Source organism: Marmota monax, unplaced genomic scaffold (genome assembly GCF_021218885.2).
Source record: "Marmota monax isolate L192 unplaced genomic scaffold, Marmota_monax_Labrador192_F-V1.1 WCK01_AAM20220418_F8-fsc00015, whole genome shotgun sequence".
Classification (NCBI taxonomy): Eukaryota; Metazoa; Chordata; class Mammalia; order Rodentia; family Sciuridae; genus Marmota; species Marmota monax.
Window position 1 is genome coordinate 862530 of NW_026692194.1, and position 144179 is coordinate 1006708.

The 144179-nt window shown below is 36.8% G+C and overlaps 3 protein-coding genes across 4 annotated transcripts; 2 read left to right on the forward strand and 1 right to left on the reverse strand.

The window, feature by feature from the left end:
* The first annotated feature begins 21154 nt into the window (after window positions 1-21154).
* On the forward strand, window positions 21155-80140 carry Ppp3r1 (protein phosphatase 3 regulatory subunit B, alpha). Its single transcript, XM_046422565.2, has 6 exons — window positions 21155-21592; window positions 49081-49120; window positions 71164-71340; window positions 72500-72559; window positions 73166-73350; window positions 77587-80140. Exons 1-6 carry the CDS (start codon window positions 21590-21592, stop codon window positions 77632-77634), a joined length of 513 nt encoding a protein of 170 aa, XP_046278521.1. The 5' UTR covers window positions 21155-21589; the 3' UTR covers window positions 77635-80140.
* Window positions 80141-83683: 3543 nt separating this feature from the next.
* Window positions 83684-93666, reverse strand: Pno1 (partner of NOB1 homolog). The gene is made up of 7 exons (XM_046422577.2): window positions 93409-93666; window positions 93030-93179; window positions 90302-90385; window positions 90062-90122; window positions 89739-89856; window positions 84963-85033; window positions 83684-84400 (listed from the first exon to the last, which is right to left on the reverse strand). Exons 1-7 carry the CDS (start codon window positions 93610-93612, stop codon window positions 84333-84335), a joined length of 756 nt encoding a protein of 251 aa, XP_046278533.1. The 5' UTR covers window positions 93613-93666; the 3' UTR covers window positions 83684-84332.
* Window positions 93667-93885: 219 nt separating this feature from the next.
* On the forward strand, window positions 93886-116409 carry Dnaaf10 (dynein axonemal assembly factor 10). Of its 2 annotated transcripts, none has more exons than XM_046422591.2 (8): window positions 93886-94290; window positions 101023-101123; window positions 103422-103552; window positions 106274-106375; window positions 109450-109565; window positions 110253-110387; window positions 112571-112668; window positions 115309-116409. In XM_046422591.2, exons 1-8 carry the CDS (start codon window positions 94108-94110, stop codon window positions 115514-115516), a joined length of 1074 nt encoding a protein of 357 aa, XP_046278547.1. In that variant the 5' UTR covers window positions 93886-94107; the 3' UTR covers window positions 115517-116409. The 2 variants fall into 2 exon arrangements, with proteins under 2 accessions (XP_046278547.1, XP_046278556.1); XM_046422600.2 differs by lacking the exon at window positions 93886-94290 and adding an exon at window positions 98610-99640.
* Window positions 116410-144179: the final 27770 nt, after the last annotated feature.

Below are 144179 nucleotides of genomic sequence, written 5' to 3' on the forward strand. Positions count from 1 at the left end.
CCTGAAAATTAAATGTAAATTAATCTCCAAATTATTTTATTTTATTAGATGAGTCTGCTTTTATTAAAGGAGTTAAATTTATGGTTTTAAGAAAAAGTAATCAAGAGTGATTGGTCAAAAGTAGTAAACAAATCTGTTGCAGCTTCTCTTGCCTTGGAACTTTGAGCTAGAACTTGTTTTTATGATATAATTAGGCAGGGACTTTTGTGACTTAATTTAAAAGACAGATTTATAATCACCTTTTTTTTTCAAAACATTTTTTTTCCTCTGCTACCCCTGGATGAACCTGGCTTTGCTTCTCCAAATTCAATGATGTCAGGTCAGCAGGGAGTAAATTCGAGACTGTATAATTCCCATCAGCTATTAGTGAGGGAGATATTTTCATCCCTAAGGTCCAAGTTCAATTCTAAAGGGCATGTTTTCTTTTCTATGTATCTGGTTATCTCCTATTAACAGCAATGGGTGTTATGCATGAATGTGCAGAAGATTCTATACCCCTAAGATTTGCCCAAGCATGAATTTCATGAGGCCAAAGTAAACACGTTTTTGCTTCTTGGAATCATCCTCCTCTGTGTTAGGATAAAAGACCTGAATAAGACTCCACATGATGAAATGCCAACACATGTTGCTTCTGCATTTGTCCATTGCTATTAAAAATGGGTTCCTTTCTTCTTTGTTCAATGCTTGGCCTGGAAAGTCACTGTAACCCTGAGAAGGAGGTAAAGAGACATTTCTGAACACATTTTTTTTTCTGCTCAGATGTTAAACAACTTGTGCCAGTAAAACACACCCTGTACCACTATTCTACTCTGTAAAGCTTGCATATAGCCCCAGCATGTCCTTGTCTGAATACACGCATCCTAGCCTACCTTCCGTTGATCAGTATCAGATGCTCTGATGACATCATGAAATGAAAAACAGGTGTGAAAAAAAGAGGCCTGAAATGTGAATAACAAGCTGTTCAAGACCAGACAGAGTGTTCTGGAGGATTGGCTCCACTTGCCTGAGAGGTGTGTACCAAGGCCAAATCAGCCAGACCAAGAGGCAGCCTTGTTTGTATAGTACTTAATAGGCCCCAGAGGGAAAAGACACAGCTGAATGAAACAACCTCGCCTAATTTTTTTCTTTGGTTCTTTACTTCATGTAACTCACGATTTAGAAAGGTCTTTAAAATGTGATGATCGTAGGAACACTATCTGCCAAGACTCTTAAAATGTATTTTAACAATGTTAGTCCTGTTGCAGAGATAGCTGTCAGTAGCAGCAATGACATTTTAGCATGTTTTTAAACACCATAATTTCTACATATGAAGGACTTTACTGGGGGTGGAGCTATAGTTCAATGATAAAGCACTTGCTTAGCCTGAGACCCCAGGTTTGATCCCGAGCACCATAAAAAAAGTGTGTGTGCGTGGATGTTTTACTGACATTTGTAAATTCTTCCCCAGAAAAAGCAGTGGGAAATAGTTTGATTAATGGTAATATGAAGACTCTTTCATTTCTTCTGAAATTATTTTTAAGGACATCAACAACTCCCATTTATTTGCTAATATTTACCTACAAAACACAAAAAGTCAATTTGTGGTTACCTCTTCAATAGTGTTGGCCTCAGTTCCTGGCTCGGGAAATAATAAAAAGCAGTTCAACTGGTTTTATCTTGTTTGAGAAACTAAAATTAAAGTCTCGGGAGTTATTTAACTTTAACCTAGAAACAGGAAAGAATGTGATCTATCAGAAATAGTCATAAAGACAGTTTTCCAAATGTGTAGATTGTTTTAACTTAGTGCCAATGATATTAAAAAAGAAAGTGGTTCTTTTAAAAAAAAAAGTATGTGTGTGTATAAAATATAAAATGTCTTTCTCTACTTGCAACTGGAAACTTTATGTTTTATTCTTATCTTTCAGCTATGGGCTTGTCATAATCTACTCTAGGGAATGTCTGCCTGAATTACTATATCCATAAATATTCTAGTGGAAAAACACTTGCAAGGCTCATTTTCAGAAGTGCACTACAGTACCTCAAAGTTGAAACTTATCTCATAAAACCAAATTCAATTCTGGTTTTCTGTATTATAATCAACAATTTCAAGGTATTATTTTATGCATCACAACTCCAAAATTGTGAGAGAAAAGGACATACGTGAGTGCTTAATAAACCAATATTGCCTTTTTCGGGGGGAGAAAAAACCCTAGCAAATGGTGATGAGTTCCATTTTTCATACTACCAAATACTGGTAATCAAGCAGCCTCTAACATTTCTTCTTGTCTAGGAGAAGTGATTTCTGGTAAAATAAAATGTGGACAGATGTAAGTTATGCGGGTTCTTGACACAGTCAATATCTTTGTTGTTTTCTTTAAAATCATAAATCATACCCCAGTTGTTAAATGTTTATTTTTAAAAGAAATAGCACTGGTGTTTATTTACCAAAGCTAACTAGTTAAAGTCAACACAGGCCCCTCAGTTTCATTTCTAGGATTGTTTAAATTACAAATTACTTGGTTAAATGAGTAAATATACTATATTAAGTGAATGCTTTAGTAAGCAATCTAGTTTATAGGTTGTGTTATCCATTTTACATCACCTTATGCTCATTACTGGTCCATCTACAACTGGGAGAACTATTGTGTTTCTGACAATGTCTTTATTGAGTGGTCTCTATACACAAAGGGGTTGAGACAGGGTAGGAGATCAAAATGCAATTCCTGGGTTACCTTATGAGTTAACAACTGTGGGGACAAAAGTATAAAAGTTGGGGCTGGGGTGTAGCTCAGTGATAGAGCACTTGCCTACCATAGTTGATTTAATCCCTGGATTTAATCTCCAGTACCACATACACACTCTAATAATAATAATAAACAGCATGTGTTTATAAAAACAATGAACAAGTAAATCACTTATCTGCTTAAAGAACTTTGTTTTATTTTCATTGTTGTTCTCAGTCCTCATTTTCTTATTAAATTCCATTTCTAATCCAAATGTAGGAACAATTTGAAGCTTACTAAATAAACTCAGATCTAAACTACTGAAGTGTTTGTATTATGAATAAGTAATTTGTAATTATAGGTCTTGGAAAATGAGTAGCTAAATTTTGAGGTTGGGGGCGAGTATATATACTCTATTCCCTACTTCAGATATATCAATGTAAAGAAAAGTAGAGATGATATGCATAATGAGATATTTTAAAATGTAAGCACATGGGGTTCAGATTCCAACCTCCTGGGTTCTCTTTTCTGGTTTAGCAACTTCTTCCACACATCCCAGGTGAATTGCTTGGTCTCATATAATCTTTGTCTCCCTGCCTGTTTAAAGGGGAGGTAGAGTAATAACATTTTTACCACAAGGGTGTTGCTAAAGTTAATTAGTATTTATTATGTGCTCCATTAAGGTCCTCAGGCAATATATGACTTATGTAATTTATATTGATCTTTGTTTAAGGTTTTGAAAACAATTCTTGATTTTTCAACTGAGGAAAAAATGTACATATGTATATATGTGTGTATACATTATATATATATGTATGTATATGTATGTGTATATATATATATATATATATATATATATATATATATATATATGACATCTTTAGACTTTAAACAGGAGGACTGAGTGTAAAACATTTTGGCTTTTCAAGGAATAATCATTTTCCTGGGGTGAAAATATTTGCAGGTCACAAGAGCTTACTTCCTCAGCTTCAAACTATGAATAGAGTAGATTTAATTTGTAGTTGATAAAAGCCAAAGAAAAAAAGTTTTATAAAAGCCACTTTAATGGCTTAGCCTTACCATCTTTGGTGGTGTTTAAAACTACTTACAATTGAAAGGAAATCGGTTCATCTATTTTACAATTACATAATTCTAATACTTAGACCCAAGGTGTTATTTTGTGGTTCTCTCCTGCTGCGATAATAGTATTCAGCACTACTTCGCAAAGCAACCTTCTCTTTTATAGATGAGGAAACCAAGGTTCAGTGAGATGCAGAAACAGAGCAGAGAATTAAACCCCACAGCTCATTCATATCCCCCACCTCTTTGTGATACTGGGGATCAACCCCAGGGCTTCATACTAGCTAGGCAAGCATTTCACTACTGAGCTACATCTTCAGTCCTTTCTATTTTTTATTTTAACAGGGTCACTTAATGATTACAAGTTTAAGGCCCAGTCTGGGCCTTAAACTTGTAATCATTCTGCCTCAGCCTCATTCATTCCCTTTGCACCATCTCAAACAGATCACCAAGAAGTGACACCAGAAACCACTCTGTCTGGGTAGAAATGTACTCTCTCCTTTGTCCCTATTCTGTCTCTCTAAACTTAAAAAAACTAATGCAAGGTATCCTAATAAAACCTCAGTTATATCTCCAGAGTTTACGACCACCCACAAATCTTCAGAATCATTTTGAAGGAAAGATAGATAAAAATCACTCTTTAAAGACATCTCAATCCGTTTTTATTAAAAAAAAAAAAAAAGGAACATGCGGTTGGGGTTGTGACTCAGCGGTAGAGTGGTCACCTAGCATGTGAGAGGCCCTGGGTTTGAATCCTCAGCACCACATAAAAATAAATAAATAAAATAAAAGTATTGTGTCCTGCCGCAGTCTGGCTGGGCACAAAATCATGAGCCACTCAAGCAGGAACAAACTTTATTATTTTTTGAAACTGCCGCCAATGTCTGGTACGCACCCCGGGAAGATTTTTTCCACCCACGCGGCCTCCTCTCGGACCGCAGAGAGAGCTCCTCCCCCGGAACTCCCTCCTACTGTACTTCCCCAACCAATGGGAACTCTCCAGGAGTCCCGTAGCCCGGCCTAGGTGAACAGCAGGAGTCCAATATCCATATGAATGCAAATCTTAACATAATCATATCATCTCAATGGCTAGCTGGCGTCACCTTTCAACCAAAAATGCCATGCATCATATACTTGGCTCTTAGCAGTGTCCAACTACAACTGAAAAATAAATATTAAAAAAAACACATGTCCTTTCTTAAGAACTGACTTAGTCCACTCATTTTTAGTGATTTTTATACCAAATTAATACACATGTAATATTTCCGGAGACTTTTAAACTTTATATGGAAGTATAGCATACATACAGCAATGAAGAACACTTATATTTTAAACTGTCTAAAATCCACTCCTCTTTCATCCTATAAAAAGACAAGTATGTATCATTCCCATTTCACACCTCAGAGTATTGTACTTTGTGTAATAAAGAACTCTGATTATGTATAAATTAGCTTATGTACTTAACAGTGCTTTGAAAGTTTAGGCTCAATATTTAAATTAAGGCATCAAGGATAAAATATTATAATTGTGATTATTATTGTATATGATGATTTTTTTATGCCTTTGGGTAGCAGACAAAGTAAGCATCTCTGTACACTATCATTGTTTTACACATTTACAGATGTGTAAAATCTTGTTCATATAATTAACCTCCACATAAATTGCATAATTCGTCTTTATCACCTATTATTGAAACAACATGGCATTGAAATCTCTACGGACCAAGAATTTTAATAGCAGTTGAGAGAAATCCATCTGTAGTAGATATCTATCCTTGTCCTTTGACTCATTTTCCTCTGCCTAATATTCAGTGACAATTCAATGGATGGAAGGACCTTAACCAACTTCACCACATGGTAAATATCAAAATCCTACCACAGAGGCACTATGATATTGCTGCATTGGGAACACACAATCTACTTAACTATTCTTCCAGATTATTTATTGTAGTTGCTTGCACTATTTTTGTCTCTAGACAATAAATCATTTCAGTCTCATCTTTAACTTGAGTAGGACATAGGCCACGAAATATCATGCTCTATGCCAAGACTTGAATTTAAACAAACAAAAAAACCAAACAAGCCATTTCTTGCCAGATTAATTTGGACTTAATACCTGTCCTCAATGTCTACTAGAAAGAAGAGCTGAGCAGCCCTCTGGGTACTGTGCCTCAGCCCTGGGAAGCTCCCTCCTAGCCCTGCACCATTAACTATAGAACACCTTGAGAAAGTTCCCTGAGGGACCTAACTCAGTGCTTTTGTCTGCCTGGTGAAAAACATATTCTTCTGTAATAATTCCCTTAGGATTTTCCCCTAGGGAATAGCATATAACACTAAACTGACCCAATTGAATAACAAGTTAGAGAGATGAGAAAGAAAAACAATGTTATATGAATGTTCTGACTTTGAAACCATAGTTTTAGTTTAATTTGCTATCAGAAGTTGGTTAATTAGCTGGGGATGGTGGCACAGACCTGTAATCCCAGCAACTTCAAAACCTGGAGACAGGAGGATCACAAGTTCCAGCCCAGATGCAGCAATTTAGTGAGATCTTGTCTAAAATTTGAAAAGAATTAAAAATAAAAAAACTAGGGATATGATCCAGTGATTAAGTACTCCTAGGTTCAATCCCAGTACCCCCCCCCCAAAAAAAAAAAGTTGGTTACTTATAATCTTTCAGAATTAATTCCCATTCTTACCAATGTAGCAATGAAATCTGGCTATAAATTTTCAGGGAAAAATATTTTTAAAGATTAATTATAAGTGCAAGGATTAAAAAGATCATAAAACCATTTTTTAAGAGTTTTGTTGAAAGTAACTACTTATGAAGTTTACTATAGTCCAATGTAATGACTTACTTGATTTTTTAACTTTTTTCTTTAGAGTTGAATTTTTATACTATCTCAGATCTAAGAAATTTTTATTTATATGGAAAGTTTTGTTTTATTTTGAACCCAGAGGCATTAGCCACTGAGCAACATCCCCAGTCCTTTGTAATTTTTATTTTGAGACAGGGTCTCACTAAATTGCTTAGGGCTTCTCTAAATTGCTGAGGCTGGTCTTGAACTTGCAATCCTCCTGTTTCAGCCTCCCAAGTTGCTGGAGTTACAGGTATGCACCATCACCCCCAGCACAATGTGGAAATATTTTTAAAGGTTTTCATTTTCTAAACATTATGTAGTCATAAAACTTAAAAAATAAAAAAATAAAAAAATAAACCACCAATAAAAGAAGTTATAAGGTGAAGAATGAAGGAGAGTTAGGACTGATCCCTTAGTCATATAACACATTTTCCCCTGTGAAATCAGACAGGAATTCTAGGCTGGCAAATAAAAAGCTATTCCAATTTTCCTTATAAGTGCATGCTGTTGGTTTAACAACTCTCATGAAGAGAATGTGTTTTAAGGCAATCTAATATTTTTAATAATAAAGAATGAGAGGCTACTCTACATGGAAACACTGTACTTTTGTTTTTGTACAACAAAACTAAAAAAAATTCACAAAGTAAAAACAAGTAAACATTCTGTATGAACCTATATCAGAGATGAAGTCTGTTGAGTAACTCAAAAGCAAAGGTTTTCCCACCCCTGACACACTCACTAGAGTCCCCTAACTGTTCTAGTTATGTAATTGAATCTGTGACTTGTAAACAAACATCCCCATTACTTGACACTTCTGGATCTGTGGGTTTGTACTGCTATTTTCCTGTGGAGGTTGAGAGCTGCATAATGATTTATTCTTTCCTCGCCCCCTGCCTTCTTTCCCTATTTTGTGTGTGTGTGTGTGTGTGTGTAAGTAGATTAATAAAAAAAAAATCTAAGGGAACTAAATGTAAAAACAAACCCTGGTGCTACAGCACTGAGGCCACCAATTTAAACAGCGTAGGCACAAGAAATGCAAAATTGAAGGGTCTCATTGTTGGATAGCACCCGCCAGGGAGACTACAAGTATATAGCATTTTTCAATGTCCTCTGGACTCCTAACCATATGCTTTTATATAAGGTAGCTTTGATTTCCCACGCATGAAACTCTCATTGGCTTTAAAGAGAACTCTGCATTCAAAAGACACATGGGGGTGTAGTTCTGGAGGAGAATGGGGATAGTAGGCAGAATGTGGGTGAGTTAACATTCCAGTGTGTGTGTTAATTCTAGTGCTACCTTTTGCTGGTGTGCTCCAGTTATAACTTAGCTGACAAATGAGACGATTTTAATATTGATGATTAAACTTAATCAGTCACCTAGAATTAAAACACATCTAATTCTACCATAGAAAAGCTAGATTCAAATTAGGAAGATTTTTATTTCTAAATATTTTCAAACCATTTCCTTCCCCATGGACCCCTATCTCTTCACCCATCTGGGCATCGTAAATTATTCCTATGACAAGGAATCGCTTACAACATTAGAGTCTAATCTCTAGTGGCTTTTCTTCTTAAAAAGAAAAGAAAGTGGGTTGGCGTCATGGCTCATTGGTAGAGTGCTCGCCTAGCATGCATGAGGTGCTGGGTTCGATCCTCAGCACCACATAAATAAATAAAATAAAGGTATTGTGTCCAACTACAACTGAAAATAAATAAATAAAAAGAAAATAAAGTTCCGATTAGTTTTCTATTAGCTACATCAGTGCAGAAAAAAAGGTTTCTTTAAATTGCAAAAGCTTTCTATGATCCAGTCTTTTAAGGTTTTTCTTATTCCCAGGAATATAAATGATATGTAATTAAGGGCTATTCCATGATCCTTTTATAAAGGGTTAACATTCCCCCCTTTAAATATTTTGCTCTAAGAGCTTTTGAGCTTTATTTTATGTTAGTATATTTTGTAGTTTTCTTTTTAAATATTATTTTTATGTGCATATCTTGAACAAGAAGGCTCTATTCTCTCTGACATTGATCCAAGTGATTCAGACTGGAAATGAAAGTGGCAGGCCTCTGTACTATAGCCAGCAGAATAAAATGAGGTTCTCAATTGAAATGGTTGCTGAAAGTAAAAAAACCCCTGAGTTCCTCCCAGAGGCTACACACTTGCCTGCTTTTGCCCTGGCAAGTTTCATAGGTCTTTTAGAAACAATAAGAGCATAAACCTTTGGAGCTGGGAGGGATGATGCTGGGCCTTCATCTATTTTAAGTCCTTTATTTCAGAGATGATAAAAATGCATCCCAGACATGGATTGTGATTCTCTGAGGCATGTTTTCTATTTCTACTCTTTTTTAAAAAAAAGTTATTTTAAATTCAAGTTCTCATTAACAGTATTCATGTACTACTAAGGTGCTGGGACCCCAAAAATTGTTGTGATTGCTCTGTCCACATGGTAGAAGAAAAAGGGGGGAAGTTCAAGTTTGATCCCCTGAAAGACCTGAAAAAATACAGAGCAAAACACAGAATGAAACTTAAAAATGCATGGATTGAATTCACCTACCTCCATATTAGTAAAACACATTATCAGATTTCAGGCTGCTTCACCAAGAAATCCTTCCATAGGGACACTTGTTTTCATTTTGTAAGTCTAATTAGCCAACTAGTGGACTTGATTGAAACACATCTGAAAAAGCTGAAGACTAGAAGTCAGATTTAAGAATGGATGTTAAGACACCAAATCAAGATTTAAAAGGAATTTAGGAGTGATCTTCCTCCAGCCCCTGTGAGCACTCTGTTCTTTTTTTTGGGGGGGGGAGGACGGGTACTGGGGATTGAATTCAGGGGCACTCGACCACTGAGCCACACCCCCAGCCCTATTTTGTATTTTATTTAGAGAGAGGGTCTCCCTGAGTTGCTTAGGGCCTCGCTTTTGCTGAGGCTGGCTTTGGACTCGTGATCCTCCTGCCTCAGCCTCCAGAGCTGCTGGGATTATAGGCACCCGCCACCATGACCCACCAAGCACTCTGTTCTTAACATTCTTAATTAACTTAGGTTTAATACATTTTTAGAATGACAAAAATAAGATAAGCATATTGAGCTCAGTTTTATATTCAAAAGAATTAATCACTTCTCCTTAATTACACATCTGTCATCCTCCAACTATCACATTCTTAATTGTGTGACTATGGCAGGGCATCTAAAGTGCTCTGTCCAACCCACAAATAGGAGACACAGCACCATAGGCACAACGTATCTCTTTTGAAAAATGCAGGCCATTTAAAAAGCAAACATTTGTTCATTTTTAAACATGCAAATCAAAACAGAAATTCATTTTTCTGACACCAAGGCAGAGTTTCAAATTTAAAAACCATTTTTTTTCTCTTTGTTTGCTTTGCTTTTTGCCATGCTGGGGGATTCAATCTAGGGCCTCAAGCATGCTAGGCAAGCACTCTACTGTGGAACTCCACCCTATCTCAAAACAGGAATGTACCTCAGTACCTCAATGGTAGAGCACCCCTGGATTCAATCCCCAATACAAAAAAGAAAACACAAAAACAAACAAACCAAAAACATACACAAAAAAGCCAGCAACAACAACAACAATAAAACGAAACCAAAAAATCTCTTTCCATCTTCCTCTTCTATGTTTTCTTGTATTTCTTTTTCTTTCAGGTTCTTGCACTTCTTAACTGCTTACTGCTTCAGTCTCTGTAATGTACTCCATGGAGCTTGTTAAAAGATTTACAACTAAACTTGTAAAACTAGAAATTTGAGAAACAAAAATTAATTTTAAAAAACATTTCTCAGGGGCTGGGATTGTGGCTCAGCGGTAGAGCACTCACCTAGCACACAGGGCCTTGGGTTCGATCCTCAGCACCACATAAAAATAAATAAATAAAACAAAGGTATTGTGTCTGACTACAACTAAAAAAATAAATATTAAAAAAAATTCTCAGATTTTCATTTTAGTGCCTTATATTATATATAATTACAAACTTTAAACATGAAGTATAATCATAAAATGGTATTTATGGAGTGCTACATGTTCAGGCAATGGAATCATAAACCACAGTTGTAGTTCAAACAAACAAACAAAAAAGATAGTTAAAAATCAATTTGCTTATTCCACATATCTGCTTCCTATGTATCTTGGAAACACATTTACTATATAAACAAAACTGTAATTTTAAAAATGTTTAGTGTTATATATTATTATCTAATAAATAAAAACACTGGTTTAGGAAACAATAGAGAAGAGTGTATTTCTGCTATTTCTATATATAACTCAAGACATTCCAAATGAGAAAATGTGGTCATGAATGTCTCCAAATGTCTCCATAAGTGTTTACACAAAGTTAGAGAAGTTGGACCATTGCTTTTTTTCTCATCTCAGCATATGGGTTGCTGTCTGACAGGCTAATGGACATGCCATTGTAGCTATTATATGAACTTCTGGACCTGTTCTTAATGGAAGGATTGACTTTTAAAAAATAGTCTTAAGTTTGGGTTTAGGTGTCTTGAACCATTGTTACCAGAGCTCTCCAAGTCAAATGTGTCACAAGAGCACATGAGTCGGTGAGAGAAACAGTTACAGAACAGCAGGATCCTATATCATTTAGAGAATAAAATGAAATGCATAATAATTGAAAATCATTCTGTGTATGTGTGTACACACATGTATTATGATTTGAACATGCTCTTTAAAATTATAGAACATATAGAGTTCACTGGAGAAAACTACTTAGCAAACATTTCAACTTTGCTCATTTTTATATAAATTATTTTCTTAGAGATTACAATCAATTTCCTCATTCTGTCAAAATGCATAAAATATATCCGCACTGTAATATCTGGTTGTGACCTTGAGAATTTTAGCATTATTGTAATTTGCCATTTATGCAGAAATAAGTTCTATTTAAAATTTCATAATTTTGTATATCTTGTACACATTTATAAATTGTTTTAAAGAGCCCATTTTACAAAGTGTATTGATTAATTTTAGCAATACAATAATGAATAAACAGGCATGGCTGATCTACTAAATTCACAGTTTACAACATTATATTGTATATATTTATTTCTACTAGTCCATTTCTTCAAAATATGCCATTATAGTTACTCTTATATTTTCTGAAAGAATAACATTATAGAGCATATACTAGTGAATATTTTAAACTTGCTTACAATTTGACCCTGAAAAAACAAATTTCTATGATAGTTGAAATCACTATATAAAAAGTAATGATTTAATCAGTCAATTCTTTTTCTATATAGAGGATATTTCTAATTAGGAATATTGCACAAATAAAAACCATTCCACTAGGAAAACAGAATGAGAATTAAATGACTAGAATGGAAACAAGGCTTGTAACTGTATCTAGTTTTGATGTTACTTTTGTCAAAGCAAAATTGTTTTAATCTCATAGAACATGCCAAAAAGTAACAATGTAGGCTGGTTTAAAGGTCTGTCCTTTACTTTATGTAGGTACCATAAAGAGAGCAAAATGATACAAAATTTTATATAATTTTGAGAGTGCTATGTGTGCTTGGCTAGAGAAACACTGTCAACCACTGTGTGTCACATATAGAATATTTACACCATATGAATAGATGGGCTATATAAACAATAGGTACAGATTATAATAAAATATTATACATAGCTGACCCCCCCTAGATCATAAAACTTTTTTTTTTTTGGTACCAGGGATTGAACCCAGGGTACTTAATCACTGAATTGCATTCCCAGCCCTTTTTAATTTTTGAATTTTGAGATAGGGTCTTGCTAATTTGTTGAAGCTGGCCTTGAACTTGAAATCCTCCTGCTTCAGCCTCCTGAGCCCCTGGAATTACAGGCGTGAGCCATCACACCCAGCATCATAAGACATTTTTAAAAAACCTTCAGATGTATTTTCAACCCTCGAAGATTTCATTTTTTAATTGTATGGGTAGTTCAGTATGTGGCCTTATTGTAGTATTTGCATAGGTTATTTGCCTCTTTATCAGAAGTAACTGATAAATCAGTTCTGCTTATTTTTAAGGTCATACTGAAATTTTGAATGAATAGGATTGTCTCTTCAGCAGTAACTAGCCAATGTTAGAATAGCCTTATTTAACCCATACTCTGTAAGTAAAAAAATTGTTGGTAATTTACTAGATATATTGTCTTCAAATCTAGCCAGTGGATATATATGCAATGCTCAGCATAGGCAAGATGGATTAATAGTAACAAAAGACCTTAAATAAATATTCTTAGGGGAATATTTATGTTAAGAATATGAACTCTTTAGTGTCATCCACATGTTGCATTTTCTCCTGTATATAGAATAGAAAAATTTTAAATGCCAAAACAGAATCAACAGTCAATCAACAAACAAGGAAATCATCCTAATATATGACAGGGGGATCATTTCCTTCATCTACAAAAAATTCTTATAGAAAAATTTCCCCAAGAAAAGTGGACAATGAACAGGTAAGTCAAAAGGATACATTCTTAGACATTAAAAGGTCAAAACTTAAGAAAAATGTTCAATAAACCAGTAAATTTAAAAATGCAAGTTGAGTTTCCAGTTGCTTAAAGACTTACAAAACCTACATTTAGAAGAAACATCAATATGCAGTGTGCATAGCTGTGGGAAATGGGCACTGCTGGTGAAAATGTACAATGTCACAAACTTTCTGAAGGGTAATTTGACCGAATATATTAGGTATTTTTAAAACTCACTCTCACACCCGGTTTTAAAATGCTTCCACCAGGTGTGGTGGTGCAGGCCTATAAGTCTCAATTGCTATGGAGGCTGAGGCAAGGGATCTCTTGAGCACGGGAATTCAAGGCCAGCTTGGGCCATCTCAAAAAAGAAACAAAATGTTTTTATCCTTTGGGTATATAATTCTATTACTATAAACATATTCTAAAAAAAATTAGAGATGGCAAAAAGATTTACAAAGATGTTTAATATATCATTGTCCGTATTAGGGAAAACCTAAAAACAACAAAAATGAAAATTCATAGGGGTTTTTAAAATAAATAAAAGGCAGACATTAACATTATTGAATATATAAAAAACATAAAAAATAATATTCTTGAAGAATATCAAAATACATCAGAAATAACACTTAAATATTAAATTGAAAAGTAATAAAACACATTATGTTCCCATTTAATAACTGCATATACATAAGATTGTATATAATCCAAATATAAACAATGCTTATGATAGTATGATTACAGATGATTTTTCCTTTCTTTGTACATTTCTGTATTTAAAATATTTTCTATAATAATCATGTTATTGATCCAATAGCTCTCTCCCCCAAGGGATCCTTTAGAATTAACTATTCCATTTATGTCACTAAACAATTACTCAGTGTCCAGGGTTGGGCAAAAGAGAACAGTCTTGCTCAAAAATAGTGTAGCAATGTTCAGAGTAGTTCCTTCTAGTGGAAACAGTGGAAGCAAAGGACAGGCAAAGACAAGTTACTAATTGTTCCTTGGTGTCCTCCATTCCCTCCATAACCCCATTTAGAAAATGCCATCCTAAACTATTCTCCAGTTATGGTTTACCCACAACTAAATGGCATTATAGTGGCATTTCCTCTCTATTCCTAAGAGAACTCGGCAGGGATTTCTGAAGTCCACTATCTAAAATCAATTAAGCCCTAGTATATATGACTTATAATCAATAAAATGTTCCCTTTTCTAGAAGTCAGCCTGATCCTGAAGTATATAACTTTTCAAATATAGAATGAGTTAATAAATAGATATGAGTGTGGTTGGCATAGCCTTATAATGCCAGTGACTTGGGAGGCTAAGGCAGGAGGATAGCAGGTTGGGGACCAGCCTCTGCAACTTAATATGACTCTGTCTCAAAGAAAAAAGGAAGAAATGAAGAAAGAAAAAAGAAAAAGAAAGAAAAGAAAAGGAGATGGTGGTGAGGGGAAGCTGGGAATATAGCTCTTGTATAGCACCCCTGGGTTCAATCCCCCCAAATTAATGGATATTCTAGTTTACTCATTTCCTCTATTTTCAGGAATAGCCTGCTGGCTGGGGACATAGTTGCAGTGGTACAGCACCTGCCTAGCATGCACCAGGACATGAGTTTGATTCCCAGTAATGGAGGGGTGGGGAATTCTTACTCTTTTCCCCTTTGGGAGCCACAATCTACTTTGAAAAGTCTGTGAAAAATGCTCACATTTGAAAGAACTGATTCAGCATGTCGCATGCATAAAATCCTGATTCAGCACTTAGGAATTTTATTTTTAGATAGTCTATATAAAACTATATAGAACTGAAATCCTAATACTTTATTTATTAAAGATCTCCTAAGAACCATTGTGAAATGACACAAAGATTCCTTCCTTGATGCCTTTTCTCTTTCCATTTTAAAATTTCTCTATAGTATTCTTATTGCTACTTGAAATCTACAAATGCCGTAGATAAAAGGTGGAAATTGGATTATAACAAAACTTCAGAATATTTAGTGAAAACAAAGTACAAGTTATAAATTCAATTAACCATTAATTCTATTTAGTTCTTCAAGTATTTTAAGAACTTAAAATTTTCCATTGTTTATTGCATTTATTTTTTAAATTTTTTTTAGTGTAGATGGATGCAATACCTTTATTTATTTACTTTATTTTATTAGTTGCTCAAAACATTACAATGATCTTGACATATCATACGTTTGATTCAAGTGGGGTATGAATTCTTATTTGCTTTTTATGTGGTGCTGAGGATCAAAACCAGTGCCTCACACATGCAAGACAAGCACTCTACCACTGAGCCACAACCCCAGCTCTATTGCACTGATCTTGAAATAGCTACATTAGATACATTTTAATATAGAATGTATACATTTTGGCAAAAGTACTGATGATTTAAAAAATTTTTTTTGGTTATACATGGACACAATATCTTTATTTTGTTTATTTTTATGTGATGCTGAGGATCCAACCTAGTGCCTCATATGTGAGGCAAGTGCTCTGCCACAACCCCAGCCCCCTGAAGACATTCTTGTAACAAGTTTGTCTTCAGCCTTGCTACTGGCTACCTTCTTAAAATAGCTCAGATTTGAACCAAATAATTATCCAAATTTCACATAGAAATGGACTGGAGGTAAGATTAGAATCAGTGCCTCATTCTGGCCTTGAACATGATCTCATGTGTGGAATTATACCTGCAGATATTTTTGAGTATATGAGTATTAGTCAAGAACTATGATAGATAGTGCCATAATATTTGTTTCACTTTAAAATCTTATTTTCTGTTATGTTTAGGTAAACTGTATACGTTAAGTGCTCTTAGCAAACCAGTAAAATGGAAATATGCTCAAAGCCCAAGTGACCAGGTTATTTCTTGGCAATCACAGACTTTTTATATTGGCATTTATTTTTATGTGCAAGAGTCTAAAGAAACATTTTCTAATTCAGAGGAAAAACTTCAAGATGATCTAGATCATCTTATGTCCTGATGGATATACATAGACATACACTGAGAATCACCTGTACACCTGCATCTGACTTGGTCCTCTTTGACCACACTGTTGGACTGACCACTCAGCAGCACTGTTCCCTTTGATCTTGAACTCTTCTTCAGCTTGCAGGCTTCACTGCTCGGTCTTCTGCACTTCTGGTAGCCCATCATCTTTCTATTATTCCTTTCTCCTTACTACACTTATATGGAGACATTACCTTTAGTTCTTTCTTTTTTTGGTGGGTTAGTTTTTTTTTTGGCTTTTCTTTTTTCCTTTTAAAACTGGGAATTGAACCTAGGGAAGGCTTCACGATTGCAAGGCAAGTGCTTTGTCATGGAGCTACATTGTAGCCCACTTTTAGTTCTTTCTGTTTGGGGCCTGGTTCTATTGCTTCTCTGCTCTCTGGCCTCTATTTTATGAATTTAATAGTCATCTTTATGCAGATAATTACTCAGTTGTAACATAGTCCTATGTGGAAAAATAATTAGCACAAAAGAGGATAGTTTATTATATAAAGAGTGTTAACAAACTGCATTTAAAAACACTGTTTTTTTTCCCCCTCCAACACACATTAGATGTGGATGTAAGAGGTTTGGGAATAAATCTTAGGAACTGTCCCCCCCCCACCCCAATCCCTTTTCTTTTGGGCCTAGTGTTTAATATAGAAACAACTTACACAATTTATTTTTTCCCCCAAAGTTTTCCTAATTTAAAAGCTTTCCTGCCCGGTATGGTGGCACCTATAGTTCCAGCTACTCTGGAGACTGAGGCCAGAAGACCACTTTTGTCAAATTTGAGAACAGCCTGGGCAACATAGTGAGATTCTGTCTCAAAAACTGGACAAAACAAAGGCTAGGGATATAGCTCAATGGCAGAGTGCTTGCCTGGCATATGTAAGACCCTGGGTTTGATTCCCAGCACCACAAAAATAATAACACCAAAAGTCAACAAAATTTGTTCTAATTCATGTTTCACTTAAGTAAGTGATAGAGGTTTTATTTTGAACAAATTCAATACTATTCTTTTGTGGAATTGGAAAAGTTGCATAAATTTTAAAAGTGGTTATGCTTAAAATGAAGAAAAAATTCCATCCTGTACTTGGGATATGTTTTCTACTTATAAAGATAAATATTTTTAAGAGTATTGTTTTCTACTATTATGTTCATTCAATAGCAAATACACAGAATTTCAGTTACATTATAATTTAGGCAGGCTTTTCTAGGAAGGCCATTGTTTATAGGATTCTTCATGAAATGGTTTCTATGGAGAAATGAGTTTCCAAGATGGAATTTAGAATTTGTAGCACAAAACTCTGCTACTTAGCAAGAAGGGAATGGCACCATTTCTCTGCCAATTCAGGTGCCAGGGAACCTTTCCTTGATCACGCCCTGAAGCAGGGAGTTTTCATCCATGCTTTCTCCTCACTACAAAAAAGGATTCCGGGAAGGCAGGCGATCTATTCTCCAAGCAACCTAAGCACCCACTCACAAAGGAATTTTGTGGGATGACACTAGGTGACCAAAGGTAAAAAGTATTTTAAAATCTGGGATTCTTGAGCTAGGACATTCTATCTAGGAAGGGAGTTGATGTTTCCTCTAAATCTGTGTTAACAATATGTATGTACTCAAAAGGAATTGCTTTCATGTGGTTTTAATTGATTAATGTTTTTCATTGGCATTGTTTTCCTATGTATGAGTATTAAAATCAAGCATGGTTTGTAGTTAACATTAGAAAATATAATCATGAAAAAAAAATGGACATTTGGGAGGAATGATGTACTGGAATACCATAAAGAACAGGAACAGTGATTTGTTTCTTCTGTAGCCCTTAAATGTTATATAAAATATATGACAGTGGTAAGTCATTAAAGAATAAAGCAGTAATTTGGATATCCCTATGACTGAGAAGATATAAAAATCACATAATATTCTGTGGCATTTAAAACTTTTTTTCTTTTCTTTCTGGGGTTAGAACCCAGGGGCACTCTACCACTCAGGTACATCTTTGGCCCTTCAAATATTTTATTTATTTATTTTGATATTGAGGATTGAACTCAGGGTGCTTTATCATTGAGCCACATCCCCAGCCCTTTTTATTTTTATTTTGAGGCAGGGTCTTCCTAATTTGCTTAGGGCCTCATTAAAGTACTGAGGCTGGTTTCAAACTTGAGATCCTCCTGCCTCAGCCTCTGGAGTCACTGCAATTACAGGAACACAACACTGCACCTGGTTATTTTTTATCTTTTGAGACAAGGTCTTGCTAAATCGCAGATGCTGGCCTCAAACTTGCAATCTTCCTGCTCCAGAAACTCCTGAGAAGCTGGGATTACATGTGTGCCACCATGCCTGGCTCATTTATACCTTCTTAAAAATAATTGTGAAGACACCAAAGTCTGAGGTTGCTAATGGTCAAATATGACCGTAAACACTCTTTTCTCTTTCTTAAAACTTTTCCCTTAATTTTCTTTCTCCCTTGCAACTATACTACTATCTTGGGGTCCCCTTACCCCATCACTAAATAAGGAAAAAGTTGAAAATATGTTTCAATTTCTGTTTCAAAGTTGACTTTGACAGCTCTATTTTATTCTAATGTTCACATCCAGCTTCTATTTCAACATTTCTACTGAGATAACTCATCAAAACTTGAAAAAAAAATTTGGGGTGCTGGGGATTGAACACGTGCTAAACACACACTATGCCACTGAGTTATATCCCTAACTCAAAACTTTACATCTTTAAAACCAAACTTCTCCTGACTCCTCTTATCCTCTCAATCATATCACCCAAACTGAAACTAGTTATCTTTTATCTCTCCACATCCACTAAGCTGCATTGCCAGTCCATTTTGTTTCATGTCTTTCATATTCATCCCTTCTTTCCTCTGTCATTGGTATTTCTTATTACCACGTGCCATGCCTACGTGTTATGATTCTTTTAACCTGGTATCTGTTTTTAGTATCTTTCCCTCCAACTTATCTGACGTAGCATTTTCTGATAATCATTTTTGGTTGCTAACATTTCTAGGAAACATTACCCACAAAAATATGAGGTTTACTGCTTGTTAATTTGCCTATTTTTTTAAACAAAAATGTATGTGCTTTTAGCAGGACTATGTGTGTGTTGGGTGTGGACCTGGGTATTAAATTTGCATTTTGGACTTATTTCTCACTGAATTCAAAATAATTCATCTCAGGTCAGAGATATCACTTGCTATATGCCTGTGTTTCATATCCATGAGAGAATGTTAAGTGGTAAACTTTGGGATTTGCAGGAAGAATAGGAGATTAGCCTTATTTCTGGTTTTGGCCAGTAACAAGAGACTAACCAATCTTTCACAGCTCTCTAATTTCTGATTGAGGTTCTCAATAGGTATTTGCTGAATGATTATAGTCTAATATGCCACAAACATAATAAAATTGTGTGTTAACTTAAGTCTACTGCATTCTATATAGCTCGAACTCCTTAGTATTTAGTGTTTGGCCAAAATAATTTGATTTTCATGGAAGGTGTCCAAGGGACATAAAAAATGCAATAACAATATCTCTAAGAAGCAGAGATGAGAAAGGGATTTTTTTTTACATAAAAAAGTATATCTTAATTTTATACACATTTAACTCAAAAAACCCAGATCAAATGGTGGAAGTAACAGTGTTACTTCTTGGCCTTTCCTTGATAGAATCACTGTGTGATACAACTTGTATGTCTAATTACTTTTCTTCCTTCAGCCTGACACAGAACCAAAGAAGCTGAGGGGTGGGAGTAGGGAGACAGACAGACATATACACATACACACACACAAACACACACAGCGCCTTTATAAGAAAACAGGTGCTTATCATATAGAAAAAATAATTAGCACAGAAAAAGAATAAAGTTCCCCTATTAACAGACTGTATTTAAAAACAGTATTCTAACTTTTTACAAAACTACCCAAAGGCTTAATAAATCCTTTAATAAATAAGTTCTATTCTCTCAGAAAATATTCTGTCTGCTGAGATACACACACACACACACACACACATGCCTGCTTGCATATCAAGACTTAAACAGGAATAATTGGTTAAAATATTTGCAAAATGTTTTCTTTTCGTTATCCTCATCACACCTCTCTTGACAGTTTTCTTTTTTTGTCTCGAACATAACTTTTCTCCTTATGCTTTTCAGAACTTCTTTTCCTATTGTAGTCGGAATTTCCTGCCACCAGAATGGATATAGCTTTACTAAAGAGATTAAGTGGGCAATCTGCCTTGGAGTATTTCTCAAAAAACAAACACGGCTGCACCCTGCCAAAGGACAACCTGGAAAGTTTACAGAAATTAGAGATGGGTGGGAAATTCTTTGCGCGAGTGGGAGGCAGCCACTCTTGTTCACTGGCTCCCCACACCTTAAGCTGCGGCCAGCTTTGCTTTCCAACTGCGCTGCTGGCCTCCAGTTTATACTATAGCGTGGTCCTGAGGGTGCTGCACTGGAGTGACGACAGTCCAGATGCGCCCTGCAATTCTGTAGTCGGTCCAAGTCGGTACGCAGATGCAAAGATACCTTTGATTTCCTCTAGCCCCAGGACTTGGCTTTTTTTCCTCTTTTTTGGTGCGGCGCCTGGGTGGTTCTGACACCTTACGGCCGCTCGGTTGCTCCCCCTCCCCCATGAGGCTCCCACTCGTGGGCCCAGGTGCCCCCTCCGCTCTCTGCCCGCTCACCCCTTCGCGTTTCCTCCCTCCCGGGGCACCCTCGCATTTCCTCCTCCTCCCGGCCCTACCTTCCTCCCCGCCCGCCTCCAGCCACATGACAGGAAGGGATCCGCCACACGACGTCACGGACGTCTGCGCCCCCGCCCCTAGCCTTCCCCCACCCGCCCCGCACGCAAGGGGCGACGGGCGGAGGGCGAACGTGGTCCGCGCGCTCCGCACTCCCCAACCAGAGCTCGCCAGAGTGCCGCGGCTGCAGCCGCCGAGTCGGGAGCGCGGGTTCCCGGATGTGCGGCGCTCGCGGAAGCTCCACCCCCGCCGCCGGCCCCGCGCGCCCCCGCCCTCCGCCCCGCGCGCTGCTGCGCTCCGCTCTCCCCTCCCTCTCCTGCCCTCCCCCTTTTTCGTGCCTTGAGGTTGCGGGTCAGCGCGAGCCACTGCAGTGAGTCCGTCACGGCTCCGGCGCGAGCGTAAGGCTGCAGTCCCCGAGCCGCCCGGCCCTCTCGGCCCCTTTCCCCCCTCCTCTCCGCCTTTCCGCCTCGCTTCCCTCCCGCCGTCTCTCCTCCCGCGCTCGCTCTCTGAATCTCGACCTTAATTTCTTTCCCCCGCCCTGCCCGCTCTCTCGCGTGCACAGTCACCCGGCCGGCGCGGGCCCCGCGGCGCCGCCTCCCTCCCCCAGCCCGCACCCCCTCCCCGGGCGTCCCGAGGGCCGCAGCTGGGCCGCTGCCGCCGCCGCTTCCTGCGGAGCTCGTTAGAGCAGACTCTTCACCGCGCGAGTGAGCCGCCGACCCGCCGAGCAAAATGGTGAGACCTTGGCTTCCCCCCTGCACTATGCGTCCCCGCCCGCCGTTGCCAGGTTCGGGGGAGATCCCCGACGACCCTGGTCGGCCTCCCCCGGTGGAAAATTCGAGAGACCCGGGCCCCACCGGTGCCCCGCGGGTGCCTTCACTGCCCGGGTACGTTGGCGGCCGGCGGGGGCGGCGGACCGCCTGCTTGACAGGACGGCGGCCGGCCCGGCGCTACGGCAGGGCCTCCGCGCCCGCCTCCGGGACCTCCGGTCGCCCCTCGGCCGCCCCACCCGAGCTCGCCGGGATCCCGCCCCGGCCTCGACCCGCGTCGCCCCCCGCCCTCGCCGACAGCCTCGTCGCTGCGTGTTACTCCTTTCCCAGCCCCCCTCCACGTGGAGTCCCCCCTTCCGCCCCCAGACTCACTCACTCAAGTTGGAGGGTATTCCGAAATCCTATGGAAATGAAACTATGTGGCAAATGGCGCTTTATGTAAGACCCACTTTCTCTCTAGAGCTTCTGTTTCTCCCACTCACTCCCCATTTTCTACCAGTGAACCTTGGCAGGAATCCTGCCATTTACTTCCCACCTTTCCTTTTAGTATTTATCTCGCTGCTGTTTGCAACCCTAGGGGGTTTCTTTCGTTGCTGCTTCTCCCTCTGCTTTGGCGAACCGGAAAGGTTCAAGGTGTATAGTCATTAAAACAGGACAGCTTGGTTTTGGAGAAATGGGGATAGTGGATTTCTGTTATTTTCTTAACTACCCAGGGCTCTTCATTTTCTTTGTTACCTCCGCGTCTGTCTCTTGGGGTGGTTGTTTTTGAATCATGGCGATTTAAATTTATCTTTCCTTACCCGCACATTAATCCCTAGGTAGAATTCACTGCTGTAGTGTTTCAGACCGACGCTAGGGGTGTGTCTCCCGCCTGTCACTGTAGCCAAGAAATCAACGACGCCCTTTTAGCCTGTTACTTTACCGGTTTACTAACTCCGCTTAGCCCGTGTAGTTTCCTCTTTGTAATCAAGAATTGTGTGTACATAGTAGGAGAAATTCTCGGTGCTGTTCCGTATGTATCAGTTATTTAAACATGATACTGGGTTGTTCACTTTCTCTAAAAAGCCCTCGAAAAGTTGTCAGATTTTTAGACTAATATTGGATATTACTTTGCACCTTTAATTGTATAGTCTTCCAATCCTGTTTGTAGAAGTTAGGTACTTCAGAATACGGAGTGGATTAGTGAAGAGAAGAATTCTGTTGATTGCAGTTGAAAATCAATTTGGTGGTGATGGTGAGGGGAGAAAAGGAAATTAAAATATTTAAGCAAATCAACATTTATTTAGAATATAGGGTGAATGATTAAGTATGCTTAACTAGCATACTTAAATCCAGATTAGGAACAGACTTAATAAATGATTTGTGATTTTGATATGTATAGAAGTTTTCCCCTGCCAGTTTGGGGAGACAGTTTAGAGACAACTTTCCCAGCCAAAGCACGAAATTATTTGTTTTTTCATGCTATTACAGAAAACAGTTTGGAAAGATGAGAGCTAGAATACGGTCTTTCTTTTAGCTTAGTCTTTGAAGTTATGAATTGCACTGCAGTGCTTTAATGGAACTTCTAATGCATGTATTTTACTGAAAGATCAGGATCTTGAAGATCTTTGTTGCAGTGAATGTGCATAAGCTCTACCACCATCTACATCACCAACCCCTTAGCTCTTAAATTTATCTTTTTTTGGTATTCAGTATTTCCTAACCTTTTATAGTATTTTTAAGATGTGCCTGATGATATTGTTTTCACTCCAAGTTGTTATTTTCTTGCTGTTTCCAACTTCCTCTTAAGTTTTCTGGTATACTGTTGGCTCTTTTCTCTTCCATCCTCCTGGTACCATTTTAGGACCTACATAATTTGTGATGACAGTGATTTCCCAACTTTAGGATTTTGGTCTGTTGAAATAGCATTAACCAAGATATGTGAAGACTAATAATCTCTCTATAATTCAATTTTGCCATATGGATATTGACTCACTCAAATAAGTCAGGCTTGAGAGGGATCTGGTAATTCTAATGAATTGAACATGGAATTCTGAAAATTTTCACTCTCTTTGGGAAATTTCTATTATAACTCTTGCTTTTGGTATCATGAACATACTTATATTTTTGTAATAGATTTTATAGTATTTCTATAACTGAATAATTCAAATAAGGACAAAATAAGAGGGATTTAGTTCAATCTCTTAAGGACTTTTGCTGACAAATATCTTAATTGCTGCCCTAAAAGTAGTTTTCTTTTTATCCTGAGCATTATTCTTTCCCTCTCTTCATTCCTATTTGAATTAAGCACCCAGAAGTATGAGTGTTTCGGTATATGCGTATAAAAATCTGAAGTACTGAGCTCCTAGCAATTTTCCCTGAACCAAGTTGTTTTTGTTGGAATAAATAATGTGAATTTTGTTTTGGATACTTATATAAACACAGTCTATTAAGTTTTGTTTCTTAAAACAACTTTAAATTTTACAAAGGACTTTATGTCTTTGTACTTTTAAACTTTTCATTAAAATAGTCTTTATCTCCATGATTCTGTAGCTAGAACTTAAATTTATTATTGTCTGCTATGACTTTTTTTTTTTTTCTTTATAATGGCAAGCAACCAGTCTTAGGACCACAGAATTAAAATTTACATCAGTTATTAGGAGACAGTTTCTCCCCTCATTATGTCCCATAGTGGATGAGAAAATTAAAATGATTCAGGATAAAGGTAAGGAAGCTGACTAAGGGTCAGCTAGGGAGAACAACAGATAAGCCTAGAAGAATCAGGCATCTCTCATTGATAGTAAGGGGCTATAAGGAAGTCAGACAGACCATGGGCCTAGAGTCTGGGGCAAGCAAGGGGGACTCATTAGTATTAACAAATACTGGTAGATTTTTGTCTGCTGTTTACTGGTTACTGTGATTTTCATTGTGGAGAATATTAAGATAATTAAGGCAGGTTTTCTACTCACTTAAGTAGAAAACATTGGATAAATGCCACTAATTGTAAAATAAGTTAACATGTGATGAATCTTGTAAGAATACACACAAAACATGATAGAAAATCGAGGAAAGATAAGTTGGGAATTAGTTGGGAATTAGGGAAAATTTTATTGAAGGAGGTAAAAAATTGTGCTAGCTCTATTAGGATTGCCGGATGTAGTGGCCCATGATTGTAATCCCAGCAATTTGGGAGGCTAAGGCAGAAGGATCAAAAGTTTGAGGCCAGCCTGGGTGACTTAACAGGATTCTATCTCAAAATAAAAATAAAAGAGCTGGAGATACAGCTCAGTGGTAGAGCATCCCTGAGTTCAGTCCCCAGCACTCACAAACAAACAAACCAAAAAAAGATTATTAGAATTGTAAAAGGGATAGTTGGAAACATCTAGAAAACACTTCAAATCCTGAAGGTGGGGAGAGATGGGATATTCTCAAAATGTGGTTCCTGGACCCGTGGCATCAATAGCTATCTAGAAACTTGTTGGCTCCACCCTGGAACAACTGAATCCCAAACTGGGGATGAGCCAAGCAGTCTAGGTTTTATAAGGCTTCCAGGTGATTGTGATGTTTTCTAAATTTTGAGAGCTATTGTTTGGAGAATATCAAACACAAAACAAGGTGCCATAAGAGCATGTGGCAGGCAAGAGGCTTAATCCAAATTGGGATGGAAATCACTCAAAGCTTTCTAGAAGATAAGGTGCCTGAGCTGAGTCTTAAAAGGATGAGTATTTAGCCAAGGGGGAAGGACACTCCTGATAGGGAGCTTATGCTCAAAGTCTTAAGAGCCATGAGCTGTACAAAGCATTTAAAGAACAAGTGCAGATGGAGCCTGACTAATAATGGTTTGGCTTATGATTTTCAACTTTATGGTAGTGTGAAAGTGGTAAGCATTCAGTGGAAATTGTACTTTAACATACATTGACCATTCTGTTTTTCACTTTCAGTATTCAGTGAATTATGTGAGATTTTCATTACTTTATTATAAAATAGGCTTTTTGTTAGATTTTAGCCCTACGGTGGGCTGTGATGTTCAATAGGTTGGTTGTATTAAGATCATTTTTGATTTAAGGTATTTTTTAACTTATGATAGGTTTATCAGAAAGTAACCCCACTGTAAATTAAAAGTATATTAGTTTAGCATGATTGGAGAACAGTGGATGGAGTAGGGTGGAAGGGAGAAAATGTCAGGGAGATTTAGGCAAGATCGTAGATGGGCTTGTATATTGTATGAGGCAGTAATTTTTTTCCCCTCCCAAAATTTCAGTCATGTATTTTTATTTATTTTATTTTTTTTAGTATTTATTTTTTAGTTTTAGGTCAACACAATATTTTATTTTTATGTGGTGCTGAGGATCAAACCCAGTGCCTCATGCATGCTAGGTGAGCACTCTACCACCTCAGCCCCAGTCTTGTATTTTTAACTGGGAGAATGACATTGTCTCATTTACTTTTAAAAAGAGATCAGTTTGGTGGTCTTATGATATTAATTAAGATGGATAAATCTAGATATGGGAATCTATTAAGAATTAATTACAGTAATTCATATGAGAAATAAAAACCTGAGAGAATATAGTGACAATGCAGATGGAGAAGAGGTTATGAGATAAATTTAGGAGGTAGAAGAAAGGACTTGATTACTTCTGGATTATGGGAAAGAAAAGGAGTGAATCCTGCTTTTGTTTTTGGCTTTGGTGACTCCATAGGTGATAATACTGCCCATTTAAGTCACTGTTTGTTGAGCATCTACTTGTGTTAGGTTCAATTCTAGGGTATATGGCAAGTACTATGCCTGTCTTCAAGAAACTTGAGTTTGTTGAAGACCATTATTTTTAGTCTTACCTTTTGGTAATTATTGCTTGGAATGCTGTGTTGCAAGATTTTAAGTTCTGTGGAGTGCTCTGAAATATTGACTAGATATCATGACTTTAGGAAATAGCAGAATCTTGATTGCCTGGAGGTTGAAAGCAGCACATATGTTTGTGTAGTGATTCTCAAAGTGTGGATCTTGATTAATCAGCATCATTTGGGACTTTGTTAGAAATGCACATTCTCCTGGGAGATATAGAAAAAGGAAATTTGGGGGAGTGATGAGGGTTTCTGTTTTGGACATGAGTCATCTATGTGGCTATGGCCAACAGGTATTTGGCTGTCTATATCCAGAGTTCAGAAGAGAAATCTGGGCTTGGATTAAAGATTTGGGAATTGTCTATGTTAGGCAGTAGTTAAAGCCATGAAACCAAATTAAATTTACAGAGAGAGTATAAAATGAGAAGCAAAGAGGGTGAACTCTAAAGCGCATTGCATGTAAGAGGCAGACAGAGGGTGAGGAACTTTTGATAGTTGTTTGCTAATGAACAGCCAGAGAGATAGTTGGAAAATTAAATTTTCTTAATTTTTTCTCCTTACTGTTTCATATTCCCTTCATGGTCATGTGTTAACAGTGTAATTATAGCTAATGTATGGGTCTGGTGCAGAAATAAAATTTTGATAAATGGAACTTGACTAATACATGTTTTTTGTCTTTAGTTTTCAAAATCTTGTACTGTAATACTTAAAATGGTTGGATTTTTAAAAAATAGGAAATCCTTGAAAATTTAGTACTGCCCAGATTGAAAGGAGTTTTAAGGAAGAAGGAGTCAGAAGTAAATAATACTTTATAGATCAGGGAGGTAGTAGTTGGTTGTCTTTTGGAAGGCTAAGGAAAGTTCCAGTGCAATAGTTTGTTATAATGGTAGCAAAGAAGGCCAGGATGTAGTGAGTTAATAAATGGGTGGCCAGATGTTGAGTATTGATTATTCTTTAAAGCTTCAAATAGAAGCAGAGAGAATGAAAGCGAGAAGACTCAGGTTTGAGGAAGGATTTATTTTGGGGTCAAAGAAATAAGCCAGGAATATAATTTCTCATTTTTCTTATGATATGTCAAGGTCATTGTACTATCATGTGTAACTAATTAAAACAAATTAAAAAAAAAATAAACCAGGAAAAGGAGGGAGAAGTTGTCTTTTGATTTCAAAGGGAAAGGATGAGATTTTGACAGTTTGCTGTCCCTAAGGAAGTAGGATGGAATAAGACTAAGACTCCTAAAATAAGAGGTGTATTTTTCTCATCCTTTAACATAAAAGGGAAGGAAGTAAAGATAAAAACTGTTATATCTTAGAAAGGAAGTTGTATTAAGTTGCAGGTGGTCTTAACTGTTTGACTTCAGTTTGATTCCCTTGGGGAACTATTTTTATTTATTTATTTATTTATTTTAAAAAATATTTTTTAGTTGTTGATAGATGTTTACTTTTATTTATTTATACATGGTGCTGAGAATCGAACCCAGTGCCTCACACATACCAGGCAAGTGTGCTACCACTGAGCCACGGCCCCAGCCCCTGGGGAACTATTGATTAATCTGGAAATAAGTTGCTGGTTGCTTTGGAAGAAGTGGGAATTGTAAGTGGGAGTATAGCTTTGTGGTATTACAGGTATGAAGTTATGAGGATTTGAAAGTGAATAGAGATGGAGACATTTTAAATATAGAGTTGAGGGCTGGGGTTGTGGCTCAGTGGCAGAGCACTTGCCTTGCACATGTGAGGCACTGGGTTCAATCCTCAGCACCAAATAAAAATAAATAAAATAAAGGAAAAAATATAGAGTTGAAAAGAAACTATGAAGAAAGTCATTAAAAGATGACACAACTTAGTGATTGGCTGTAAAGATAATTCTAAATTATTAATTCAATATAGAAAAGTTGCTTCTTGAAAGAAGTTATTAGAAGAAGATAAGTTTGGTTTTAAAAAGTAAATTGATGGGCTTGAGACATTCCATTGAAACTTCTTAATGAGGAAATTTAATAGTATACTTGAAAAAGAGAGTTGGAATGTTTGTGTCAAGTTGATTACTGATGGGTGGGTTATGATTAGGATTAAGAAGTTACTGGTGGGCTCAGGAAGCTGAGGTAGGAGATCGCAAGTTCAAGGCCAGCCTCAGTAATTTAGTGAGGCCCTAAGTAACTTGGTGAGACCCTGTCTCTAAATAAAATACCAATAGGGCTTAGTGGTTAAGCAGCCCTGGGTTCAATCCTCAGTAGTTGTTATTGGTGGAATTTGCCATTAAAATAGTATTGATAATCTTTAAGACAACTCAGATTAGTGCTAGGTACTGAAAATAAAATCTCAAGGGAATATAATCTATATGACTATAGAAACCTGTCTTTTCATTGTTTTATTCCAAATACTTGATAATACATGTGAATAAATAAGTAAAGCAAAGAAATAGGTGCTGATGAGACATTGGAGGTAATGTCAATTCCTTTTTTGAGACATTTGTGAAAAAAAAGGACAAAGGATAGTTAACTTTTGTGGTTTACAGTTGCAGTAAATTAGTATTGGGATGGAGGAGGATGTGGATATTCTTTAGAATTAGAAAATGAGAAGCTAGGAAAAAGAATGATTCATGGAATGATCTCTGGAAAAGGTAAAGAGTAAAGAGTAGGGAGTAAAAAGAAAGGAGGGCCTTTCTATGGCACACCTGTAATCTCAGCTACTCGGGAGCTTAGCAGACCAATCACCAATTTGGGGACAGTGTGGGCAATTTAGCAAGACCCTGTCTTAAAATAACATTTTTTTAAAAGCCTTGGGGATGTAGCTCTGGTAAAGAGTGCTGTTCTTGGCTAGCATGCATTTTTGAGTTTAATCACCAGTGGGGTGGAAGAAGAAGAAAAAAAGAAAAAGAAAAAAATCAAGAGAGAGAAAAAAAATCAAAGTCAGAAAGAGATGACTAGGTCCTGACTATAGATATGTTTTAATAATGCAGTTCATACCAGGTGTCCCAAGTCTCAGTCTCAGAATAGTTTGAAGCAAGATCAATTTGCTGAGGCAAAAGGGATACATACCATTGAGGGTGAGGGCTGTGGAAGAGGATTGGTTATTGATTTGGGGGAATTTGCTAATCAGTTAATGGGGTCTAAAGTAAATATTATTAAACAGTAGATAGAATCTAGGAGAGGGCAGTAGTGGGTCAGTGACCTAGAAAATGAATCTAGGAAACTGGGATGCTAACAAGAAGAAAGATTAATACTTTGCCAGTCTTTTGCTTTAGTCATTCCAATTTATTCGTGCTTTTGATCAAGTTACATAGGTCTAGAGGGAACCATTCTGAGTTCACATTTTATGTGGGGGAACATGTAGCTATTGAACAGTATTCTTAAAATTTTTATTTAAAGTTCTAAAGATATTGTATCAGTACATTTGCTTAAAAATTCAAATGATGCTGAAAGATATAAAATGGAAAGTAAGTCTTCCCTGGCTACTCCTCCCCTAGTATTCAGTTTTATGTGTATTCTTCTAGGATGGAGTTTAATTTTTTTCCTTCTTCCTCTTCCTTATGTTAGTGTATGGATTTTTAAAAAATATTTTTTAGTTGTAGTTGGACACAATACCTTTATTTTTATTTATTTATTTTTAATATGGTGCTAAGGATCGAACCCAGGGCCTTGCACATACTAGCTAGGCAAGTGCTCTACCACTGAGCTACAATGCCAGCCCAGTGTGTGGATTTTTAAAAAATAATTTTTATTATAAAGATTTACAAAGGGGTTTTAATGATAGCTTGCTCCAATTCACTCATTATAATCAGTTTTATTCCAAAGTTTTAAATTGAATTTTAAATTAAACATTGAGCCAAGAACAACTAATAATTCTAACTAGGTAGCAATTTTATAATGATTTAGTTTTTTGGTACTTTTTATTAAGAGTCTGAACTATGACAGTATTCTTATGAAATTATTCTTAGTAGAGTTTTTGTATTTATTATTTTCACTTATCTTATTAAGCATTAACTACACAGATAACAAATTCTTGAAAAAAGAACATGACTTCCAAAGTATAATGGATAAAGCATCTATTTTATTTTAGACTTTCTAGATTAAAATTTCTTCATTTTCATTTTACCAAATAAGCCTTTTCTTCAGTAGCTCTCATCTACTCTCTCCATTTCTGAATTTTCTCCTTACTGTTCCATATTCCCTTCATGGTCATGTGTTAACAGTGTAATTATAGCTAATGTATAGGTCTGGTGCAGAAATAAAATTTTGATAAATGGAATGGGACTAATACATGTTTTTTGTTTGTCTTTAGTTTTCAAAATCTTGTACTGTAATACTTATAATAGTTGAATTTTTTAAAAATAGGAAATCCTTGAAAATTCAGCACTAATTCCAACAAATCATACATTTCCAGTTTCCTTCTTCAGAGTTGAGTTTTCTTTTGTTTACTGAATCTTGCAGGGAGTGTCGCGTAGGTAGTACTGTTGGTTTCCCACGAAACCTTTCTGTAGATGAGATGTCATGTCTTGTTTTACTGGTAATGTTACTAAATAGACCTATGCTTTGGCCAGGTCTCTTTTGTAAACAATACAGATTATTCACTTTTATTTGTATGTTAGAATTAAGTAAGCATTTTAAAACCTAGATACAGAGGATAAAGTATTGCAACCTGTAAAAAGGATTAAACCTTTATCCTTGGTGCTTATTAGAACTATTTAGCACTTTTTATTTATTTATCATTTATCTAGTTTCAGGAAATTTTTTTTTTTTCATATTCTTCTGAGTGTGGTGCCATGAGCAAGCTCCTTTTTAGGTAAAAATAAGCAGACATTCTCTAGTATTTATTAGGCAGTACTCAGTCTAATAAAGATTAGACTCTCAAGGAAAAATAAGTGATAGTAGTGAGAGAAATTAGTGATTTTATGTTTATAGTACAGCTGTTCTCTTAAATAGTTTTTTGAATTATAAACTAATATGATCATAAAAATTTTTACCAAGTAAATTTATGATCACAGGTGTACTTCAGGTCTGCCTTCCTGATTGATGTTCTTCTACCTTTACAATCTTACTTTTTGACTTTTATCTCTTTTTCTCATTTTCTTGTTTTTCAGATCACTGAAGTTCTGTGATGAAAAATCTACAGATATTTGCTATTTTTAGCTGTCTAAAGTTTAAACTTAAAATGTGAATTCAGTTCTTCACTTAAAATAACTACATTAGGAGTGCTCAGTAGCTACATGAGAAGGTATCACATGGTGAAAGAGCAGGAGTATGGAAGCTCCAATTTCTTTTTCTCTTATAAAACCACCAGTCCTATTTACAGGGACCCCACCCTCATGACATTATGCAACCCTTATTACCTCTCAAAGATTTTATCTTCAAATACTATCAAAATACATTTCTTCGGTCCTCATAGTCCCACAAGTCTTAGTTCCAGCATCATTGCAAAAATCCAGTCTCATGTAAATCAAATTTAAGTGAGACTCAAAAGCAATATTCCTCTCCATAGGTGAGCCTGTGAGATTAAAATTAAAATGCTTTTAAAATACAGTGATGGGACAGATATTCCCATTCCAAACTTTGCTGCTTAGATATTTCTTCCACTAGATATCCTAGTTCATTGCTCTTTAGTTCTGTGTTCCATAAAGTTCTAGGATGTTCTTTGCTCCAATTTTTAATATTTATTTCTCAACCCTTACCTATATGGTATTAATCCATTTGTGAGGATAGAGTCCTCATGACCTAATCATTTCTTAAAGGTCTCACCTCTTAGTAGTACTGTAACAGCAGTTTAAACATGTACAGGGGACATTCAAATCATACTGCCATGTTAATTCCATCATTACAGAAATTTCTGTTTGCACCGCTCTAGAATGATTGTGCATCTGCATTTTGCAGTAATCTCCTAATTACTAAGCATGAGGTTTGGAGTTGGGAAACATCTGAATTTAGATTTTGGCTCTGTCTTATTAGCAATGTGATCTTGGACAAATACCAGAAGCTCTTTTATTTAGTACATAGGTGAAATGGGAATAATTCCACCTCAGATTTTGGTGACAGTATAGCGTGTCTGGAAATCTAACAGGTACTCATTAAACATACTTGGCTTTTCATCCTTCTTATTTGATTTCTTTGTAATATTGGACCTTCTTGAGAACTCTTGGAATTCTTCCTTCTCTTGGCTTCTGTTGACATTTTTTAGTAGTTGTTATTCTTCCCTTCTGACCATTTTTAGTCTTTGTTGCTAGCCTTTTGAGTTTGGTTCAAGTCCCTCTTAGATATGATTGTATCACTTTCCCATTTAAAAATACCATATATTTTAAAGGTTAAATTTACACAACCTATAAACTCCATAATTATTCTGTTTTTGAATGGAAATATTCACTCCTAAATGGAAACTTTGTATGGTCATACTCTTTTCTCCCTTTTACTACTACCTATGTTATAAGGCCATCATTAATAGCAGTCCATACAGTATTTATTTCTGTAACATAAATTGGCTTATATAGTATCATTAGACAGGATAATGTATGCCATTCCCAGAATATTAACATTTTGTGCCATTCCCAGCATATTAATGTTAACTAAGTGGCAGCATCTAAATCCAAAAGTAGCAAGCTATAGAAGATATGGTACTATGTATGGTATAGAAGAATACTATGTATTGTTCATTGAGTTTGCATTCTTCCTCTTGACTCAATTTGGCCATTTATCTGTGTTAGAAAAATTTACACAATTCCCTAGATGTCTGAAAATTTTTCCCTTTTTTCCATAACTTAGCTTCAAATATTTTTTTAAATTACTCTTATTCATATCTTTAAAAACTCCTATCTTATTATCTTGTTCCTTATTCAGTATATTTTTATGTTAATATTTTTATTAGAATTTTTTTTGCTTTTGTTACTACTGTGGTTACAAGAGTGACACTGGTTTTGAAGTGTCTGCACCCAACTCCCATTTTCCTTAATTCATGTTATTTTCAGCGTGTAGTTTTAGAACATGAGGTTTTTTGGGGGAACATAATTATGTTATAGCAAACATGGTCTTCCATTTAGATCCCCTAAATGCTTCTTCTTCCTCTTTTTTTTTTAAATACCTTTATTTCACTTATTTATTTTTATGTGGTGCTGAGGATCGAACTCAGGGTCTTGTGCTTGCTAGGTGAGCGTTCTACCACTGAGCCACAACCCCGGCCCTTCCCTAAATGTTTCATGAATCAGCTGCTTCTTTGTTCCCATTGTCACTGACCCATTTCTTTCTCATGTGAACTATGTCTCTATAGCCTATTTACTGCTTTTTTTCTTTTTTTTTTTTAATGTCTCTAGTTTCTTTCTTCGTTATTCTGTTTTCCATATTGCCACCAGAGTTTTTCTTCTGAAATGGAAATCTGTCACTGACTTCATTTAAAAGTCATTGTTATGTCTTATAGAATTAAAAATCGGCAACTTCTTTGCATGGTATTTATGCCCTGACCCTGACCCTTATTTCTAGTCATCCTTATGTTGTGACCAAGTCAAACTGCTTGTTTTAAATGCTTTAAATGCACTTATTGGTGTCCTTGTACTTTTTTCTATCTGAAGTGTCTTCTCTTTCTTTTTGGTATACTTCAAGATTCTGTGCCCATGGCATTTTGTGAAAACTTTCCAACTCTCAGCCAATTAGTGGCTGTTTATAAGTAAGTTTCACTGTTGCCCATCCATATTATCAGTATGTTTACCTGTCACCCTTTCTAAGCTGTGAACTCTTCTAGGGCAGAGGATGCATTTTTTTTTTTTAATATCTTTATAAATCTAGTCCCCATCATGGTGTTTTTCATGTGTTGCAGAGCTGCATTGGATATAGTTATATATATCATCTAGAGCTAGGTAGATCTTTGCAAGTCTTGTAAATAAATGCTTTTAAGGCCATAAGTAAGTTAGGTACAACAGGAAAGCTTCCAGAAAAGAAAGTGCCATTGATTGTAAAAATAATAGGTGTGTGTGTGTGTGTGTGTGTGTGTGTGTGTGTGTGTGTTTTTCAAGATTCTCTTTACATATCTGAGTAGACAGTTTAATTAAATAAAGGAAACTCAAAATTTATGAATACTTTTGTTTACTTAAGGTGATTTATCTTAACATTGTTTTTTTTTTTTTCTGAGAGTCTAGGAACAGCTGATAAAATGAGTGACAATTTAAAATCTTATGATTTCCTTCATTAGCCATCATATAATGTTCACAGATTGCATATATCAAACACGATGTCAAGATACAAAGCTGAAAGAAAAGAAACAAGGCAACAGCCACAGAATGTCATAGCATAGTGAGTTAGCCATGTGCAGGGAAAAACTGTAGTACAATGTGAATGCTTCAGTAGCACTATTGTAAGATGGTAGGCTTTTTGTAGCTACTCTGCTTGCCCAGTTTGAACTTAATATGTAGCAATTTGGGCTTTTTATTACTTATTATAGTCACATTATTCATGGAGTTTTATAATGTCAAGCAGTAGTTTTAAAATCTGAAAGAATGTTGTGATCTTTTTGTTTATATTATTTTTCAGTGTATTTTATTTGATATTCTAGAAAGCAGAATCGAAATACTTATGTTGTAGTACACGGAAGTCTTTTTTTTTTTCCTTTTCCTGTATCTGTAAAATGGCCACAAGACTGCCGGCTCAATTCAGAATTCTTGTGGTACTGGGTTAGGTAATTATCTTAAGATACTTGATAACTTGCAAAACGCTGGTTACATCTTTATAAGAATGAAACTACTAGAAACTAGTATGTAATTTTCTTGGCAGGTTTGGGTTTCATAATCAGTTCTTATTTCTGTGGAGCTCTCTGTACAGTAACATTGATTATCAAAGTAGAAAAAAATGTATCAAATGTATCAAAATGGCTTAAACAACAGGAATTTATTATTTGAAAGAATAAAAAGCACAGAGCTAGAGAGTTACAAGAGGTAGTTTAGCAGTTCATCACTTTTATTGAGGACAAGCCCTATTTACTTTAAAGCTCTACTTGCCAGGAGAGGGCTGCCATAACATCAGACACCAACATCTGGCTAAAGAGTGAGGAATTATTCCCTAGTGTGTCTTTCTTATTAAGGAGGAAAACCTTTCTTGTAAGTCTCATAGTAGGCCCCCTTTTTTTTAAAGGTCTCATTATATTCTCCCTGGCTCTTTTCATACTAGAAAATGACCAAATCCTTACTGTGTTAGTGAAGTTTTTGTAACCTCTCCCTTGCTTGTCTTCCATCACCAGAGACTGGGCCTTACAGTTCTAAAAGCAGCCTCATCAATATTTTATTTGATACTCTGAGCAAAGGTCACAGATTACTGATGGATTATAAATAGTGAAAGCTGTGTCTGGCCTCGGATGTTATACCGTTTTTCTTGCCTCGCTATTATCATATAGCTGTCCACTCATGTGATCAGCCTTTTTATCAAAATATTTTCTCTGTTAGTTTTTTGTAACCAAAATTCTGTTTCCCCTTTGAAGGATATCATCTTTGTTATTAGCCCTTGCAAGTAAAGAGGACTGTTTCTGGGTTAGAAGTGGGTGGGAGTTGTTGGCATTATTTTAGACCAGTTGGAAATTGTTTTCTACCAAGGACCAGGTAGTAAATATTTAGACTTTGCAGGCCATACAGTGTGTTGCAATGATTCAACTTTGTCGTACAAAGCACCTATAGACAATTCAAAAGCAAATGATTATGACTATGTTCCCAAAATAACATATTTACAAACACAGGTGGTGGACCGTTTCTTTACATATGATGCCAAAGCGCAAGCAACAAAAGAAAAAAGATCTGCTGAACATTATCAACAATAAAAATTTATGCTTCAAAAGACACACACAAAAAAAATGAAAGACAACTCACAGGAGAAAATATTTGCAAATCATATCTAGTAAGAGATTTCTATCAGAATATGTAAAGAATTCTTACAACTCAGCAATAAAAAGATCTCAATTTAAAAATAGGCAAAGAGTCTTAATAAATGTTTCTCCAAAGAATATATACAAATGTGAATTGCACACGAAAAAATGCTGAGCATAATTAGTTATTAAGAAGTTACAAATCAGTACCACAGTGATATACTACTTCATACCTAATATGGTATCTGTTATCAAAAAGGCAAGTGTCATTGAGGATATGAAGAAGTTGGGCATCTCCATACATTGCTGATGGGAATATAATTGTAGCTATTTAGGAAGTAGTTCTTCAAATGTTAAACCTAAACTCACACATATATCCAAAAGAAATGCAGTATGAAATGAAGCAAAAAAGCTTGTACCTGAATGTTCATAATAGCATAATAGTGTTATTCAGAATGGGGGATGGGGGAGGAAATAGTCCATGTCTCTTGACTGGTGAATGGATAAATAAGATGTGATATAGTTATACAATGAAATATTACTCAGCATTAAGAAGTCCTAATTCTTGTAGTAAGCGTGGGTTAACCTTGAAAATATTCTGCTATGAAGTCACTAGCAAAGGGCAACATATTATATGATTCCATTTATATATAGTATCCATAATAAGCAAATATGTAGAACTAGCAAGTAGATTAGAGGCTACTTAGGACTGTGGTGGGGGTGTTGGATGATAGGGGTGATGAAAATACTATAAATTTCATTGTGGTTATGGCTGCATAATCCTTGAATATACTGAAACCCTTGAATCGTATACTTTAGATATCTGGATTGTATGCCATATGAGTTATATTGTAATCAAGTTGTAATGAAAACAAACTAGTGGTACGACTGGCTTGGCCTGGATCCATTGTTTGATGAGTCATGATAGACTATTCTTCATTCTCCTGGGAAGGAATTTCCTTTTCTGGGATGGCACCTTACTATATCTCTTCTAATTATTTTTTCATCTACCTTTTTCTGGATACTCCAGTTTTTCACTCAAAATTTAAGTCCTGTTTCACATCTTCCTTCTAGTTTCAGCTTTTACTTTAAGTTTATTGGTATCCAAGCTTTAGGTTCCTTGACACACCTGTTTTATTAACTTATAATTTCTTCCTACTTTATTTATCTTGGCCATAGTCAGTATGGATTCTTACCATCACCCAAACTATCTCACTGCTAGAACTTTATTTTCTCTGTTTGAGATTATTTTATCAATTTCAGTTACTGCAGTTGCTGTGCCTGTAGAGTTTTCTGGTTTGGGTGATTATATGTGTTTTAAAAATTAAAATATACTAACCAAATTAGTTCTGCAACCAACAAGTAGCTGGATGATTTTCATGTTAAAGTATTTTATGTTTTTCATCCTTTTACCCCTCTTGTCAGCTGTCTTCACTTATCTTACACCCTCTTATTGTTATGTTTGTGTGCTTATGATTCCTGTGTTAAAGGAATGACACATTTAAAATCGCTGTGCATGCCCCTGTGAGTTGATAGTGATAAGCCACTTGAATTTAAGTGTTCTAAGATGAGGAGAAAATGGCTTCAATAACACATTGCTTCTCGCGTGAGAGAATAAGACCGTGGCTTTATGATATAAAGGTAAAAATATTATGGGAATTATCTTAATTTAAGTTCAAATTTGGTTTCTGCCACTACCAGCTTTATGATCGTATGCAAGCTGCTTAATCTTGATACTCCTGTTTTCCCCCAAGATAGTTTGGAGGATAAATGAGATAATGAATGCCAAGTCTGTAACAGAATGCCCAACATGTAAATGTTATTTCATTTTTTTGCATCTTGTAAACATTAACTTTCATTTTTATCCATATTTGTATACACAGAGTTAACTTCTAAAGATTATTTTCTAATTTTTACCTTTAAAAAAACTTTTAAAACCTCACAAAATAACATTGAATTTGCTTAGTTTAAACTAAAAGTAGTCACATTTAAATTAATACATTATCTGAGGTGCCTGAATATATTTTAAGAATTGGGTTTTTTTCCTCACATTTTTAATAAAACTTTTTTAGTTGTAAATGAACACAATATCTTTATCTTTATTGATTTTTATGTGGTACCGAGGATAGAATGCAGGGCCTCATGCTTGCGAGTCAAGCTCTTTACCGCTGAGCTACAACCCCAGCCCTTTCTCACATTTTTTTATTGGTGCATTATAGTTGTACGTAATGGTGGGATTTGTTGTTACATATTCGTACATACACACAATATAACAATTTGTTCAATGTCATTCCCCAGTATTTTCCCTTTACCTGCCCTTTCCCCTATTCTGATCCCTTTCCTCTATTCTACTGGTCTCCCTTTGATTTTATAAGATTCCCAGCCCCTGACATGTTTCTTTTGCTTTTTGCTCTCTGGCTTTCACATATGAGAGAAAATGTATGACCCTTGACCTTGTGAGTTTGGGTTACTTCACTTAAAAGTTCTCAAGTTCCTCCATTTTCCTACAAATGACATAAGTTCATTTTTCTTTTTGGCTCAATAAAACTCCATTGTGTGTATATATACCATATTTTCTGTTTTTCCATTCATCTGTTGATGGACGCCTAGGCTGGTTCCATAGTTTGGCTAATGTGAACTGTGTTGCTATAAAGATGGGTATTGTACGTATTGCTATAATATGCTGACTTTAGAATAAATACATAGGAGTGATACAGCTGGGTCATAAGGTAGTTTCATTCCTAGTCTTTTGAGGAACGTCTATGCTAATTTCCATAGTGGTTGTACTAATTTGCAATCCCACCAACAATGTAAGTTTTCCTTTTAATCCTTATTTTCTCCAGCGTTTATATTGTTTGTATTCCTTTTTTTGGGGGGGGTTACCAGGGATTGAACCCAGAGGTGCTTAACCACTGAGGCATATCCCCAGCCCTTTTTACCATTTGATTTAGAGTCAGGATCTCACGCGTTGCTTAGGGCCTTGCTAAGTTACTGAGGCTGGCTTTGAACTTGTGATCCTCCTGCCTCACTCTCCGGAGCCACTGGGATTACAGGTGTGCGCCACCCTGCCTGCCTTGTTTGTATTGTTGATGACTGCCATTCTAATTGGTGTGAGATGAAATTAATTTGAAAGAGTAATTCTGTTCTCAGAATAAAACCAGATAAAAAGAGCTAATGGGCTTTTTGTTGTTGGTTTTGGTAAACTTAGAAAGATCTCTAATAAAGCTTTTTCTGTGTGTCTGTTGCTGCTTAAGATAGCTTTATACCTTTGGGAGTGAAATCGTATTCTTAAATCGTTCAATTTATTAATTGATTCCTTCAGTATCCTAAGCACTTTATAAAATACCATTCTTACCTTTTTGTACATGATATTCAATATCTTAAGAGTTTCTTTAAATGTTGGGAGTCTCATTTCTGGACAGATTGAGGGTTGCCATACAGAAGAAGTAGCCATTTGCAAATGGACTGTTTAAAGTTTATATATCAGTTGTTTGGGAGTCAATATTTTTCCATTGAAAAAAAGGGGTTTGCTTAAATAAGGATTTACAAAAGCATATTTCATTGATACTTAAAAAATATTTGAGTATCTTCCACATGTCATACACTGAAGCATTAACTATAGTGAACAAGTGCTTTGCTGACATGAAGCTTGCAGTATAGTAAGGTAATAATGATGGGAAACTGATATCATGTGTGGAAATATCTCTTTGCATTTGATTTAGATTATAGTTAAATAGTCACTGCGTTGCTTATCCACAGCCACAGTGATTACTCAAAAGATTTTTTTTCTCTGAGAGGGAGGCTCAGAATAATGTAGTCTACCTTTCTTTGATCAATAAATATGAAAGTATTTGTGATTTTATGTTATAATAAATCAGCAATCCACTTTGAAAATTTTCTCTTTTTATTTTTGTACTAAGGATGGAGCCCAGGGAGCACTTAACCACTACCCATACCCCCATCCCTTTTTTATTTTGAGACAGGGTCTTGCTAAATTGCCTAGGGCCTTGTTAAATTGCTGAGGCTAGTTTTGAACTTGAGATCCTCCTGCATTAGCCTCCTGAGCTGGGATTACAGGTGCATACCACTGTACCTGGTGGAAATTGTATATCTCTTAAGGTCATTTAAAAGATAATTTTAAAGAGATAGTGTTTGTAATTTCATATTGTCTAGCAGTCTTCATAATTGCAACTGAATCAGATTAAATTTATACTGTGCTTTAAATGTGATTTATAGAAAGAACTAACAAAAAATGGGGAGTAATTGTTGTTTGTTCATTTTGCTACTTTTAATACCTTCATATTAAACATTTCCCTTGTTTAATTTCCAGAACCCTATAAGAATGTGAATTCTAATAATTGAATATATGTAATTATATAGTTAATATATAGTTAATATATAATCATATATAGACACACATTAAAAATTCCCACACACTTATTCTCTTATGGCATAAGAAAACATAAATAATATAGATTGTGATAGAGCAGTAAAGAATATTAAAACCCTTCAAATAGAGTCATATGCTCTTGATTTTTCCCCTGTATTCAGTTATTTGTTTTATCATTGGTGAATTTTTCCCAGTTCTTTAAATGTTGGTATCTTACTTTTGGATTCGTGTTCTAGTTTTTTTCTTTTTTTTGAGATGGAGTCTCACTGTGTTGCCCAGGCTAGTCTTCAACTCCTGGACTCAAGAGATCTTCCTTCAGCCTTTCAAGTGCTGGGACTACAAGTGTGCACCACTGCACCCAGCCTCATGTTCCATTTTTAATGATCTCTCCCTTGGTTGGGAAACATGATCATAAACTGATAATTTCCAAAGTTGTATCTTAGGTGTGCTCTTTCTCCTAAGCCCAGTTTCTCTAAGTACTTGCTGGATATATCTATCTGGATATCCGTAGATTCCCTACAATATCAAAATTACATGTTTGGGGCTACTGAGAATATGTGGTGTGTATACTATGATAATGCCTAGCATATAGTATTACATTTGAGCATTTTCCCCTTTGTTCACCAGTGATTCTGTTAAAGGCTATAAATGGTAGGTTCTTGCCCTCTTTACATGTAGAAAAATATATTTCAGAACATTAATTTGGCAATACCAATAGATACAAATTTATATAGTAAAAGTTGTACTTGACCAAGACAGCTCAGTAAAAGTAATCAGGTGTATTAGAGTATATATCACAGTATAAATGAAGAGATGAATAAATTATACTACATTAAAATTAGAATTTTTCATTTAAAAATACCATTAATGGTTCTCCACTAAAAGAAGCTAGGGTTATTTAAAGAAAATAACTGATTCTAGGACTGGGGCTAGGAAAGTGCAATGCATGACTCTAATATCTTATATCATAGAGTAAGGAAGTAATCAGAATGATATGGACTTGTCAAAAGGACACAAGAATGAGCCTGAAGGGGAGGAACTACCACTGACTAAATATGGGGCAATTAAGGCATTCTATAACATGGTGATATTTTACACAGATTCATTTGTCGTCATTGTTAGCAACCATAAAATTCAGTTTTTAATGGAATGTTGATGGAAGGCCAAGTGACTAAAGTTAGCATTACCAGTAATGAGAGAAATCAACATTATTTGCCTCCTGATATTTGGAAAGAGCACATGATTACCACCTCTTTGGTATTTTACATGAAGTGTGCATAATCTGTATCTAATCATGAGAAAGCATCAGGCATATCTGTTGAGGGCAGTCTATAAAATCTGTTTAAAATGTCAAAGTCATGAAACACATGAACAGACTGAGGAACTGTTCCAATTTAAGAGTACACAGAAGGGCTGGGATTGTGGCTCAGTGGTAGAACACTTGCCTAGCATGTGCAAGGCCCTGGGTTTGATCCTCAGCACCACACAAAATAAAATAAAGATATCGTGTCCAACTACAACTAAAAAATATTTTTTAAAAAAAGAGTTCACAGAAGCAAGACTACAACAAGTAATCCAGGTTTTTCTTTTTTTTAAAAAATTTTTGCTATAAAGAATACTACTGAGATTTCTTTATATGTATTATAGAATAATATCAAATATGGTAGAAACACAGTAGACTGTTAGGACAATTAAGAATAGATAGATCTAAATAAATTAAAAAAAAAAAGAATAGATAGATCCATGGTCTACTGGTTCTTTTTTTAAATGGGATTATTTTTATTTTCTTTGGTGATTTTCTCTTTCAGTTCTTTAAATGTTGATATTCCCTGTTGATGAAATCTAAAGAAGTTTTTAAGATTGAACATTTTCAGAGTGGTTCAGGGATACTTGGGGATCCACAAGATGTTTTCCAGAGAGTCTGCCAGGTTGGAGTGTTTTTTATAACAAAACTAAAACATTGCTTTTCTTACTTACTGTGTGTACATTTTTATAGATGGTACAAAAGTAATGTTTGGTGAAACTGCTGATACCTTATCATGAATCCAAACAGTGCACCATCATACTGTAGTAATAGTCATTGTATTCCTTATTGCCAAGTAATTGCAGTTTTAAGAAAGTTTATCATTGATAAAGCAGTATTTTATTAAATGTCAACCATCAAGTACATGCATTCTAGGGGCTGGGGTTGTGGCTCAGTGGTAGAGCTCTTGCCTAGTATGTGTGAGGCACTGGGTTCAATCCTCAGCACCACATAAAAATAAATAAAGGTATTGTGTCTACCTATAACTAAAAATATTTTTTAAAAGTACATGTATTCTAAATATTTTGTATGATGAGGTGATGTATGTGTTAAGTACCATTTCTATATGTGAAGTTATGATAGTTTTGAGGAAAAACAAGTACTTATATAATTTAGAATTAGCAAACATTTACTGAGCAACTACTGAGTTAGGTTAGTGGTACTGGGGATCAAACCCAAGACTTTGTACTTGCTAAGTTAGTGCTCTACCAGTGAGCTACATCCCCAGTCCCTAAATACTTACATAATTTGTAAGTTGAGCTAGCTTTAAAAAAAAAAATACCAAAACTACTTGAAAAAAATAATTAGCAATTTGGTTATTTAGATTTGTGTCTTTGGCATACATTGTCTCAAAACTGAATAGTGAACCAGTGTCACTCAGGGAAAACAACAAGAAAAAAACAGAATACCTAGGCAAAGCATAAAAGATATAAAGAAAAAAAACAAATAATAATTTGAGAACTGAAAAACATAATAATTGGTATAATAGCCCTGTCAGTGTGCTTAACAACAGAATAGAGCAGTTAGAGGAAAGAATTGGTGAATTAGCAGAGAGAACAGAAGTTACCCAAACTGAACAAAAATAGAAAATAGACTGGAGAGGTAGGAAACAGCAATGCACAGTGCCTGGAGGCGGGGCGGGGTGGGGGGCTGTGGGACTATAAAAATTAAATTTAACACTTGTGCCATTGGCACAAAAAGGAGAGGAGAGGGGGCAAGATTGAAAAAGAATTTAAAGAAATAATGGCTAAATTTTTCCATGTTTGATAAAAGAGAAACCTATAGATTCAAGAAGCTAGGCAAGCAAGCATTCAACAGAATAAACTCGTAGAAATCCAAGTCAAACTTCTAAAAAGTAAAGACAGTCTTGAAATCAGCAAGAAAGACATGATGTTTTATATAAATGATATCAACAGTTCAAATGGTAGCAGATTTGTCATCAGAAGTGATAGAAACCAAATGCTGAAAGTAAAGAACTTTTATTAGAGAATAAGCATTATGTAAGATAAAGGTCAGTTCACCAAGATGATATAGCAGTCCTAAACCTTGAACTGGGAGAAAATATCCTCTGGAATACAAAGGAAATCAAGACATTCTCAAATAAAGGAAGACAGAGAATTTGTTATTAGTAGACTCACCCTAAAGGAAATTCTGAAAACAGAAAGTGGTGAAAGATAGACTTCTGGAACTTCAGGAAGAAGGAAAAAAACAATATAAGGTATAAAAGCTTGAAAGCAGTAGATTGACTTTCTTCTTTTGCATTTTCTAAATTGTTTGCCAGTTGAAACAGTTTTAGCAGAGATATGATTTTATGTAGAGAAAATGTTTAACACAGCTCTAAGGGGTGGGTAAGATTATGACACAAGTAGACTATGAAACTTTATGTAAATATAATGTAGCACATAGAATAAATGCCAAGAAAACTATACAAAATATATGCAAAAACACTATAGATAAATCAGAATGAAATTCTAAAAATGTTTAAGTAGCCCACAGGAAGATAGGGTGAAGAAAATAGAAATGAGAAACCAAGAGAACAAATAAAACAAATTAAGATGGCAAATTAGTTCCTCATATACCAATAATAACATTAAATGTAAGTGGTCTAAATATGCCAGTTAAAACACAAATACCAGCAAGTGATTGAAGACATTGCCCAATTATATGATGTTTGCAAAAAACTCATTTTAAATATAACAGTATAGACAAGTTGACCGTAATGGAAGGAGAAAGTTGTGTTATGCAAACATTAATTCAAAGGGACCACACATGCCTGTGTTAAAATCCCATAAAGTAGATCTCAGAACAAAGAAATTTTCAGATAGATAATGGGCATTATTATGTTAGATAAAGGTCAGTTCACCAAGATGACATAGCAGTCCTAAATATGATGTCTCCTAAACAGGGAGACATCACCTGTTTTTCATTTAACATTAGAACAACCAAGCAGCAAAATCAATGAGGATATATCAAGAAATATTCCATAATGTGGTCAATCAGTACTATCTAGTCCACATTTACAGAACACACCATTGAATTACAATGGAACTACATCACGTTTTCAAGTGACCACAGAACATCTACTAAAGATAGGCTATGTTATGGGCCATAAAAAGAAGTCACAAGGTGGGTGCAGTAGCACTCCAGGAGGCCAAGGCAGGAGGATCACAGGTTTGAAGCCAGCCCCAGCAATTTAGCAAGACCCTGTCTCAAAATAAAAAAATAAAAGGCTGAGGATGTGGCTAAGTGGTTAAGCACCCCTGCATTCAATCCCTGGTACCAAATATTTTAAAAAATGAAAATAAAAAGGGCTGGGGATATAGCTCAGTGGTAAAGTGCCCCTACTGCTTTCAACCCAGAGTATCAAAATAAAAACAAAAAATGTCAAAGAATTGAAGGTGGAATCAAACTAGAAATCAATAATCAGAAAGAAAATTGGAAAAAGTCTATAACCACTTGAAAATTAAAGAATATACCTCTGAATATTCCCTAGGTCAAAGAGGAAGTCTTAAGGGAAATGTAAAAAATACATTTAACCTAATAAAAATAAAGATACAACATATGCAATTTGTGGGGCATAGCTAAAGCAGTGCAGAGAGGGAAATTTATAGCATTGAATGTACACTTTGGAAAAAGGGGAAATTTAATAAGTTCTGAGGCTGTAGATGTAGCTAGTGGTAGAATGTATGTTTAGCATGTATCAGGGTCCTGGATTCAATCTCTACACTAAGGAAAAAGTTTTAGTTCCTACCTCAGGAATGTAGGAAAGAAGATGAACAAAACAATCTACCTAAAACAAGCAGAGATAACAGAAGAAATCAGTGAAATAGAGAAATAATAGGCAAAATCAAGGAAACAAAAGCTGATTCTTCAAAAAGATTACTAAGACAGCAAAAGGGAACTGTGAAAAGTTCTATACACATAATTTAACCTTAAAGCAGTGGAGCGAGCAATTCCTTAAAAATCCCAAAACTATCACACTTCTCCCAATGTGAAATACATATTTTTTACAGCCAATTGCCTTGATAACAAAATCTAAAAAGGACATGGTGAAAATAAAAACAAATGGGAACATGCCTTTATCGTTGAAGATCCCCCAAATCCTTAACAAATATTGACAAATAGAGTTAAACAGTTACTTTTTAAAAAATTCTGTACCATGAACAGATATGCCTAATTCAGGCATATAACGTGGTTTATTATTTGAAACTCAGTCATTATAATCCAATATAGTAATAGGATAAAGAAGAAAAATCCTATCATGTATTAGGTGATACAGAAAACATTTGATAAAATTGAGCACCTATTCATTGTAAAACCAAAAATACCTGTACAAAACAACAACTTAGAGAAATAAAGAACTTCCTTAGTTGTTTAAGGAACATCTACAAAAACCTAAAACTAACATTATATCTGATGGTCTAGAAATGAGTGCTTTTCCCCATAAAATCTGTCTCCAAGTGAGGATGTCTGCTTGTACTACTCTTTCAGCATAGTGTTGGAAGTTTTAATAAGAAAAGAATATCAAAGGCTTACAATTGGGAAAGGAAGAAATACTCCCTATTTGTAGATGACACAATTGTCTACAAAGAAAAATTCTAAGAAATCTACAAAAACATAACAAAAGAAAAGAAAAACCACAAAAACAGTTTGTAGAACTAATAAGTGAGTCCAGCAAGGTTGTGCAGGATACAAGACAAACATACAAAAATCGTGGTTAATGTTGGCTAGCAGAGATAAACATGGTTGGATAGTTTAGATGTCATTTATTTAATAGAAGATATATTTTAAGGGTAACATTGAGTATAACTATGATTATCTCTGGCCCCATTATTTAAGAATCTTTCAAAAACTTAATATATACTATGTGCCTTAAGACATCTGCTAGATTGATTTAACAAATTATAGGGTATACTTATGATAGCAATTTAGGTTTTAGTTAGGCATTTTTAGGTTTTGTTTTCTCCTAACACCATTTGATTTCTATTGGAAAATTAGTCACTAATAATGATACACTATTTTAATGAATATTCCTGTCATGTGATAATGTCATAACTGATATCATAGGACAGTCACAAAATCCCTGGTGTCAGATTTGCTGTAACTAAGGTTCTGATAGATTTATGTTGGCAACAACTTGTACTCTGGAGATCTACAGATTTTTTTCTTTTTTACATAAAGTGTTGCACAGGCCTATAAAAGACAGTAACATACTCTATTTGGTAAACCGTTTGTCTTTTGTACCAATAGAATAATTTTTTGACATTGTTTTCTACCCCTCTTCCTTTCGCTCCTTTCCCACCTCCTTCCCCTTCTTTTCTTAATGTCTATATCTAAATATGTCTAGAAGTTTCATTAGTAATCAGTAACTAAAAGGACCTGTTAAAGTCATCTAGTCTATTTCTCCCATGAAGAAGTCAGTGCCTTCAGGTATACTTCTGGCCATGTGACTTTTTAAGAGACAGACTTGTCCCGGAAGTCTTCTAGTAGCATTCATTGGTTTTTATTTGCTACTTCTATCTTATGATCTTTTTACTTCCTCTTTCCCACATTCATGCATCCATAATTTTCATATCTTGCTTATATTTCTAAGAATAAGGAATATTTGTTCTAAAACAATTTTTAAAATGGTCAGCGATTTCAGGAAAAAAGTGATTTGATTATGATAATTACAATAATGTTGGGAAGCAGGCAAATCATCTTTCAGCAGATAAAGATATTTGGGTTGATTCCCAAGATAACCTTTAAAGTCCATGTAATTTAGCATTTTAAGATTTTTTGTTGTTGTTGTTTTACTGTATAATGAATGGCAATTTGGGGATAAAATCAGTAGAATTAGGAAAAAATTTCCAAAGAAAATTTCTGGTAAATAAATGAAGAAAATAGTCTTTGGATCTTTATTTTGTTTTGTTTAGAATTACTTTGATCAAACTGTCAAGATTTGGGAGAACAAAAATTTTACCAATGTATTCTGTGAAGATGAGAATATTTTTAAAGGCTATGCTGTCAGAATATTTAGACATTTATCTTTCTCTTACTAGTAGACCTTAAGAGGTGACAACAGGGGCTGGGGATGTGGCTCAAGCGGTAGCGCGCTCGCCTGGCATGCGTGCGGCCTGGGTTCGATCCTCAGCACCACGTACAAAGATGTTGTGTCCGCCAAAAACTAAAAAATAAATATTAAAAATTCTCTCTCTCTCTCTCTCTCACCTCTCTTTAAAAAAAAAAAAGGTGACAACATTGCCTTATTAGGTTATAGGCTATCCTTGTGAACTATAAATATTGTTTCAGAACTAGAGTGCTGCTTGCTTAATTAAAATATATGTAGAAGGTCCAACTATGCAATATATAGTCATTATGGAAAGAAAACATTAAGGAAAGTGAAAATTTAAATTACTTTAATAGTTGGACTTCTAAGAATTTATTGATTCTTAAACCAACTGTCTTTAACACACTGATATTTAAAATGCTGTTTACACTGAGTTCTAGATTGTTACCATGTAACTATAAAATCCTTTCTCAAAATAAATTTAGGACAATGTTAAATCTGGCAAAGGATATTAAAAAGTAATAAGACGTGATGTCTTCATGGAGTTCAAAGTCTAGGGGATTAAGTAAGGGATAAATGAATTATAAATGTCAAAATTGTACAGCATATAGAAAATTCTCTTTCATGTAGGTATAAATTGTAGTAAGTTTCTGGTTTTTCTTTTTTAACCATTCATTTGCAATTTCAGTAAAACTCTTTAATTAAATAGAAATGGTAGGAGAGGCTCTCTTCTGAGTTTTCCAAAATGAGTTCACCAAGCAATACAAGTTAGAGCACTGACAGTATCCAATATGTGAAAATTTGGTTTATAGTGTGTTTAGGGTACACAAATATTCGAAATATATTTTAGTCAAATGCTTACTTAAGTTTTAAGTGGCAGAGCCAAAACTCAAGCCTGTTTGAAGAACTCTTTCTACCATATTGTATAACTTGTTTCCTTATTAAGTACAGTTTATAAATCTAGATATATTAGTTTATGGCTTATTTCCCTTTGCTTTGTGACTTAAAATATTTGGTACATATTTTAAAGAATTTGGTGCCAATCTTATGATTTTTTCTTTTCTTTCCCCAGGGAAATGAGGCAAGTTATCCTTTGGAAATGTGCTCACACTGTAAGTGGAAAATTCTTGTTTTCAAGAATTTCTTTTATTTATAAAACTATATATATATATATATATATATATATATATATATATTTGTGTGTGTGTGTGTGTGAGAGAGAGAGAGAGAGAGAGAGAGACCTCTGTAATATATGTTTATCCACATATCAAAGTTAGCCATTTGGTGTTTTAAAATGGGTAATGGAGTTGACAGATTAGTTTTAAAATTACCAGAACAAGGAGATTTTTAAATAGACTTTATTATTAATATCTGTACTATTCTGTAGTTATAAAGAAAACCCCAAATCTCAGTGATTTAACAAGTTTTTCAGATTAAGCAGATGTCAGTGTGAATTTGTTGGCGCTTTTTTCTGTTTGATGACTCAGGGGTCCACACTTCTGTGTTTTGTAATGCCAACAACTCTATGCATGATTACCAAGTGATTTGCATTGCTTATGCTCATAGTTTGTGGGCCAGAATAGTTACACAGCCCAACCAAACTGCCACAGGACTGGAAAATAAACTTCCCCTGCATTGAGGAAGGAGAAACAGAGAAGGTGCATAATAACACCCATTAAGTCTAGGGTTTTGTTTTGTTTTCTAAACAAATGGAATCACTAACTTTCGTGTTAGTGTTTTAAATCCTTTAAAATAAGAAAAATATTAATGGGTAGAGTTAGGGGTGAATTCTCTGTCTTTATTTGACTAAACAGCAAATTTTCAGAGTAAAATCTGTTGCCTAAACCCTTTTCTAATATTTAGAATGTTTTTAAGTTTGAAAAAAATCTTACATTTTTATATATGTGTTTGATAGAAGCTTAATAGTTGAAAGATTGACTATTGGAATGAATTAATTTACTTGTATTTATATTGCAATAAGAGCTTAAAAATAAAAAAAAGACTTATGCCAGTGTCTGATCACCTACAGTATATATGATGGTAGCTCTTTAATGGAATGTTTTATCAAGGCCATGTTAATTTTGATACCCTTTTAAAAAAATATAGTATGTATCTCTACAGTTTTCCATTTCAACATATTTTCGTTTTGTTTTATTACTCTTAGCCCTTGGGTGTTAGGAATTAAGTTTTTAAAAACTGTTTGAGCTAGTCATGATGGTACACATTTGTAATCCCAGAGATTTGGGAGATTGAGGCTGGAGGATTGTAAGTACAAGGCTAAGCCTCAACAGCTTTGGAAACACCCTGTCTCAAAATAAAAAATAAAATGGACTGGGGATTTGGCTCAGTGGTAGAGCTCACTTGGGTTCAGTCCCCAGTACTGCAACACAACAACAACAACAAATCACTGATAAGTAGAGAACACACCTATTTATTCTTCCTCATTGTCTATGCTAGTCATATTCCAGTATTTAGAAATAAGATTTAGCAGCTCTTAAGTCCTTGACAATTCTGCCTTTGTTATGGTTGTATTAGTTCAGTCCTATCTGCCCTACTGTTTCTGTACCTGATTCCCCCTACATCCTTAAATCCTAATTTCTTTATATCTTCTAAACAACTTTATTCCCTTAGTTGTTTTAATTTTGTTTTTATATTTTTCAATTGTAGTATGTCTGTTGGTGTTGACACTGAACTTTATTTTATATTAAGGGTGGTCAACATCATTTAGACCTTTTGGTATTTAGAAACTTTAAAACTGATAAGTACATATCTCAAGAGTCCTTTGGACCAGAGTTCTTTATATTTCTGCCACAGTTGTACTCATGTCAGATTTATGAAGTAGAAAATGAGGTGAAGTTTGTTCTACTGTTTCGGCTGGTAAGATTCTGGTTGTATTTGGATTTTTGTGTGGGTGGTGTTCTGGAGTCAGAAGCTTTCAATTTCACTATGCAGCTTCTTGATTTTAGGATGGTCAGTATGTCTTTTGAAAACACAGTTCTGCAGTGTAGCTGTTTAAATTGCTCCCAAACACTACTTACCCTTTTGTTGTTGTTGTTGTTGTTGTCTTTTAGTAGTTTCTAATATTAAAAAACAATTTCTGCTTCAACTAGGTACAGTTTGATTTTGTTGTCTTTAGTTAAACCTTGAATAAGACAATATAATTTCAGGAATGGTATAGAGGCTGTATTATCAAAAGTAATGGAAATTTGGGTTGACTCTCTGACCTTGTTGGACTTGAAAGTGGTGAGGATCCAGTTGTCATGAAGAAAGAAAGTGGGTGAGGACATCGTTAAACTGTGGGACAATTAATAAAATGTGAACTTATTGATTTTGTGATTGCATAAAATCAAATACTTAATTGAATGCAAAATTTGGAACAAATAGCTATTGCAAAAAAATTTTCTGGGGAGAATTTGAGGAACACGAATTGGCTGATTACTTCTGACTATACTGTAGAACCTAAAGAAAGAAATTCAATGCTAAGTAATTTTGTTTGAAGGATCATTTGATTGACTAGAGAGCTTATGTGTATTCTTTGGAAAAAATCGGATGTCTGGTTTGAAAGCACAATGATAGGAAAAGGAGAGATCCTTAGACCTGAAATGGAGATCATTGTTAAGATACCATGAGGTTCCCAAATCACTCTGCTCTTCAGAGAAGCAGCCCTTTTCAGCCTGTTTGATGAGTCTTTGTCCTATCTTGCTTAGAGACCTCTTACCTTTGCAATGAAGTGTCACTTCTCTTTTATATTGTTAAAACCACTTGTTGCTGTTTGTTTTGAAAAAGTCTCCTTTCTTTCTCCAGAATACTTGTTTCTTTTATTCCCATCACCACTTTTAACCTGCTTATGAGTTTGAGTGTAGTGGTCTTTTGTCAGCTCTTCACTTGGCTGCTTCCAGTTTTGTGTAAATGAAACTTTTTATCGCTCCTGACCCTCCTTGGATTCTGTCATGGGTAGTATCCTGTTTATTTTCCTGTAGCAGTGACCATAAACTGAAATTACTTATTAATCTTTCATTTTTATATTTCTACAGTGTCTTTAAAAATGCTGATATTTATGACCAATTGTCATATTCTTTCCATCTCAACCACTATTTGCGTTTCACTTCACTTTTTCTTCCCAGATTTTCCATTATGAATTTCTTAGTTAATTAGGATTGTAGGTAGGCATGCATTTCCATCTTAAATGTGAAATAAGATGTTAACATTGAGAATGTTGTTTGAATTGATGAAAACCAAACCTAAGTATGACTCTGTATACCAGGGTTGGTAAGCTACCTGCTCGTAATTTTTATTAGAAAAGTTTTGTTGTAGTAGTCATATTGATTTGTTCACATATTGTCTGTGGTTGTTTTTGTGCTGTAATGGCAGAGTTTAGTAGTTGGAACAGACTATATGATATGGTTAACAAAGCCTAAAATATTTACTACTTGACATTTCATAGAAAAAAATTGCTGAATCCTGTTGTAGCCTATAGTAGCATTCTGGGATTGAAAACTAGCATTTCTGTCACTACAGCCCAGCTAACATCTCTGGGATATGATCAAGACAGAGAAGTTACACACTGGTGCTCTTGGTGTTACATAGATCTCTAATTCTTATTCTGGCAATGTTAACATGTTAGTTTATAACTGAATTGGAGGGATTCCTTTCAAAATTATGTGATACAGTTATTCCTCTAGTTGTTGATAGAAAGAAAAGGGGTGGAGTCTGTAATTAGCAAGGTTTCAGGCTGTAATAGAGTTGGGTTTCCTTATTGCTAGTACAACTCTGATAGTGATGACATCCTGAGAAAGTTGGTTTTTATTTCTCTGTCAAGTAACAGAGGTTGTAAGGAAATCATAGTTCCCAGATATTTCTTTTTTGTTCTCTCTTTAAATTTGAGACTGAATATATTAAAGCATAAGGCCTGATGTATGTTCCCTTTTACACATCCAAAATGTCAGTTTTACTTTATTTTTAAAGGTGTGGTAAACATTTAAAGATTTCATTCACTGTGAAAGCAGTCCCTTTCTGTTGCTAGGGATCATAGTTGACAATGATCATTCTACCAGTTCTGAATATCTAAAAGTTACCTGTTTCAAGTCCCCCCCCCCCCCCCCCCCCGCTGTTCAGTGTTTGGTTTACTCTAATGTAATATATTTTTAACATTTTATGCATAATTTGGATGAATTTCCCCCAAATGAACTTGTGTATGTTAAAACAGTCACTTTTTTGTCCGCCCAACAACTATAGTAAATTTCTTTACTTTTTACCAAAACCTCTTCATTATTGGAAGAACTCAGTTGTTACTGTAAACAGCTACTATCATTTATAACATTGTTAAAACCAATCCTTGATGCATTTCATAATTTATACTTCTCCATTCAGGTTAATTCCTCTGATGTTTTTTCATGCCTTAAAACCCAGCTCATTGTTCTCTGTGAGACCTTCTATAATTGTCCTGCCTTTCAGTGTCTCTTTTCACCAAGTTAATGTTTCCTCCTTTTTGTGTATAAATTGTGTTACCTTTAAAAAGGTAGAGAGACTCTGGATCATAAGCTATAGGTAAGCACCCACAGAATGCTTACAGTCTAAATACTGAAAAAAGAGGCATGCATAAAATAACAATGTAAAGTATTAATAGACATAAAAGCACATGTTCCAAAGAGGGAAAATCATCTTTGGGTAAGCAAATTAAGAAAGGCTTCATGGAAGGGCTGATGTTTGAAATTGGTTTTGAAAGCTGTGTAGGATTTGAACGTTGATAAATTGTTGGACTTGTCTTGGTTATTTCTCCCTCTCAGTCTGCTCAAATTTCACTCATATCATCAGCATTCTGTCCAGACCTCTACATAATTCTTTGCAGTTTCCTATCTTTAATAAATGATTTTGCCTTCTAATTCTTGAGAAAACTGAGGACATTTTAAGTGTTAACCTCTTTGCTTCCTCATCCCCACCTGCCATTCACTCTCAACCTCCTTTCCTTCGGTATTAGGTTTGGAGTTTTGCTTCCCTTATTCAAGGCTAGCCTTTCTGCTATGCTTTGGACCTCCTCTGTCTCATCTCTAGGACCTTACTTTGTTAGTTTCTCTCTTATGTCTTCAGCTTCTGTCTTTCTCTTAGTTTACAAATACAATCAACTTCTCTTCGATTCCAATCCTGTATACACCTTTCATTCTTCCTTGTATTTGAGCTTCTCAAAAGAAGAATGTACAAAATTATCCCATGTCCTTATTTCTGCTCATTTCTTGGCGTGCTGCAATCTGGCATTCTGCTGTTATTCCATTGAAACTGTTATTAAGGTCGCCTTTATTTTGACACATTCCCTAATTGGCAAGTCTGATGGACTCAAAAAACCTGTAAAATAATTTTTGACTTTGTGGGAAATTTGAAATCAAATAATTATTACTTTTCATATGTAATAATGTTATTGTGATACGTTTTTAAAAACAGTTTATCTTTTAGAAATAATAAGTTAGCTGAATAATTGCAAGGAAATGATATGTCAGGAATTTGCTCTAAAATAATTGGGGCAGTGGTATAAATGTTTCTCATGTTAATGGTTAAAACTCAATGATGAATATATGAGATTCATTATACTCTTTAAACATGAGTATGAAAATTTCCTTTGTAGTTTTCTTTTTTTAAAGGAAAAGGGAAGCAACTAAAAGTAAAAGGAGTTATTGATTTAATTACTTAGAAATAACTATTTCATTATAATTAAATATGGCATGCATTCTGTAAGCATTAAGAATAAATCGCTGTGTAAACTACTATTCACCAATAAAATAATTGAGGTATCAACAGTAAAATCATAAGTTCAATATTTGGCATCAAACAGATGCTGAGTAAATATTGGTAAAATAAGCTAGTAAGAGCTCAGAATTGGACTATATAGACAACTAAAGGCTGTACTTTTGGGGAAACTTTAGTTAACCCATCACCCCATTTGTTGTCAGAAATAATACCAACACATACTTGGAAACCACTGGGTGCCAGGTACTATTCTAACTATTTGGCCTACATTAATCTTTTAAATTTCTACAACAGCCTCCTGAGAAATGCACTATTTTCCCAATTGTACAGATGCGAGGCAGTGAGAGACCTTAACTAACTGACCCAAAGCAGGCAAAATAACATTTCCATGATTTGATCTTAGGCAAACATGCCTCTCACGGTCCTTTTCTTTCTTTCTTTCTCTCTCTCTCTCTCTCTCTCTCTCTCTCTCTCTCTCTCTCTTTCTTTTTTATGAGAGTGTGGGATTGGAACCACAGCTTCTCTCATGCTAAGTGCTTATTCTGCTGCTGAATTTTATACCCTATACCTCCAGCCCAAGAGTCATTTTTTTATCACAGTATTATAAAGCCTTTCTTGTAGTAAATCTTTCATTCATTCATTCATTCATTCATTCATTCATTCATTCATTTATTATGAAACAAGAGTCTTATTATGTCACCCTGTGCTGGCCTTGAACTACTGGGCTCAAGCAGTTTTCCTCTTCAGCCTCCTGAACAGTTGGGACTATAGGCACACACCACTGCACCTGGCTATTTTGTAGTAAATCCTAAAAGATTAATGTTAACTTGTCTACATAAATGGTTTGGGGAAAAAATTACATTGATCTGAGATATAGGTATTCTCTGATTTTTTTTTTCTTTTTCTTTTTCTTATGGTCACTCAATTGTGTTGGTTTTGTTTCTTTTTTCTTTTATGCTGTGGATGGAACTCATGGCAGTGTTAGGTTTTTATTTAAGTTATTTTAGGAGTTGTGACTTTGTTTCTGTCTATTGGCTAACCTGTCTGGACTGGAAAATGTATACTTTTGGAGTGATTTGCTCAAAGTTGAGCTTAGTTGTAACTAAGATTAGCTTTTCTGCTATGTTTTGGACCTCCTCAAAGTTGAGCTTAGTTGTAACTTGGCATGATAACTTGAAAAAGTGACTAAATACAAGATACTACTTTAAGTAGTTTAAGCAGAGGACTAGATTGGGCAAAAGTGAAAATCTGAGTGGAAAATCTGGTTCAACTAATTTTTCACTGTTGATAAAACCATTATAAAGGTGAATGGTTTTGATAAAATTAGTAAATATATGGTTTGTTTTATAGAATGAATGCAGATGGAAAATTCTTGTATCTAAAAAGATCTCTTAACTTGCTCTTGTTAAAAGATGACCCAAGAAGAGCTAGGCAGATACTAAAAGAATGTTTTTTGTTTGTTTGTTTTTGTTTTCCTGGGGTGGTGGTGGTAGTAATCTGTAGAAACTTTGAAGACTTTCTGTCCATTAGAATACTGCTCCAACTTTGAGTAAACAATTTTAACATACTAGCAGTTTTGTTTCTACTTTGAATATTTACAAATGACTTAAAAGTTTCAACAGTGATCTTGTGCAGTTAATTTCTCCTTTTAATCAAGTCTCAGAGTTTTAAAAGTTCATTATTCTTTACCTAGACTAAGATTTATTTTGTTTTGATTCCTACCTCCCACCCCCATGGTGCTGGGGGTCTAATCTGGGACCTCGTGCATGCCAGGCAAATGCTCTACCACTGAGATATATCACTAGTCCCTTGTTTTTGTTTTGAAAGCAAAACTTTTTTGGAGGAAAAAAAATTAAACTAAAGTTCATTTGATTTCTTCCTTCATTTCAACATTTCTTTGTTTTTGCTCTTATATTATGGATTGGCTTAACTCACTTCACTTTTTAATAATGTGTGCTTGAAATTTTCATGTCTAGTTTACCAAGCCTTTATTCATTATCTCAGAAATCTTTGGAGGAAATCCTGTTACTGCCAATGATAATTCAGTTTGAATGTGAACAGGTGAAAGTGTTTTTGAAACATTTTATTTCTATGAAATCGTTTATTTTTTAATGAAAATTACTTAATACTTTTTTTTTAGTAAAGCACTGGAGTTACATAATGAAGAAAGAGATGAAAGGTCTTCTTAAATATGATGTACAAACTTATATACTTTGTCTTATTAACCTTGTTTTGCTCTTATATTCCTCCCTCCCCTTTTTTAACATTCCTGGTTTCTCTGCTATATTTTGAATATTTCAAGTTGTAGAAAAGTAGTCTTTAAGTAAAGGTAAGATTTAGCTGTGTTTATTATCCATACTGTCGGATTTTAGTATCATGGCAGCATTCACAGAATTATAGTTTCACTTATGAGGTCCATGACTTGTAATATGGTTAGCTACTTACTTTAGGTGGTTAAAAAGGCCTAGCTATTCATCTAAGAAAAGTATAAGTTCTTGGATCTTTTTTTAAAAAATATTTATTTTTTTAGGTGTAGATGGACACAACACAATAACTTTATTTTTATGTGGTGCTGAGGATCGAACCCGGGTCCTGCCCATGCTAGGCGAGTGCTCTACCACTGAGCCACAATCCCAGCCCTCTTGGATCTTTTTCAGACTGTTAGAGCAAAAGAATAAAAGATATGAAAAGTATAAGAAAATAATGACTTGGTTGAATGAATACAGAGAAAAATAATATCTGATCAAAAGAGATTCCAGGAGCTGTGTTACATAAAATAGAAAGGGTAATACTCGGTAAACTAGTGGGAGAAAGTTTCTCTGACCTGAAAAAATGAATCATCTGATTAAAAAATCTTTTCTGATTGCAGAGAAAGTTAAATGAAAAGAGTTACATATTTATTTATTCTTTACTTTCATTATAATTTTAAAATTCCAAGAATAAAAAGGAAATCCTAAAAGCTTCTAGACCTTGAAAAATCTAAAAAGAATCGGAATCTACTGGCAATGGACTTCTTAGCAGCAGCAGATGCTGGAAAGCAGTGGGATCATCGAAAGTTCTAGTTCCTAAATCCAAATTTTGATATCATATCAGCCAAATAGTCAATCAAGTGTGAGAGCAAATTAAAGTCATTTTTCAGAAATGTAAAGACTTAAGAAATTTATTTCTATAAGTTGTTGAGTATAAACCCAGTAAAATGAAATAAAAGTTTAATAACAAGAATGAAATGAAATTCAAAAAGATAATGGTATCAGAAAATGTACCATTACCAAAATATATGAGTACCCCTAAGATATGAGTAAAAATCCCAGGGTAACGATACCATGGATCTAGAAAGCAATTGGTTCAAATTAGAACAAAGTAAAAGAAGACACTTGAATATGCATTTGTGTGTTTGTGTGTGTAAATGCTGTATTTTCTTTTTACCAAGAGATTGGGGTGGAGAGTGAAACAAACTAAGTGAAAGTGCAACTTGCATTCAGATGCAGCAGAACATAGTTGATAAAATAAGAGGAAAACTTCGAGAGGGTGCTGTAATGGAATGAGATTGGGTTGGACTTATAAAACAAATTATTTGAGAACTAAGTCATTAAAGTAAGATGTATTATTGAGCTAGGAGACAATGCACATTTTGGCTTAAAAATGAAGAGTATATTAAACAGGGCTATTAATGACAGGAAAATTGAAGATGCTTTTGTGATCTTATAAATACATGCCTTTTCATTTACTCATTGTCTGTTTTGATTTGAACCACAATATAGATAAACCAAAAGGAGAAAACCAACAATACAAACCTTCAGCAAGAAAACCAGTGTTGTTCAAATTAGGGAGATAGGTAAGAGGAACATTTAGAAATATGTGGTCTGTTTTTGTCTACCTGAAGTTGGGGAATACTTGTTCCCCTTTCTTCACATTTAGACCCAAAATGCAGATTAAGGGTTTTAGCAGTAATGTGTAGTATCTCTTAGCCTAAGCCTCAATGCTAGGTATTCAGATGGAATCAATAAAAGAAATTAGATGAGAAAGCATTTCAAGAAGTCTAAATTACCCAGCTTTGCCATTGAGCTTTACAGCATTGAACACTCGGCATTTACCTTTCTAGGTCTGTTTCCTCATCTTAAGTGTTTCATTCTCAAGTTTTTTTTTTTTTTTTTTCAGTCTTTATATTATATGGCATTTCTTTTCTTTTTTCTTTCTGGTACCAGGGATTGAACCCAAAGTGCTTAATCAATGAGCCATATCTCCGACCCTTCTTATTTTTTATTTTGAGACAGGGTCTCAATAAAGAGCCTCGCTAAATTACAATCCTCCTGTCTCAGCCTGCCAAGTTGCTGGGATTAACAGGCATGCACTGCTGTACCTAGCATATTAAATGGCTTTTCTATGACAAATTTTCTTATGAAACTCATTGAGCTCTGAACATAATTCTAAAAATGTATTTCTAGGATTATTGTCAAGTGTTTAGCTTGTCTTTTAGATAGACACCATTCATTTGGCTGAGTGAATTCTAATGTTTTGGGTAATTTGGGGGCATATCTTTTATATACGATAGGAGGAAGTAAGTGTTACATGGTGTTTACATTTTGAAGGAGCATTCCAGAAGAAAGAAAACACAACTATCATTATCAGTAATGAAAGAATTGATATCACTATAGATCCTACAGATGTTAAAAGGATAATGAGAATGTTGTGAATTTTGTGCCAATAAGTTCTGCACCTTAGATAAAATAAACAAATTCCTTGAAAAACAAACTACTAAAACTGACACAAGAGGAAATGGAAAATCTTAAATGCTTTCTATTAATGAAATTGAATTCTTAATTTAAAATCTTCCTACAAAGAAAACTCAAGGACAAAGGACTTTACAGGCAAATTCTGTCAAACATTTAATGAAAATAAAAATTACCAAGCTTACCTAAGTTCTTTCAGAAAATAGGAGGTGACTTTACCTTGATAGTAATACCAAATACATTATAAGAAAAGTAATGTAGAACATAGATCAACATTCTCTATGAACATACGTCCAAAACCCTTAAATATTTGCAAGTCAAATCTAGCAATGTGGAAAAAGAATGTTTATTACCCATTTATAAATACTCTTAGCAAATTAAAAACAGAAGGGAACTTTCTCAACATGGTAAGGGGCACCTATAGCTAACACAATGCCTGACCTAAGGGGGAAAAAGCAAGGATTTTTTATTCTTATTGCTTCCTGTCAACATTTTATTAGGATTTCTAGTTACTACATTAAAGAAGAAGTAAATCAATATTGAGATTAGAATGGAAGAAATAAACTTGTCGTTAATCTCAGATGACATTATTTTACTTACATAACAGATCATAACCTAGCACAGTAAGTGAATATATTTAGCAAGATTGTAGACTGTAAGGAAGTTATCCAAAAATTAGGGGAATTTCTGTGTGGTATCAAAGCACAATTAGGAAATTCAATTGACAAGTGTAATTTATAATAAAAGCCATAAAACATTCAAGTATAAATTTAGCCATAGATTAGAAGACTTGATATTAAGATCAATTCTAGGGGCTGGGGCTGGGGCTGGGGCTCAACGGTAGAGCACTCGCCTCTCACGTGTGAGACCTGTGTTTGATCCTCAGCACCACATAAAAACAAGTAAACAAAATAAGATATTGTGCCCATGTATAACTAAAAAAAAAAATATTTAAAAAAAGATCAATTCTATTTGCACTGGTCTGTAACTTTAGATAATCCCAATCAAATTCTTAGCAATATTTTTGTAAAAGTTTTCAAAGTTATTGATAATTCTGTGTGGAATTATGGAGATTATATATATATATATATATATATATATATATATATATATATATATATATATATATAAATTTTTTAAAGAAAAACAAAGAAGGCAGTGCTCCCTAACTTAAAGATTTGCCATTAAACATAAGACACAGCATTAGATAGACAAATCAATGGAACAGAGAAAAGGGTCCATAGGGGTGTGTGTGTGTGTGTGTGTGAGTGATTGATTTTGACAAAAGTTCCAGAGGTACCATTGTAAGGGAAACCTTTTCAACAAAATAGCTATATTTTTGTATGAAATAGAATGTTTACTCTGTGCTTGTTTTATATCATAAAAATTACATGGATCATAGATGTAAGTATAAGAGCTAAAATAATGAAGCATCTAGAAGAAAGCATGGGAGCAAATCTTCATGACCAGGGTTGCAAAAGGATTTTTATTGTACATAGAACTTGAATCATAAAGGAACAAGCTTGGATTTCATCAGAATTAAAGGTTTTTGCTCACAGATTGGGATAAAATACTTGAAAAACCTATACCTAACAAAGAAGTTATATCAGTACACAAAGAAAATCTCAAAAACTTTTTTTTTAAGGTAACTGAGTTTTAAAAGCACAAAAGATTTGAATAGTCAATTAACAAAAAAAAAAATAGATGAAAAAAACAGACAAACCCACATGTTGGCAAAGATGGAATTCTCATACTGCTGACAGGAGTGTAAAACCACCCTTAAAAGACTGATTTTGTGAAAGTTAAACACCGGCTTATCTTGTGACCTAGAATTCCAGAAAAACACAATAGCTCAAATTGGTAACAACAAAAATGTCTAGCAACAAGTGAATGTATAAACAAATTGTGATATATCCATATGGTGGACTATACTACTTTCCAATAAAAAAGAGCACAATACTGATATGATTTAACATCAGAACCTTGGGGATTTAAAGAAGATAGACACAAGAGTACATATCATATGGTCCCGTTTATATGAAATTCTAGACAGAACACAGTTGTAGCAAGCAAACCTAGATTGCCGGGGTTTGGTGAAAGGAGGGTGATTGACTGCAAAGGGGGAGAGATGGTCAAAGGGAACATTTGGGGGTGATTGAAGTGTTCTTTTATTGTGAATGTAGAGTGCTTACATAGGTGTATAGTTTTGTCAAAACCTGTAGAACTATATACTTAATTCATTTTTTGAGTATTGTTCACCAAGTTGGTTTCACTTTTTTTTTTTTTTAGCATTTTAATTATAATTTGGCAATTATTTTGTTGCTGGTGATGCCTATCTTTTGCATGTTTGATAATTGCTTGATACATTTTGAGGTATATAAGAATTATATTCTAGAAGCACCAAAAGCACACATTACCTCTTCCATTCTAAAATTATAACATATTCCTAAAAGCCACACATTTTAAGTGGATGGCAGTTTTTCATGTCTAATACAGTACAAATATGTGCTCATGTCCTTATTAGTTTTGTAATATATTAAGTGTTTCAAAACAGTGGTAGCACGTTTTCTTTGTCATTTGGTAGTTGAACTATTTTATGTAGTATATAAATATTAAACTGTTAGTCTGTAAGTAAGACCCTTATAAAATCTGAGGTTTTTTTGGAGCTACTACTTATAAGGTTTTTTATCTGATGCGCCCCCTGGTGGTTTTTACTTCTCATTTTGGGTAACATGAAAATACAACCATTACCTTTGTAGGACATGGACAAAGACTTTAATTAATGTTTATGTTCAAAAACTTCTCAATAACTTCTTTTGGTAACACTGTAAAGTTTGTACTTGTGGTGGTTTTTACAAGTGCTATTCAACACATATTTCTCCACAGGTAATTTTGCTATAGCTGATGGTTCTTTTTTAAAGTACTTGAGATATTCTGAAATCCTGTGTTGGAGTAATATTTACTAATAGTTATCATTTTATAGTGTAGCTCTTAATTTCTTGCCATATAAAAGAGATTGGGGGATCTCTTATTAGAAATATTACATACAGTCAGGATGAGCCTGGAACATCTTATGGTGCCAGAAATTAAGGAAATGCTATAAAGCAAAGCAAAACAAACAAACAAACAAACAACCCCCCCCCCCATACACACACACAAAAAGACAAAAACAAAAAGGGATGACTGAAAGGCTTCATAAAAGCAAGCCTGAAGCAGCACCTAAAGACCAAACCTGGAGCAGTTTGACTAACAAAGTAAATAATGATAGTGTTGGGCTTTAACTCATATAGTAAAATAAATATAATTAAAAGAATAAATTGAGAAGGGACCATTTTTATTTTTCTTTTTTGTGGGAATATCCCCATTAATGTAGAAGAAAAGAGGGAAAAAGAAATTGATTCTTAGGCAAATATCACAGAAATAAATGTTGCAGACATGACCCACTGATGGATGCTAAAATTAGGTCAGAATTTGAGGAGAAATAGAATATGTGCATTTTCTCAAATATCTTCCCCAGGATACTTTCTAACTTAAAAAATAAATAAAAACATAGCGAAGAATTGGCAGCACCACTTTTTTACCACTTGACTAAAGAGATTGAAGTCACCATCACTAGTTATGAGATGTGTCAAATCATTTCTGTCGTGTTCCCCAAAGACCTAAATTCATTCTAATCATGAGAAAAACATCATTAAGCTTAAACTGAAGAACCTTTCACAAAATGCTAGAGCAAAAGTTTTATGGTCGTAAAAACTAAGGAGAAAATTAAGAGCTGTCACAAATGGGAGGAGACTCAAAAGAAATTGCAAAAAAAATTTATAAAAGTAATGTTTTCAAATGCTCCTCAGACAGATTCTCCTAAGGTTAACATTTACAGAACTGAAGTTAATCACCAAAATCAAGAAAATAACATTGGTAAAATAATACTAAACCACATATTTTAGTGAAAAATGGTGAAATTTGAAGAGCTCTCCCACCCTGTCCAGGGTCCCACACTGCATTTAGTTTCTTTCAAAAATACTATTTCTAGGAGAAATTTAAAAGTTTGATATATTTTATTTTGTTTTTGTTGTTAAATCATTACTTGATCTACTAATAGATAGGTATAAAGTGGATATTAATAATTTTCCTAAAAGTTTAATAACCCTATTGCTATTTTTCTACTTTACCATTATTGAGAACCAACTAAAATTTGAGGAAAGTTGATTTTTATTCTATTCTATTTATCTTTTATTCTAAGAAACCTTAAAATTGAACTAAAAGTTTAGACTTCCTCAGGTTGTTTTTACTTTTAATAGTTGAGCAGCAGCTTAGTATATATGTATCAATAGCAGTACTTTTAAAGTGAAAGACTTAAGTCTTTTTTATAATTTTGGAAACTCTTAAACCACCCCCACCCCCAAAATGAGAGAAATATAGAAATATATTAAAAGGAATTCATTCATGCTTCTCCAACTGAAAGACGGATGAATAAATATGCAACCTTCTATATTATGGTGCTCTAATATACGTACAGTTGAAAATATTAAAATTTACTATAGCAATGTAAGCTCTCTAAAAGAAAATTCTTAAACATTTTGTGTGATAACATTAACAAAATTCTGAAATCACTTGTTAAAAGAAGTTGCCGTCTAATTTACATTTATCCCTGAGAATATCAGAGTGTACCGATCCAGGTAAGAGCTCAACAATTTAATTTAGTGTTCTCTGTAAGCTCTTCAGCAATTTCTTATTAAAAACTTTTTTATATGTTATAAATTCAGACTAAAATATCTTAAGTTTATAGTATCTTGCTTAAATTTTAGATAATAGTATATATGACTTTCTAAGGCTATTTAGTGCTTTTTCTAATATAATTTCAATTGAATATATAAGTATTTTTAGCTATCAAAGTAAGTAGCCCTCCTAAAGGTATCTTTCTAAAAAGTGGAAAATAACCTGTGAAAAAGAGTATCTCTGAGTCACAGGATGAGTCAGGAGGGTGAGGTTTGTTTGTTTTTCCTTGTTCATCTCTTTTTAAGGGAGCAGGATCCTAAGCAGTAGGCATAAAAAAAAAAAAAAGAAGAAGAAGTGTTGAAACATGTTGCCAGAAGTTGGAATTTGTTCTTTATTTCTAACCTGATGCTGAGTGCAGGTTTGTAAATACACTGAAATTATTTAAGTGCTAACAAGATGGGATTGATCTATTTTAGAGATATCTGCCTAATTTATAGTAGATTAGTAACTGCTGGTATTTTAAAAATTGAAATCTTGCTTCATACTTTAATATTCTGCCACTCATGTAGACCATTGCTGTCAAGTGAAAGTACTTGAATAACTGCTTCTCTGGTTACAGCAGTGGCCAAATAAGTTACTTTGTTCATTATCTAACAGAACATTTTACCACTTGTTTTTTAAAGTAGTATTCTTAGATCTTGGCTTTAAAAGACATTCATGGCTTTATTTTCCAATCTAGACTCAACTAGATAGTAAGTGTGAAGTATTTAGTCTGCATCTTACTCATCTTTGTAACTCTTAGCTGGAAGGGAGGGAAGGGAGGAGGAAATAAATGGGTGGTTAGAAAAGCGATAACTGCCTTCTTACACATTTTACTGGCTTCTTAAAATTCAAGGTGAGTTTCAAGGGCAAGGGGTGTAGGAGAAAGTTGATCAGTGGAAGATTATATAGAGCTCGTTCCATTTAAGTTATACTTAGGGGCTGTTTAAGTAGCCATTTGTTGTGCAGGTAAAGTATGATCACTGAGGAAAGTTTTGTTTACTCATCCAGAAAAACTGTGAACTACATGTAATATTTCACAAGATACTTAAAACAAAAAGAAGTAAATAGATTTTAAGTGTTACTTTAAGGTCTTTTGTAAGTGAGTTAATTGAATCATACAACTATGAGATTATGTAGTTAATAACAACCTCCTTTCTTTAATTAGAGAAAAACTGATGGTATTCTCATAAAAGGACATTCAGGCAAGGACCTTCCAGGAGAGAGCTTATAAAGAAATGGAGGTGTAAAATATATACCTTAGCAGAATTGTACCAAGAGCAGTGTAGCTAAAGAAAAGGAAATGGGGAAAGAGGATAGAAACTTAAAGTGAAGCTAAATATTATCAAGAGCTTTAGGCTTTTTGTCTTGTTTCTTGTTATTGCCACAAGAAAAATTTTTAAAAATAGTTTTGGTTGGGGGCTGGGGATGTGGCTCAAGCGGTAGCGCGCTCGTCAGGCATGCGCGCGGCCCGGGTTCGATCCTTAGCACCACATACCAACAAAGATGTTGTATCCGCCGATAACTAAAAAATAAATATTAAAAAATTCTCTCTCTCTCTCTCTCTCTCTCTCTCTCTCTCTCTCTCTCTCTCTCTCAAAAATAGTTTTGGTTGTGGATGGATATGATATCTTTATTTTTTTATTATTTATTTATTTTTATGTGGTATTGAGAATCAAACCCAGCGCCTCACACATGCTAGGCAAGCATTCTACGACTGAGCCACAACCCCAGCACCACAAGAAAATTTTAAGCACAAGAGCCAGCAGTTTCACTAAATTTGCCTTTTAAAAAGATTAATTTTAGCTGGGCATGGTGATACATACTTGTAGTCCCAGCTACTCAGCAGATTGAAGCAGGATTGGACGTTCTAAGTCAACCTGGGCAAGTTAGCAAGACTCAAAGTAAAAAGGGTTGGGGATATAGCTCATTGGTAGAGCACTTGGCTAGCACGCCACCAGTCCTTGGGTTCTATCCCTAGCAACATGCACACATTGTGCACAAACACAAACAAAAGGATTAATGTTTGCAATGTAAAGAAGGATGCGTTGGGCCAGATATATTTATTTGATGATCATCTTCCATATTCTTTTCCAAAAAGAAAAATTATTATTAAAAGTTTTTTGTATCAGAGGTTGGATCCAGTACCTTGTATATGTGCGTAGAATCAGCTATACCCCTGAACCACACCTCCAGAATTCTTAGTATTATTCAAGACTATGAAATACTGTCTTCCTGATTAGTAGGGTTTTTTTCTAGTTGACAATCCTTTCAATGCCTCAGTTTCAGTTTCACTGTAGACAACTTTCTATACAGTTATGTATCTCCATGCTTCAACATACAGAATATAATAGTTTCCACAAATATTATAGTGCTACATTTCTCCTTTTTCTTTTTCCATTAATGATACCATCTAGAGGAAGTGATTCATCTACTTTTGTGGAAATGTCATTTTTCCTTTTCCACTTCTAATATTCCCAGTGATCTGTTTTCCCAATCATTACCTTTTCTGGTCTGTGGTTGTAAAGTAAGCAAAGCTAGATTTTGAGAAGAAAGCTGTTAACTAGTCTGTGGTACACATGTAAAACCAAGGCAAGTATGGACAGGTAGCTTTTTAGCAAAATCTATGAATTTTGAGAAACTGGTCTGAATGATTTTGTTACCAAACTGAGTCCTTGGGTCCAGAGTTGGTAGAAACAAAAACTGAACCTGAAAAGAATTTAAGCACAGACAAGAATTTTATTAGGCATCAACCAAGAATGTCAAAGGACAAAAGTTTACAACTTTTATGGTGTCTGCTAGGTAGGCAGGAACTCTGTGTCTTGATGTCTTCACTTACAGAGGTGGGATCCTAGTTGTGCCTACACTTCCATCATTCTTCTTCATGCATTGTTTCTTATTACCATGTGTCTCCATCTTGGGGAATGTTTTACCATACTGTGATAAGGTAAAGGTAACTGAGTTATTTCAGTGATGATTCTTTGCATGTGTCTTTCCCTTACCATCAGGAATTTGTCCCTTATCCTCTGAGGAAGTCTCTGATATTATTTTCAGAATGGGGCAGACTGTTGTCCTATCTCATTGGCCTTGTCTTGGTGATTTTACTTTGCCTGGCTCCATTTCTTGGTATTTCTACTGACCACATAATCTCAAAAGCTCACCTGAACAATTCACAATAACCAAATTAAGGAATCAGCCCAGATGCCTGTCGGTAGATGAATGAATTAAGAAAATATGGTGAATATACATACAATAGAGTTTTACTCAGCCATTAAGAAGAATGAAATTAAGCCATTTGCCAGCAAATGGATAGAAATGGAGAACATTATACTATGAAATAAATCAGACTCAGAAAATCAAGGGTTGAATGTGTTCTTTTATATGTGGATGTTAGAACAAAAAGTGTGGGGGTAGGGATTGGATATCATAAGGTATGGGGAAGATCAGTGAGTGTCGGAGATTAAGAGGGAGGGAGGAGGGACAGGAAAGGTGAGGAAATGTGGAATCAATTTAACAAAATCACCTTATGTACGTATATAAATATACTACAGGAAACCTTACCTTCATGTGTGTGTGTAGAAGGTACCAATCAAGGATGGATAAATGATGAGGAAGGGGAAGATCAGTGAAGGGAAGGGGACAGGGAGGAGGGAGCAGGGACTGAAATTGAGTGGATCCGATTCCATGCATGTATGATTTCGTTAGGATGAAACCAGCTACTATGTATAACTATAAATATTGATGGCATTTTGATCAATATGTTTTAAGTGTGAAACATTTATTAGTGCTTAAAACATTTATGAGCATCTATTATATGCATTGTACAGAAAACCAGTGAAAAAACTGTGGGCTGACTCTTGAGGTAGAAGAGCTGTGTAAATAAATAGGGGAAAGCATTTGTAAGACATTGTCACACTCCTTCCCCAAGAGTAAGGGTATCTGATTTTCTAATGGATAAAGGGAAAATACATTGCTTTTGTCATCTGTTCTACTGAACAACTACTCTTTAGTAGAGCAATCAAATGTTTTATATAGTTGATGTGATCATTAAGTGTATATTTGAATTTTTATTAGGTTATTTTGAACATGTGTGTTATCTTACTGTTAGAAGTGGATGAATATTTTCATTAAATCAATGTAAAGTTTTCTTAAAAAATACAATATATGTGTTTCCGATAAGCCACACATGGTGCAAAATCACATGTGGGAAAAATATTGGTTGGCTGGACACTGATGCAACTCACAAAGCGCTATTATAAATAGTAATGATCTTTAAAAATATAAGTACAAATTCTGGCATTTGTATTAAATGACATAGTTAGTCACATGCGCCTTAAACATTTATTTTGAGATACAGGTTCTTGAAGTCATTTATTTCAGTAGAAACTAATTTTAACATTAATGGCGAGCCAATGAATAGCCACCTTTTAAAATAGTATTTTGAGGGCAGGTAGTTAAAAACAAAACAAAAAAAACAGAGAAATTATATTTGTGTCTTCATCTGCACCTTTAGTTTTCAACAGAAGCCTTGAGGTTCTTGAAACTATTAAATTTGCTGTTAATTTCTCTAAAAGAAGATACTTGCCCCTCTCCCCTCTTGGTAGATTGAATCCAGGGGCACTTTACCACTGAGCTACATCCTCAGCACTCTTTATTTTGAGACAGGATCTGGCTAAGTTACTGAGGCTGGCTTTGAACTTGTGATCCTCCTCCCTTAGCCTCCTGAGTTCCTGTGCCACCAAGCCCAGCAGGAAGGCACTCCTTGTTTACCGTTTTACCTTAAGGTTTTTATATACTAAGACTTCCTTTTTGAGAAAACCTGCCCCTTGAGTTACGATGGCTCGAAAGCAATATACACATATTTAATAGAGAATGTACTTTGAATTTTGATATTTTCCTGGTCTAATTGATATGCAGTATAATAATCTCAAGATGCTGGGTAGCACAACAAGCGATAGCTCACAATTAGCCACCTGATCATGAAGATGAACAGCTGATGTTATACAGTGTACTGTTCCCAATACATATATTCAAAAAATTATATGAGGTGTTCAATATTTTAGTATAAAATAGGCTTTGTATTAAATGATTTTGCCCAACTGTAGGTTAGAGTGTTCTTAGTATATTTGAGGTAGGCAAGGCTAAATTATTATGTTTGCTGTTTAGGTTTATTGTATGCATTTTCCATTTATGATGTTTTGCATTATCATGAGTTTTTTGGTATAGAACCCCATCATAAACCTAAGAGCATCAGACAGATTCATGAAGTTTATATGTTGTACTGACATTATTTCCCTCTGTCAATTATACTGGAATTATTCATATTAGAGTATTATCTTATAGCTATATTCATATTAGAGCATTATCTTATTTAAAGTAAAACTCAATCTAACCAGACATCAAACCATTCAATTCAGCGAACTGAAATAGGTGCCCCCCACCATGAAAAACAGAACTCCTTAGGATTAAGGGATTAAAACCTTTCATGGAAAATACTAGAGCACTATGTGTAGCATTTTCAGTCTGTACTTTAGTAGTGAAGAAAATTACATATAGTTATGTAGCATTTTAATATAGTACCTTTATATTTTAAATATGCACTTTAATGTTTAAGTTCCTAAAGTGAGGATTAAAACAACATTTGGGCACAGTGGTACACATGTAATTCCAGTAACTGAGGAGGCCCTAGGCAAGAGGATTGCCAGGTTCAAGGTCAGCCTGGGCAATTTAGCAAGACCCTGTCTCAAAATAATAAAATAACAGTGGCTAGGGATATAGCTCAGTGGTAGAGTGCCCCGGGGTTCAACACCCAGTTTATAATAAAGCTAAACTAAACTGAAAACCAGTTTGTGGTCTCTTCTCTAATATAACTGTGATACATATATATTCATGGGCAAAGTGACATTTGCCTTGTTAATTTTCTTTAAAAAAAACTGGTGGTTTTGTTTAATTTTTTGGTATATATTTTTATTATTTTTTGAAAGAAAATGACGTAAACCTTTTTGAAGAACGTTGAGTGGGCGGTACATGCCTGTAATCCATCAGCTGGGAGGCTGAGGCAGAAGGATCCCAAATTCAAAGACAGCCTCAGCAACTTAGCAAAACCCTGTCTCAAAATAAGAAACTTAAAAAAGGGAGGGGGGGGGTGCTGGGCTTGTGGTTCAATCCCTAGTACCAAAACAGAACAAACTGCCTGAATTTTTATAGAGTACTTACAAAGTAATACAAGCATTTCTTAAAAAATCATAGTTATTTTTTTCTCTTAAGGTGTTGACGAGTGAATTTTGTTAGCTTTTTTTTTTTTTTTTTGGTTTGGTTTGGTTTGGTTTTGGTCAGAGAAGTAAAAGAAGCTGTCTTTTAGTTACTCATACTTGAAAGAGTTTCAAGAACTGATCTAAAATGTAAGAATATTCAAGAAGCTGGTCATATTGCCTCCAAGAAAGGAAATAGATCTCAAGGGGTGAGATGGAAGGGGAATGTTAGAATTTTTGAATTTTGAATAGCCTTTGAAGTTTGCATCAAACTGTTAAAAGTAAAGTAAATTAAAAATTAAGAAAGTGAAAATAAAGGTGCTTTAGTACAGAGCAGAGATTGATTTAGCTTGTCTAGTAGGACCTCTGTGATCAGCTTAGTGATATTAGTCCTGGGATATCTTGTGTGACCTCCATGATCAGCTTAGTGTTGTCAGTCCTGAGATATCTGGGTACTTTGTGTATAGTTTGTTGTATGTTATGGCAGGGACAAACAAACAGAAAGGTAACCAAATGAAAATATTTATGTTGTACTCTATTAGGAGAAATTATTTAACAGTGTATGTAACTCTTTTAATGAAATCGGAACTTAAAGGATTGGATAACTGCTGAATTTTTTTCTATAACCATTATAAAATCATTTCTAAAAAATCTTGCTACTTTTTTTGTGTTTGCATTTAGTTGATGCTGATGAAATTAAAAGGCTAGGAAAAAGATTTAAGAAGCTGGATTTGGACAATTCTGGTTCTTTGAGTGTGGAAGAGTTCATGTCTCTGCCTGAGTTACAACAGAATCCTTTAGTACAACGAGTAATAGATATATTTGACACAGATGGGAATGGAGAAGTAGACTTTAAAGGTAAGAAAATAGATTGGGGTTTTTTGTTTTGTTTTTTAAATCACTAGTTGTGAGTAGCCTTATAGCTATATATACATAAACATCTGGAACTTTTACTTTTTCTTAAATTTTTATTTTGGTGATGTTATAGTAAAACATTATCTTAAAACCTTAAAATCTGTAGTATATACACTTTAGTGAACTATTTTACTTCTTGATTCATAAGTGATCAAGGTACCTTTAGGGCATTCTGACCCCAAAAAGGGAGATTCGTTTTTTTTCCTTTGTTTTTAGAAGATGATTTTCACTCTAGGCTAATTTATAATATTAGAAGTTACAGGGTTTTTGTTTTTTTTTTTTTTTTGTGCTGGGGATTGAACCCAGTGCCTTGTGCATACAAGGCAAGCACTCTACCCACTGAGCTATATCCCCAGCCCCAGAAGTTGCAGTTTTTAAAAACCTTTTTCTTTTTTAAGAGTGAGACCTACATACTAAGCAATTAAATTATAGTGATAAGGATATGTTATATCATAGTTTTAATTTGTTTTAGTTAATCTAGATTTTACAAAGACATTGTGCTTTTGCTAATACTAACATGATACATCATTTTACTTTAATTCTTTACTAAATAAGTAAATAAATACCTCATTTCACTAGTAAGTTTCCAGCAGGCTTTGTCAATTTAATTTGAGAAACTGAATGATAAGTGAAGGGATCTAAAATCAATTATGATTTAGTGTTTATCAGGTAATGATGAAAAATAATAATTTGTATGCAAATCCCTACAGTGTATAAATACACTGAATTTTAGGACAGTAATTCAAAATTATTTTTGTTCTGGCAAAACAGTTTATAGTCTTTTTATTTTTTTAGTCCCTTTTAAATTATATCCTAAGAGGAAAGAGGTAAATAGCTTCAATAATATGTTTTTGAGTGTGGTTTATAATACTTAAAATATTTATTCAAATTAATTAATCTTAGAAGACTCCAAATAAGGTGGGGAGAAATGTAGAGCCTTGATTGTGAATGTTTAAATTCAGCGCTTTCAACTTTCAACATGCTAGTATAGAATTGTCTTATACAGGGAAATATCCTTTTGTGGGTATGTAAGGTAAATACTGGTTTTCTATGTAAAACATTAAAGTTCAGATTTTTAAACATTTTAACTCTTTTTATTCAGAATTCATTGAGGGAGTCTCTCAGTTCAGTGTCAAAGGAGATAAGGAGCAGAAATTGCGGTGTAAGTATTTTACTTTACTGACTTCATTATCCCTCTTAAACTGCTACTATCCTATACTACATTACAGACTTCTTTTAAAATATTCTAAACAATTTCTTTTATTCTGGATGTTTAGACATAACACAAATTTTACATTTGCACATTTTCAACTAGTATGTTTGAATACTGTATGGTTATGTATGGTTATATTGTATAGAAGAAAAATAGAATTTCCTTCTACTGAAAACAGTAATATAAATTACATATATGGTATGGATAAAGAAGTGTTGTTTTTGTTGTTGTTTGTTTGTTTCTAATGAAAGTAGCAAGAAATGTTCTGAAGAACCTAAGAAACTGGACCTGTTGTTATCCCTAGTTCTAAATATGGTTAAACAACCTAGGCTACATACACTGTTTCACCCAGCCAATCTTGACTCTGTAAGCCCATCTTAACAACTATGTTAATCCCACCAAAGGCAACATCTATATTTAGGGAAGGCATCATCCTCAGAGTCGTAATTCCAGATGTTTGGTAATTTACTGTTTTGTTTTTGTTTTTGTTTTTCACTTAAAGTACTCATGTGATTGCTTACAACTGCCATGGATTTTTCTTCCTCTCTTTTTTAGTTGCTTTCCGTATCTATGACATGGATAAAGATGGCTATATTTCCAATGGGGAACTCTTCCAGGTGTTGAAAATGATGGTTGGGAACAATCTGAAAGACACACAGTTACAGCAAATTGTAGACAAAACCATAATAAACGCAGATAAGGATGGAGATGGGAGAATATCCTTTGAAGAATTCTGTGCTGTAAGTATGAAAGAACTGTTTTACTTATTATTCATATTAAAAACAATCTAAAGATCATTTAATAGATAATTTCTTATAGATATTTTGCCCTAAAATATATATGTTCAGTTTGGCCTGATAGCCCCATATTCAGAGTTTTGAAATGTGTTCTTTGTTTGAATTATTAATAATTAACATAATTATTCTCAGGAATTAATGTTCTTAGTCTTTTTGTTACAAAATGCCACTAGTAACTTCTGCTTATTATTAGTAGCTTCCAAATTACAACTAGGTTGTTATTCTTAAGGTTTATTTTTTAAGTAGGCACATTTGAAAAATGCTTCTGTGGGAAATATATGTTCATGAATTTCAGCTAGGAATACTGAAACTGCTTCATAAGGACAACAGAAATGGGGAGTCCCTGACCATCCCAAACTTATCTGCCATATATGGTGATTTACACCCTCCTTTTCCAAGCTTCTGGTGGATAGTTGTTCTAGGGTAAGGGCTCTGTGTAGAGAGGGGACTATAGTTGTGGGAGACTTAGGAATCCAAATCTACATGAAAATGGGGTAATAGCTTAGATATTCATTTGGTGATTTTCATCAGTGGATCTATGGAATTGGCACCACTCATTGCTTCCAAACAGAAATATAACCACTCAGATTTATTTTTCTACTTCTACACTTAAAGCAAGGATACTAGCTTTTGATGTATCATAAGGAATCATAATTGCAAACTGCAGATAGAAGAGAATATAGAAGCATCCATAGTAGAGACAAAGGTAACAAATTTTCAGTCATGTTCGGATGCTTCTATAGGAAGTTTTCCCTTCCCTCCCTCTCTTTCTTTCTTTCAGTTTAAATCACACAAGGAAAAGCAGGTCACTTTGTTAGTTAACTGTGTGTTGTGCAAGGACTTCTACTTTGGCATTTCAGTAGAAGTTCATGATATTCTGAGAACATCTTCCTTCCTTCCTTGCAAGAGAATACTTATCTTTATATTTTGTTTCACAAGATAGTGTGGTACACTACCATAAAGAATTGGTTATGTCTTTTTGGAAGAGTTAGATGGGTTTAAGACTGCACTGTTTCCAGTTGGTACTGGTACAAGTGTTGGTCTCCCTTCTGTTTGTCCTCTTTCACCATTGCCAGAGATCTCTGAATGACTCTCATGGACTGGCAAATGGTTGAGTGTGACGTGAGACCAGGCTGGTAGTGGCATTGTAGACAACAGTGTTTTAAAGAAAGAAAAGAAGAAATCTCAATTCTTGGAAGAATAAAATAAGTAAAAAAACCTCATGACTGGAGTGGTAGAGATGCATATGAATGAAGACTGCTGTGACAGTGCCTGGGAGTATATTGGAAGGTCTGAGTGCCACTACCTTCTCTTCCCCAGCACAGGGTCTGGCTAAAGTGAGCAACAAGGTGGGTGGCTGGGGATGGTGGGAGTGAAGACTGCTTGCATTTATTTAGTAAATATTAAATGTAACATTATTTATAGGTGTGGTGACACACACTTGTGATCCCAGCTACTTGGGAGGGAGTTGAGAAAATATCTCAGAACCGAAAGCAATGTATTTCTGGACTGAAAGGATTTACTGAGTACCCAGTATGGTAATAGAAAACTCATCTGGACATAGGCACATTGTCATGAAATTTCAAAACAATTGGAACAAAGAGATGAACCTGCAAATTTACAGAGCTGGGGATATAGTAAGGTGGAAGAGTTGGAGAGGGACTTCTTACAGAGTCAAGAATCATAATGGCACTGAGTTTCTCAGAAACAGAGTTGGAAACCAAAAGAAATTGGAGTATTGCTTTTGCAATTCTGAGGGACCTAGTTATTTTCAATCTAGAATTCTCTATAAATTCAAATTAGATGGTAGAATGAAAACATTTTCAAGTAAAGCTTACCTGTTTTGGAAACTACCAGAAGATTTACTCATTCTGTAATGTCATACTGTAAAAAGAGTTTACTGTGGGATCTCAAAAGCAGAGAATTCATCATGAGAGAGGAGGAGGAGACCTCCAGGATGATGGTGAAGGAGAGGGGCAGAGATGAGAGGCTCTGGGAGTGCCTTCAGGACAATAAAATGACATACTATATGTACTCAAATGTTTCTAGAACAAAATTTGGGGGTCGAACAATAGAACACTCAGCAGAGGAAATGATCTGTAGTGTACTAAAACAAATGTGTAGGGAAAAAAAAGTAATAGTATGCAATTTTGTTCAGCTGCTAGTAATATTTCATTTATATGTAAATATAGAGATATATGTAGCTTTCTATACATGTAGTAGGTTGGCTTTAATTTAGTATACTTGATGCAGAAACAAAACAATAAGAGTACAAAAGTGCCAAGCAGAACATAAAACATATTTTCATAGTGATGTAAAACATATTTTCATAATAATGTGAAATGCCTAATATCTGCCAATTAAAATAGAGATAAACTTAGGAAGGATGTGGAGGATGGAAAATACATAAGGGAGGAAATGTGTATGTGAAAGCTAAATCTTTATCTTTTGTGGTGGGAAGTTCATGAAAAATGGCCAGAGCTTTAGAATTAAGAAAAAACAATGTAGGAATGCTATTTTCTGACCTCTAATGGTAAATACTGAAAGTCAGCTGAATTTTTTTAAGTGATTTTTCATAAAAAGAAATAGTGAATGAGAACAGGATAGAAAAACTGCTCGTTTCTTAGTAGGGCTTATCGACAGAATTCCTCTTTATATTGTATTTTTCAAATAAAAAAATATTTTTAAAAAGCTTAGGTCAGAGCTGGCATGGTGGTGCATGCCTGTAGTAATCCCAGCGGCTCGGGAGGCTGAGACAGGAGGATTGTGAGTTCAAAGCCAGCCTCAGCAAAAGTGAGGTGCTAAGCAACTCAGACCCTGTTTCTAAATAAAATACAAAATAGGGCTGAGGATATGGTTCAGTAGTCGAATGCTCCTGAGTTCAATCCTTGGTACCCCCACTTCCAAAAAAAAAAAAAAAAACTTAGGTGTGATGGTGTATGCTTGTAACCCAGCTATTGGGAGACTAAGGCAGGAGGATCAAAAGTTCCAGGCTAGCCTGGGCAACCCTGACTCAAAATGAAATTTTTAAAAAGGCTGGGGATGTAGTTCAGTGGTAGAGTGCTTGCCTAGCATGTGTGAGGTTCTGGGTTCCATCCTCAGTATTGAAGAAAAATAACACAACAAAACGTGTTTAAGTATAAAAATAATACAAGTGCTACTATATAAAACAACATGGATTAATCTCACAAACATAATGTTGGGTGGAAGAAGCCAGATATGAAAGAGATTCCATTTATGAAACAGACAAAAGTAATTCCTGGTGTTTAAAATTCAAGATAGTAGCTTGGCTTTGGGGGTAGGAGGGATTGTTACCTGGAAGAGGGCCAGAGAGGAATTCTGGTAATGGCACGTATGTAGGTTACTTGGGTGTTCACTTTGTGAAACTCAACAGGCTGAGGATATTTAGGATTTATGTGTTCTCTTTATGTAGATTATATCTGATGATAAAACATCCCCTCAGAATTGTACAGGTGATTACACTTTTAGATTACTATGTCGGTAATCACTAACATGTGTATTACTCCAGGGAAAAATAATGGGTTAGAAAGTTTAACTTGTTTGGAATTAAATTTTTTTTTTTTTAATTGTAAATGGACCTTTATTTTCTTATATGTGGGAGAATTGAACCTAGTGCCTCATATGCTAGGCAAGCACTCTACCACTGAGCCACAACCCCAGCCCCTGGAATTTTTTAATACCTTCTAGAAGTAAAGTGACAGTAAAGACTGCATTAAGTTTTGAGGACAATTTTTTATGGTAACATCTGGTTGTCATGTAATATTAAATTACTAGAGTAGGAGTCAGTAAACTAGAGAGCAGGACAAATTCTGTTTCTGGCCTGTTTTTAAACTAATGAACACTTTTTACAATTTTTAGTTTTTTTTGTTTTGTTTTCAGAAGAAAGTGCAAAAGGAACTACATACTGGCCTTTCATAGAACAAGTTTAATGACCCTTGTATTAGAACACAAAAATGCTTATTACTGTAGAAGGAAGAAACCATGAAATTCCAACTGGAGGCACTCAAGTATTTTTGTAAAAAATACAGCCTCCAAAAATGTCTATAGTAATATATTTTTAAATTCAAACTTAAAAGATTTTTATTTTGATAAGATGGCTAGACTATTAAAGGCATTTCTCAAATGTTGCTAACCTTGATTTATTCCTGGCTATTGCAGGTGGTAGGTGGCCTAGATATCCACAAAAAGATGGTGGTAGATGTGTGACTCTCTGAAGAGTACCATCCAACACTTTTGCTTTCTTCTCCATCTCTGAAGATCTGCTCAAGACGTCCAGCAATGCTCTCTGTGTATTTAAATGGAAGTATTTTTCTCTGTGAAGCCACATTTCCAACATGAGCCTCATGAAGCCAACTAAGTGTTATTGAACTCTCTTCTCTCAATAACTCAGTGTAGCACTTTAAAGTCTGAAGGACAGCAACATGAAAAGAGCATATCCATGTGGTGGAGAAAGGGAAGGGGTTGGCTTTTTAATTTATTTTTCTTCATCTTTTATAACAAGAAAGTATCTATATATACATATGTAAATATTTATATATAGATATATGTAGCTTTCTATATATGTAGTAGGTTGGCTTTAATTTAATATACTTGATTCAGAAACAAAACGATAGAGTACAAAAGTGCCAAGCAGAACATAAAACATCCTTACTTTTATTTCACACAGTTTTATATGTAGATAGAAGATTGTACAATTTGAGCCGGGTGTTAGGCCAGCTATTTTTCTTTTCCTGTGCTTTCTCCTTTGAGAGATTGACAAAGCATTTGTTAATGTCCTATTATTTACCTTAATTACAGTTTTGTAACAAAGGAGTCTATAACTTTATTTATACCTATGAATATATTTCCGGGGACTAAGTCTCATTGTTGAGCAGTTTAATCCATCTCTGGCTGAGGAGAAAGTATAGTTCAGTGCTGCTGCCAAGAGCTAGTTCTTGTGTTCATATAGTGACTACACATCGCTATGGCTGCTTCCTTCTGTTACTTTGTGAGTAGGAACCATTACATTTATTAAATGTCCCTGAGTAAACATAATTTTTCAGTTGTGGTTTTATAAAGACCAGAAGCTATCTGAGGCATTCATGATTTCTCTTTAGCATTACTTAATGAAAACCTGAAGTAATCATGTAACTGCTTACGGTATCTGTTTGTTTCATTATATATGGATGAATAATTTGTTTATAAAGTCCTGTTTGAATCATGAGTTTCCCTTCTGTGTTTCAAAAGACTTGCAGCTAATCTAAGAAACTGGTGACATTAATGTGCATGTATGTATCTAAACACCCACACATTTGTGATTTAAATGGGAGAAATCTTGCTAATCTGTATGCCACAGAAGAGCAAAATTTTATCTAAATTGATACTGCATAAACTTTTTTATAAGGCATAGGAAGCGCATGATTTTTTTTTTTTTGTTTGCCCATACAATTGGTAATGGATGGTAACTTAATAAATTTGTGTGATATAAAAGTAGTGTATCATGTTCCACCACTTGATGTTATCCCTTCCCTTTTCTGCAAAGGTACTATTGGCTGGAAGAAAAACATTTTGGGTAGCTTTATATGACAATAGTCTTTCCCTATATAGTTTTTCTATAAAAACTGGTTTTGTAATCATGAGTGGTAAAGGGCAGGTCAAATCAAGGTGGATGAATCTTAAATTGAATACACCTGCCTGCCATCGCTGTTCCTTCAACTGAGTGCTGCACATCATGGGCTCTGTCTGTGAGAGAAAAATCCCGGTGCTTGGTGTCCTTGCATGACATGGAGTTTTGCATGTAGATCGATTTAAAATGTACCTCTTGTTTACATAATTTGCATAATTTTAAAAGATAATGTTGCCAAACTTTGGAAATGTTAATGTTCAAACTGAAAATCTCCACTACATGTAACTTTCTTCCTCTGGATCAGTACGTGGCTTACAATCCCAGCCAGTGGTTTGATCTGTTCCAGTGTCAACTGCCATGTGCTCTGCTTCAAGGGGGAACTAGTCTTTTGTGAATTTTTTGTACATAATTATTTGTTACCGATATTTTAGCAAATGCTTTCTATTTCTCTTGCTTGTGCATATCTTGGCTGGCGTTATAGAAAAATAGTGCAAACATTATTTCCTTACTCGGGAATGAGGGGTTTTCTTTCCCTTTTTTTTTTTCCTTCCTCTTTTTTAGTTTGTGTGAAGGGTGGGCAAGGGAGGGGGTGGTTTATGTTGAATGTTTAGTTTTTCTTCTGCATGATACGTCATGTTGTGGGATCTTTAGAAAACTTCATACTGTATGAATAAGAAAATAAAATATTTGAAACTTGCTTGAATGTTTTCAGTGGTGTTTGATAGACTTACACAGCTCTCAGTTTTTCTTCCTTCTTTTATATTTCTTAAAAGCTCTCATAAAATGAGGTTTGATTTTTCACTTTAACTCATAGGTAAAATTTATCTGCTTTATTGCTGGGTAAAACAGCAGGTCATTACAAAGCCCTATAGTACTCCCCCATCATTACTTACCTAATCTGTCAATGTTTACCCTTTCTCCAGGCATTTTAGCCTCGTTGTAGTACCTGGGGCTTTCAGTTTACTCTCATCTTTTGGTCACCAATTTAAAAATACATATACCCCTGAGTCTCCTTTACTCCACTCATCCTCCTCGCCCTATTTCTGACATGGTTATGTATTTTATCTTCCTTGGCTGTAGAATAAATTGCATGAAAATTCCACCAGATTGGTGATTTGTATCTTTTTTCTGCCGAGAGCTCCAGTGGTTCTTATTACCTAGTTTTGTAGTGTTGGCTGGATATTTATTTAATAAATGTGATCCCATTTATTAAATGGGATTAAATGGTTTGTGATCTTATGTGATTTATAGTACTTTATCACCCTGCATAAATGTGAAAATTAGTATTTTTAAGACTTTAATTCAACAACTATAGAGTCCCTGAATATACTTCACTGTATTAGGTACTTCAGATACTCTTGACAGGTAAATGTTATCCCTGGCCTAGCTAAGTTATGGAACATTGGGTATGTTTTACACCTGAAACATCCATATTGTCAGGTACTCACTGGTTATGAGAGATTTATACATTGAGTTCTATGTGGCTCCTCCATATCTGAGGTGTATAGAATAGTTCAGCCTAAGCGAACGTATGCATTTAAGCTCTCCATCTCCTTTATCTGATTGTAACTGTCTTTTAAGTGTAGACAGGATCTCTCTCCATTAAGTAAAATGGCAACACACATGGGTAGGAGAAAATACTTGCTAACCATGTATTGGAGGTATTGAAAAACTACTAAAAACCTAATTAAAATAATGGTCAAAGGTCTTGAATACACATTTCTGCAAAGATATAGAAATGACCACTAAACACAAAATGTTGCTCACCAGCACTAGTTGTGAAGGAAATGCAAATTAGTCACAATGAGATACCATTTACTAATTGTAATAGATGGAATGTCACAGGGCTAGGGTTGTGGCTCAGTGGTAGAGTGCTTGCCTAGCATGTGTGAAGCACTGGGTTCGATTCTCAGCACCATAAAATAAATCGATGTCCATCAACAATAACAGATGGAATATTACACAAAGGGAATGAGTTGGGAGGATGTATAAAAATTGAAAGACGACAGTACTGCTGGTGAGAATGTCAAATGGTACAACCACTGTGGAAAGGAATATGGCATAAACTCAAAATATTAAACAATTTACTATGTGATCCAGTAATTCCACTTCTGTGTACATATACCCCAAAGAAATAAAAGCAGGGACTCAAATATATATTTGTATACCTGTGTTCTGGGCAGCAGCATTCATAATATTCCACCAAAAGGTGAAAGCAGCCCAAGTGTTCTGCAGATAGAGAAAAGGTGGTATACAATGGGATTTTTGCCATAACAAGAAGGAAAACTTGACACGTTATATAACATGGGTGAACCTCAAAGATGTTAAATGAAATGTGAGATTCTGGACAAAAAGTAAATAAAAAAGAAAGAATGGTGGCTGCCAAAGGCTGGGGGGAGAGAATTAAGAATGTTAAAATGATGGGTACAGTTTCAGTTGCAGAAGATAACAGTTTTGGAGATTGACAGTAGTGATGGCTGCACAACAGCGTCAATGAACTTTGTCACCCAATTGTATGTACAATCAAAAATGGTTTAAAGTGGTAAGCTATTTTAGAACTTTTTTTTTTTTTTAATAGATGGTAAGAGAATTTCTATCTTTCGTAATTTTCAGAACTTACTAAGAAAATGGTGTTCAAGCTCAGGTCCTGAAATATTCTTAGTCTTCAAAGATTCCCTACACTAAAAAATTTCCCCTTGCATTAGCTAAACATTTAAGTCCACTGCTATTTCAATCTTTCACTTCCATTGGGCATTAAAATCTATCAGCTAACCAAATCAAACGGGTGAGTCCTTGATCTCTCAAGCCTTCTGTAGAATTCATTGGTTTCTTTGACCAAAGAAATAATTGATTTTTCGCACAAGTATTTTATAAGTTATAGAATGGTTATGTGTGTTGTCACTGTATACTTTCAGGAATCTAACATTAAACATGCTTCCCATCTTAACATGGTTAATATGGCTCTAGGATCAAGAAAAGTAGGGCTATTTCTCACATGATCAACAAACATTAGGTTTCTTACCTACCATCATATTTCCAGGCAGCCTAAGAGTTGGAGCCCAAGTCTTCTGAAATGACGAGAAAACCCTCAGCCTCCTCCCTTAGCCACAGAATACCTAAGAAAATACTCCTGGGCCCATCACCCAGGCATGTATTAATTACATCAGTAAACTAATAAATCAGAATAGGAATTGTGATGCTGATATCTGACAATCATAATAGGCATTCATGATAATTTTAATAAACACAACAAATGCTATAGAAATGTGGATAAGCCTGGATAGGTTTTGAGATTAGACTTAGTGCGCTGCCTTAAAGAGAAGGGTTTAAAATGATTTGATCCAGGCTGTTGAGATCAACTACCAGTGTGATATAGTCAAATTTATTATCTTCATCCTTTTCTATTCCAACAATCAGCTACCCTCTAACATGCTATCTCCCTTTAAAACCCAAAGTGCTACTACGCCCCACCCCCCAGAAGGGGTGTAATATAAATTGTTGACTAAAGAGGGGCTCAAAACAAGTCTTTCAAGTTCAGCATCCCAAATTTTTAGATACCAAGGAAACATGTTTGCTCTATTACTGATAGTTGCAACTACATAATAAATCCTTAAAAGGAAGTATATTCTAACAAAACCAAAACATTATTTCACTTTAAGAGAACTCAAAGTTTTCTAATCAAAATTATGCCCTTTACTTCCTGCCTCAGTTCCTTAAAAACAAACACAAAACATTTATAGTTGCCTTGTAATGGTTCACTTCAGTCTAACTGCTTGGGAACTGGATTAAAGCTGTCAACTTTGTTTCCTAAAAAATATATATACTAAGGAGTAGTCAGTTTTGAAAGTACCATCCTGGGCAAAGAGTGGGGTGGAAGGGCAATAATGCCTAAAGACTGTACAGGCTGTTGGGCTGGGGTTGTGGCTCAGCGGTAGAGCACTTAAAAAAAAAAAAAAAAAAAAGACTGTACAGGCTGCAGTAATAACAAAGTCCCAAGATACACTTCAACAAGGCAAGTAAAGGATTGTAATACCTACACTTACACATTCCCCATGCCAATGGGTGGGACTCACTCCGCAATTTCCAGCTGGATTCTTGGTTGGTTAAGAATATTCCAACCAATGCAATGTAAAAAGTAGTTTAGTTTGGGACACATGTAACTGATAGAGTACAAACAAAGTTTAATAAGAATATGTTTAATTCTTGAGTGAACTTTCTGTTACTCCCATCATTAAAAGTTTTGGTCAAGTGTTATTCATTTATACCAGAGAATAGTTATCAACATCAAACGAGTTATGGGGTAGGTTCCTTCCCTTTTAAAAATGAATAAAATAATCAGATCATAGCTTATCAGACACTAGTTTATCACTGCATTTGCAGAACAGTTTTTTGGGGGAGGGGATTTTTTTTTTTTACTACTTCGCTGATTAGGAGAAATATATCCAACATCTTTTGTCTGACTACTTTGTTAAATATTTGAAAAACTTTCACATCAACCTTGTGATGCAGGTCTTTAATTTTAGAAACTTCATAACTGGTATAAAAGATTATCAGTTATTGGTTCATACAGTAGAGTCAAACTGCTGCTCATGACCTGATTCTAAAGTGTTTCCATAATACCAGTATTAAGGAAAAGTCATGATTCATAGGTTATTTGAGATAATTCTTTTAATTACAATTTATAGAAATGTTTATAAATTTATAAATAAAAACTTAAAAATTCATACAGAAGTTGTTTAAGCAAGAAATTTCCTCTACATGAGAGAATTCCAAATTGCAAATCTGTTTTCTGTGATTTAAAATAAAAAACACGAGAAATTGCTGGTTGTGGTGTCACAAGTCTGTAATCCCAGCTACTTGAGAATCTGAGGCAGGAGAATTGCAAGTTTGAGGCAGCCTGGACAACTTAAGTAGACCCTATCTCAAAAAAAAAAAAAAAAAAAAAGAGTAAAGAAGGGTTGGGCTGTAGCTTAGTGGAAGAATGTTTGTCTACTATGCATGAGGAGTCTCTTGGTTCAATTCCCAACATTAAAAAGAAAAACCAAAAAACAAAAAAATAAAGCTTAACGTGTAGGTATAATAATAATATTAGATTCTGTCATTTAAATTATCCAAAAAGCTATTCAGTGTGAATACTATTAAATCTTTCCTGTTTATACTTCTTGCTGAGAACAGAAGAAAGGATCCAGTCTCAAAGTGACTAAAAAATAATTCACATGGTTTCATGTGATCACCTTCAGGGTACAAGGTCTTTTTCTTTAAGAGTCCAAAATGAGATAAAAAGTCTCTTGATTTGAAATCAGAACCGATCTGCTGCTCGGCTAGCCACAGCTCGAATATTGCCATAAACCTTTGATGGAGGATTTCCTGTAAAGGAAAAAATAAGTAGTTTACATACACTGATATACTCACATAGACTCTATGGAAAAAAGTCTACAACCCTAATAAGATTAAGGACATTTTTAAAATTGGATCTACTTTATATCATGAAAAGAACCTACAGAAAAATATACCCAAATATTCTCAATTAAAGGCACTGAATATCAAGATAATTCAAAAAGGAGCCTGTCAGCAATAGGAGAATCCCCAGGTTTTCTGAGCAACTTGGACTAAAGGAAACAAACCGACTAAAGCTTTTCAGCAGTTCCCCTGGTGTTCTCTCTTCTGGAATGTTTTTTTATGTACTTACTCAGGGAACAGCACCAGAGATTTAAGTAATATTACCCAATAAAACTTTTATCTTCTCTAGAAGACAAATGAATCTAAGCAAATACTTCAACATTTTTTGCTAGGTCCATATTTGCTATCTTAGAAGAGCTTCTCCACAGTACCTAAACTGCTTTGCGAATGGGGTTTGAATTCCTAAATTCCCTATTATTTCAAGAGAAAATACACACACACACACACACAAAAAGTACACTGCAATTACCCAGGATGAGGTTGCAAATGGCAGTTCTTGCCATCTTGATGTTTTGGAAAGAGCCAAGGATGTGAACTTTCCTGAAAGAGATAAAGTGAGACCAGTTAGCCACAAACAGCATTTCCTTACCTAAATCCTATAATCCAAAGATTCTGGAGAATCATGATAAGATTCCCATTTCTACATGAAGGCAAGGGTAATGGCCATGCAACTCTGTAAACATCCTAAAGAGTAAATTTTTAAAGAGTGAGTTTTATGATATATGAATTGTATCCCAATAAAAAATTATCAGAAAAGACAAAAATTAAAAACAAACTAAGATTTCTTTTAAGATTCTTTCTTACTAGGGCTACTATCAAGTGCTTTCATGTGCTAGGGCTTTATATATATGTTCACATAATCATCACATAAACTTTACTAGGTAGAAGTTATTCCCATTGCACACATAAGAAAAGAAGGTTATAAGAAATCAAGAAACCTAGGGCTGGAGATGCAGCTTAGTATTACAGCACTTGCCTAGCACATGCACAAGGCCCTGGGGTTCAATCATCAGTACCCAGACTGGGGAGAAATCAAGAAGCCTGTCCAAGACTATACACTGGCAAAATTGGTGAATGAACACTCAAAAATGCAAGTAAAAGTGTACTTAAATAATATCATACCTCAGTTTCAACTGCAAAGCTTTCTAAAGATTATCTAAAATTTTTTTTGGTGAGGATCATGGGACTGTTTTTAATAGTTATTCATCATGAAATGACTCAAATAATTGGTAATAATTTTGGTTTTGAGTCCATTTTCACTGTGTCCTCTACAATAGTCATGAGCTAAATCTGCCATATCTTCAACTTCTGTTAACATCCCCTTCACATCATTTCTTAACAAAAACGTACCTCTCAAATGCAGCCAGTTTTTTCTCTATGAATCATGTACCACTGAGGCTGAAGGGGGCAGGGCCTTCTTGACTTCTCTTAAAAACCTTTAGCTTTGAATCTACTCTCTTCAAACCTAGTAACCTGCTTTGCTGTGGTCCTCAGCTGTCCCCACAGATCATCCTCAAAAACATTAGCTCATTCCTGGCTCACTATCTTTGACTACTGTCGTCACAATTTCTGATCATTTCAATATCTATGAAGATAACTAACTCCAACACCCTAGCCTAGCCTACTGGGTCCCTGACATATTTTATACCAATATTGGATATTGTTTTCCAAGCTACTCCACAAACTTTCACTTCTGTAGTCACAGTCCGGATTTGTCATTACTGAAATCTACAACCCCTCCACACTTTCAATTTCAAACATTCAGTCTCCATCACCTTCTGTCATTTCATTTCATACCACTTAATGCACTCACATCATTAGTCCAGAGCCCCGCCAGGACCTCTGATCTTTTTTTTTTTTTTTTTTTAAAGAGAGAGTGAGTGAGAGAGACAGAGAGAGAGAGAGAGAGAGAGAGAGAGAGAGAGAGAGAGAGGGAGAGAATTTTAACATTTATTTATCTTTTTTAGTTTTCGGTGGACACAACATCTTTCTTTGTATGTGGTGCTGGGGATCGAACCCGAGCCCCATGCATGCCAGGCGAGCACGCTACCGCTTGAGCCACATCCCCAGCCCCACCTCTGATCTTTTGATCTTACCAATCTTTACACCTCCCTCCCCATCCCTAACTCCCCAACACATACACCCTGCTTTCCCTCAGCTGAACACACTCATCCAATGGCTCCCCACTGACACAGTAACAGCCAAAGTCCTTACAGTGACCCCATGGTGCGGTGATTTCTGTTCACATCCCTAATTCCCCTATGGTGTACTTTACCAGGCCCATAAGGCCTCCTTATGCTGCCAGACATGCCCTCAACTTAGGACCTTCATGTTTTTCCTTCTCTCTAAAATGCTCCTCTTCCAAATACCAGCAGACAGACTCAACACATAAGTATGCTCCTTCACCAAATGCCACTAAAATGACAGTTCAGACCTAAACCCAAAGGAAGAGGATGATGAAGGTAATACATTCTAGGAGGTGGAAAGCAGACAGATGTGTGGGAATTAACTTTGTAGACCCAAGTGACCTGACACCTAACTCGGCAGTGGGAACATCCTGAAGCAAAACTCAAGGAAAGAGACACTGGGAACCAAGGATTCTAATAGCAAAAAGGGCAAAAGTGAAAGGAGAAGTCAGTATGAGATAGAGAGAGGGTGGGTGGGTGCTTAGGGAACAGAAGGCTCCAGGAGAGATTTCTAAAATGTCTGATGCATCCAAATAGACCAAGAGGAGAGATAAATGATGAGTAGCTCTTTGCTGAATCAGTACACTGAAAATTAAGAAAACACACTGACACACCTCCTCAAGTGAAGTCAAAGTTGCAAAGGAGAGAGACCACCTGGTTCAGTTATAGAATATACTGAGCACTGACCCTGGACTAATGAAAAAACAAAGTTGCTGTATGGTGAAGAATAAGTTGGAAGTGCTAGTGAAGCTGAGTGTATGCACTGCAGACAGAAGAGGGTGTGAAAGAAAGCTATATCATCTTTCATGGCTGAAAAATAAATTGAGAAGCTGTATGTCAGGAAGACATATGGGAATATAGATATTAATAATAATAATAATAACAACAGCAACTATCATTATTATTATTATGCTGCTGATTGAACCCAGGGCCTTATGCATGCGAGGCAAGCACTCTACCAACTGAGCTATATCCCCAGCCCTATTATTATTATTTTTGAGACAGAGTCTCACATTATCCAGGCTGGCCTCACACTCACCATTGCCTGCCTCAACCTCCTAAGTAACTAGGATAACAGGCACCTGCCACTGCACCTGGCTCAAGAAAAATACATTTTAAAATTAGCTAAGAGAAATGAAACTTGTTTCCTCTGAAGAGGGTGAAATGGAGGTATATGGCAGACATTTTTGGTTTTTCAAATTACATGTATATCACACTTTGATAAAATGCAGCATGAAAGACGAAGAAATACAGAAAACAAGAACAGATAAAGTAGGACTACTTTTGCTACTAAAATAACCAAAGTAACCTGGGGTGGGGGTAATAGTTGTAAAGGAATAAATGTCTCAGGGCACATAGGCATCCGATCTGGTATTCTGAATATATCTGAAACAAATTGTTTTTATTTTTATATATTGCTCACATTATACTGCACTTTGCCAGGTTATTAGCAATTCATTAAACTAAAAACAACCACTTACTGCTGCATAATAGTCTACTTTATGATTATTTCACAATATAAATTGTTACACATTGGGTTTCCAATTAGTCTATTTATAGCAAAAGCTTATAAAAACAAGCACATTTCTTAAATTTCAAGTAGTTTGTAAATAAGTTTAACAAAAATAGAAAAGATATAAAAAGTAATTCTATTGCAACATTATTCATAATACCCCCCAAATGAAATAACCCAAATATCAACTGTGAATGGATATACAAAATGCAATGTCTATGCGATGATAACAGTTGGCAACAAAAAGGAACTACTACTAACAAAATGGAGAAACTCAAAACAACATGCTAATTAAAAGAAGTCAAACACCAAAGCCTTTGTCTGTATATTTCTACTTACATGAATTTCTAGAAAGGCAAAACTCAGTGATAGGAAGTAAAGCAGTGCTTCCCTGAGAACACAGTGAGTGAAGGAACACTGAAAAGATGCACAAAGGAACTTTCAGTATGATGAACTATGAGGTTGTGATGGGGCAACAGGATTACACTACATTTCCCAACTCACTGAACCAGACACTTAAATAGGTGAATTTTATCGTATGTAAGTTATGCCATAGTAAACTATTAAAGAATGGTTTAAGTTTTAAGTTAACACTACTAAATGTACAAATTAGCAATTTAACAATAATTAAATTTAAGCCATAACTTCACAAGCAAATAATTTTTATCTTTGGAGTTCTAAATTAACAACTCTAGGCTCAATCCATAAAAGATCAAAAACAGAATACACCTGGCGTCAGGTAGAGGGCCACCAACACAGTATTGTAGTTATCTGTAAAGTGCAATGGACGTCTAAAATTTAGAACCTAAATAATGATGACTCCCTGAGTTTAGAGCAAAAGTGAGATGATCTTAAATGAAATTTTTTCTGGATTTAATTGCAAGCAGGTCCCTCCTCCCTTTAATCAACTGCTTCATTTCTCAACTTCATAGCATTATATAAGCTTCAAGTCATATACCAGTACAATCCACAACCTGGCAGCAGAGAAGATTCAACCTTAGAGAGGGGTAATCCCAGCTTTGCTTTCAGCACCCTTATCCTCATTAAGCCCATATCATCTTATTTATGTTCACATGTAACTACTTGACAGCTATTTTTACCCAAAGCACAATACACATCTTCCTTTTATGAAAGGCTTTGAAATATAAACACACACACACACACACACATACACACACAGATATAAATCTACAAAAAATACAAGCTATGGATTTTAAAGGAAAACCTCACAATGGTATTTGAAATACCTACTGCATACTCTCTCCTAACGAATCAACAGATTCCCTGATTAATTTATCTGCAATACAGTTTCTTTCAATAGTGATTCTAAATATTTCTATTATTGCTAAATGAGAAAAAAGTTAAAATTACTAAAATTTTTTTCAACAACTTTAATCTCAAAACAGATGATTACTCATTCAGAACCGTATATTGACAAATATTTAGTGGCAACATTAAACATAAAATATAACATGACTTTTTTGAAACTAACAAAAGATCAAATATAAATTATGACAAAATAATTTTCTCATGATCAGAAACTTACACATCAGCCAAAACTATCCGCGTCCGTGTCACATTCTCTATGGTGAATTTGGTTTTTCCTCCTTTGCCAGCAATTCTTCCTATTGCCCTTGACAGGTGGTCTCCCTTTAGGGGCTTAACTAGAGAAGAAAAGCAAGACCTCACGTGGTAACCTACTCCAGGGCATCACCCCATTCCACATAAAGTTTAATCATTAACCAAATTTCCCTATTAAATGATATAAACTTACATTTTTTAAAAAAGTGCTAATAACACAGTTCTATTGATGCTATTAGAAAATTTAAAGTGTGTTACTTCTTCACAAGAAGACCATGACATGCTTACCATCTGTAATTTCAAAAGACTCTAAGAAGAGGTCATCCAATCTGATGAGGGCAAGAGCATCCTAGAATATAAAAATAAACACTGTGAGGGCAATCCCATTTAGACACCAAGAATGAGTGACAGGAACTAAAATTCAGACTCTAGAGTTAGAAGACAAATTTTTAAAAATTGATTAATCCAATGAAATGTCCACATTGGATATTTTTCAGGTTCCCATTTAAATGTCACGAAATCACTCACCTCCACCTGAAACCCAAGAATAAAGGCTTTCACAAAATCAGCTGCTTTTGTCAGAGCGCTAACATCCTTGGTTTCTTTACAAGTCTGGGTGGGGGAAAAGAATACAGATTTACAGAGAGCAATGAAAAACAAAATAGTTTTAACAAAATACTAGAAATAATTTTTCCCATTATTATAACTCCATTCACCAGCACCCTTCTCCAGCACAGTCTACAACCCAGTTTTGGGAACACTGTCTTTAGTTTGCAAAACAAAACTTTCCTGGCTCCTTAGCAGGGCAGTTCCACCCAAAGACTGTCAAATGACTGGATGCATTCTATTACTGATCAGGCTTCTGAGGTTACCACAACATTCCTGTGGCTCAGCCCAAAGGATCACACTCTGAAAGCCCTCCATCTTTTCCACCCTTTCAATGCGCTAGCTCATCATCTTCTCTTCTCCTTCATCTTCCCTAAGAATCCTGACCTAATCTTCTTTATTCAATTATCTAAATGCTGATGTCTTCCAATCAATAACTCTGGTCCTAACTACATACATGCCTGGAACTGAAGGGGAAACCAAGAAAGTTTTAAGCAGGGATTTTGACGTCAAATTATTTACTTAATAATAGCAAAAACAGCCACTATTGATAAAAGGCCTACCACTGTAAATAGCATACTTGACACTATACCTCTGATCTATGTAACAACCTTGCAACCTTGAATGTTAAGTGATATAAATTAAAAAAATTTTTTTTGTATTAATGGGGATTGAACTCATGGCCTTGTAATGCTAGACAAGTGCTCTGCCGCTGAGCTATATTCTCAGACCTTAATATTTCAAATTTGAGACAGGATCTTGCCAAGTTGCTCGGGTTGGCTTTGAACTTGCAATCCTCCCGCCTTAGATTCCAGAGTAGTTGGGATTATAGATACACACCACTGTGCCTAGCTAATTATAAATACTTTTATATGTTAGAAAACTAAAATACTAAAAAGTAAAAATAAGATTCAAACACTGACTCCAAAACTATTATTTCTACTTTCCCACCCAGATTCACAATCTGTATGAAGAGATCACATATTTGACAAATTTAAAACCATACAGGACTATATAATGGAAAGTATCCTGCATTTTCACGTTTAAAACTAGACTACAGATATGATTCCTATACATGACTCTGGGCAAGTCTCGCAGGTACTCCAGGACTGAAGTTTATAAAATAAAGTCAGAAATGAAGGTCCTAAGTGGTTCCTACTAGCATCAATAGTCACACTAGCCTGATTACTTTGGCCAAGATAATTCATTTCTTTAATGCTGTGTCCTCATATCTATAACAGTGGAATATAATCATAGAGCTGCTGCCCTAAAGACTAAATAATGTAGTGCATGTTAAAGTACCACTATGTGCCTGCTATATGGCAGCATCATTGAAGATCACCAAAGTGATGACCCTATAATAAACAAGAGCAAAATACAATAGAAGCTTAGGCACTGAAGAAAAGACTGAAAATGGACTTATAAGGGAGAAAAAACTTGAGCTAGATCTTGAAAGATGACTGGAACTGAAGGAGGAAGAGAAAATGAGCAGGGAAGTGAAGACCTTTTTCAGAAAACAAAGCAACCAAAAAGTATGGACATAAAGAAATGGTGAGAGATGAACTTATGATAGGGTCTCCTACATGAAAGGCAGTGAAAAACTTAACTTTTATTCTTTAGAAATGCTTAGGAAGCCAGGACATCAAAATATAAGTACTGTGGTCTAAGAAAATCTGGCACAAATGATATAGAGAAAGACTTAAGACAATGATGTGGGGGAATTACAAGGAAACAAGAAGTCTTCACATGAAATCATAAACACCTGAATGCAAGTGATGATGGGAACAAAGAGGGGTTCTACCATCACAACCTAAGATATTTTAAAACATACCAGTTATTTACAGTTGTGCCTCTTTGTCCTAATGCCAATATAAGAATCCTCAGAAAGGAAAATACATTAATGTTGGTTACTGATTCTCATACAAAATTGGAATCCAGAAAAAAAAGTCCAAAATAAAATTTTAATGTCTAACTCCTAGAGTGACACCCTGGAATGACAACATGTACACATATGTGTGCAACATTCATTCTCAAAGTAACACAGATCAAAAGGGTACCTTTAAAACATATAGTATTTTGAGCCAGGCACAGAGGTTCATGCCTGTAATTCCAGTGACGCAGGGAGCTAAGGCAGGAGGATTTCAAGTCCTAGGCTAGCCTCAGCAATTTAGGGAGGCCCAAGCAACTTAGTGACAGCCTATCTCAAAATTTTAAAAATGAAAAAGAGCTGGGGATGTGGCTCAGTGGTAAAGCACTCCTGGGTTCAATCCACAGTACCAAAAATAAATAAAAAGGCAAATGAATAAAGTGTTTTGTACTACAGCAAGGACTTAAATTTATTACTTATACACTTGGGTGTATGGCAATCTCTTTATTTTGCTTTTCATCAACACAAAACATTATAGAAAATACACACAGGTAACCAGTATTTTAATATGATCTCGGAATCAGTTCTGGAATGCAATTTGAATTTGTATTAAATGCAGATTCTGAATACACTTGGTAAGTTCAAACTCATTATGATATATTTAAAAACTGAAGAAAACCATTTAATGAAACAGGTCCCTTGAAGGAAAATCTGCTTGTACTTTTTCATCCCTGGAGTAGAGAAAAACTTGGTGTATATGAAAATAGTTGACATTCTCCTTACCCTGATTTCTACATTTCTTGATTTCAAATTAAAGCGTATCTGAAGTCCCAAATGTTCTACAATAGGAGTAAATATCTTCATCCAGTTTTCTTTTAATGGTGTGTATCTGTTCGCTGGGACTGGAATTTTCCGCGTTTCTTCTTTTCCACCCTGCAATTAAAGGAAAAAAAAAAAAAACTCAGGAGACGCGAGGAGGAATGAGGGTGGAGGGCGGGTTTGTAAAATGACAGCAGACTTACAAAACGACAGCAGACTTACAAAACGCTGCTCTTTAACCAAGTTAAACTTCAGAAGAGTCACTTCACGGCAACAGAGCCCCCACATTCAATATCATGCAAAGACTACCAGCCTGATCAGCCTCTGGTCCCCCAACAAGTACCACAAGTCCGTCCCCAGAGAGGGGCGGGAAGACGGGCCTCTTCGCCGGCCGGGCCTCCTCGGTGTCCATGCAGCCCGCGTCCCCGCTCTCCCCTGCTGCGGACAGTTGCGCTGCCTGTCGTTTCTTCGCCCGCCGGCCTCCCTTGCGGGTGACCTGGGTGAAGCCGTCCTCAGCCCCAGCGCTCAGTGTCTCCATCTCGGCCATCTTGACTGCCGACCAGAAGTTCCAACTCCAACACGTGCGCTGCTGCACTACGCAGGCGCGCCGCACAGGAGCCAGCCTTCGCCAATCAACACCGGGGCTCCGCCCCCTTTCTAAGAGGTCCCACGCCGGGGTCCTGAAGCAGACTTTGTGAGAGCGTATGCCTGAGCTGTCCTAAAATATGCCTGATTCTTAGGGTTGCCTTTTAGCCGTTCAACTCACAGCCAAGCCACTTAATAATCTCTAACATGTGTATGTGTGAGGATGGTTGGTAAAAGCGATAAATCATTTGTTGTGTTTGTGCAGAAACGTCTCGTGCGATCTCAGTAAAACATCTGTCCTTTTTGGAGATAACTATGTCCAACTTGTTAGGGCTTCTGGAGACCAAGTACGGCTAGCGGGAAGGACAAACTGTCTTTAATGTTTGGAGCCTGGTTTCCAGGTTAGTTTTTTGTCTGTCTGGGTGTGGCTGTTGTTAGAAGTGAAATCAGCTAAACCATGTCGGCTTTCGAGAAGCCTCAGATCATTGCCCACATCCAGAAAGGCCTCAACTACACGGTGTTTGACTGTAAGTGGGTGCCTTGTAGCGCCAAATTTGTGACTATGGGCAATTTCGCTCGGGGCACTGGCGTCATTCAGCTGTACGAGATCCAACACGGCGACTTGAAGCTGCTTCGGGAGGTGGGTGCCGGTCGAGATGACCTAATTCCAGGCTACGGACTGCCTTTGAGGGCGAGTGCATCTCCTGGGGTCATTCCTGGCGAATACATTCCTCTTTGTCACAGTCTTCATCCAGCGTCCCCCCAAAGCATATCTTGAGTTGCGCGGGACGAAAGAAGCTGATTGCAGATTGAGAAATGCTTCGGATTTAAAGCATGTCTTTCAAGTCCTGAATTCTCATCCGCGGGCTATTACCTACGTGCCCTGCCAACCCCTTCCCGCCAACCCAAGTGACGTTAAGATTTCGCAAGTAATTCAGGACTTTTTAGGCATTTTGCAATTGTTTGTAGAAGAGTATTTAGTAAGCACATGTAAGAAATGACTGTTCATGCAAGAAGAGCCAAAGCAGGCACCAGCATACCTGCAGTGTAGTTGAAAGAGAAACCTAACACTTAATTCTTTCAACTAGTGTCAACCGAGTGCCTGGTATGCCCAGGCATGTGAATGGCAATGTTGCCTCTCCCAGGGTGTTTATTTTCTAGGGGGGAGGGATAATCAGTTTAAAGCGAACCAAAATGCATAAATCAAACCGAGTTCTCTAACGCAAACAAACACGGTTCTGTGAGAATAAAAACAGATTTGGACTGAATAGATGCTAACTAGAGTAGAGAATGACGTTTCCAGAGGAAACAGCATGTGTGGAAGCTCAGTGATGGAAGATGGTTTATATCCTTAAGAAATAAGAACAGTAAGTAGCAACCAGTTGAAAGATCTGTAGAACATTTAAAAATGTATCTCTTTTTAAAGAAAGAAAAATAGGACATTATTGCAGGGTTACAAGTTTTGTAAAGATTAATAATGAAAGAATTAGAGAATTATGACACTAGCATTTGAAAAAAATTTTTTTGGAAACAGGGTCTTGCTATATTGCCCAGACTGGTTTTGAATTTGGGATCCTTTCCACATCTTGGGTAGCTTTAACTACAAACACACAATACCATGCCAGACTAATAATTAGTATCTTATAGCTGTTTACAATTTTTAAAATGTCTCGATTTGGTTCCCTGACAAAAAATTATCAGCCTTAACCAGGTGCATGCATAGAGTTTTAATAGACTTCCAGGGCAGGAAAAGTTGAGAAACTCTAGGAATCAAAAGCTAGGGAGAGAACCAACTTGGAGGAGACAGATGAATACCATTTGGATAGACCAACTTAGATAAGAAGGTATTTGAGGTGCTACCTACTCTAAACTTTCCCGAGTGCCTGTTTTCTTGTTTAGTTTGTTCTCTAGCCAGGAATTCTACTCAGAGATTCCAAACATGGCTTGTTTTTTTCCACCTTTCCTTATGTTCTTCATCACTTAGCTTCCAGTTTTGTTTTTGTTTGTTTGTTTGTTGTACTGGAGATTGAACCCAGGGACACTTTACCACTGAGTCACATCCCTGGTCCTTTTTACATTTTTGTTTTGAGACAGGGTCTCATTAAGTTGCTGGGTTTGCCTAAGTTGCTGAGGCTGACCTTGAACTTGTGATCCTCCTGTCTCAGCCTCCTGAGTTGCTGTATTAGTGTACCACCATGCCTGGCCACCTGTTGCTGTTCCAGTGCCCACTTTAGATGATCTGATGTGTGAAAAACTTCCTGATCTGCACCCAAAGTAACTTTTCTTTACATTGCATTCCTATAGTACTTATCATCTGTGCAGAAATATATGTTCTGAGCCATTTCTGTCTAACTAAATTGTAAGCTCCTGGAGAGTAGACAGTGTGTGTGTGTGTGTGTGTGTGTGTGTGTGTGTGTGTTTTAGTATGGTTTGTAAGAAGCAGCTGCTCTATAAACAATTTATTAAAAGGATGAGTGAATGTATGTCTATAAATAGGATATAAGTTGGGAATTTTCAGTATTGATTTAGTGTTTATTAGTCAAGTTGGGGTCAGGGACTTGAACAGATGGGAAACATTGAAATACCAGAAACCTAAAAATGAAGTATTAGGAACAAGTGCTAATTGGAGTTCAACCAGAAAGCATCTGTAGACTTGTGACCTTTTTATTAATAAGAATTATGATTTGTACATATTTCAGTTATACAATTATTTCAGCAAGTGAAATAGCATTCTTTTTTTTTTTTTAAAGAGAGAGTGAGAATTTTAATATTTATTTATTTATTTTTTTAGTTTTCGGTGGACACAACATCTTTGTTTGTATGTGGTGCTGAGGATCGAACCCGGGCCGCACGCATGCCAGGCGAGCGCGCTACCGCTTGAGCCACATCCCCAGCCCGAAATAGCATTCTTTATCTCTTAAAGTTTCTAGATAATTCTAGCAAATCACATTTTTTTAACTAAAGTAGTATCTGTTCATAATAGAACACTTAGAAAATACAGATAGGAAAAAGAAGAAAGTATCACCCATAATCTCAATGTTGGGTATAACCACTTTTAAAATTTTCAACTTAATCCTTAGATCTTCTTTTTTTCTTACTATCAATTACTGAGAACTTTCTGTTTCAAGATTCTGTGCTAAAAAAGGGCCAAAGGTACTTGGGAGATGAGTCTCTTCTCATAAAAAGCCTACTGCCTAAAAAGAGGATAAAGCAAAAAATAAAAAAATGCATTTAAGAACTTCAGTTATATTTAGCTATAGTGAAAAGAGAACAGCTTCTTTGATTCACACCTCTTACTGTGCATCAGAATCATCTGAGTTTGTTTTGTTGCTGTTATTGTTTATGATGTTTTAAAATGTTGATGTCTTGGTCCCACCCATAAAAATTCTTGATGCAGTGGTAGTTTGTTGCATCTAGTCTAAACTAAAGTCTCAACGTTGTTTTTTGTTTTTTTTTTTCTTTTTGTGCCAGGTGATTCTAATGATTACTGGAGTTGAGAAACATTGGGTCAGATGGATAATTTATTAAAATATTAGGAAACATACTTTATTTATCACGTTGGAGCTTTTGAAGACATGCTCCAAAGTCTATGCACCTAAGATAAGATGCAAAGGAAGCAAGTCAGTATTTGTTGATGTCACCCTTGTCTCATTACTCAAAGGACTGGTAGGGAACAGAGTACAGGACCTCCAAGTACAGTTGAAAAGTTTATTGTACAACATCAAGTATGAGTAGCCGGTGTTTTCATCTCTTTTCCCTTCAGCAAGTCTTCCCTGTGTGAGACTTCATCAGTTTATAAAGTGCCACTTTTTTTCTAATTGGCACAGAAGTACCATAAGGACAGGGATGGCCCCGAAAAATGGAATCATGCTTGTGGATGTTTACACTATAAAAATTAGTAGTAACCTAATAAAGTTCTGCTTTTTTAGCCCCCATGCAACTGAATTCATTGCTTGTTAGCATTTGGTTGACTAACCTTTTAATGTTAATTAAGTAGTGCCAGGATGTGGAGGAGGAAATACTGACAAGCTGTACTAGACCCACCCACAGACAGAACAAAAATAGCTTGCATGGGAATTATCGATCATGGGCTTCTGTAATCATGTTAACATATCATTGTAGCAAAGAATACCAAAAGCTAAGTCAGGTAAACCATCACTGATTGTCTTTTCAGAATCAAATAGCAAAAATCATTTATATTACTGGGTGTGTGTGTGTGTGTGTGAAAGAATCTTCAGCCAAATAGATCTCCATTTAATTTTAACCAGTCAGTTTTCTGGAAAGAAAAAATTTTAAGTCATTAACAAATTCTGTGCATATTTTCTTTTTCATAAGTAAAATACTTGACAATTAGAGAGGGAGACCTTTTGTGAAATATAAAAAATAAGTTTCCATAGTGTCATCTCAGTTTAGTTGCTATTATGATCTCCATGAATATTTGAGGAAAGAGAAACAGGTGCCTGTTTTTAGGAGTCTGTTTTCTCACAAGCTCAGCCCTTCTGTGCAAAATGCAGACCTCACTGCATGCAGATGACAAGGTGTTAATATATTTTTATTTGCTTTTAATATATTTTGAGTTTAATTTGATTCTTGCCCAACAGATCATTAGTACCTATACAACTGTGCTTCTTTGATACAAAAAGACAGAAAAGAACACATGGGAGCATAATACCATATATTGATCCTGTAAAGGTATGAATGAGAGCGATGTATGGTGGTATATACCTCAGTGACTCAGAAGGCTGAGGCAGGAGGATCACAAGTTCAAGGCCAGCCTTAGAAACTTAGTAAGACCCTGTCTCAAATTTTTTAAAATGTATAAAAAGGACTGGGGATATGGCTCAGTGGTAAAGCACAGATGGATTAAATCTCATTCCCTCCCCACCCCACCCCCCAAAGACACAAATAAGGATAAAATACAGAGAAATATGAATGTAGGTTTAATTCATACCTGTGCCATTTAGCTCACTAATTCATTTTAGGACTGGCTCATTTATTTGGTATTTGGGATATGACTCTTGTTTACAGAATGGGGATTATATAATAATAAAATTGTCATTTAATGACCTCACATATAGACCTGTCATAAGCAGCCTCCTTTAATATAAAGAACTTGGAGACTACCTGGCTATTGGGACTTAAAGCGAGTCACTCAGTTTGCTGAAGCTGTTTCCTTTTCTTGAAAGTGGTGTTCCCAATACTTAGTTTGCAGTGTTGTAGGTGTTACTAAGACAAAGGGTGGTCTCTTTTGGAAGAACATTTAGAACAGTACCTTATATATAGGTGTTCAATATATGCATGCTATTTTCATGATTGCACATAAATGATTCCCAGAAACAGCTTCAGAGCTGTGGCACATGAAAACCTGCTGGGACAAAAGAGAAGGAAAAAAGTTCCATCACTGGTTTCTCACTCCCCAGCACTAGAGCTGAGGGACTTGTAGATGTTCATGTATACCTTCATTCAACAAGGGTTAGCACCCACTAGGTGTTCAACACATGAGAGAAGGTCCTGTTCTCATGGGACTCCCATTCTAGAAAGGAAGGATATAGATAATTCGGTGAATAAGTACAATAAAGATTAAGTAGAGGGCTGGGGTTGTGGCTCAGCGGTAGAGCACTCATGTAGCACGCGCAAGGCCCTGGGTTCGATCCTCAGCACCACATAAAAGTAAATAAAATAAAGGTATATATTAAAAAAGACTAAGTAGAGAGAGAGAGAGAGAGAGATGGTGATCTGAGGTTTCCACTTAAGATTGGAGGGGCAGGGAAGGTCTCTTTGAGGATGTTACATTTGAACTGAAATCTGAATAGAACAAGGAGGGAAGCATGATGATCTGGGAACAGAGCAGCACAAACAGTGGAAACAGTAAATGCAGACGACCTTCCATGGAAATAACTTTGATGTGTCTGAAGAACAAAGAGAAGACTGACTGGTGTGGCTGGAATGTAGTAGAGAGAAAGGGAGAAGCAGGACACAGTCACAGACAGGTGAGGGCAGATTTCAAAGCACTTTGTATATTAGGTATCTCCTAGGACTTGGAAGCCACTCCGTCAGCCTATGCCTCTTAAACTTAGACACATTTTACTTCTTTTCTTACTTTTAGAATCTGTTCAGTGACAAAGGTGAAAATATCTAGTCTACATAATGCCTGTTATGTAATAGACTGGTTCTCAGTTTTTTCTTTGGAAGGTATCAATTGTCAGATGTGTGCCTAACTGGTAGAATCTGCACTTTGTGGCACTCTTGGGGACATCGTGAAATATCGGAGTAGTCTGTTCTGTCTCAGCATAGGAAATAAACCTAAATATGCCGAAAATGGTCTCTAATGAAGAGGATTATTTTTGAAAAATGTGAAAAGGACTCATCTTTCTTCTCCATTTTTGTTTAAATTCTGTAGAGAATGTGTTGTCTTTGTAAACCTTAAGAATTTTCAATTGGAAAGATTACAAGAGACTGAATAAGTGAATATTTGTGTCTTGTTGAGGCTGTCAATAAATAGGAGTTGTTATTATAGGACAAGAGTGTGGTGTGGAGCAGGCATCAGTAGTAGCCTCATCGAATTCCAGATTCCAGAGTTTCTAGGGGCCAAAGCAGCAGGAAAAGCAGTTTTACTAATGTGATTATATGCAACACAGTAGCCTTTTAACTGAAAGAACTCTCAAAAGATTAACTAATCCATACTCACAGTAGTGTCTTGGTACACACGGGTGTACAAATTTCTTTGCATTAAACCGTTTCCAAACCAGGCTTGGTGGCTCATACCTGTAATCCCAGCAGCTTGGGAGGCTGAGGCAGGAAGATCACAAGTTCAAAGGCAGCCTCAGCAAAAGCGAGGTGCTAAGCCACTCAGTGAGACCGTCTCTAAATAAAGTACAAAATAGGGCTGGAAATATGGCTCAGTGGCCGAGTGCCTATGAGTTCAATCCTTTGTACCTGCCCACCCCCCAAAAAAGTTCCCAGAGCAAGTGGGACAAAGCATCTTCAGTTTATAAGAAAACTATAAGATATCTTTGTTCCTGCAGCCATCTGGAAAGAATAGTATCTCCATTATGGTCTCATTTCTACTGAGGCTCTATCACATTAAATGCTGACACTCATATTTGCAAACCAGTGGAGATGGCAGAGTTGTCAGCATTTGAATGTCTCATTAGAGAGATAAGAAAAGCAAATTAAAACTCTTTGACAGTTATATACTTTTAAATTAGAGAAAATGACTAAAGAAAGAACATGATAATTTTTAATCAGAAAATGTTTTAATTGCCTTTGTATTTTGTGTCTTATTTAAACCCCATAATAGAGCTATAATGTTGTGGATTATAAATAACTGCTTACATAAATAATGTTTCCTCTCTTCCCTGCTGCTATCAAGATTGAAAAGGCCAAACCCATTAAATGTGGAACATTTGGTGCAACATCTTTACAGCAGAGATATTTAGCTACTGGAGATTTTGATGGAAACCTTCATATATGGTAAGATTATTTAATCAGTATTCAGACAGATAAGCACTTTCTTGATTGTCTTACTACTCTTTCTCAGAAAGAATTTTAATTGTAAAATGTCCCTTTCCTTGTTCAATTTTAATTATAAAAGTATGGGAATTCTATTTTATATATATTTCTAAGCTTCACATGGAAAATCCACTTAAAATTCTAACCTATTTTCATTTAGATATTTTAAATAATATTTTCAATATTTATTTTTTCATATGCTGCTTGTTGCTAGCATTTTATGCTCTATTCCTGCTTAGGATACAGTAAACAAGAATTACACATATATAACATTGAAAAACTAGATCTTGTTTATATTTCAGCAAAAGATTTGGCATTGCAGAATGATGCCCTGAGTTTTTGTTTAATTTTTAATCATTTAAAGTTTGCTTTGTGTGTGTGTGTGTGTGTGTGTGTGGTGCTGGATATTGAACCCTGGGTCTCATACATGCTAGGCATAAAGTTTGCTTTTTTTTTTTTTTTTTTTTATGCTTTAACACCTAAGCACAACTTTTTAGGAACACATCTGTTGAACAACTCAAGATAAATCTGTTTTGAACAAGCATAATCACAATTGTTGTCAAATGCCTTTAATTTTCATGTCTTCCCTAGAGCTATTTTTTCATATTTATAGTTAAATGAATTGAAATTCCTCTTTAATTACTTTTCAGGAAAATCTGTTATTTTGATTATTTAAACTGTAAAATAATGCTCTAGGAAAATCTATATTTCTCACATCATGTTTGTTTTTCTTTTTTGTGGTACTGGGGACTAAACCCAGGGGCGCTGTACCACTGAGGTATACCCCTAGCCCTTTTAATTTTTTGAGACATGGTCTTACCAAGTTGCACAGGCTGGCCTGGAACTTGCAATCCTCCTGCCTCTACGTTCTGAGTGGCTCGGATTACAGGCATGTGTTTCTGTGCCCAGCCCTTCATTCTGTTTTCTAATATGTCCTTTGTTTATTCTCACTTAGAATGTGCTACTTTATCTTAAAATCATAACATAAAACAGAATGAAACTAATTTCTCCTTGCTTTAACTGCTTAGTAATTAGTATTTATTTTTCATTTTTTACATACTGTATCATGTACTTTCAAAGAAATTGGAAAAGAAGACTGGTTTTTTAAATAAATATATTTCTATACAAGAATATGTAACATAATGGTTAAATATCTCCCTAACAGAGTACAAATATTACCAACTTATTTTCATTGATGTCTTTTAATTTCATGTTTAAAACAAGTCACATTTTAAAGTCTGTAAAAATTGTAAAACTGTTCTTTTAAGTGGAAGTACAATCCTGTTTAGTTTCTTGATTTTTTCATAATGATGGTATAAAAGTTAAACAACATCTAACTAGCTCAAAATTTTTTAGTGAGATTTTACTTGTCTTAATCTAATAATAAATTGAAATTACTTTTCATAAATAGTCACTTACCTTTTTTAAAAAATATAAGTTTTTGAAAACCGACTTACTAAGAAAATTGTGGAAAGAAGCTACCATAGAAAAGCAAAACAAAGAGGGAAATGGAGGGAGGCAATAAAGGTCTGTGTGAACATAATCTTGGCCAGCCAATCATGGCCCAGCCAGCTAGTATAGATATAAGCACACGTGGTAGGTGGTATCTGGATGCCTTTTTATGCACTAAGCATGAATAGATGAACTGCATCCAGGTGGGATATATTTATTGTGACAGGCATAAGGAACCTTTAAACACTATGTCACTGGATGAAAATAAGTATGGCATTCAGTGAGAATACATTATAAAGTGAGGAACATACACAAAGTGAACACTACTCTTAATTTATCCTTTGAAAGGGTCTCAAGATCAAACTGCCAAGGCTTATTTTGGAAGCATTTAAATCACTTTGAATTTACTCTAGATTTAAAGCAGTGGTTATCAGACTGCAGTATACCAACTAGAAGATTGGGATCCAGTCCCAGAGATCCTGATTAATGATAATTAGGGATGAGCCCATGAATCTGCATTTATTAACAAGCACACTTGATAATTCATTTGTAGAAGACCTAAATAGGTCATCTTTGAAGAACACTAAGTAGAGAAGATTCAAGAATTCAAATTCCAGGTTGAACAATGACATTTCTCATTGGGGGCTTGAAAGAACCTGAAGTGGAGAGAAAATTTAGAATTTGAATATACTGCAAAATCATTGTTTTTAAAACAAAAATTTAAGTATGGTGTTCATTTTATAATTTAGTAGAGGACTTAATGTTTGGGACATGTGATCTAAGTAAAAAGCTATGTTTTCTGTTTAGGAATTTGGAAGCTCCAGAGATACCAGTGTATTCTGTAAAAGGTCATAAGGAAATTATAAATACTATAGACGGTATAGGTGGTCTAGGAATTGGGGAAGGAGCACCCGAAATTGTGACCGGAAGCCGAGATGGTGAGTCAATGTATTCTGTGAATTTAAAAAAATTTTTTAAATGGAGATCTCTGTGCAATAGTATATTATCTCTACCTAGAAATCCCCTTTGGTCACCTTGATCCTCTAAATCTAACAGTTTTGCTTCCACATTTTTAATAAGCAAGTTTGACTGCATATCCCTAGTTGTTTCAGACTTCTGGTATTTTAAGATAGAGGCATAGCACTTACTATTTTAGTGTTGAATAATTCAACTACTAACAATGATAGTTTCCTCTGAACCTTGAAGGATTTAAAATGTCTTTACAGGTTTTTGAGGCAGCTGACGATATAATGTGGGTGGCAGCTTTTCATTTTCTTTTTTTAAAAAGCAGAATCAGTACTTGTGAAAATTGTCATATTGACGGCTGCTGGAAAACTGAAGTTCTGCAGTCCATCCACTGATCACTGGGGAGAGCTTCAAGGGCACCTGTGCAGCTTGTGAATCCTACAATGCTGACAGGGGACAGATCTCTTGGTGTTCAAACTTGTTCTGAACCAGTCTCATGGAATCTGCAGTTTTTGTTGCTTTCACAAGGGCTCCAGGAGAGATTGGTAGCCTAGTTGGTTTGGCAAGTTTTTAAATGGCTGCTCAAAACTGACGAAATTGTTTTAAAAGAAAAGTAAAATGTGATTTTTCTGTTAGTTATGTGAGGGCAGCTGTGTATTAGAAACCAATTTTTTTTTCTAATCATAAAAGCAACATGGAACGGAAGGAAAAATAACAGTCTATCACATTACTACCACTATTAGATTTTTCTTTTCCTTTCCAGTTTTATATATTGCCAGGTTTCAGTTCTTGCGACTAAAAGGCTCAGGGGTCACTCCAGTTGAACTGGGCTGACTAGGCTGCACGAAATAACCACACAAGAGACACAAATACCTTTTTCTTTGGAGTCGCTGTGACGGCTTCTCTGACCTTAAGGGTCCGCAGGAAGAGAGAGAGCAAGAGCACGCGCTGACCCCTTTTATTGAGGAGAAGCTATTCAAATGAGGCAAGGGGTCAGGTTTCAGGGGGCTGAGTCTATCTTCATGATGTCCACTGTCAGCAGGTTGACTGACACCTGGGTAGGATACACCCAAGGGCACAGTAAGAGAAGGGGACACACACAAGGCACTTCCATGGAAAATTCTATCCTAAACAGGGCAAGAGGTTATATTACAAAGGAACAGGTGAGCCTAGCTCCACCCATGGGGCTGTAGCAATAAACACCCATGGACAGGACACCAACCCTTGAACCCAAGAAGGGTGGGGAAAGCTCTGCCACATTTCTGTGACTGAGCACCTCAGCACCCAGCCAGGGAGTGTGACCCAGTCACATGCAAGGTTGGTCTCCCACAATATATAATTTGCATAGTTATAAGCATGAATGCTATTATGTGTCTTACTTTGTTCATTTAATGTTTGTCATATGCAAATGTTGCTCTTTCCATATTATTACTTTAATGACTATGTAATATTCCTCTGTTTGGATTTACCATAGTGTACTTAACCATGCTGCTATTAAAAAGCATTCAGTGTGCTTTAAGTGTTTTGTTTATTGTTTTAAGAGAGTGACATAAAAATAATAAGAAATGCTTATTGGTATGTATGTGACTCTTTTGGATTAAACATATTTTATGATTCTTAAAATTTGATGTCAAACTTACCAAAATACCTGTTTACATTGTCAGCTATAGTGAGTAAGGTAGATTTTTATTTTATCCTACAGGCATTGATTTTCTTTTTGTTTTCCCCCTCGCTTTATAGATGAAAATGGCACTTCATTCCAACTTGTATACATTTATTTACTAGTTTAAGAATTTTTGTTATGTTCTTTGCTAATTTAACTATTGCAAATTTACTATAAATCTTACTAATTTGTATAAACCCTGTAGAGTAAGATGATAATCTCTTGTGATATTTATGGGAATTTTTTTCCTCCTTATAGGAGGCTTTTAATGACCAATTTTATCCCTGAAGATAAATCCAGTAGGCTATCTTCCCCCTTTCTGAGTTTATTATTCCTTTGAAGGATTTTTTGCCCTTTTCTTCTTCTCCCCCAATACTTGCCTTTGGGGGCATTTTATTTCATGCATTTGCATTTCTTATAAGCAGTGACACTGGTTAGTACTTCCTCTAATATGAATTAACAGGAGGAAGTTGAAATTAAATTGAGAAGAAATATTTGTTAATTTTACTTTATAGTTCCCTCTTCACTATTGCTCCAGGGAAATTAAACTTAATTGTTTATGAAATAGTAGCCTAAACACATATAAAAAACCTTGGATGTGAAAAATTAGCGCTTATTCTTCTGTATAAAAAAATGTCAAAGGATAGTAAGGGAAAATAAAATGAAAAACACACTGGTATTATTCTGAATAAATAATACATCAGTTTTAAGCCCAAACAAAATAAGGCTTGGTTTGAATTACATAACATTTGTGTTTGTGTTATCAGTCATAACTTGTAGATCACTTAGGAACAGTTGTTGGGTTTTCTGTGTATTCATTAATTTGGAAATCATGTCAGACGGTAACATGTGTTATTTTTTCTCATCAAATAGAACTTAACCAATTAGAATTTTTTAAAAGTGAATATTTTTCAGATATCTTAATAACTATAATATTGCCATGTACCCAGGAAGCCATTACAAGAGAATACAGAAAGAAAATGTGATCGTTCACTATTTAATGTTGCCAACTGATTTTCATTCATGACAGGAACTGTGAAGGTATGGGACCCAAGGCAGAAAGATGATCCTGTTGCAAATATGGAGCCTGTGCAGGGAGAAAACAAGAGAGACTGTTGGACTGTGGCGTTTGGTAAATCATTGAAGAACTCTCACATTTGAAGTCCAGAAGGAAAAAAGCCCAGTGCTTCAGAAAATTCCCAGTAGCCCCTTAGTAGTCTGTTTTGTGGGTTATTCTGATGGTTTATTGAGGAAAATATAGTGATTAATGTCAGACTCCAGGGCCAGGATTTGAATCTTTATTCTGCTACTTATTGTGTGGCTTGGGGGCAAGCTACCAAATTACTCTGTTCCATGGTTGTTTCCTTTACAAAGTGAAACTAATAGGAAAAGCTACTAATTTATACAAATTAGTAAGATTGGAGTTCAGTGAGTTAATACATGTAAAGTGCTTAGAATTGTGTTCAGATTATTAAATGTTCAAAGAATTTTCCATTATTATTATGTGCTTCTGTAGTTAGATGATATTAACCTAATTTAAAAACCACTACCATTAATGGGCCTAAGCGGAAACTCAAATGCAAATGATAACCTAACAAATCTTACATCTTATGCGGAGTATTTATTTTCTAGAAAATACGTGCCATTACAAAATTATTTCTTAAAATTCAATAACTGTTCATTTATTTATTATTGATATAGTAATATTGGCTTTGTAGGATGAATTGAGGCTTGGTTTTTGATTTCTTACTGAACACCGAAAAGGACATGTGACAATTTTTGTTTTGATCCTCTATTTTATTCCTGCTTTACTTAGTTTAATCCTATAGAGATAACAGGGATAAAAAATAGGATTTGACAGTATATATGAACACTTCAACTTTTAATTTTTTTAATTAGACTTATTTAGTTAGAAAAATTTTAGATTTCCAACTTCTAAAAGATTCTTGTATGAGAATAACTGTGAGAATAATAGAAACTTAAGATATTTATACTTAGGGAAATTTCAGGATCAGCATTTAGAATGATTATTTTTGAATTGGTATGTTATTGTCTTTGGATCCATGAAAGCCTTTTCATTGTTGATCTCAGGGACATAAGTACAACGTGGACATAAAAGGACATTAGATTTTAACCTGCCTCAGCCTCCCCAGTAACTAGGACCACAGGCGTACAGCATCATGCCTGCCTTGAGAATTTTTGTGTGTGTGTGAATGACAAGTATGTGCAAAGCACTGGGGGCATGCAGGGGTGGAACAGGCACATATTTTAGCTTCAAGAAACTGAAGAGACTGAGGCAGTAGGAACCCAAGTTTGAGGGCAGCCTTGCAACTTGGTGAGACCATGTCTCAAAATAATTTTTTTTTTTTTTTGGTAAAAGGGGGCTGGGGGAAGAGCTCAGAATTAGAGCATCCCTAGATTAATTCCTAGTACCAGGAAGAAAAAAAATAAAAAGCTTACAGTTCAGTGAAGAGGACATGACATCCTCACTAAATGCAGTACAAGAGAGCAGTAATAAAAGATCCCGAGAGGGATAGGTAAATGTCGAAGGAATCCAGAGGGAGAGACTCTTGGGGAGGAAGAGCATTTTGAGCTCAGACTAAAGATTTACAGGATTTAACCACTGAAATTGGGAGGAAATTTCAAGCATGGGGAATAACTGGATAGTGCCCAAGAAAGTACCTTGAGGGAACAGCGGTGGTCGTAGCTTTCCAGGTGTCTCTGATTGTGGCCAGAGGCGTTTGATAGTCTGGAAGTAGGCATTTGAAGGTTTTTACATGGATGAGATGTGGTCTGAGCTTTAAAAATATTAACTGGTGATGTCTGATGGTAGAGATGAGTGATGCTGGGGATATGAGTGCAGTATTCCAGGAAAGAGAGGTTAGGAGCAGTGAGAATGGAGCAGAGGGAATGATTCAGAAGATAATATTGTGGTAGAACAAATAGAATCTGATAATCTTTTGGATAAGAGCAACAAGAAAAGGAATTATGTCCAAAATGACTAAATTTTGAGACTGATTATGGAAAGTTCCAGAAGGGGTGGCATGGTTTATAGGGGAAATGGTGAGGTCTGGTTGGGACATTATGAGTTAAGATGCTGGTGTATCATCTAGAGGGAAATGCAGGGCTGCAATTCTTGAGGAGGAAGTTGGAGGCAGTACAGAATGAAGGCATTGGGATAAAATGTCCAGATAGCCTACCTCTCCCTTGTCATTCTTTTCATACCAAGAGGTACCAAAAGAAGAAAACAAAATAAAACTGGATCTTTGCATAGTGAATTTAACTAGATTATGAACTTATTTCAGGTGTGATCATCCATAATATTAAACATATGTTACAGCCTACTTGGCTTTATTCCTTGCAAAGACAGAATAACACAAGAACAACATTTTGCAAAACATATAAGTTTCAAATAGTTTCTGTTTACACTCACATATAGTTACTGCTGAAGAAAGCATTAGAAGCATAGCTGCATTTGTCTTCCCAGACTCTACTATGTTTGAACTGTAGTTGGTCTACTAGACTTTGCAGATATAGTATAGGGTATTTTTTTCAACTTAGAATTTCATAAACCCTTTCATGTACCCCTGAAGTATAGAATTTCAATGAGTCAACTTTTTAAAAATATTAAATACCAAATAAATAATCTTGATAGCCTGTCAGGATTGATAAACTGGGATTCCACCCAGTGTGATTTTTTAAAATTAGATTTGGTATAAGTTATTTGTGTAGTTTCTTAATATTTTTTAGCAGCCTCCAAATTAGCATTTATAAATAAAGAACTAAATATATATACATATATATATTTAGTTCTTTCTTTATAAATGTATATATACAAATATATAAATATATATATACATATATAATTGTATATATACATATATATAAATGTATATATACACATATATATAAATGTGTGTGTGTGTATATATATATATATATACACACACACACGTATATATACACAAACGCGCACACACACACATATTTTTCCCCCCATTGTACTAGGGATTTAACCCAGGGGCATTTTAACACTGAGCAATGTGCCTTGTCCTTTTTACTTTTTTATTTTGAGACAGGGCCTCACTAAGTTGCCTAGGCTGGTCTTGAACTTATGATCCTTCTGCCTCAGTCTCCCAAGTAACTGGGATTACAGACATCTACCATCATGCCAGACTCTCTGAAATGTTGTATCTTGGTTTCTAGGTAATGCTTATAATCAAGAGGAACGTGTTGTTTGTGCTGGCTATGACAATGGGGATATCAAATTGTTTGATCTCAGAAATATGTCACTGCGGTGGGAGACAAACATAAAAAATGGGGTAATGTACATTCTGATGCTATTTAGTTTCTCTGCATGTTTTTGTCCACCTTGAATTACTGCGAAGTTCTGAAAACACCTCTCTTAACCTATCTCAGTCAACTCTTCTGCCAATGATTTTTAACCTTTTGGGGCCAAACTCCTTTGAGAATCTAATGCCAATCATGTATCCTTTCTTCAGAAAATGCATGCATACTCAAATATGGTATGCACAATGCCAGGGAGTCCACTAGCCCCAGAGGGCCCATCTGTAGGCCATGTAGTATGACATTATAATAAGCAAGTAAGAGCCCTGTTGTCTGCTAATATCAGAAATTCTGAAATAATAACAGCATCCCCAACTACCTTGGAATTTTGGTTCCTGAGTTGTGCACTTTGACTGGAAAACGTGGTTCCTTCCTGTTTTCTAAAGGTAACTCGGGCTGACCTGTGTTAAATAATGTAAAAAGTTACATTTTGATTTTCTAAATGCAGTCACTGATCATGGGAACCCAAGATGGTTTTGTTGATTGTGTTAACAGAGAAGCATTTTTTTTAAATAATAGAAATACTTCATGTATTCATGCAGTAGATGAAATGATTAAATGCTTTTACTTGATCATGTTATATTAGTAAAGCTGTTTAACCTAGTTTAAAAGAGCCTCTTGAATAATAGCAAACCTACCAATAAAGTATTCTCTGTTTTCAGGTATGCAGCTTAGAGTTTGACAGAAAAGACATAAGTATGAATAAATTAGTAGCTACATCTTTAGAAGGAAAGTTCCACGTTTTTGACATGAGAACACAGCATCCAACGAAGGGTTTTGCCTCTGTCTCAGAAAAGGTAAATATGGGGGAAATGTCTTTCTCTGAAGTGGAATAATAACTTGTTTTAGGCGAATAAATACAATTAGTCACCAAGGTTCCTCCAGGTATTTATGTGAAGGGAGAGCTATTTTTGTTATATTCTTGTGGGATCTTGACAAATTTTTTTATGTGAAGAGTACTTTCCTAGAGTGTCTCAACTTTAGATTTCTAGATTATAATAAAGTCTTCAGATAGGAATATACTTTTGTAGTTTAGGAACAATCACAAAAAACCTAGGAATGTGATCAACAAAACCCAACCTTATGTTTTCTAATAAATATATTTGCATGAATACCTAATGGCTTGCCTTTCAAAATATATCAGTATATATCTATTATGTCATTTTATCACATTTTATTTTATATTCTAGTTTACTATATTAAATGAAATTATTTAAAGCACCAATGATTGTCATTAGACCACAGCAAATATTCAAAATTATTTAATTTATTGATTTTTTACTTTGCCATATATTTGGGGTAGCTTAAAGGGAAACATGGTATTATAGCATTGGAAAAATAGAAGAGGAAAGCAAGATAAATAGAAAATACTGATAAAAAGAAGAAGATAACCTCTGAAGTAAAGAAAATACATAAAATTCATGCTGAAATGTCCTGTTACTTGCAGGAGATGGGTTGAAAATATGACTCTGAGTTTCCTTGATATAAAAAGAAAGGGAGATCAACAGACTGGTGGTTTCCATAAGATTAAAATGTACAAGTTGCTGAGCAGTTCACCTCCTTGCTTCCTCTTCCTTCACTGTGGATTCTGTAGGATTTCTCAAACGTTTCTATTTTGTCTATCTGTGATTACAGTAATTATTGTGTATAAACTACTGTAACTGCTTAATGAGCTAAGTTCTTAACAAGGGAGCCATAAATTGTAATATTGCTTTTCCTTTGTCATTTCAGAACATACTAAGTGTCTATCCACAACATACAGCATTTCACTAAATTGTCCATATACAGCTGGCAACCCATTTCTCCTTATCTACAAATAGTAGTGTCCTCTCCAAAAATTTTTTGTTATGTTTATTTAATCTAATAGATGCTAAATCTGTCCAATAAATGACTCTGGTGTATTTTAAGAGGGCATTTCCCCTCTTTTGTATTTTTCCTCAACTTCTAAAAGAAAAAAGAGAACTTTAAGCTATAAAGTAAAATTTTATTAAGTTTTGACAGCTTGAACCTAATCACTTGGGGACTTTCATATACTTAAAGTGTATATTTTGAGATATGTGTTTTTATCTGCTAATGGTAATGCCCTCCACAGACTACTAAAATACAGATGTCAAGTCCAATCCCTCACCAATGTGAGGTGTATGAGTTTAGCTTAGATGGGGCCCGCCAGTCCCACTGCTTGTAAAGCTAAAGTCATTCTTTCATCCCTTGCTCTTTCCCTCCTCCCTTCTTGCTGTGCTCAAGCTCCCCTGCAGGGAACATAGATAGCATTGCCAGGACTGATTTACTGGCTGCTGTTGAAGTGCCAACAAACCCTTAACCTTTGGGTTGTCATGTTTCTTTTTGTTTAATGAGACTGATAAAGGCCTTGGCTTCTTAAGACAGTAAACACTGTCTAAATCCTCATGGTCCTCATTTTGAAGACTGGACAAGTCAAATGGGAGTAAATTGAAGATATGGCTCTTGGAACTATGAATTAAAATTTAGTCTATAAATGGGAACTCTACTCTTTCTGCTCAGTCTTGCTGGGAACCTAAAACTGCTCTCAAAAATGAAAGTCTATTTAAAAAATCAGTTGCTACTTTTTTCCCCTAGGAAACAACAACAACAACAGAAGCCCATAAATGAAGTTTGATTAATAATGTAAGAAGATTAATAATGTAACAAGAGATTTTTAGATATATAAAATTTATCCTGATAATGCATGTTACTATAAACTAAATGAACTTTTGATTTAATATATTTTTTAATCCACTAGAACTTTTTTCCATAGAGCAATAAAGAAAACTGATGCTTTTCCTAATTTCTGATGGACTCCTATAAAGTTCTATAGCCATTTATAAAGAGATGTGCCAGAAAATAACCTTAGTTCCTGTTCTAACAGCTGAAGTTATGGTCGTAAAAATTCTTTGTTTACAAGGTTCTCATCTAGGATGCCATGCAGTGTATAAACCAGTTGTGTGCCTCTCATCCTGTCTAGGCCCATAAATCGACCGTATGGCAGGTCCGACACCTGCCGCAGAACAGAGAGCTCTTTCTGACAGCTGGAGGCGCCGGCAGCCTTCACCTCTGGAAGTAGTAAGTCTCTACCAGTGCACACTGCTCCTTTTTAAGTTACTTGTGGGTGTAAAGTAGGATTAGATTGAACTTTTTTGTCTTTTTCCTCCTTTGACTTCATTTTGATATGATTTAAACATTCAAGGTGTTACATAACTGTTGTTTTCTAAGTATTTTTAAATGATGTATTTATTTTACATTTAATAATTGTTAGCCTTCTTTTGACATATTATGCCTTCTATACACGAAACAGATTAGGAACAGTATTTATATATGTATATATATAAATCTGACTCAAGAATTTGTCAAATACAACACTACCTCTATAAGGTAGGAATAGAATTAAATTTTGTAGTTTTTAGATCCTGATAATTCATTTGCCTAAATTCATATGACATCATTGAGATGAAACCAAAACAGGAGCCTAGAGCTCCTGGTTGGTTTCCAGGAGAAACTTTGTCACTAAATTTGCTTTCTGCATACATAGACAAATGCAGAGTTACAGTTAGAGCTGTGACCATGAACTGTCCCTTGAGAATCCCAAGGGTCATAAGGTAGTAGATACCATATTAGATACTTATTTAAAGATCTGATAAAAATTAGGAGTCAAGTGGGATATAGTGGCCTGCACCTGTAGTCTCAGCTACTCATGAAGCAAAGGCAGGAGGATCACTTGAGCCAAGGAGTTAAAGACCAGCCCAGGCTATACAGCAAGACCTCCATTTCTAAAAATAAATAAGTAAAAAGCAAAAACAACAACAAAAACAGAAGCCCATAAGTGAAATTTGATTAATAATGTAAGAAGAAAATCACCATCTTCAATGTCTGAGACTTTCACACACAAAATCCTTTTATATATATTAGCTCCTTCTAGAAACTGGAAGGAAGAACAGGGCTCCAATTGGAAAGTGCTTGTTAAAGTATTTAAGGGATATAACTGGCAAAAAAAAAAAAAAATCCCAGAGCAATGCTTTTGACTAAAACAATAGGTTTCTGTGGGCAAAAGACAGAAGAAAAGTTTTAGGCGTTCTGGGGAATGTCAGATGGACAGATCATTTGGTAATTTGCCCAGGACCTTGGCCCACTGTTCTTCCTAGATTCTTCCAAAGCAGGCTACCCCATATTAGGCTTTGCCAGGCACTTAGTTAAGCTATACAGTAGCGCCATGAAGACCAAACTCTTTGGGCTGCTCGCCTGAAGAATAAGTAAGTACCAGTTTTCTTTGTATCCACACATGGACATGTTTGCAACTAGAATTTTTTACTATAAAGGATTTAATTATATCAGTAAAGTTGGGTCTGTATGGAGTTAGAATTTCAAATTCATCTTAATATGAACTTTAATTCTTACCATATCAAGTGTCTAGTCTAATTTTCAAGTGGTTTGGAGCTTTGCTATTAAGTATTGTACCAGCAAAGAAAATTGGCCTAAGTAAAATGTTTATCTTGATTTCCATTTGCCAATCTGCCTTGATAGCAGTGCAATTAAATTGTAAATATTTATTGAGCACTTAACCAAGGTTTCCTAGAGAAACTCATCTAGTTATTTGAAATTTATTTCTTGAATGAATAGTCTTCAACATACTGATTTTTTGAGTATTTGAAACACATATGCACATATATGTTTAAAATTTTAATAGATAATATGGACACGTTAGAACAAATCTTTAAAAGATCTGATAAAAACTGCTGGGAGTCAAGCAGGGTGTGGTGGTTGTGTACCTTTTTCCAAGTAAATAACTACAGCCTTTGCCAAGAGACATATGAAAAAAGTCTATATTTAAACTGCTTATTCATATCTTCTAGTTAAAATAACATGTAAAGTTTGAGAGAAAAAAAATAGTAGGTTTTTTTACCTGTAGCCTCTTCCTTGATTTCTGCTCTGCTTCTGATGTGCTTTGTGCTCTTAAGCTCTGGGCCTTTTTTTTTTTTGAGCATTTATCAAATAAAAAGTCCCGTTGTACCAAAAAGGCTTTAAAAAGCCTTCTGAGGAGGAGTCCCCCTGTATTCAATAGAACACATCTTTTTAGTGGAAGGGATTTCTCCCCACCACTCCCAAATCTAGATCAAGAAGTATATTTATGGAATTGTTCTTTTTTTTTTTTTTTTTTGAAGCAATGATGTTTAGGTTTAAAATCTCTCCCCAGTAGTTCCTTCCCATGGAAATGGTACACAAAAGATCCTTAGGCTTGGATCTGTATGATGGAGCTCAGAAAGTGGGGTCAGTTCTCCATTCTGGAGGTGTTTAGATGGAGTTCTGTAAATGTTCTTACAGCTCTTGCCTTTCCATGTTCTGCTTGCCCATATGTGTAGTTCACATTTAGAGATAATTCCAGTTACAATGAAAGATTATATACCAAGACAGTTTACTGAAGATGCTAGATAACCTACAACTTTCATATTAAAAGAAATATAGCAAATGCAGAACAGAGATGACATTTAAAAGTTTTTAATTGAAATAACCCTTTTTGTGAAACCTTTTGTGAACAGGGTTGAGGTTGAAGTAACTTCTCTTTATTTGCTCGCAACTCAATATTGGAAAGATTCTTGAAGTGTTAGTAAGTAACTAAGAAATAAAGTAGAGTCATTGGAGTTGATGTAAAAAACTAAAATGGTGAATGCGGAAATTTGTCTTTTCTTCCCTCTTGGATCTTGTTTTCAGTGAATACCCCGTTCAGCGGTCAAAGAAAGATTCCGAGGGAGTAGAGATGGGAGTCGCAGGTTCTGTCAGCCTTCTGCAGAACGTCACCTTGTCTACTCAGCCCATTTCAAGTCTGGACTGGAGTCCAGACAAAAGAGGGTTGTGCATCTGTAGTTCATTTGACCAGACGGTGAGAGTTCTGATCGTTACAAAACTCCAGACAATTTGATGTGAAGACTTGGGACTTGAAAATTTCCAGAAGGCCTCAAGAGAATTCAGGATATGTTCTGAGATCTTCTGACCCTCATTGAACAATGCTGGATTTGGCTAACGAGTAAAGGCCCCAGACATAAACCTCCAGCCAGTTTCTGGCCTCTCTGTGGGCATGTTTGGTGGCCTGACAGGACACTGGCTTGCTGCTGCATCTGGGGGCACCACATCTCCAGGACTAGCTCTTTTCTTCTCCCCTCTATTTTGCCATCAAAGTCAAGAGCCCAGCACCCTGGCACCCAATTGTGGTCCCAGCTACTCAGGAGGTGGAGGCAGGAGAATCACTTGAGCCCTCAGGCTTAAGACCGGCCTGGACTACATAGTGAGACCCCCCTACACACACACTCTAAATAAATAACATAAAATATATTTTAAAAAATAAAAATTCATAGTTCTTTATACTTAAATATGTTTTAAATTTGTTCTGTATCCCCTAAGTTCCATATTTTATCTTTAGACTTGTGTTGCATTTTGGTGTTTTATGTTGTAGGAATCATTTCACCTGGTTTAAAACAGCTTGCCTTAGAAAAACTACTCTGAATTAACCTTTGTAGATACACTTTGAGAGATTTTAGTGTCTGTTTCTGTACAGAATATTATTTTATGATGTATCAAAAATGGCACTGTCAAACTGGATTTATGTCACTGCTTTCAGTAGTATAACTCATAAGATGAAAATACTGTGATTTACAAAGACCTCTTTTTACTTAAAATATGGGAGTTGAGTTAGTGAGATTTGGTCATTTACTGTGGTAAGTGATGATGAGATCTAGAAGACCGGGGATTTTATAGCTTTATTTTTTGTTAAAGGTTTTAAATATATTTCATAAATAAACTTTTTTTTGAAGCCTATGGAAGCTTTGATTCTGTTAGCAGTGGTAATAAAGCCAACACCATCACTTATTTGTGCTTTATAAGTGCTTAACAAGTACCTCTTGGTTCACCTTGTTTCTTTTCTGTTTCTACATCCTTAGCTAAGCCTGGGGAGGTACTGATAGATGACACACTCATTAATCCTCCTCTCCTCGACCCCTTCAAGAGAACAGAGCCACTGAACATGTACAGTATGTAAAAATTCATGTGATTTCAGGGCTTAAGGATTAAGTTGCTTGTTTGGACTCTTAAGTTCAGAAAACTAACTTTTAGTTCCCAAAATGTTTTATAGGACAGCTTTGTGGGCATAATTATAAAAGTAAAAATCAATTGAACTTAAAAAAAGTCATTTTCTGCCATGTTTTTTTTTCCCTCCCAATAGAACTGTCCTATACCACTGAGCAAAACAGTGTTGCCAATGAAACTATGATAACAGTGCTTTTCTTATTAGTGATTATCTTATATTAATTGAATTTTTTGAGGGGTGTGGAGGGCTGGGATCAAATCCACAGCCTCACATATGCTAAGTGCATGCTGTTCCACTGAGCTACGCTGTCCAGCTTCTGAGTATTCTTTTAAATAGAATTTTTTATTGTAATTTTTCATTATTATATCACTGTTGCACATCCTTGCAAGAAAAAAAATATATGCAAAATTAATTTGGTAGGGCATTCCTCACATTTTTCCAAATTCAGAGTCTCATCCTTCTTTATCACTCAAATTTTTTTTTATCTTGGTTCTTTTCTTCTTCTAAATCACTTTGAATTCAGAGTCATTAGTAATCGTGTTTTTCCTTATAATATTGTCCTCTGTACATTAAGTGTTGGTAATGTACCATTTCTATTGATACACTGTTGTCTTCAGGGTCTTCTTTCAATTAATTGATATTCTACCAGGTTTGTTGTATGGATGCAAGCAATTTCACTTGTCATGGCTTCTGCCTGGCTGACCTTATTAACTTTAGTTGTCTATTGCTGCCTAGCAAACCAGTGAAAAATATTTTATCTTTTAACAGTAACAGTCATTTATTTTGCTAAGGTGTCTGTGATTTAGGCCTGGTAGGGGAGGCTCATCTGTGCTCCATGCAGTATCAGGCAGGCAGTTTGACCTAGTACTGGTGGATCTGCTTTCAAGCTGTCACTTCCATGATGCAGGTACAGGTACTAGGTGATAGCTGGTACCTCAGCCAGACCTGAGATTCTGGTGACTCACCATGTGACAAGGACTTCCTTAGAGCATGGTGCCCAGATTCCAAATGTGAGTGAGCATTCCAAGAGAATAGTCAGAAGCCACATTGTGTTTTCATGGCCTGGCTTCATAATTCACTTAGCATCACTTTCACAACACTCCATTAGTTGAGGCCATCACAACCCCCTTCCCAGAGTTCAAGGTGAGGAGACATAAATTTCACTCCTTGATGGAGGCTTGGCTAGGTTCTGGAAGAACATGTAAGACTTGAAATAGTGTGGCTATTTTTGGAAAATACAATCTGGCAGTGATTATATGATACATCCAATTTCATGGACACATACATGTGAGGGGATGTGCTTGTTGAAATACGTTACTTAGAATGCATCCCACCCACCTCTCTGTACCCTTCCCTGACCCTTACCTGTCAGACATGACTAATCATGGTGCTCCCTTTTCCTGAGCCTGATTAAGGGGCACTTAATCACTGAGTCTCTGAAGCCTTATCACACTTCTAGGAGACACTACCAACTGTTGACAGGTGAGCTCAAACTTATTTACTATCCTAAATCTAGTGAATGATGCCTAAAGAGGCCAGCCATCCTCTAGACCAGTCGTCATTGGAATCCCTCCCCCATCCTTGACTTTGTATTTGAGTAAGCCAAGAGATGAAAAGACTTTCCAACACTGTGCCATGTAAAACAAACAGATGCCAACTCCAAGGCACTTCATTCGTAAGTAATAAGGGGTGAGCCCTTCAGGTACCACAATGCCAAGTTTGCCAACTCGTGCACCCTCTTGTTCATATCAGTTTGTCTCAGATGCTATATAATGGTTCTGAAGGCTTCCTGTAAGTGTAGAATTAGACATAGATTTTTGACAGTCTCAAATAACTCATCCACCCTTCAGTGAAACCTAAAGACATATATTTGAACAGTGAAGCTCTAGGGTTTTGTGCACATTTTTAGTGCAAGTCTGCACTGTTTTTTCAGCATCCACATATAGCACTTCTCTAGTTGTGGTGGGGAATTATATTGTGGAGCTTACGACCTTCCAGGTAAGAATTTTCTCCATTAGGTTACCAGATTGTGCCCTAAAGTGAGTGAAGTATGTAGGCTTTGGATGTAAAGCTGGCTGTGCAACCTTTTTATAATACAATAATCTGCAATCAGGAGCTATGGTTAGTTTGAAAAATAAATGGGCAGTTGGCTTTTACTTATTATTATTAATTTTTGGTACTGAGGATTGAACCCAGGGGCACTTAATCACTGAGCCACATCCCCAGCCCTTTTTATTTAGAGACAAGGATCTCACTAAGTTGCTTAGGGCCTCACTAAGTTGCTAAGGCTGGCTTTGAACTTGCAATCCTCCTGCCTCAGCCTCCTGAGCTGCTGGGATTACAGGCATGCACCACCGACCCACCTACTTTTGTTTTTAAAGACACTGGTTATTTTTACCAACTCCATCCCTATATGTCTAGCCACTCTCATTGAATGTGTAGCCCCACCTCACTACTCTTGATGGGATTAAGTTACCAGGTTCCTATTTGCACATAACTTTCCTTGTGAGATGGGCCATAACCAGCAGTCCCAAGAAAACAGGAGAACTGATGCTGTTCTCCTGAGACAGCCTGGAGACACTAGTCTGTGCTGCTCTGACTATTGGAACCTGTTAACAGAAGTTCCATCCCTTGTCTAGCCAGCTTAGGACTCGTGCTGCTAGGATGATGGCCTCTATTCCCTGAATACTGCTGGAGTGGTGGGAAAGTCTTTGTCCCGAAAGCACCCCTCTATCTTCCCTAAGGGTGTAGGGGGAACAAGTGGTAGCCTGAAAATGATTTGTTTAGACCCCGTGAATCTGTGCCACTGAGTAAGGGTCGAGAGGGGGGAAAACTCCACTCCATTCTCAACTCCACAACATCCTCCATCAGCAGTGATCAATCAGAACAGTCCAGAGGGTAGATGCAGGCTGTCCTCACCACGCCACAGCCATGAATGCAGCTGTCCACAGGTTTTATATATTTTGCATCAAACATCTAGCTCGAATGAAGAAAGAGGATTTTGATTTTGTGTTCTCAAATGATAAAGAGAGATTCAGGATAAATACAAGTTCTTCTGCTATGGAAAAACAAGAAACAACTACAGCCATGGTTGTGACCAAATATGGCTGCAGTTATGCAGGAATGCTGGGGCAATTTTTACAAGAATTCTCTAACAACTGAACTTTGCTTATGGTGTCCTGATGATCCAACCCCATCCTTCAGCCAATTTAAAATCATGTTACAGTGGGGGACCCCATGGCACACACCCATAATCCCAGCCACTTGAGAGGTTGAGGTAGGAGGATCCCAAGTTTGAGGCCAGCCTCAGCAACTTAGTGAGACCCTGTTCCAAAATTTAAAAAATAAAATAAAAATATGCTGGGGATGTAGCTCAGTGGTAGAGCACCCCTGGGTTCAATCCCTAGCATTGTAAAAAACAAAACAACAACAAAAATCAATCTATATCACTCAGTGATGGGTAATAAAAATTGACATAATTACAAAATAAGTAATTAGTGGAAAAAAGGCCAGTCTTACCTCTGGCTGTTTTCTTATACTCATCACTATTGAGTAGGATTAGTTTTAATGGTAAGTTATTAAAAACATAGATTTTTACTTTTCTCTCCTCAAAATTGAGTAGGTAGTCTGTTCTACTACAGTGGCTCCACAATGACCAGGCCCTTAGCTCCTCTATCTTGTTTCTCCACCATTTTAATTATGTATCTTACAACTCACAATCTAATTGGCTGCTCCAGCTCTAAACATCACATCCACATCAGCAAGAAAATAGGAATATGTAAGAGAAAGGACACTTTGTTACTTTAAAGAATATCACTTCTTCATATTGGTAATGATAGTCATGTAGTAGCACCTACCATAGATTAAGAAATATAATCAACAGACATCCAGGAGTTCCAGTCCTGAGGAAAACAGGGAAGTAGATGTAAGTAGGCATACGTGGATTCTGCCACAATATGCCAGTCAGTCCAGCATACTATCTCTCCAGCTAAGTTCTCCCATGAGGTAAAAATTAGGGTGTGAATTATTCATGCTTCTCTAAGGCCATATTTGGTTCTTGGCATTAAATACTCCCTTTTGAATCTTCTCTAAAAGATGGTATAAATAAGACACAGAGGATCCACTCCTCATTCTCCTTTGAATCACTTTTATTATCATTATTTAACTTTCTCTCTCTCTCTCTCTCTCTCTGTGTGTGTGTGTGTGTGTGTGTGTGTGTATGTTTTGCTGGAGATGGAACTCAGAGCCTCTAGCAGGCTAGGCAAGAACTCTACCACTGAACTACATTCCCAACCCACTGTAATTTTAATTTTAAGTTGCTCAGGCTGACCTTGAACAGGCTGGCCTCTATTCAGCCTCCTGAATAGAGTGGCTGGGATTACAGGTATGCACCACCAAGTCCAGTTTATGGTTTATTATCCTTTATTCACATGCAGTAGAAGCCCAGCCCAGTACAAAAATATGAAAGGAACCGCCCCCCCCACCCCCACCCCCCGCCCCAAACTGGAATTGATCTTCTAAACTTGAAGGGATAACATTATATTTATGATCCAGTGTATATTTGCACCTGCCTTAAATCATTTTGAAGGTGATTTCAAGGGGTACATTTCGCATTTATACAGGAAAATAATGTTTTTTTTTTCTGGGAACCCCAAAGGACTACCCAACACTAAAAGTGATTTTATCCTTTTTCTACTGGGAAGGCAAAATTTTCTGGCATATACTGAGAGTTCAGGAGACATGAAATTCAATTTTGCAGAGGCGCTGTCAGATCTGCCTCTCAAGATTTAGTGACTTGTCCTTCCCTCTGGGAGGGTGGTGCTGTCTCCCAGAAAGGCACCTTCCCAGTCCCAGGCCTTTGTTGTAACCCAAGACCCTAGGGCGCACTGCCCCCGTGTGGGAAATGTGGGCATTGCATGCATTTCACCACAAAATGGATTTTGCAAAAATCTGCACTAATTCACAGGAGGCACATATGTCAAATTGGACCTTGAGGAATACATTGTTTTATAGAAATTTCCCCCCAAAATGTACACCTAAAAAATCACTTCGTATATGATAACATAGGATGCTATTTGATTTTACACAATGGGTATATCAGACAACATTTATTATTATAGATACAATCTATTTCTAGCATCATGAAAGTTTTCCTCCAAGAGAAAAGATTTGGCTTTTTATAAAGCAAGGAATTATTTTATAAAGTAAATAGTATATATATGTATGTATGTTTGTATGTGTGTGTGTATATATATATTTTTTCACCCTCCCACCACCAATTTATTCTGAAGTTCTGATTTTAATGAGGTAGTCTCAAAGCAAGGACTCCTTTACACCATCACTTATCTTTCTGCAAGAATTTTAGGATTTCTCCCCACATTCCTTGCTCCAGAATTTGTGTGTGATATTTTAAAAGCCATTCCTGCACTAGCAAGTTAGTGAGTAGGAGCCTTCGACCTGTTCCCCCCTGTGTTACTGCTGTTGACTGGTGACAAGTCCTTGCTTCCCCAATGTTGAAGAATAACACCAAAGAAGCACGCCAAGGCAAGGTCAGAGTAGAAATTAGAAGTTTATTAAAGGACAGCAGAAAAGACTTCTCCCGGAGGAAGAAGGGACCCAAGAGGTGGAATCCGTGGAAGTGCGGTTGTCTCCCCTTTTTATAGTTTTGGGGAAGGAATGTAGGTTTGAAGGGTTGGGACACAGGTAATCTGGACAGGAAGGACTTCATTAACACTTCTTTGCGATGGGCTATCTTCAAATCTGCTGGGGCTGTTCCCTGGGTTCCATTAACATTTCTTTGGGATGGACTTAGGCCTAAGGCCTTTCCGGGACTTCATTAACATTCCATGAGTTGTCCTGTGTTCCCAGAATCATTCTCAGCATGGCCTCCATTTTAGATTCACTCGATATGATATTAGACCCGATTTACCTAACTACACTGACTACCTAACTTTAAGTCTGGCTTCACCTGCCACCCCCAATAGCATGAAGGAGTAACATAGAATAAATGGTGTGGTCAAAAGAGATTCATAGTTCTCCCTCGTACAGGAGGCTGAGGACCCTCACATGTCCTATTCCTCATTCTGAGTCGTCTTTGCCTTTTCTTCTTTATCACACCTAAGTCTTTCATAGCCAATCAAGTGTCAGTGCTGGAGGAAGACTTTGGGACTGCTGTACCCTCTCTCTTCATTTGTACCCTCGATGTCCTGACCCTATAGTCCAGAGCTCTTCCCCTGAGCCTCCCTGAGGAGTCTGCTCAATCCTCCATTCCCCCCCAAGAAGCCAGGGCACCTCTCATTTTAACCAGCTGGAAACTGAGAACAGGTGTGCAAACAATACCACCATTCAGAGGTGATAAGGGTAAGCAAATAAACCACCAGGGAGGAACAGAAGCAGAGCTTTGGCTCTCACGCCCCAGTAGATAAACAAGTGTTTGATTTGGGCTGAGCACATTCCTTATCTGGTGAGAGACAGCATTCACACTCAGAGGGAGAATGTGGTTGCAGTAAACAGGTTTGGGACCCTCTTGAGCACTGGCCTGGTCCACACACCTGCCTAAACCAGAGTTCAGGAACAATGGACTAGGAGAAATTCTGCCAGTTTGCGGAGGAGGTTCTGAACTACAGATTACAGGCTAGAAGACAGTCACAGAAGTCTCTGCAGGGCAACACTGGTGGCCACAGTCTCTACCAATCCACTAAGTGCCACTTAAGGCAAATGCTATGGATTTTCCAAATCTGCCAGATGGAACTTCTTTTTTGGTGGGGGGCATACTGGGGATTGAACTCAGGGGCTCTTGACTATTGGGCTACACCCCCAGCTCTAATTTGTATTTTATTTAGAGACAGGGTCTCACTGAGTTGCTTAGCGCCTTGCTCTTGCTGAGGCTGGCTTTGAACTCTGGATCCTCCTGCCTCAGCCTCCCAAACTTCTGGGATTACAGGTGTGTACCACCATGCCTGGCTAAATGGAACTTCTTAGGAGAAATGACAGACGCCTCATTGTCTTTATCACTGCTGTTTACACTCGGGATACTATAGAAGAGTAACTCAGAGGGAAAAGCATTAGCATACCTCTAGACAGTCCTGATCAGGATCACTTTCAGAAAGGTCATGCTAGGGTTTGAATCAGCATCTTACAAAGGTGCATGAGTTCCCGGCTTGATACACTACACGGGGTGGCAGGATTGAGAGATGCTGTGGACCTTTAAGAGGTGGGGCCTAGTGGGAGGTCCTTAGGTCATTGGGGAAATACCCTCAAAAGAGATTGTGGAGCTCCAGTCCCTTCTCTTACCCTTTGCTTCCTGGCTCAAAATACAAGTGGTTTGCTCCATCAAGTATCTTCGCCATCATAAGCTGCCATGACCAGAGGCCCAAACCAATGTGTCTACCCAACTCGCTAGAATGGTGAGCTAAAATAAACTTCTCTCTCCTTCATAAGTAGCTTGTGACAGGTATTTCTTTGTAGTGATGAAAAGCTAATGCAGATAATAATATTGACAACAATGATATTAATAGCTGTCAACATTTATTGAACACATGCTTTGTTCCAGGCCTATTTGCTGCTTCTCATGCATTACATTCTTGAATCCTCATCACAAAACTTTGAAGAAAATACAATGGTTGATGGCTTTTCCAAGCAAGCAAACAGACTTCAAGAGATTAAGAAATTCGCCCAAAGTCTCACCACTGGTAAGTCAGAGCTCCAGAGTGAAAATATGGGTTGTCCAACTCTGGAATCCAAACGCCTGACTTCGTCATTGTCACATATAGGTGGAGGCTGGTGGGTGCATTGTTTTCCATCAGTGTTACCCATTTTACTGAAGGATGGAAGACTTCACAACTGGTATCACTGTGGATGTTGATGTCAGGGAGGATCCTGGTGAGAGCAGGGAGAGGAAGGAGCCATGCTGGGTGCTGGTTTCCACAGGCCCTCACCTCAGCCCGAGCTTCTGGCTGGCTCTGGCAGAGGCCCGGGTTGCATCCCCATGTCCATGCCTTCCTCCTTCAATAACAGGAACACATAATGAACCCTACACTCGCCAGCCTCTCTTTCAGCCAGGTGTGGCCACCATGGATCATGAGGTCCATCTCCCCTCCAGGGAGGGCAGATCCAGGAAGAGAGCCCGACATTGATCTGGAGAGCGCCACCCTTTCTGCCCCCAGCGGCTCACCGTGACTGCTTCTACGTGAGGCATAAGTCAATTTGGTTCACATCTAAGCGCCTGACGGCTGGGTGGTTTTTTTCTTGTATGTGTGCACAGATACCTAGTCCTAACTACTGGCCTTTATTTGTTTTTCATTTTCAATTTATGGAGGGGTAAACAGATTCAGAAAGAGTCAACAACTTTGTCCAAAGACATATTAGTATTTATTGGGATTTGGTTCCAGGACCCCCAGCAGAGACCATAATCCACAGATATTTGAGTCCCTGATATAAAATGGCCTTGTAATTGCACATAACCTTTGCACATCCTCCCTGAACTTTAAATCATTTCTAGATGACTTATAATACCTAATACAACATAAATGCTATCTGAACTGTCCTTATGCTGTGTTGTTTAGGGAATAATGACAGGAAGAAAAGTCCATGCTTACTCAGTACAGATGCAGATTTTTCCCCAAGTGTTTTCTGTCCATTGTTGTTGGAATCTGCAGATGCAGAACTCATGGATATGGAGGGCTGACTGTATGACTTGCAAGAATTCAGATTTGAATCTGTCTGGCCCCAGACTTCTTTCTTTCCAGCACAGACCACAGTTGGCAAAAGGAATGGGAACATGCATCTCTTTAGCGCTTTATAATTTAGAAATATTTTCATATACATTATACAGTGTGTACGGTTTGGGATTTTTTTTGGGCTACAAGCAACAGAAATAGACTCGGGATAACTTATATGAAAGAGGAATCTATTTGAAGGATTTGACATTAAATCAGAGATGTGGAACCCACCAGAAGGGCAACCCACTAGGGATTTATTATGGGGATTTGATCTTATGCAATTGTGAGAGGAGGTGGAGGAGTCTCTTCAAACCTTTTGTCCTGGGGTTGAGGCTGGAGCTTGCAGACTGCAGGGCAGAGAATTGGAAAGCGGAGATGGATGTCAAATGGAGGGGGGCAAGAATAAGCAAGGGCCCCACCAGCTGGAGACCTGGAGGAAGGGCAGAAACAAGGTCTCTGACCTTGGGGGCTTGCTCTCCCACAAAAGTCAGGCTCCTTCACCACAGAGCTAGCATGTGTGAGACCCTGGTGGGTGGAGGAAAGCCTCCTGGGGTAACTCATTCAATGAGGACAAAGCTCAGGGTCAAGCTTTGGACTGGAAAGAGAGCAAGTCAGCTCTGGGGTCTAGGTCACTGATGGGCGCTCATCTCCCTTACTCTACTGAAGTCTGAAGAGCCTGTGGTAACTTCTCTCCCACACAGCTTCACTTTGCGGAGTCCACTGTGGTGTGGGTCATGTGTGTACCTCTTGGCTAGAAGAGTTGACTGTCCCAATAACATTGCACTTAGTAAGGAAGAGTCTGCTTCCCAAGTCAAAGGGCATGGAGAGCCTGAGGGAAGCCATGCCTGGGTGGGCAGAAAGGGCTGCCTGCTGCTCCTGTGAAGGCAGGAGGTATGAAAACAAGTCTCTCGCCTGCTCAGGGAAACCTGCAGCCACACTCCTAGGTCAAGGTCTTGGAGTAAACAACGTCTTTCTCACAGTCTGTGTTGTCAGCGCTTTCCAATACCTAATCCTAAGTTGGAGATGTCAAGGAAGCCCACAATCAGCTCATGCTCACCACCCTTACAGTCAGAGGTGTGTGTTTTCTAGAATGGTCCCAGAAGCTGCCAGATTACCCAGAAGTTCCCAACAACCGCTCTAGGTTTTGTATAACCACCCCGATTCCACGTGTTTAGTTAGTTGGTGTTTAGGAAGGGTTCACCAGGAAAGTGTGTGGTAGAGTGATGAGGCCTGAATTCAAAATCCTAATTCCACCCCTTCCTAGCCAATTCTGTATAATATGGACAATAATAATTACCTCACAGGTTTGTTGTAAGGATTTAGTGAGATAGTACAGGTAATGGCGAGGGAACCGTCTCTGGCACACAGTACTGGTGCTCAACACAAATTCAGGCCTACTCTTCATGAGCTGTGGGCCCTTGGAAGAGTTGTTCAACCTCTCTAGGCCCATACCTGCAACCTGTCAAATGGACAAACAAATGGAACAAGGTACAAATAACAAGTTCCCTGGAGACAGAGCTTTCCTCAAATCCACAGGGCCATTGTGAGGAGAGGACTGGCCTGTAGACAACATTCAGAGCCAGTGTGTGGGAAGGACAGTCTCCAGAACGGGTGTGGGAGAACCATGAAGAGGCTGTGGAAACCAAGACTGTAGACTCCTTAAGGGCTCGGAGGAATGTTCCCTGGGTGTGATGCCTGGCTTGTAGCAATTACTTGATGTTCATTACCAAAGGACAAATAACTTGCAAAAGAGTGAAGGCAGCAACAACTGCCAGTCTCAACCCCCAGAGACTCTTCATTAGTAACCAGCAGGGGAGACCAGCTTTCAGTTCTGGGCCCCCAGGTCACCCCCTCCTCCAGTTCTGTTATGAGCAACTTGGGAAAGCAAGAAGAGAAACCGACTGTGCTAATTAGTGCTGCTTGGGCCTAACTGCCTGCCCACATGGGGAAAGGGCGGGTCCCTTGGGCTGGGCTGTTATTTACAAGGCCTGGTGAGGCTGGAGGCAAGTGCCCCTGGTGCTGGTCCACAGGGAGGGGAGATCTCTGAAATCAGTATGGAAGGCAGGAGAAGCCAGGGAGTCAGGTGGCCAGAGGTAGCCAGACCCCAGCTGCAGAGCATTCAGAGGCAAAACACTCCAGGAGAAGCCACTCGATACATCTGGTGGTGCCCCTCTGTCTTGGGATGCAGCTGGACTTTTTTGAAAACCAGAAAATTGAGCTGGGGATGTGGATCAAGTGGTAGCACACTCGCCTGGCATGCATGCGGCCCGGGTTCGATCCTCAGCACCACATACAAACAAAGATGTTGTGTCTGCCGAAAACTAAAAAATAAATATTTAAAAAATTCTCTCTCTCTCTTAAAAAACAAACAAACAAACAAACAACAACAACAAAACCCCAGAAAATCTCTGGGAAATAGGAATGCATTGGTTGCCCTATGGAATGAGATGCCCTCTGACTTCTGGACCAGGTGAGGTTCACAAAGGTATGGGTTGGGGATGAGGGGTAGATAGGTAGGGCAAATGTTTTGAGCACATTAAAACAAGAAGAAAAGCAAGTTGTCTGCCCTCTGGTGGCTTGTCCTACACTTCAATGCAGGTGGCACAAATCTTTGCAATACTATTTTTTAAGAAGGGATTGAACCCAGGGGTGCTTTGCCACTGAGCTGTACCCGCAGCCCTTTTATTTTTTGAGACAGGCTCTTGCTAAGTTGCCTAGGGCGTGGCCAAATGGCTGAGGCTGGCCTCCCACTTTTAATCCTCCTGCCTCAGCCTCCTAAGTCACTGGGATTATAGACGTACATAAGGCAATCCTAACATGCTTTCATGGAGGGAGAAGTGGAAGCTCCTGCCCCTTTCCCGAGGCCCAAGGCTTGTCATGTCAATGTACTCAAAAGATTTTCGGTCAACCCAACCTTTTCTGAGTATCTGCTATGTGCGAGAAGAATTAACATACACCTCCCTTATGTCATGACTATAACTCTAGAAAGTAGAGTTTGTCCTCTCCATTCTGATGAGGAAACTGAGGCTCAGAGCTGTTAAGTGAATTGGTGCTAGCAATATAGAAGACTCAAGAATTTTCTCCAGTTCTGACTCCATATCCTCTGCAGCAGGCTAAATAACTCAGGTATCCATGGTGTGTTATTTATAATGGAAATCCCCTGGGGTTGACTGACCTGTGAACTTCTACCACACCCAAATTATCTTTGACAAGTTCTACAGATACCTGGGGTAGATGACAAAGGAATTTTATGTGCTGTCTTAATTTACCAAGCAAAGTGACATGGGTAGGGGCCTCAGGACTTACTTTTCAGGCACTGTCTGCAATTCTTGTCACCTGCAGGATGGGTAGTCCTTATTTCAAACAGGAGAAGGTCTGGGGAAGGAGATGATGGACCATTATAATGGTCAGCTGGAAGGATCCTGTGGAGGAACGTGAAGAGAGTCACTTCTGCCCAGTCCTCACCAGGGACAGGAACAGGAGCAATTGCCAGTAGGGGGCCATTCATCTTTTGAAGGTTACAGGCATTGCATTTATTCAATAATAAGTATGGATTTTTCGGCTAAATAGACCATAACTTAGAACAGTAGTCTCTCTGTTATGCTGTTGGTATTCATCATTGTAATAAAATTGTCTAATTGAAAAAGTCCATATTGACAAACCAAAAGGAAGAACATTGATTTATAGTAGTTTCAAATTATTAAGTCTGCTTTTTTTAGTGGAGGGGGTGGGTACCAGACATTGAACTCAGGGGCACTCACACACTGAGCCACTTCCCCAGCCCTATTTTGTATTTTATTTAGAGACAGGATCTCACTGAGTTGTTTAGCAACTCACTGTTGCTGAGGCTGGCTTTGAACTCGTGATCCTCCTGCCTCAGCCCCCTGAGCTGCTGGGATTACAGGTGTGCGCCACTAAGCCTAGCTAAATCTCCTATTTTTTTAATTCCATGGAACTATTAGACATTTTTTTTTCAGGTCTTGTCTTAAAGAGCGCTAAAGGGTTATTCTGGAACATTCCTGAGAGTGAAGTAAGGACTTCTTCATTCTCAGGGTTGGAAATGCTAAGAGAAGCCATTTGGTTTTCAGCATGCACTGGAGCGTGTGTGTGCATGCACATGTGCATGTGGTTAGGTATGCGTGTGGAGATTGATTTCTTTAGGTGATCTGAATCCATGATGGAAATTTAAATTTTTCTCTATTAGTGGATGAAGAGAATGAGGGAAAAGAAGGGATGAGATTTAATATACAAGGTGGTTTGCCTGGTTGCACTAAGGACAGTCTGCTTTGGGAACAGGCAAAAGGCACTGTGGCAAGAGTCCATAGCACATCGCTGGGCTCACAGCAAGCCTTGGGCAAGGCTTGTTCACTGGGTTAATGGTTGAGAGGGGCACTCTGTCCTTTAGGAATTGCATTCAGCTGCATGCAATCAAGATCCAGAAACAATAGGCTTCTTCTCTCATCTAACAGAATTCGAGACACAGGATGCCTAAGTCACAGAGTGGCTCTCCATAATTCAACCCCCTGTAGTCTTTCTCCTCTGGTTGCTAGTGAATGATTACCCTGTTCCATCCTCGAGATCCCTTCATGGGCTCAGTGGCATATCCTGTAATCTCAGCGGCTTGGGAGGCTGAGGTAGGAGGATTGGGAGTTCAAAGCCAGCCTCAGCAAAATCGAGATGCTAATAAGCTCAGTGAGACCCTGTCTCTAAATAAAATATAAAGTAGTGTTGAGGATGTGACTCAGTGGTTGAGTGACCCTGAGTCCATCCCCTGTACTCCCCCCTCTGCAAAAAAAAAAAAAAAAAATCCCCTCATGGCCCAACATGGCTTCTGGAACATTAGTCATTAAACCACTATGCATATTTGAAGAAGGAATAAAGGCTGAACGGTAGAAAGTGGCTTATCTTCCAGCCAGCAATATTCCAGCATATCCCACTCAACACAGCCACTGCGGTTCAGAGGCCAGAAGGTAGCCCTGTGTCCACACGTAGCTCAGGCAAGCCTAATAAATGTCATTGGCTAGGCACACCACCCTCGGAAACAAAGCAGGGATTCTCTCACTAAGTAACTTGGGGGAAAGAATATTAAGTTGGCATTAGTAATCTCTGTCATAAACATACTACACTGGCATTGGCTTTGGGGAAAAACAAATTGGCAACTTCTGCCACAATGTTAAATGTTGTTAACCTATGAACAATGAGTTGATTTAAAAACTCCTTTCTATAGAATTACTCACGTATAGGTACATACAAACACATGTGCAATTATAGCACATCATTGTTTATGATAAAAAAAAACTAGAAACAACATATCTATCAATAACCATATTGTTCAATAAACTGATATATACCGTAGAATACTATTGAACCAGGAAAGAATGAGATGACTCTAAGTGTTGAGATGCAGGATGACACATTGTTACATAAGAAAACAACTTACAGAATTATAATAGGATCCCATTAATAGATTTTGATTAGACACATTCCAGGGGAAGTATCAGAATTTGGGGGGGACGGAGGAAAGATGCTGTAAAATTTGAAAGACCTCCCAGAAACTCTAAAAAGAAAAAGTCCCAGTAAATCATTGAGTAAATCAATCTCCACACACATACCTAAGGTACAAAAAAAGGGCTGGGGATGTGATTTAGTGGGTGAGTGCCGCTGGGTTCAATCCCTGGTACTGACCAACCAACAAACAACAACAACAAAAACTGAATGAATGGCGTCTATGGTCAGAGACTGGAGTGCCATTCTGATTTTCAGAAGAGTCTTGCTTTTACCAAGGTTGTGCCAAAATATTGCAAGGGCCAATTAGATATAAAACTCTGTAGCACATGTAATGGTGAAACTGAAACATGAAGGGGTCAATTCTTTTTCTGGTCAAATGGGAAATAAGAAGTTCATCACAATGGTGTGAAATCTGGATGGCGACACGATTTAAGACATTGAACTGTGACAAGAAACAAAGGGAACCTGGCTTGGTGATGGACATCTGTAATCCCAGAGACTCAGGAGGCTGAGGCAGGAGGACTGCAAGTTCAAGACCAGTCTTAACAACTTAGCAAGGCCCTAAACAACTTAGTGAGACTCTGTCTCTAAATAAAATACCAGTAGGGCTGGCGATGTGGCTCAGTGGTTAAGTGCCATTGAGTACCAATCAAATAAACAAAACAAAACAAAATAAGTCAAGGGAACTTTTTTTAAAAAATGTTTTTTAGTTGTTGATGGACCTTTGTTTTATTTATTTGCATGTGGTGCTGAGAATCGAACCCAGTGCATCACGCATGCTAGGCAAGCACGCTACCACTGAGCCACAACCCCGGCCCCTCAAGGGAACTTTTGAATGAGAGCAAGACAAAATAAAACAGCAACATGCAAACATGCACAAGGAGCTAAAGCTAGAATGCAGAGAGGCAAGCAGACACCAAGCTTGGAGGATAAAGGCCAAGGTCAGCCACAAATGCAGAGACTGGAAGCTGGGCTCTGAGCCTGCTTCGAGGACCCATGTCCTCATTAAGGAGAGTGAAGCTGTCCCTTGTTGGTAGCACTTGTGACTCCAGGAGTGAGTAAATGCTGATTCTTTTTTGGAGGAAGTTGTCACTGATTCAGGTTTTCTGGATTTCCAAGAATATGTAAAACCAAATGAAAGATCATAAGAAAAAAAAATGACCAAATAGACAAGGAAACAGGACACAAAGATCATACCAGTCAGGATGGAGTTTAGCCTCACATGTCAGGAAAAACAAATAATGGTGGCTTGGCCAGATACAGTTTTATTTGTTTTCATATAAAAGAAGTCAGGAAGTAGAATCTAGAATAGGTTTATCACAAATTCATCAGAGACCTGTGTCTTTCCAGGTCATGAACTCTCCATTCTAGGTTATGACCCTTCCTCTTGTGGCCCACTGGGATTGTCAAAGCTCTAGAGACCTATTTTCCAAGCCATCTGGAAGGAAGGGGACTGGGGACCATGCCTATTTTCTTTAAAAATATTCTGGGCTGGGCGTGTAGCTCAGAGGTAGAGCATTTGCCTAGCATGTGTGAGGCCCTGTATTCCCAGCATCAAACAACACAATGCAACACAACAACCAACAACAGCAACAACAAAGCCTTGGGAGTTGCACACTAGGTGTAAGCACTACCACCACCAAAAAAACTAGACAGATCTAACTGCCCAGCAGTAAGACTTACTAAAAACTAGTATTTTCCTTCCTAGGAAGGGAGGGGGCAAAGAATACTTGATAGCAACAAGCAGTCCCCCACACAATGAGGACGTGGTGGTCTAAATAAAGCCCTCCCCTCAAATGTCCAGGTCCTTATCCCTGGCTCCTGGGAATGTCACCTTGTCTGGTGAAATGAAATGGACTTTGCAGATGTGATTATGTTAAGGATCTTAAAGGAAGGAGATTACCTTAGATTATCCTGATGGGCCCTCAGAGTGACCACAAGTGTCTGTACAAGAGGGAGGGAGAAAAATATGTGATGATAGGAGCAGGAGATGTGATAGTGGAGGCAAAAGGCTGTTGTGTAGTGATCGGAGAAAGGGGTCAGGAGCAGAGGAAGGAGGGCAGCCACAGGAAGCCAGGAAAGGCAAAAAGCAGAGTGTCCCTCCAGCCTCCAGAAGGACCAGCCCTTCCAACACCTCCACTTAGCTCTGTGATTTTGAACTTTGCTTCTAGAACTGTATGAGAATACACTTGTGTGGTCTAAAATTGCTGACTTCGTGGTGATTTGTTATAGCAGTCATAGGAAACTCATACATACTAAGAGTCAGCAAACATTACAGGTGCCCCAAAAGACTTCAGATATTGTAATAATCAGATGCTGAACACTTTAAAAAAATTTAGAGTTAAAATATGTGCACTTCAAAATATGTTCATGGAAGAGATTATAAAAATGACCAGGTGTGGTGGTGCACACCTATAATCCCAGTGGCTGAGGAGGCTATGGTAGGAGGATCACGAGTTCAAAGCCAGCCTCAGCAAAAAGCAAGGTGCTAAACAACTCAGTGAGACCCTGTCTCTAAATAAAATACAAAATAGGGCTGGAGATGTGGCTCTGTGATCACATGTCCCTGAGTTCAATCCCTGATACCAAAAAAAAAAAAAAAAAAAAAAAAAAAAGACCTGAAAAGTCAGAAATTGAGCCCATTTTTCTGATTTGAAATGAGATGAAGAAATGAAAAATTATGATCCATAATTAATGCAGAAGATGGGTTAAACAGCAAGTTAAGAATAACTGAAAAAAGAATCGGTGAACTACAGATAAAAGTTGGAGGAATTATTCATAGTGCTAAGTAGACAGATAAAAATATAAAAGAGAAGTTAAGCAATATGGAAAATGGAACAAATAGAGGAGACAGTATTTGAAGTAACTGTGGGTTCTAATTTTCCAAATATGATGAACTTTAAGAATCCACAGCTATAGGAAGACCAACTCATATCAAACATTGCACATCCAGATGCGTCTTTGTATGACACAACAAACTACCAAGAACACGAGAAGGTCTTAAACCTAGCCACATAATGGGGATCAACTAAAAAAAAAAAAGTTGACTAGAAGTAAACTTCTCAACAAGGGAAACTAGACAATGAAATATGTCTTTTTTAAAAAAAATTTTTTTTAGTTGTCAATGGACCCTTATTTTTTTTAAAAAAAATTTTATTTATATTGTAAGGGTAAAAGAAATTGAAGTTAAAGTGTAAAAGACCGGGCATTGTAAAGTTTCTAAGCTGCAAGGCCTGAGTTAAAAAGTAAAGGACCAGGTATTGTTAAGTTCCTATGCTACACGCAAAACCTGAAATTCCTGTAGCTGTTAGGACAATACTCGGAACTGCCCAGTAAATATTCCCCCTGACCATCTGGTTGTTTAATAACCTAGGACCCTGTGCGGCCTGGCATGTAGGCATCGCAGGACCTAAACCAATCAGTTTGAATGTGTACCCCGCTTTAGAACTGACCTATCACCCCCGCCCAACCTGTTCCCGCCAATGAATGTACTAATCGTGTTTAAGAATTGTTGTTTTATTTTCCCGCGGTGTATGATGATTTGTTAAAGGAGACTGTGATGTATGTAAAGTCCCCGCCCTCCCCAAAAAGTGTACTTAGGCGCTGCTCAACTCCTGCTCGGGGCTGTGGGCTGCTCTCCCTTCTTGAGTGAGCACGGAGCCCCAGCGCGCTGGATTGGATCCTCAATAAACCCCTTTTGCTGTTGCATGAGCCGCGTTCTCTTGGTGGTCTCTTCCTCCGACGTTCGCCGGACCCTTACAATATACAGTGCTGAGATTGAAACCCAGCACCTCACACATGCAAGGCAAGCACTCTGCCACTAAGCCACAACCCCAGACCTGAAAGAATAATAAAATTTAAGACTGATTGACACACTGGCCAAATAGAATTGTGTTCCAGGACAGTTTTGTTGTTGTTGTTGTTGTTATTGTTGTTGTGTGTTTGTTTTTTCAAGAATTTGAGCTAAATAAATGCATCTTCAGAGTAGCAGAACATGAGAGAATTGACAACCAATGGTTTTGAACTAAATGAACTTCTAAAGGATAAAATTTAGAAAGAAGAAAAATGATGCCAGTAGGAAGGTCAGAAATATAAGCAGGCCTAGGCTCAGTGGTGTACGCTTGTAATCCCAGTGACTCCAGAGTCTGAGGCAGGAGGGTCACAAGTTCAAGGGTAGCCTCAGCAACTTAGTGAGACCCTGTCTCAAAATAAGAAAGGGCTGGGAATGTACCTCAGTGGTAGAAGCATCCTTGGATTCAATTCCCAGTACACAATGATAACTATGTATAATAACGAATGGAAACCAAATAAGATGTTTTATACCCAATAATAATAATAATTTGGAAGAAGACTGACAATAACTGTTGCTGGTGAGGATGTGGAACAAGAAGCACTCCTACTCATGGCTGAAGAGTGTAAATTGTTATAAATGCTTCTAAAAGTAATTTGATATTATCTAATAGAACTGAGCATGCTCTATTCCCTCCACCCCCATACTCTAGGGTGATTCTTTCATATATGCATCCAATTACAAATTCAAGGACCTAGATAGCAGCATTGTTTGTAATAGCAGAAACTGGAAATAAAATGCTCTTCAATAAGAAAAAATATAAATTGTGGTCTTTGTATACAAATGGAGCCCCACATATGTGTACATAAGGAAGGAGATCTGAGGAACAAAGGGCCAGAATCTTCCTTGCTTTAGGGTCCATTAGAGGTGGTGGCTTTTGCTTCAGAATGTGTTTAGATGCTTCTCTCTGGTCCTCCATGAAACTCTAAGTGCTAACGTCTAAGAGCAGCATCCTTAGGTTTCACCCACAAAATTCAACTTGGATGAAATAAAATCAAGAGATTTCCCTCTAGGAAGAAGTAAGCAAACTTATACAATATGGTTGAATTTTAGAAATATGCCGCAGTCTGGCTGGGCACAAATCACCGAGCCACCACAAAGCACTTGTATGTTCAAACAGGAAACTTTATTGCCTGAACTCCAACAGCACTCCACGCACACTCCGTGGGAACTCTCCCGAACACCACCCACGCGGCACCTCTCCGGCACACCACACCAACCGGAACTCCCTCCACCAGAACTCCCCCAACCAACTCGAACTCCCCAGGAAATCCCCGGGAGAACTCCAAAGTAGCGGGCGCCCAAGGCGGACAGCAGGAGTCTATATACAATTGAATCAATCCAGCATCATCTTAAGGGCTCGCCTCTCAACTATTACTTCTGGCAAAATGCCAGGGGCCATTCCGACTCGGCTGTGGCTCTCAACAGAAATAAAATATTGAGTTAAAAAAAAGTCCAAAGATTTCATATAGAAGATTGGCCCTATTTTTTTAAAGCTCAAAATTGAACTAAGACCATAATTTTAAAGATAGATACTGACGTGGTAAACTCTATTTTATAAAACCAAAGTGATGATAAACAAAATTCAGAATGGTGGTTCCCACTGGGGACAGCTGGGTGCTGGTGAACAGAGGTATATAGGTTGCTTCAAAGATACTGGTAGTGACAGCTTTTCAGCTGCATGGTGGGTTCATGGGTGTTCATGTTATTATTCTCTTGCTTTATAACATATAGGTCTTGCATATACATTTTACATATCAAGTATTACATGATAAAATTAAAAATAGCAGGGATTGAGAGGCTGGCTTCCTAGTCAGGTTGCCTGGCACTACTGCTTAACTGGTTGTGAGAGTTTGGGTACATCACTTAACCTGTTCCGCAGTAATCTTCTCATCCTGAAAATAAAGCAATAAGAGTTCCCATTTCCTACAGTTGTTGTGTGGCTTATGTAAGCTAATATTCAGAGCAGTTTGGAAGTACTCAGTAGAGCAATTCTTATTCTAATTACATTTACTTCTGGATCTACCCTCAGATGTGTACACACTCAAGGTCATTGGCATCTCCCAAGGTCACCTCACCTCTACCTCTCTGGTGCAGTTCATCATTCTGCCTCCATCCTATCCTTCTCCCCCTCCACTCTCTCCTCACAAATAGCCTCACGACCAGTACCCAGTCTGACAGAGTACTTAAAAGCACATATTTGTACACATCTGAGGCACAAAGGGCCAGAATCTTTCTTGCTTTAGGGTCTATTGGGGTGGCTTTTGCTTTAGAATGTGTTTGGATGCTTCCCTCTGGTCCTCCTTGAAACTCCAAGTGCTAACATCTAAGAGCGGCATCCTTAGGTTTCACCCACAACATTCAACTTGGATGAAATAAAATCAAGAGACTTCCCTCTAGGAAGATTTGGATGCCGATGAGGTCTGAATGGGTTGTGGATATGTATCGGTTTCCTTGACTGGAAACGGGGCCACCTCCAGTCTCCCCCAGAGTCTCTTGGACTCCCAGTAAACATAAGCCACAGTCTGATGCCTAACAGTTCTTTGGCCCATGGTTCCTTATTGTTTCCTCAGGCTTGTCTTCCCTGGCTGCTGTTGTTGGATCACATTAATGAACTATTTGTGTCCCCCTAAAAAGATATGTTGAAGTCCTGGCCCTTAGCACCTCAGGATGTGATTATCTGGAAATGGGGTCATTACATAGATAATAATGTTAAAATAAAGTCATAAGAATGGATCCTGACCCAACATGACAGGTGTCCTATGCAAAGGAGAAATGTGGACATAGAGACAGACATGCAGAGGGCAAAGCTGACATTAATCCAGGGAGAAAAGGCCAAGTGAACTTGGAGGATGGGAGTGGAGCCTCCTGGGAGAGAGGCCTGGCGCAGTCCCTTCTCTAGGATCTTCAGAGGAAGCTCAGCCTTACCCAACATGTGGATTTGGATTTCTGGCTTCCAGCACCGTGAGACAATAAGTATCTGTGGTTCAAAGCCATACCATTGTGGTACTTTGTAATGGCAGCCCTAAGAAACCCTTAGAGACTCCTGTTTGCTGATGTTTTGACCCTCTGCATTCCTCTGCTATGCTACAGACCACAGCAAGGCAAGGTCATAACTCAGTAATGGTAACTCAGTAATGACAATGACGGTGATAAGGATGATACAACCACATAACATGTATGGAGAACTTGCAAATATGACTGTGCTAAGGGCTTTGGCATGACTTAACCTGTATTAGTCCTGGGTTCTCTATAGAGACGGAACCAATAGGATAAATATGAGTTATATACATTCTCTCTATATTATATATTAAAATTCAAGGCTTCTGTATATAAATGCTCAGTTCTTGGTTTACAGCAAGCCAAAAGCGATGCAGATGGTGTCTTGGTCAAGTCTAAATCTAAAGTGGAAGACTGAATTCCCTAGAAGCAATCCTAGAGGGATTGGGGTGCACATGATTTATTCAGGGAGTGTTCTTCAGAAAAGAAAAGAAAAAACTTCAAAGGGAGGCCAGGATGCAGGTTAGGGAAGAGCTCAGCAAGGACATTGCCTTGGGGGAAGCTCCGTTGGCCTGTCCCTAGAGGCTCTACCCTGCAGCAGTTTTGTCCAGTGGAACTTCCTACGAAGGTAGAAATGTTCTATAGAGTCTTTCTTGTCTAGTAGAGTTGCCCCAGCTACCTACAGCCATCGAACACTTGAAATATGACTCATGTAACTCTGGGACTGATTTTTTTCTTTTAAGACAAGGCTTTCCTCAGTTGCCCGGGCTGGTCTTAGACTTCTATGTGCATCATCCTGCTTTAGCGTCCTAAGTAACTGGGACTATAGACATGTGTCATTGCACCTGGCTAAGGGACTAAATTTTTAATTTAATTAAATTTAAATTTAAATGTCTACTTGCGACTAATGACTATTAAATTGGACAATGTAATTCTGGATTATGATCCTCAAGATCAAATTGAGGCAAAGGGGATTGACTCTGTTTTATCTATCTATCTATCTATCTATCTATCTATCTATCTATCTATCTATCTATCTATCTATCTATCAGTACTGGGGGTTGAGCCCAGGGGTGCTTTATCATTGAGTCACATCCCCAGCCTTTTCATTTTTTGAGACAGGGTCTCATTAAGTTGTTTAGGAACTCGCTAAGTAGCTGAGGCTGGCCTAGAATTTGTGATCCTCCTGCCTCTGCCTCTCCAGCTGCTGGGATTACAGGCGCCACCACACCTGGCTCTTGTATTCTTACAGGCTGTGGGGTCCCCTGGCCTTGGTGGCAGCTAGTGCGTGGGGTATATAATTTCCCAGATGGGGTGAGAATAGGTGCACTACAAATCCCACCTACAGGTTCACTCATTGGGTCATCCTGACATCTTTTAATCACACCTCACAGAGGCTCTGAGAACTAATGATAGTCACAGAATAACATGATGCCAACACCTGGCTACACATTCCTGATCCCTAGAGCTGTTAGATCCTCGCCCACCCCATTCTCAAATCTTCATTGGCAATTTTTCTACTGGTTTGCTGGTCCCGCTAAGAGGAGGAGGGTTATGCTGCTTTCCCTAAGCATGCAGAGGGAATTTTTCTGTGGGTTTATGATATAGCATTTTCAGGTATGGAGAATAAATGTGTTTGATTCTACAATACCTACTAGAAACTTGAAGGCAGCTAGTCCCACAGCTTCATTTAAACAAAACAGCCCTGTTCCTTTTATGCTGAAGCAGTCAGAGGTTTGAAGCTATAAATACGGAAACCCAAGTTCTTGCTTTATTTATTATTTATATTATGTATTTATTATATTTATTTATTCATTATACAGCTATTATATTTGATTTATAGCCTTGAAAAACACATTCGCTTAATCTCTTCCAAAGTCAATTCAGGAATTAACTTTGCTAGAGTTTAATTTTGAATCTATTGCCCTTTCCTAAAGTGTATCATCTCTATTTATAATCTAGGCTTGCAGACTAAGTAGTGAGTAAAGAAAACCAACTAACCAACCAACCAACCAACCAACCAAAACAACCACCACCAGCACACACACACACACACACAAAAAAAAAAAAACAGACATAAAAGCAAAAGCTTCCAAAGGGAAATACTTTAAGTTCTTAAAATGAGGATAGCAAGATGTTTTTTAATAGGTGACTTCATTGGAAGAGCCAGACATAAAATTAATCTAATGGTTCCTTTTACTGAGTTTGACATTTAGGACAGAGTTTTATATACACAAAACAGTAAATACAAAAAGAAAACCAAAAACAGGGACTTGGCACATATTAATACTTAGAATTAAGAACTCTGGAATATTTAACTAGTATTATGTTATCTATGCCACTTTTTTTTTTTAGAGAGAGAGGAGAATTTAATATTTATTTATTTTTTTAGTTTTTGGCGGACACAACATCTTTATTTGTATGTGGTGCTGAGGATTGAACCCAGAGCCGGGTGCATGCCAGGCGAGCATGCTACCTCTTGAGCCACATCCCCAGCCCCCACATCTTTACAGAGTACCAACATATGTATGTGTTTGTGTGCGAGCACCTGTGTGTTCACATGTGTGCATGCCCAATGAAAGGGAAGGAAAGGAAAATAATCATGTCAGAAAACTCAAAAGGAAACAGATAAAATATCTTTATTTTATTTTTTGGTACAAGGGATTGAACCCAGGAGCGTTTAACCTCTGAGCCAAATCCCCAGCCCTCACTGAGTTACTGAGGGCCTTGCTAAAGCTGACCCTGAACTCATGATCCTCCTGCCTCAGCCTCCAAAGCTGCTGGGATTACAGGCATGTGCCACCATGGAGAGTCTAATGTAAGCTTGGTTGGTAGATTATCTGACCGAGTGAGTGATTCTGGCTTGCTTCCAGACTGTGTCCCTGGCTTTGCATAATTAAGTTGTGAAAAGAAAAACACATCTCTCCCCTTCACCAGCGCTCCACAAAAAAACAACACAGGAGCTTAGTCCAGTGTGTAGATCTCTACTATGAACTTTCCTGCCACATGTGGGGAATTACTGGCCTTTGGAAACTATCAGGAGCAGATAAGAGACAAGGTTTTAACATCATGCGGCTTGGTTTTGAAGGATTTTGCTCAGAAATGTGGCAAGTGTGGGCTTTAGAGACAGCATTTAAGGAGCGCATGGCTGGAAATCGTCTTGCTTTATCTCACCCATCTCTTTCCATGGGCTTGTGTGGTTCTATTTTTTTTCCCCTTCCTTTTTTCCCCCAGAGCACATATGAAGGTTTGCAATGCTTCATGCTTGAAGACCTGAGAAAAATGGAGTAAATTCAATATGACCGATGTCATCATTGCTGGCTTCACAAACATCACTTTCCTGGAAAGAGAAAAGCATGTGAAGGAAATGTATTAATGCTGAAAGAACAGGCCTGTCTCAAATATAATAGCTCATTTTTATCTGTCCTTTGTGCCTTACCAGAGTAGATCACTGAAGAAGCTGGCTCCGCTGTGCGAAGCCCTCTTGACTACAGCTTTTTGGAAGGGGCCGTGTCTCCAGGCCTCTAGGCCTCCCTGTGGTTCACTCCAGCAACTGCTCTGCTAATGACAACTTCCTGGGTCTCTTCTCAGTTCCCCAAGATTCCAGGAGTTGCTCACAAGGCTTGAGCCCCTAGGCTCTTGGCAACTGAAACAAAATCTGAAAGAAATCCACTCAGCTCTGTAAGCAAGTGCTGAGATACCTCCACAACAAAAATCGAATCATCACTTTTCTGGGGGCAGGAAGGCTAGAGTTTCAGGGTTCCTATCTCTGGGTTAAAGGTCTTAGAAAATGGGGATTGGAGGAAAAGCAGATTCAGTCCCCATCTCAAAGTTATTAGTACTTCCTAAGAATAAATGAGAACGCAACTGCTAACTCACTCTTTCTGGAACAATCCTGCCATTCTTTCGTGGCCTATAAACATTTTTTGTCAGGATTCAAGCCTGAATTTCAGGGGTGGCAGGAGTGGGAGGGGAAAGGGGAGAAGTTGGAAAAAAAATGTAGGTTTCAGATCTAACAGAAACTGAGGTCAGAAAACTGTTCCTGCTGTTCGTGGGGGTCCACAGTGACTGTTGTGGAAGGTGTTGATAAGAATGCCTGTAATCCCAGCTACTCCTGAAGCTGAGGCAGGAGAATTGCCAATTTGAGGCTAGCCCCAGCAACTTAGCGAGATCCTGTTTCAAAATAAAAAAATAAAAAGGGCTAGGGGTGTATCTCAGTGGTAGAGTGCCCTGGGTTCAGTCCCCAGGACTGCAAAAACATCATCAACAACAACAACAACAGAAGACCTGGGCTGCTGATGGATCCACAGTCAAGACTGGTTTATCCTTTTAGCCCATTCTTCTGTCAGTTAAACAGAAATTGGGGTGCTGCTGAGTTGGAGGAGGAAGAAGAATGGCAGGGCCTGCAGTTGGGAGCATAAACAGGGCTGGAAGTCTCTGGTGACTTTGCATTGGTGACTATAGCTGGAGGCTTTGTCTTGGAGACAGAGCTTGAGGGATAGTCAGCAAAAGGAGAGACTACACCGACTTTGCCTGTCCCTCTGTTTCGTGTAAACGATGCTTAATCCCTGGGATTTAACTTCTGAACAATGAATTCAAAATATGGCCAGGAACAAACAATGACCTAAGACATTGATGTCAGTGACATGATACTGCTAGGGCCTTAGGCTGATTGCCAGCAAGTTTGCCTGAATGCATGTTACCAGGTGCAAAGATGCCCATTCTGGTGTGACCTCAGGGGGTTTTGACACTCTGGCCCTTGTCTGTCTTCTTCAGGTCATCTTTTTCAATTTTCCCATTAATTCCTGCACTTGTCCATCCAAACTCTTCCTAGACACCTGCATCCATGCCATTCTGCAGACAGTATTCTTACTGTGGGCTATAAGTCTTTCTCTTCCTATTATCAGGAAAATTCTTATTATTCATTCTTCATATTCTCTGTCAAGTTCTTTCAAAATGATTTTTCTAGCTCTCCAGACAAAAATAACCTTAGCCTCTCTGGACTTCCATTTTTATGCTACTAGAGCATATTCAGAATTATAATTATTTCTTCATCTGTGTCCCTCTGCTAGATCATGTGTGAATTAAGGGAGAGGCCAAAGTTAAATTGAGATGCCTACTCTTACATTATACTATATGAAGTCTGAGATATACAATTATTCTTTCAGTTTTTGGTAGGCATTTATAAAGAGGGAAGAGAATAGACACAAAGAAGCCCCTGTGTCTGAGATCAGTGTTGCATATTGGTGTAAACTTAGGCTCATTTAAAAGCAATCACAAGTAAATTTGTGTCTTGTACTGTGCTAAGCAATTTTGTGTGGACGTTTTTATTTAAGTCTCACAAGGGCCTTAAGGCAGGTAATGATATCTGTATTTTAGAAGTGAGAAAATAGAAATGATTAAGGTTTTAACTGATTTGCCCAAGATCACAAAGTGAGTAATAGAACAAGGATTGCAATTCAGATAGTCTGATTGGGAGTCCAAGATTCATTTGCTATTACTAATTACCTCCCTTTAGCAAAACCCGTCATGGAAGCTCTCACTTTTTTTAGCTTCCTGCCTCTCACTTTAGAAGCCTCCACATTTTCCCAACTCCCCTTGCAGCTAAGATGCAAGGGCGTGACCCAAGCTTGACTAAACAGATGTACCTGCTGGAGACTTTGAACTGTAAACTAGTGACATAAAGAAGCTGAGACAGTGGTTAAATTCAGAGGCACTGGTGGCAGGAGCAGTGCCATCCAAAGTCTTGTGTCTGTGACTGCCAGGCAAACTGTGACATCTGTTGGACAGTGGGGACGGTTTCCTCACTGGATGACTAGGTGTATTGTTTTGGCTGTGATCCATCTCCTGCCTAGCTTCCCTTGTCTGGCCACCTTCTCCAAGCCTGGTTCTAATAATGTTGGAAACTTCATGAGCTATTCAACGATTCAGCATAAAATGATTCTCTCTCCTTATATCAGTGATAATTGACTTCAGCAGCCCTAACTGGTATAATGTCCAAACTCATTTTCTTGAATATAAGATGACTCCAACCTGTGTGATTCTTATCCAGAAAAAAAAAACACATAAGTACCCAAAATTTTATGAATATTGGACAGAGCAGAGGGAGAAGGTGGCAGACCAAGTATCACTGGGAACAATTTCTAGCTCATCCATCTAACTATCTATTTATGACTGATATGACTGTGGATGATCATGGAACGTTTCAGTATGTTATTAAAAACCTATGTCCAGAAATGGACTTGCTCTTTCAAGTATAAATTGATTACCAAGTCAAACTCTGGGCTTTAGCAATTTTGTAATGAATTTGGACTCTGAATAATAAGAAGGATAAAAGCAAATATCTTTCTTGTTCATAAAGGCAAACAGCTTTCTGAACTTGCAATATTTAAAAAAGCTAAGATCACAGAGAAAGTTGAAATGC

Excerpts from the sequence above, each read along its gene's own strand:
- Dnaaf10 (XM_046422591.2), top strand. The coding sequence starts at position 94,108 with ATGTCGGCTTTCGAGAAGCCTCAGATCATTGCCCACATCCAGAAAGGC. Across the intron at positions 94,291-101,022 it reads ACTTGAAGCTGCTTCGGGAG|ATTGAAAAGGCCAAACCCAT; the intron begins GTGGGTGCCGGT and ends GCTGCTATCAAG. Across the intron at positions 103,553-106,273 it reads TGTGACCGGAAGCCGAGATG|GAACTGTGAAGGTATGGGAC; the intron begins GTGAGTCAATGT and ends CATTCATGACAG.
- Ppp3r1 (XM_046422565.2), top strand. Across the intron at positions 71,341-72,499 it reads TGGAGAAGTAGACTTTAAAG|AATTCATTGAGGGAGTCTCT; the intron begins GTAAGAAAATAG and ends CTTTTTATTCAG. Across the intron at positions 73,351-77,586 it reads CCTTTGAAGAATTCTGTGCT|GTGGTAGGTGGCCTAGATAT; the intron begins GTAAGTATGAAA and ends TGGCTATTGCAG.
- Pno1 (XM_046422577.2), bottom strand. The coding sequence starts at position 93,612 with ATGGCCGAGATGGAGACACTGAGCGCTGGGGCTGAGGACGGCTTCACC. Across the intron at positions 90,123-90,301 it reads TTCTTGGGTTTCAGGTGGAG|GATGCTCTTGCCCTCATCAG; the intron begins GTGAGTGATTTC and ends TTTATATTCTAG. Across the intron at positions 84,401-84,962 it reads CATTTGCAACCTCATCCTGG|GAAATCCTCCATCAAAGGTT; the intron begins GTAATTGCAGTG and ends TTTCCTTTACAG.